The following is a 134,021-nucleotide window of genomic DNA, read 5'->3' on the forward strand; positions in this document are numbered from 1 at the left end:
CTTCTTGGATCAGGTAGACACTTGAGACTACTTGGCGTCTTCTGCCTGGAGGGGAGATGAGAGGACAGAGGGGGTTCGAAGCTAGCAAAATGGACACGAAAAGCAAGAGTGGAGGGAGAGAGCAAGCTGTCTCATAAAAAAAAACACATACCAAGGTGTATATAAGTTTTTATGTGAGAGACTGACTTGATTGGTAAACTTCCACTTAAAGCACAATAAAAATTATTTTAAAAAATAGAAAAAGGAAGTCAGGGACAAACGGGGCTATTTTAAACTAGTTTCAAACTTTATTTTAAACTTATCTCAATTTTGTTACTCTACAGTTTCACATTCCCAGTTATAAGGTGTTGGTTTTATCTTTCATAGATGCAAATATACAAATAACCCCTCACAAAAAACCAACAAAATAAAAGATCAAATTAAAGCAACAAAGATCACAGACAAGGAAGAAAAGAAACATTCTGAGTGAATCACTCAAGCAAGAGGTGACTAATTCCTAGGGCAGAAGAACAACAAAAATAGAAACCCAGGAATGGTTTTCTCCAACTAGTTTTGGGGAGAATTGAGAAGTGTCCAGCCTGCCCACTAATTAAAACCCAGAAGACAAGGTGGAAACAACCTACAGGTCCATCGGTGGTTGAATGGATAAGCAAAAGATGCTCTGTACATACAATGAACTATTACTCAGCCATAAAGAGAAATGAAGTTCTGATGATACAGGCTACGACATGAATGAACCTTGAAAGCGTTATGCTGAGCAAAATAAGTCAGTCACAGAAGGATAAACACTGTATGAAACATCTAAACTAGGCAAATGTACTGAGAGTATTAGTGGTTGCCAGGGGTGGGAGAGAGGGAGAAAGAAGCACTGCTTGGGGGACCCTGAGTTTCTGTTAAAGGTGGTGGAATAATTGGGAAATGGAAAGTGATGGCCGCCCAACGTGATAAATGTAATCAAAGTCACTAAACAGCACAGGGAGGCATTGCTGAATTGGCAAATGTTTGGTTATATCTATATTTTTACCACAATAAAACATTTAAAACCAGAAAAAAAAAACCACCTAGGCAGCAACAGAAGACCACTGAGGATTTAAGCTTTTCTTTATTGTTTCCCCCACCTCCGCATCTGCCATCCCCAAATAAAGCAAGAAAAAAAAGCAAGAGGTAGACAAAAATCAATTCTGAGCCTTAAGTTAATAAAAGCTCCTTTTCAAGCGTTAAGGCCTTACCCCCAGGACAGCTTTTTCAGATATTCTGAGTGAACTCGGGATTCAGGACTTGGGTTTCTTTTTGTTTCTGTGTGTCCTAACCCATCATAGCTTAATACGGAGTAAGCCACTAATCTCCAGGCAGCAGCACCAGAGACTATGCTCTAGGTTTTATTTACAATATCTTACTTAATATGCAGAGTTGTCGTTTAAAGTAGAAAAACTATAACATCCCATATTTTATGTATGGAAAAAGTTAAGACTCAGAGAGGTTATGTTTCTTGCCCAAGGCCACACAGCTGGTCAGTGTACATCCTTATGACTCGGCCCCACATTGCCTTCCTTCTATCCCATGTAATTACGTTTTCTCAGTATGACCTGTTCAGTATGGAAGGTGATTAAATTTATACCAGTAGCTTTCAAGTTACACTCTAGAAAGTTCAGAAATTCTTCAAGACTTTCACAAACTCTGTTGTATCTTTCACATCCACTCCAAAAAAAAAAAAATACCATTGGAGAGGCCCCTGTGTCACCTACATACACCTGCTTTGCAAGTAAGATTTCGTTTGGGAGGAAAAAGTCCGTTGCTTTAAAAAAAAAAAAAAAGAACTCAGACTACTGTTCAGGAGTAACAGGAATGTGTCCTGATTGATAAACAGGTAGGGAAAGCTGGAACTCAAACAGGAAACAAAGTTGGAGATAGAGGAGTAGAGCAGGGAAGGGCAGGTAGAAGGCAGATGTTACAAACTCAAAGCTGGATGGGGTCTGTTTACAGGCTGCCGCTCAAGGCACTGGAAGGAAGACAGGGTTAGTGTCTCTAAGAGAAATGAAATGCTACCTTAGCACAGACCTCCTAGGCTAAAAGTGTTTATGGAATTCCCTGAGGCTTTTATGGTGGTTCCCAAGGCTAGCTCCACTCCCGCCTCCTGCCTGTCTTAGCTACCAGTTGTGCAGGTTCTGGCTGGGGCACATGGAGCAGTAAGAAGGACAGGGACACACACCAGATCAGCCAGATCAACTCTGGCCTTCTCTGCAGTGACAGAGGCGGTGCCCAGGCCCCCTCACACCTTCCCCCTCCTGCTGCTAGATCCTCAAGCCCCTTGACTTCCACTCAGGGAGGCTCCTGAGCAGCTGGCAGAGCATCCAGAGGACCTTCATCCAGGGCTCTGGGCTTCCCGGGTTTAACCCCACACCAATGGGGGAGCCACATGGCAGGCTTTTCTGACATCGCTTTACATCTGCAGCTGCCAGATATTGTCACATCCCCTGTGGTCTAGGATGTTGTGTGAAACATTGGATCTGGAGTTTCTAAGTCCTATAGAGAAGCTGGCAAATTTTTTGGTTTGTTTGTTTGTTTTACTATTTTATTGTGTTTTTGGTGAAAGTTTACCAGGAAATTAAATTTCCGTTTAACAATTTCTATACGTATTGTTCAGTGACATTGGTTACATTCTTCACAATGTATCAGCATTCTCGTTATTTCCATTTTGGTTGTTCTGTTTCCATTAATCTAGTTTCCCTGTCCCCCTTTGCCTTCTCATCTTTGGCCTTGGGGAAATGTTAAATATTTAGTTTCATCTAAACAATTATTTTGAGAAGCACAGCACGCACGGATGATATTATTTAGTTTATGGGCCAATCTGCCGTTTGGCTGAAAGGTGACCTCTGGGAGTGGTCTGAGTTCCAAGTTTAAAGAGTATCTCAGGGTGATAGTCTCAGGGGTTCATCTAGTCTCCACCGGTCCAGTAAGTCTGGCCTTTTTTAAGGAATTTTAGTTTTGTTCTACGTTTTTCTCTCATTCTATCTGGGACCACCCATTGAGTCTCTGGTCAGAACGGTCAGTAGTAGTAGCACCATCTAGTTCTTCTAGTCTCAAGGTAGGTGATATTGTTGTTCGTGTAGACCATTGGTTCTGTAGACAGTTTCTTCTTTGAGTCTTTGGTTGCCTTCTGAGAAGCTGACAATTTTACAGACTCCTTCAACAAAACTATGTGGGTATCAGTTAGGTCCCAGGTAGTCAGCAACTTAAAAGCAATTCCCTACCCACTCTTTCTTTATTTGAATACAAGTATTTACTGAGATTTATGTTAGCCGTTGTATAAAATATGAATAAAAAAGTAACTGGCCTTCAAAAGTTCAAGAGTAGTAAGACAGACATGAAAACAAATCATACTGTCTCAGTTTCCACTGTGATCATTGAAATAAGATTCAAAGAGACACAGAGAATATACGAACCCACTTTAGTGGTTTTCTTCATATTTGTTGTTTGTACATGGTCTCACAAAATGCATGCTTTTCTTGTTTAATGTTCCTACACAATATTGTCATAAATTTTATTGCATTTCTTGCTTTTCACTCAGCCAATGTTTCTTAGATCAGACCAAGTAGTGAAGTGTCCAGTCATTGGGTTTGTTCTAACAGCTGTGGAATGTTCCATGGTGCACGTCAGCATCATTTAGGTATTTACTCTCCCAGTAATGATCAAACTGATTGATTGCTGTCACCTCCCATTTCCCAAATACTGCTACACCCAGAGTCACCCCCTACCTGTCCCCATTTGAACCTGCATGAACATTTTTAGCTGTCTACCAAGTTGTGGAAGTGTTGGGTCATATGGCATATATCTACTCCTTATTATTATGTGCTCTGTGCTTTGAGCCCAAAACAGGAGGCCAGACAGCTCAGAAAAAGGGCCAGGTTCCCTGTTAATGAAACACAAAAGGGCTAAGATAATTGGGTTGGTGGATCTTGCTATAAACTTTTTTTTTTTTTTTTTGTACAGGAGGCTAGGAGACATATAATATAAATAATGAATCAAGTGACTTCATTACTTATTTTTAAAATAGATACCAGTCTGATAGATCAAAGGAATGCTATTGACTAAATATTCTTTTTGCAAAAAAACATTGAAAGGGATTATGCATCCTTTTGAGCAAGATGGAAAAAAGCAAAGTTCAGTAGCTTCATAAACAAAACCAACCCATTGCCATCGAGTCGATTCCAACTCGTAGCGACCCTATAGGACAGAGTAGAGCTGCCCCACAGAGTTTCCAAGGAGCACCTGGTGGATTTGAACTGCCGACCTTTTGGTTAGGAGTTAAATCTCCCATTTACTGAGTGAAAAAACTTTGAACCAGGGAGGGTCTATGATTTATCCAAGATCATATGACTGGTTATAAGAAAAAATGTGTATTTTATAACTGTGGGAGGTGACAGGTTTAGGGACAATTAGCAAAATACTTTTATATCAATACTAATCAATAATATTTTGTTGATTTGTTGATTCATTGAGAGAGAACAACAGAGAGACAAGGTGGAGGGATAGAGATAGAAAAAAAACACTGAGAAGGTGACAAAGGCAAAGTTTCTGTTTCGGCCACACTCTAAGACCCAGAGGGTGTTGCCCTGGTCAGCGCTCCCTGGTTGGAGGACAGAGGTTTTCCTCTGAGTTCTAGGACTGGACACTCCGCTAGACTGAGGATGGGATGAAAGCTCAGGAGAAAAGAGGCAAAAGAAGGGAAACAGCTACTCAACTCAGCCATGAAGGGGCCTGCTGCCGAGAAAGAGACAGAGGTGCCCTTGATGGTTGGCAGCCCGGGAGTGTGGACATCAGGGCTTCTCCTGGCTCAGCCCGGCCTGGCCCCTTGCTCCCCAGGGAGCTTTAAGTGCACCAGAGGAGGAGCGACTGCTATGAGTTTCAACAGTACCCAGCGTTTCTTGGAGCGATACATTTACAACGAAGAGGAATACATCCAACTTGACAGCAATGTGGGGGTGTTTAAGGCTATGACTGAGCTGGACCAGACAACTGCCAAGAACTGGAACATCCAGAAAGAGTTCCTGGAGCTGAGACGGCAGGCTGTGGATGTGGTGTGCAAACACAAGGACGAGTTGGACAAGGGTTTCACCCTCAAGAGCAGAGGTGAGGGGCTGGGTGGGAGAGGGAAGACCCTGGAAGTCTGGATTCAGGCAGCAGAGGAAGGGAAAGGTCTCTGCCCCTTCTCTGAGCCCCAGCATGTCCAAGGCTTGTGCTTTGAGCCCAAAACAGGAGGCCAGACAGCTCAGGAAAGGGCCAGGCTCCCTGTTAACGAAACACAAAAGGGCTAAGATAATTGGGTTGGTGGATCTTGCTATAAACTCTTTTTTTTTTTTTTTTTTGTACAGGAGGCTAAGAGACATATAAGATAAATAATGAATCAAGTGACTTCATTTCTTATTTTTAAAATAAAGATACCAGTCTGATAGATCAAAGGAATGCTATTGACTATTCTTTTTGCAAAACAACATTGGAAGGGATTATGCATCCTTTTGAACAAGATGGAAAAAAGCAAGGTTCAGTAGCTTCATAAACAAAACCTATTGTCATCAAGTCGATTCCAACTCGTAGAGACCCTATAGGACAGAGTAGAACTGCCCCATAGAGTTTCCAAGGAGCACTTGGTAGATTTGAACTGCCAACCTTTTGGTTAGTAGCTGTAGCACTTAACCACTATGCCACCAGGGTTTCCAATAACTACATAGCTGGTTAAATATTTGTTGTCAAAATAATATTAGGAGGTTTGGTGGCACAGGGGTTAAGCACTCAGCTGCTAACTGAAAGGTCAGCAGTTCGAATCCACCAGCCTCTCCATAGGAGACAGATGTGGCAGTCTGCTCCTATAAAAATTAGAGCCTTGGAAGGCCTAAGGAGCAGTTCTACTCTGCCTTCTAGGGTTGTTATGAGTTGGAATTGACTCAACGGCCATGGGTGAATAATATTAGTAGTAGCTTCTAGGTTTCTGGTGAAAGTGCTACAGAATGCTGACCTTGTTCTGTCCTAGTCTTCTCTGCTCCTTCTTTATTATGTATGACAGGTTGTTCCTATAATATTTGAATATCTAATTCTGTTTTTCTTACACTTTTCCCCATCTTCTCTCTCCAAATACCTAAATAGGTGATATATGCATTTTAAACATCTAGGAACTGATTCAACAAAGTAAACAGCTAAACACACTGTTGAACTGCCTCAGTTGTTGTAATAAGGTTCTTTTCTCACTCCAAGTCCTGCCGAAAGTGAACGTGTTCCCCTCCAACACAGGGTCCCTACAGCACCACAACCTGCTTGTCTGCCACGTGACAGATTTCTATCCAGGCAGCATTGAAATCCGGTGGTTCCGGAATGGACAGGAGGAAACAGCTGGGATTGTGACTGCCGACCTGATCCGTAATGGAGACTGGACCTTCCGGATCCTGGTGATGCTGGAAATGACCCCCCAGAAGGGCGACGTCTACACCTGCCACGTGGAGCACCCCAGCCTGGACAGTCCTGTCACCGTGGAGTGGGAGTAAGTCACTCCCCTATGCCTCTGCTGGGCCCCATGTTCTACAGAGCAGGGGATGCTCTGGCTTTGGGGTCCCCTCATGTTGTGTTGTGTTACTATACTACACATTGGGGTCACATCACCCTGGGGTTTTCCTAATTCGCCCCTGACTGTGGTTCTGAAGTGGGCCTAGTGAAGACCTGGTGATCCTAGCACGTATTTATCCCTGACCTGGGGGATCCTAAGGAATCTCTCCTTGTCAGAAGATCTGAGGAAGACAATTACCTCCCCCGCTGGCCCTCAGACGCGGGAACTGACATCTCCCTTCAGCCTGTAAGCCTGCACTTAATGGGCTGATCTGTGGGACGGCTGCTACAATCACCATTTGCATCCTGGGGGAGGCACCACCCTGAAGCCCAGATCTTTGAGGTGCTCTCCATACCTGCTTCTTCTCCACACTGAGTTAGGCCTGGCATTGTCCTCTCCCTTCTGTCTCCACAGTCTACAGATAAGACTCCAGGATCTCAGACAAGAACCTGAGAGTGTAGCAGGGGGGTCATCACTGACCATGGGTCTGTTCTTCCCAGAGGCCCAGTCTGATTCTGCACAGAGCAAGATGCTGACTGGAGTTGGGGGCTTTGCGCTGGGGCTTATCTTCCTCCTAATGAGCTTCGTGGGTTACTCTTTGCCTTTCTGCTGTCTCACTCACCTACTCTCCTGCAATAAAGAAGCTGAGGCAGAAAAGCAAAACCACAGAGCCCAAGAGGCCACTGGAAATTGATTCTAATCAGGCAAAGATAGCCGTGTGGGGAGAAAGATACCCAGACTGAAATCATGGCCCAGAAGATACCTAAGACTCCCAGTTACCCCCTCTGAGGGTAGTCTTTAAGCCTGGGCCATAGAGGTGTATCTAAGGTATGGCAGGTATGCCAGGTATTGAAGGGGGATGCCACTGAGCAGTTTCTATTAACCCTGTACAGCCCAGCATCCTTTCTCGGCACGATAGACATCCAGAGGTGTAGTAAGGGGGGGGGGGGGGACAGAGCAGGGGCACTTGCCCTAGGTGCAAGTTCAAGTGGGTGCCAGATGAAGCGCCTAATGACATTCCGAGGAGGCATCACAAATATAAAAGGTGCCTGACTGAGGCAGCCGGACAAGAGGGGAGAAGATGTTTCTGCTAACCTGTTTCAGCTATCAACATCTATCCGTCTTGAAATTGGTAGGGGGAGAAACACAACTTACAGATTATCCCCGGGCTTTTGGATTTGGGGGTGGGGGAGGCACAACTTGGAGATTGTCCCTGGGCGCTGTCACCCTAACTAGGCCCCTGTAGGGGCACAATTTCAGTGCTTGCCATAGGTGCGACTTTCTGTAGATACGCCTCTAAGGTTCATGTCTACAGATTGGGCCCTGCTATAATTACAGGCGAAAGAGGGATGGCGTGCAAGTGTTCATGTAATTTTCTAGGGTGTTGTCACTCTTTCTTCTCTCAGTGCTAAGTACGTCTTCCTTTTCCCCTACAGTTCAGGAAACAAGACCCTCAACCAGTAGGTGGAATTCTGCTTTCTTTTTCCTTGGTGGGAATGTAATTCATTTTCTTGCAACATGATTTGGGCATTTGTTGAATACTGGTGTTATGGGATGTGCCGTGATGGATCAGGAGATACCCTCAGAGATGGTACTTTTTTTCAGGCTGAGCTAATTTCCACCCAACTTCTCTGCATTTTCGTCTTTGGGTGGGTGTCAGCAATGGGCATCACTTTGCTCTACTGTCAGAGAAAACCCTAGAAACTCTCTTCTGTTTTTCATCAGATGAATACTCAACCTCTGTATATAATTTTTTTTTCTCTCCTGGGCTCTAGAGGGAAAGAAAATGTAGACTCTAAGCTTTAGATTTATTCTTCTTCTTTCAGGGCTCCTGAAATAATCTCAAAGACCACATGTCCCTTGGAGCAAGTATTTCTGATACTTCTGTTTCCAGCAACCTCCAGCCTCAAAAAGGACATTACAACTGAATTGTGCCCCTGACACCAGTTTTTGAGTCTCTTGCGTTTTAATTCAATGTGCTTGCTCTGTTTCACGTTCTCCAGCCAATAGCATGCCCTTTCCTGAGTAACATAAATTACCTAAATCCAATATTAGTGTCCGTCTTTCTTCTTGAGAGAGAGGAGGTGGTCATCTCCTTGTGGGGTTTGGTGGCCACGTTGTCAGCCATGACAGGGCCAGTGAAAGTTCTGATGATAAGCCATCGTTGTACCCAGGCACTGAGAAATAAACTTCGGGATGGCAATCAATTCTTGTTACTGAAGAGGAGGGCAACTGATAGTGGACCTCCTAAAATTGGCTCTATTTCATTGTGGATGCCCAAATTCATGTTGTACCCTCACCAGTGAGGAATGGGGCCATTGCCCCTAGTAATCCCAGATGGAAAAGACACTGAGCCTGGCTTTTGCCACTGAAAGGCATTCAGGACTGATAAAGTATGTCAACTGTTGAGATTATGTTTTCTGAGTGTAAAAATTGGTGGAAGATCAGAATCAGGACACACAGTATTTTTCTTTTTATATCACTATTTGCATCAAGACCACCCTAGAACCCCTTTCCCTGTGAGTCATACAATGACAGTTTGAAATGTCCCCAGTTTCAAAATGGTCAATAATATATTTACGCCAGCTTTTTTAGACATAGTCCTGCTTTTAGAGTGCAGTTTATTGTGATTTTTGTAAATCATTTTAATCGATGTTTGAGACCAAGACAGAAGTTATATTTGATTCAGCCATGTTTTATGGTATGATATGCCATCTAAGCCTCAATTTTACACAATAGTTGCATGAGAACTTCTGATTTCTATAATATCCATAGATTAACACCAAGATTCAAAGACAGCGGGGCCTTAACCAAGCTTAAAGAGGTTTCCTTTCTTAGCTGACCTTCTTGCAAGTGACTACAGGGAATCATTTTGATGAAATCTATTTATCAACTACAACTATCATTTGGTTTTAGTGATTTTAAATATTACTAGGTACCAATCCCAAACAAGGAACAAGTCATCCATTTTGTTGACAATTCTCAAAATTAACACTCGTATCCACTTTTATTAAAGAAAGCCGTATGTTGATGGTATATATGTTGATACACCATAGAAAATACTCTTAAATCCTAGTTTTCTGGAAACACTGGTTATTACAGAAGACATAGGGCTAAATTAATATAATTATTTATTATCCTAAAATGATTATGACAAAGACTTTATAAATCCTTTTAGCATTTTTTGAAAAGCTGAAGTTATGACAAAGAATGCAGATGAAAGCATGAGGTTTCTATTCTGGGCAGTTTCTACTTTTTGCTTAATGTCCTGAGAAATTACACACGCTTCTACTTTGCAATATTTCTAGTAGAGAGCATGGTAGCCCATCTCTCAGGACTCCAAATGAGAAAGGAGCAGTTGTAGTTTGATAACTCCATCGTCAATCGTCTTATAAAAAGAGAGAGGCAGTCCATTTTGTGCCCAAAGAGTTCACATCCAGGGATTTTGACCATGACTGAGCCTTCCACCGTCTGCATCGCCTAAGGTAAGAGAGCCTGCACTGTTTGAGATTTTGAGAAGAAACAAACAAACAAACCTCATCAACAGAAGGTTGAGAAACCAGTGTTTATAATGAAAACCAAATGAGTTGCCATCAATTCCAACTCATAGTGACCCCACATGTTTCAGAGTAGAACTGTGCTCCGTAAGGTTTTCAATAGCTGATTTTTCAGAAGTAGATTGCCAATCCTTTCTTCCAAGGCACGTCTGGATGGATTTGAACCTCCAACCTTTTGGTGAGTAGCTGAGTACTTAATACCATTTGTGTCACTAAGAGGCTCAATTGTATTTATAATACCTGATGATTAATACAGAGGTCCCCCCTTATCCAGGGGGGATATATTCCAAGACCCCCAGCGGATCCCTGAAACCTCCCACCCCAACCTCAGATAGTAGCAAATCCTATATATACAATGTTTTTTCCTATCCCTTGCTGAAGACTTCGTATAGGCTCAATGCGTTCTGGTGCAACACGATGCCATCAATTGGAAAGTGTTTTCTGTTCATGTCTTCCAATCACAAATTTAACATCTTTTCCATCTTAACTAAACACTTTATCACTCACCATGGCTGTAAGTTTTTTTACAGTTTGAGGTGTGACAGCAAAACTAGTGTGAATTTCTTTTTCATTCTTCATGGTTTCATGGATAGAAATTTCGTTCTTACTGTAGATCTTAGCAATCTCAGCATACAATTTTTTTTCTTTCCTTATTATTTCTTGAACTTTCACCTTTTCACTTAAAGGAAGCATTTTATGGCTTCACTTTGGCATACTAGAATTGCCAGCGTCACTACTCTTGCACATTGGAGCCATTATTAAGTAAGATAAGGGTTACTTGAACTTAAGCACTGCAATACCTCGACAGTCTGTCTGATAACCGGGATGGCTATACAGTGACTAATAGACCGGTAGCATGTACAGCGTGGGTACACTAGACAAAGGGACAATTCATGTTCAGGGTGGGACGGTGCAGGATGGCTTGAGATTTCATCAAGGTACTCAGAACGGCCTGTAATTTAAAACTTATGAAATGTTTATTTCTGGAATTTCCCATTTAATATTTCTGAATCGCAGTTGACCGCAAGTAACTGAAACTTTAGAAAGTGAAGCCGTAAATAATGAGAGACTACTCTGTATTAGCTTGAGTTGTAACTAAAAGAGACTTAGTAGGAAAACCCTTTTGACTGCTGACTCTTGGAGTCCTGAACATTTCACCCTCTGCCTTATAAAAAGAACCAATAAATTCAGGGCTTGACCAGGAGAAGGAGGTCTCCCCTGATTTTGTTCTGCCAAGAATTCCTCCTAACATGGTGTTGTCAGAAGAGACTCATAAACCTGTGAATTAACTCGGAAATCTAATCTTTGAGTAAGATTGTGAGACTTGCTCTCTTGGGGGTAGAGGATTATCATGTAGAAACATGGTGAGTGAATAATGTGGTACTTCTTTCCTTTCCCTATTTTATTGGACAACTTCAAGGAATTAAAACGGTGGGATTTCTTTAATTCTCATGAAAAATGTTTTTTCAGGAAAAGGCCAAATTACCCATTGCAATGAATATGAATTTTGATTGGCTTTTTAAGGCTAAACTCAACGCTGTCAAGTCTATTCCAACTCATAGCAACCCTATAGGACAGGGTAGAACTGCCCCATAGAGTTTCCAAGGAGCGCCTGGTGGATTCAGCCTGCCAGCCTTTTGGTTACCAACTGTAGCTCTTAACCACTAAACCACCAGGGTTTCCACTCATAGCTCTAACCCCAATAATAATAAAAAATAAAAAAATAGAGATTATTAAATAGACTTCTACCTCCACCTAGTGGTCAACAGTGGAATTGAACTTGGAACAGAAAATATTGTCAGCTATTTGGAAGTAACTCCAGTATTCTTCACACCAGTTAGAGAAGTTAGGCGTATGAAACAATGTGAGTTGCAACCAATATGGACAAATATGCTTTGGCAGCACCAGTGCTTCTGTGGTTTGGCCATGCATTTAACAACATCTGTGTTCTGTTGCCAAACAGATGCTAATTATATTTTTAAAGAGTTGAGTATATAGGGAACATACCGACAGAAGGCAACCCTTCAACATCTACTTGGTCAAGAGGAAGGTCTCCAAAGGTAGAGTCCTGGTATCTGTAAAATGAGCGTGATCATCAGAGAACATCTACAGCAGTGCTGTCCAGTAGAGCTTTCTGTGATGATGGAATTGCTCTACATCTGTGCTGTGCAGTAGAGTAGCCACCAGCCCCATGTGGCTACTGAGCATTTGAAATGCCAGTGGCTCGTACAATTAAGTGGCTGAAATGTTTATTTAATTTCATTTTAAATTACTTGAATTTAAATTATTATAGCCACTTGTGGCTCATAGCTACCATACTGGACAGGTAGAATACAGCTTACAATCTGCCTCTAAAAAAATGTATGTCCCCTCACACCATGCACAAAAACTAACTCCAAGTGGATCAAAGACCTAAACATAAAGACTAAAACGATAAAGATCATGGAAGAAAAAATAGGGACAACCCTAGGAGCCCTAATACAAGGCATAAACAGAATACAAAACATTACCAAAAATGATGACGAGAAACCAGATAACTGGGAGCTCCTAAAAATCAAACACCTATGCTCATCTAAAGACTTCACCAAAAGAGTAAAAAGACCACCTACAGACTGGGAAAGAATTTTCAGCTATGACATCTCAGACCAGCGCCTGATCTCTAAAATCTACTTGATTCTGTCAAAACTCAACCACAAAAAGACAAACAACCCAATCAAGAAGTGGGCAAAGGATATGAACACACATTTCACTAAAGAAGATATTCAGGCAGCCAACAGATACATGAGAAAATGCTCCCGATCATTAGCCATTAGAGAAATGCAAATTAAAACTACGATGACATTCCAACTCACACCAACTAGGCTGGCATTAATCCAAAAAACACAAAATAATAAATGTTGGAGAGGCTGCGGAGAGATTGGAACTCTTATACACTGCTGGTGGGAATGTAAAATGGTACAACCACTTTGGAAATCTATCGGGCGTTATCTTAAGCAGTTAGAAATAGAACTACCATACAACCCAGAAATCCCACTCCTCGGAATATACCCTAGAGATACAAGAGCCTTCATACAAACAGACATATGCACACCCATGTTTATTGCAGCTCTGTTTACAATAGCAAAAAGTTGGAAGCAACCAAGGTGTCCGTCAACAGATGAATGGGTAAATAAATTGTGGTATATTCACACAATGGAATACTACGCATCGATAAAGAACAGTGACGAATCTGTGAAACATTTCATGACATGGAGGAACCTGGAAGGCATTATGCTGAGCGAAATTAGTCAGAGGCAAAAGGACAAATATTGTATAAGACCACTATTATAAGATCTTGAGAAATAGTAAAAACTGAGAAGAACACATACTTTTGTGGTTACGAAGGGGGGAGGGAGGGAGGGAGGGAGGGAGGGAGGGAGGGAGGGAGGGAGAGGGTTTTTTATTGATTAATCAGTAGATAAGAACTGCTTTAGGTGAAGGCAAAGACAACACTCAATACATGGAAGGTCAGCCCAATTGGACTGGACTAAAAGCAAAGAAGTTTCCGGGATAAAATAAATACTTCAAAGGTCAGTGGAGCAGGGGCGGGGGTCTGGGGAACATGGTTTGAGGGGACTTCTAAGTCAATTGGCAAAATAATTCTATTACGAAAACATTCGGCATCCCACTTTGAAATGTGGCGTCTGGGGTCTTAAATGCTAACAAGCGGCCATCTAAGATGCATCAATTGGTCTCAACCCACCTGGAGCAAAGGAGAATGAAGAACACCAAGGTCACACGACAACTAAGAGCCCAAGAGACAGAAAGGGCCACATGAACCAGAGACCTACATCATCCTGAGACCAGAAGAACTAGTTGGTGCCCGGCCACAATCCATGACTGCCCTGACAGGGAGCACAACAGAGAACTCCTGAGGGAGCAGGAGATCAGTGGGATGCAGACCCCAAATTCTCATAAAAAGACCATACTTAAGGGTCTGACTGTGACTGGAGGAATCCCGGCGGCAATGCTCCCCAGACCTTCTGTTGGCACAGGACAGGAACCATTCCCGAAGACAACTCATCAGACATGAAAGGGACTGGTTAGCGGAGGGGAGAGAGATGCTGATGAAGAGTGAGCTAATTAAATCAGGTGGACACTTGAGAGTGTGTTGGCAACTCTTGTCTGGAGGGGGGATGGGAAGATAGAGAGAGAGGGAAGCTGGCAAAATTGTCACGAAACGAGAGACTGAAAGGGCTGACTCAATAGGGGGAGAGCAAGTGGGAGAAGGGAGTAAGATGTATGTAAACTTACGTGTGACAGACTGATTGGATTTGTAAATGTTCACTTGAAGCTTAATAAAAATTAATTTAAAAAAATATATGTCCTCTCTGAATACTCTTAATGAAGGCAGAACCATCTACAGGAGAAACTGACAGAGAACTGAAAAATGAAAAGGAATTTGAGAAGCCAGGGAGGATGGAGATAAAGGGTCTGGTCATGGCTCATTTGATTTGGGGATACCAGAATCCCAAAATCATAATAGACCCACCAGCGAGTTGATAAAATCACAAAAGAAGTTAAGAAAGTATTGATTCTAATTCAAGTTCAATTCTAGCAGATACAGAAGCTACAGTCATAGAAATAGTCTTGGCAAACCCTCAACTCATGTGGTTTAAATGTGCTGGGAGCCAAGCCTAAGGGGAACACCAAGACAAAGAGCCTATAAACTCTAAGGACACATTTCTCTCAGCACACACAGAAAACGGGCACTTTAGCAACACCCTCTTTGATTTATCCCATTCTTTCTGAGTTTGAAGAACTATCCTAAAGATCAGGCTAGTACCTCTCATGAAAAAAAAAAAAAACCAAACCCATTGCCGTCAAGTCAATTCCGACTCACAGCAACTCTATAGCACACAGTAGAACTGCCTCATAGAGTTTCCAAGAAGTGCCTGGTGGGTTCAAACTGCCGGCCTTAACCACTCTTAAGCACTGTGCCACCAAGGTTTCTAGATCCTCTCATAAAAAAAAAAGGACAGGACAAATAGCCCCTATGCCCTTCCCCCGAGACCTGTAACAACATTTGATCTGTTTGGAGACACTCTACACTCTAGTTAAGATAGTTTGGACAAAGGACGGTATTTAAGAATTCCAGGAACTTTGGGATACAGGATCAAAAGGCAACTTTTTTTAGGAAAACATAATCTAATAAAAACGAAAACAAACCCATTGCTGTTGAGTCAATTCCAACTCCTAGGGTCCCTGTAGGACAGAGTAGAACTGCCCCATAGAGTCTCTAAGGATCAGCTAGCTGGTGGATCTGAACTGCCAACCCTTTGGTTAGCAACCGTAGCTTTTAACCACTGCGCCACCACAGCTCCACATAATCTAATAAGAAGGGCTATTTTGAATATTGGAGTATATGGAAGAGACAGTATCTGAGGTGGCAGGTTGTGATAATGTTAAATGGGGATACAGTGCACCCAAAATTTTTCTGTGGTGATTTCACCTGCCCCTAAGTATGTTATTTGAATTTACTTCTTGCAATTCTGGGAAATGGGAAGCTCCCATTTCAATGAATCTCTGGAACTCCACTGTCTCATCAAAGAAAAGTAAATATGAAACAGTCTCAAGTCCCAGGCACCTACTCTGGTGCTGATTAGTGAGGAGCAAGTGCGACTCTGTTTATTCATCTAATCAATGAGTCACGAAAACTGGCGGACAGGACAGAGGTGTGTCAGACAGTTCGATGTGTCAATAAGGCATTTGTCGAATTTAGAGCCATCGCTAATGATTTCAGAAGGAAATCTGGTGTAGATTTATTTGCAGTAATACATCAATAACACAATCCAGTCATGGTTATACTTCCCAGTTTCCCACGTTACATCTGAATCTGCTGGGTACGAGACTTAATATCTTCAAAGCAGTTGCAAGAGCCATAAAATTGTTCTTTAAAGATACAGCAAAGTGGTGTTGGTCAAACGTATAGAAGGTGTCTGTTTAAAAGAAGCCAAGGAGAGTTCCACAGCAGACCACAGCAGACACCTCTTGGGGTGTCTCACTAATCCCATTTTATCTGGAAACAGTGCCCCCAGCACTCTACCCTTGCCCCAGAACCTCTTCTATTATTTCACTGGGTGCCAGCCATAGAAAATTAGTTCCCCATGAGACAGCTGACCCAAGCTAGGCCCACCGGATTGTCACTCTAGGAATCTGAACTGTGGAATGCAGAGACACAGAGGTTGAGAGAAGCTCAGCAGAGCTGTGTTCCTGGCCACGCTCTCGGGACAGAGTCCATGAGCCCCTACTCCTGAGTTCCCCAGGCTGCCCTCTTTCTTTCTTACTGGGCCAACTCTTCCTTCAATTCCTTGAATATCTCGATCTTTTTACGATAAATTCCCTTTGGGATTTAAGTTGTTCAGAATCAGATCTCGCCGTTTGTTTAACGAAAAGAAACATAAGAAGTGTGGGATTTGACAGCACTAGGATCAGAAGCGTAAAGAGGCAGCGGCGTGCCCCAGACGCCAGTGTGTCAGCAATAACCAAAGCCAGGAGATAGAGCCAAGGTAGCTTGGCCAGTTCCCCTGCTCTCCCTTTCAGTGCAAAGTCTGTCATTCCCTTACAGAGCAGGTACTATCCCCATCTTACAGATGAGGAAACATGCTTATATTAAATGAGCAACCCAGTTAGAAGCAAGCACCACTGGCAAGCTAAATGAAGGAGCTCTTCCTAGGAACACAGAGAGGTCCTCTTCCAGCCAATGCCAGTGCCACCCTTGGCCATAAATCCAACTTCTGCTCAAACCTGCTCAAACCTAAACCACCTGCCACTATGGACTTTTCTGTCTGAATCTCTTTGTCTCTGGGGCCCCAATTAAATGTGGTGCTGTTTCTCACCTTCTCCCTAACCTTAATGTTTCTGGAATATGTTCATTGATTTTTGTCTCTTGTTGGCTTCTATAGATTTTCAGTTCTGAAAAATAAGGAAAGCCTTTGGAAGTTAAAAAAAAATAACCACAACTGGAAAAGTGCAGAGTTTTAAGAAATCTTTACTGGCACTAGAGCTGTTTTAAAAAAAAAAAAAAACATTGCCTTCGAGTCAATGCTGACTCATAGCGACCCTATAGGACAGAGTAGAACTGCCCCATAGGGTTTCCGACCTTTTGGTTAACAGCTGCTCTCTTAACCACTGCGCAACTGGTGATATTGTTGATGTTGTTGTTAGGTGCCGTCGAGTCAGTTCCGACTCACAGCAGCCCTATGCACAACAGAACGAAACGCTGCCCAGTCCTGCACCATCCTCACAATCGTTGCTGCGTTTGAGCCCGTTGTTGCAGCCACTATGTCAATCTATCTCCCTGAGGGTCTTCCTCTTTTCTGCTGACGCTGTACTTTGCCAAGCATGACGTCCTTCTCCAGGGACAGATCCCTCCTGACAACTGTCCGAAGTATGTAAGACACAGTCTTGCCATCCTTGCTTGTAAGGAACATTCTGGTTGTACTTCTTCCAAGACAGATTTGTTGGTTCTTTTGGCAGTCCATGGGATATTCAATATTCTTCGCCAACACCACAATTCAAAGGCATCAATTCTTCTTCAGTCTTCCTTACTCATTGTCCAGCTTTCGCATGCATACGAGGTGATTGAAAACTGGTGATATAGGCATACCTTATTTAGTGAGGTGAACTGGCCCGCTACCTGACCCAGCACTACAGCCCAGGCCCTGGGGAGACATGAACACAACAGAGAAATAGATCACCTGTGACTTAAGCTCAAGTCTCTACAGAGTCTGAGCCCTTTATAGATGAAGTGGTGTGACCTAGGACACGACCTCTACATGAAGCTCAGCCCGCTTGAACTGTCACAATGTCCAACAGGTCCTTTATCTGTTATGCTTTGGAAAACCATCTACTTCTTGGCAATTAAAAAACCTTCAGCCTGAAAATTTAAAAAAAACAGTTGTAGAGTCAACTCTGACCCATAGCAACCTTGTGCTCCATAGGGTTTTCAATGGCAGTAGATCACCAGGCCTTACTTCTGAGGTGCCTCTGGTGGACTCAGCCCTCTAATCTTTCTGTTAGCAGCCAAGTGCATTAACTGCTTACACCATCCAGGGACTCCCATCAGCCTGGAAACAGGATGTTACTAACAGAAAGAAAAGCCAGAGAAAAGAAAACAAAATGGGTTGACATGCTTCTGCCTACTGGGAGGAGGCAGTGTGATGACCTGGCTTTCACTGAGGCCAGAACTGAGCTAGCTCTACTGTCCTGGCTGCTTGGGTTTGACCCTGAAGGAGACACACCTGTAGATGTCCCTGGTCTTCATTCAAAGCCTGCTCTCCCCCGCTCAGATGGCAGCCTGCTGGCAGAGCCTGTTAAGCTTCTATGTTCCCATGAAGCTACCCTGAAGATAAGGAAGAAGATAACAGAAAGCCAATTGCAAGCAAGAGGGTGGCCTCTGCTCATTCCAGCAGGTCTGAATTGAGTTGAAAACTGACCATGCACACTTCGTGGATGCACACTCCCTGTGCTCTGAAAGCAGGGCCTGGAAGTAGGGTGGATGCAGCCTGGAGACCCCTGCTGACCACACCAACCTGAAGGACAGGGGCTACACACACAAAACCAGGTCACTACCACCTACTACACAGGAACTGCTTCCTGAGGCAGCCAGAGCCTCGCTTTGACCCACTCCCTTCCCTGTCTCCTCTCTGTACCCACCTGCCCTGATCCATTCAGAAACCACAAATCCCAGCATGCAACAGAACCAAAGGAGGGAGAAAGAGAGAGTAACCCGTGGCTTTCTAGAATACGTCGTGCTCCCAGCTACAATGATCTAAACCAAAAACCAAACCAGACCAGCTGCTCTTGAGTCAATTCTGACTCACAGCCACTCCATGTGTGTCAGAGTAGAGCTGTGCTCCATACGGTTTTCAATGGCTGATTCTTCAGAAGTAGACCACCAAGCCTTTCTTCCAAGGCACCTCTGGGTGGACTCAAACTTCCAACATTTCAGTTAACAACTGAGTGCTTAATCATCTGCACCACCCAGTAACTCTGAGTGGTCCATATTTTATAAGTTGCCTTTTGACCATAAATCACAGATGCCAAAAATACCAGACCAAGGCTGAGGAGCAGTCCCAAGGGTGTGACAGGCTGGACGATCCCTCCCCACAGCCTTTCCTCTATAATCTCACTGCCCTCCCTGTGCCAAGACCTCCTCCCCTAGGCCTCCAAGCCTGGGGTCGGCCATGTGCCTGTCTCCAGCCCCTTCATGCCCTAATCCAACCTGGGAAGGGCTTTGCTGGAGTACAACTCCATCATATCACTTTCCTTTTTAAAAACCATCAATCACTGCCTCTCAGTACTGGTTTCAAGTTAAACTCCTTTGGGAGGCAGTCAAGACTTGAGAACCCAGCCCCTCCTACAAGACTTTGTGTTCCGCCCTCAACAGACCGGAAGTAGCTCCCCAAACCTCTGTCTCTCTTTTAACTCCTCCCCGCCCCATCCAGAATCCTCCATTGCCCACAAGCCTCTGGAGCCACTCCTAGCACCGCCTGCTTGAATGCCAGAGCACCTGCACTGCGCACACCCAGCGCCCCACTACGGCCCCACTCTGGAGCCCTGCCCTTCAACTCTTTTCTATCTTGCCCCAGAGCCAGGCCCAGGCTTGGGGGAGGGAAGAGAGACGTCCCCGCGGGAAGGAGAGGGGTGTGGCCCTGGCATCCTCATCTGCATCTTGGCACAGAGTCGCTCATAAAATTGTTGTATGCGGTCGGTTGGCACTCTAGTTAAATAGGCTTTTGTGGATTGGCCTGGGGACCTAACCGCCGTTTATAAATGTTATATGAGTGTATGGTGTTGTTTCCATGGAGAAAAGCCTTCTGAGCTCAGAGTATCTGACCAAAAGTGACCTCTGGGAGACACGCCCTTTTGTGCGCTGGGAGCGACCTCCGTGGGTTTGGCACCAGCCGCAGAGAGAGGCGGAGATCCTCGGCCCTGGCCCCGCCCGGCTGGGAGTGAGTGGGGAGAGGGCGGAGAGCGTCTGTGTAGGTCTGACCTGCTCCTGACCTGTGGCCAAGGCGGGGTGGGGGTAGGAGTAGGAGAGTCTGAAGCCCTGAGACTTGGAGATTGGAAGGAAGGTGTGGGTGACCTCAGAAACCCCATCCAACGCCTCTGACCCCAGTTAGACGAGATGGGGGTGGGGGGCTTCCTCCATTCTTCCCCCTCCTGGGTACGGGGGAGTGAGAATGAGAGTTCAGTGGGTGACCAAGGAGGGGCAGCGATTTAGAGACGTCTGCCCTGGTGGCGCAGTGGTTAAGCGCTGGGCTGCTAACCGAAAGGTCGGCTCTTTGAACCCACCAGCGGCTCCAGGGAGGAAGTTATGGCTGGCATCAGCTTCCGTAAAGATGTATGGCCTTGAAAACCCTGTGGGACGCTTCTGCTGTGTTCTACTGGGTCGCTCTGAGTGGGAATCATCTGGACGACAGTGGGTTTGGGAGTTGTTGTTTGTTTGTTGTTTGTTTTGTTTGGAGGACCTAAATGATTCTGCTTGCCCGTTAGCGGGTCGAGGCCCGGCGTAGGCACCAGGGGGCAGCAGAGGCGGGGTGATGCGCGGAGCTCGCCGAGCCGGGCGGCGGTTTTCACCTGAGGTCGTTTATCCCATCCACCCGCCTGTGCGATGTTTGTAGGCTCCCACAGGGCAGCTTCCTGGGATCGAGAGCGAGTTAGCGGCCAGACTCCAGGGTTTCAAAGATTGGGGTTTGTCCTTGTGGGCGGGAACCATCAAGGCGGTGCCGTGGGGGATCCACCAGGAAGAAGTACTGGGAGGGGGAGCGGCCTGGCGGCACCCAGGGGTTTGCGGACGCGAAACGGGGACCGCACACGCGTGCACACGCGCTCCTGCACTGTCTCTTCCCCGCCGCTGCAGCCCGGCGTCCAGCGAGGAAGGGGCGACCCAGTTGGGATGAGGCTCTGGCATGGTCTTAATCTGCCGCCCAGGAAGAGCGGGGCAGGGGACGTCAAGAAACGCTGCGTGGATAGGAAGCCCCAGGAGAGGCGGGAGGCCAGTCCTGGACAGAAGGGGCCGCCCTGGACACCTGACCCGGCGGGCATGGAGTTGCTGAAAAAACCGGGAGAGGACCAGCTGGGAAGAAGGGAGGTGGGGGTGGCCCGGAGTGGGGGGAGAGGGGGCGGGGCCTGTACATACTGACACAACACAAACCAAAGCCTCAAATTATATGGACGTGAATGCGCGCCAGTATGGAAGGCCTTGATGCCAGGACATCGCAAGCCTGAGAAGTGCAGTAAATGAGATTACGTGCGGGTAAATGGTATCTTGGAAGTGGGCCTCAGTCTTCTCATCTGCAGGGTTTATACCATCTAAGGCTCCTTCCAGCCTTGATGTCCCTAAAGGTCTGAGGTGGGAGAGGGTTGAGGCAGAATCAGGGAGGGCACCCACCCTCAACCAGAAACCATCCCCCACTGGTGTCAGACAGAACCCTGGGCCAGAGGGACCCTGAGCCCCCACCCCATGACACCGGGGTTTGTGATTCTGTACTTGCCACCCAGGTTTTATAAAGTCTCTGGGCCCTGACACCCAGCTGGACAGGCCTTCCAGGGGGTAGGGTCATCACCCATTCCTGGTAACAGCTCAGCTGGGAAGAAGGAGTGCTAGGTGGGGGAATGAGGGGCTGAAAGAAGTCAACGCAAGCACCACACACATACACCCTGGGAGGAGACAATCACATTATTTAACCATCAGTCAGAATGGACGCTGGTCCTAGGGCTAGACAGGGTCCTGAAGGTCCCCTCCATCCATATGCCAGACATTAACCCTTTAATTGCAGGATCAGGGAAGATGGGGGGTGACCAGGGGAGGGGCTGTGGTGTCCGGGATGGCAATGGGATACTTGGGGGCTCAGGGCCATGGTAATTTACCAGTGCACATGGAAGAATTTCAATTATTCCAAAAACCAGCTGAATATAAACCCCAAACACTCCCTTTACCATTCATTCCTCCCTGGGAGAGTGCCCGGACAAGCCTCAGGCAGTCCTGCCAGACCCAGACCAACTAAAAGCCAACAGGTTCATGGGCCAGGAACCAAACACCTGGTAAGTAGAGATGAGAGAGCCCCGCCCTGGGGAGAGAAAGTCAGAGCCCTGAGGCAAAGGAGACCATATATTCCAACATTCACAGTGGGTGCTACAGGTGCTGTGTTGGGGGGGCAGGGTTCACCCCAGAAACCCCCACACAAGTCACTGAGGAAAGCCCTGAGGCAAGGATGAGGTGCCAGGGCCTCACCCCTGGACAGCCCTGTCTCAAACATCCGCTGATGTTTATTGGCATTTCTCTATCTTTTTTGTTATTTCACTTTCCGCTCTTTAAATAATTAAAATAATTAATTTTAAATACAAAATACACAGTGTCCTTTCTCTTCCACTTGTTTGGGGTGGTTGGGAGGCGAGTTTTAAATAAGGGTCTCAGCTCTCTGACAGGTCACAGGCTCCAGGTGGGAGGGCCAAGAGCCCCAGGGGCCACCCCTCCCCTGGGGTGTCCCAACTCCCACTTCACCCCTCCCCTGGGCTGCCCCTGGAGGGGTTCTCAGTGCCCTGGCCCATGGCCTCCTAGATGGTCAGGGGCCCTCTTGGGAAGTGGCACGTGGCTGATACTGCGGGACTCCAGGTGGGCCTGGTTCCGACAGGCAGGGTCAGGTAGACAAGGTCCTAGCCCATGAAGCAGACAGGCCCCAGCAGCACCCCACCCCGCCTCGGGGGTGCCCCCAGGTCTGAGAAGGAGGCATCCAGCACAGGCAGCTGTTCCAGCACAGGGGTCCGCACCTCCAGCACGGTCCGGCCTTGCTGTGTCTGGAGGGGGAAAAGAGGGAGGAAGGAGCGAGGGTGGCTGAGGCACAGGGATGTCCAACCTCAACCCAGGCTCACCTCGCCTCTGAGCACCCTGAGATGTAATTCCCCCAGTCCATGTCACATGTACAGGCTTGCTAAATTTCTTCTTAAAATTTCTTCCAAAGAGAAGGATTAGAAAAGTTGTGTGTGTGTGTGTGTGTGTGTGTGTGCATAAGCCAGTCTGTGTGACTTTGGGTTTGTCTTTGAGATGATCTTTCTGTGAGGGTGGTTCTGTGAATGTGTATACATTTGCATACATTTGTGGGTGCACCTGTGTGGCCAAAGTCCACATATGTATGCCTGTGTGACCGCATCCAAGAGTCTCTAGGATATATGTACAGATTTGACTCCACGGGTTTGTGGGTTTGCAGCCAGTGTACATGTGTTTGTGAGCTGGCAGAATTCACCCTGTGTGACTCCAGTATATGCACACACGTGAACCCCACCAGACGGCTGCCACAGTCTGGCTTCCATCCTTCTCATCCTCCTCAGTCCCAGCTGAGCTCCCTGAGGACCCCAGGGAACATATCTGAGACCAGGAGGCTGGCCTCCTCCACTGCTTTCCCAGGGGCCCCTGCTCCAAGGGTCTTCCCACCTCTTTTCTCCAGCCTCAGAACCTGGGATCCCCTCCCCCACACCACCCAACTCTTCCTGGTTCCCACCTGACAGCCATCTCTGAACTCCTTGACATAAGGGCTGGTCTCTGGGCTCAGGTCGTCCTCATTGGCCCCACGGAGTCTCAGGAGACCATCCTGGGCCCCCCCAGAGCATGGGTAGGAGATGTCCTGATGGGCCGAGACGCTGAGCAGCCGCAGGAAGGTAAGCTGGACCACACCTACTGGGGAGCCCTCTGAGTCCACGTAGGAGAACTGTAGGAGAGAGGGGTCAGGATCAAGGGAGACAGAGACAGGGGGTCTGAGGAGCACCCACAGAACTAGGGCAGCTGGGGCAGGTGATGATCAGGAATGGGTGGAGAAAAGTGTTTGGGGGGAAATGAGGGCACAGCGTGGGAGCCAGGGGGCTGGGGTAAAGGAAAGGCAAACATCAGGGAGGGTTGTCAAGGAAAAGGTGAGCATCAGAGGACAGGAAAGAAGTCACAGAAGAGGGAGTCAAGGAAAGCAGGCTCTGCAGGGATGGAGGGCAGGGATCTTGCTTGGGTCACATGGCCCAGAAACCACTAGGCCCTAAGGCGGGATACACTATGGGGCAGGGGAAGGGGTGGTCAGGGGCCAGCTCTCACCTGTGTGATATCGTCCCTGGGCGTCACACAGGTTTCCCCTCCTGCTGTAAAGTTGCAGAAAACCCGGAAGGCATCCCGAGCACAGCCCTGGTTGGGGTCGACCCAGTACTCTCCTGATGGGGAAGGGAGAGGAGCATCAGGGCCCCGAGGTTGCAGGCTCCAAGATGCTCTTGGCCTCCACATTCCCACTTCCCTCCCACTGTTCCAACCCCCCCACCCCAAGCTCTCCCCACCATGTTTTCAGTCTCCCAGTCCTTCTGCTCATCCCTTCCTACTTCAGTCTCCCCCACTGCTTTATACCCCTGCCCTGTCTCTGCACCATCCTTGGCTTTCTGACACCATCCATCCCCACCAGTAACCAAGCCCAGGCTCTTCTGAATGATGAGGATACATGCATAGTCACATTGCATACAGTGCATGGTTGTGGGTACGCACATCTGTGTAAATGCAAATTTGTGTGTGCATGTATATGCATCTATGCCTGTAGAGACTGTGTCGATATTGAACTGGTACCCTCTGGTATGACCACATTAGGTTGTTGTTAGGTGCCATGAAGTCGATTCCTGACTCAGCGATCCCACGTGATGGAGTAGAACTGCCCCATAGGGTTTTCTTCACAGAAGCAGATTGCCAGGTCCTTCTCCCACTGAGCTGCCGGGTGTGTTCGAACCTTTTGGTTAACGGGCTAGCACTTAACCGTTGGGCTCCTTGGTATGACCATGTCAGTCGCTAAAATATTGAAACACTTCTGAACTGGTTGGTGAATAGCTGCTGTTCCAAGCCCCTCAGCCTCTAACCAACGCTCTAGCGTCCATTCTGATTGTTCAGTGCCCATGCTGTGGTTAACATTTTAACTATCACCCCTGGTATGTCCCTGAGGCCCTCACTGACCATCAGGCAGCTCAGGGTGGCACAGCTTCAGGTCCTGGCAGGTCCGGGCGGGGCTGTCCTGGGTCCCCGTTGGCCGCCTCATCTGCTCGATCTCATCGCGCAGGGAGTCAAGTGAGCCAAAGATCTCCTCCAATCCCCTAGGACTGCCTGGGGCCCCCCCAGTCGGCATGGCCTCATCCTCTTGCATCAGGCGGCTTCCATCCACTGAGCGCCGAGTCTTCTTGGGCATCTGGATGGGCAGTGGCTGGATCACCTCGCCCGGAGGGCCCTGCGGGGAGGGACAGGTGGAGAGGTCAGAGACACAGTCAGTATGAGGTTCTGTAAAGCAGAGAAATACCAGGACAGAAAGGGCTATTCTGTGAGAAGCAGGCCCTAAATCGTCACTCACTGGGTGTCCTGGAGGGCCTTGGACGCCCTTCTCTCCCTTGGGTCCAGCTGGGCCCTGTCAAAGGAGTAAATGAGGTCACAGAGGAGTCAAGAGGTCAAGTATGGAATCAAGGTCACAGAAGAATCAAACCAGTCTTCAGACCTGGAATGAGGCTCCACTGCGGGGGAGTATGTTTGCCCTGGAGAGGCAGTGGGGGTCAGAGGTCAGAGCTGACTGGGGATACTCACTGAGGCTCCTTTGGCTCCTTTGGGGCCAGCAGGTCCCTGTGAAATGAGGAGCAAGAAAGACACAGTCACCACAGGGTAAAGACAGGACAGAGAGGAATGGAAAGGCAGGGTGATAAGTCCACAGGTAAGTGCAGGAGGGGCAGGCATGAGGGAGTGTGGGAACATCCAGGGAGGCCCTGAAAGTGTGGGGGAAGGAACACGCAAAGTGTAAGGGCGTGGCGGGATACTGAGGGCTCTATCTGTTAGGCTGGCACATGCCATGGAAGTCGCTGGAAGATTCTAGAGCCAGGGAGTGATGGGGTCTAGAGAATTTAATGGAGGAACAGATGGGGTACTCACAGGGAGGCCAGGGGACCCTCCAGGACCGATGGGGCCAGATGCTCCTGGGATACCCTAGGAACGGGAGAAGCCGGATTCACCTGGTTCCTCCTTCCTCCCACCTCCCCCCAGCATCTGTTCCCTCAGGCCACAGCTGAGCCTCCACCCCCACCTCCTCCCCAGCCCCAATATGAATTCCCACCCTCTGTCCCCTCAGCCCTCCCAGGACCACCCCCTCCACTTACCGTCTCTCCCTTCTGTCCTGGGGAGCCCTGAGGGCCAGGAAGTCCCCGGTCGCCCTTCTCTCCCTGCTCCCCAGGGGGGCCGATCAGTCCAATAAGACCTGGGTGACCCTGGAGGAGGGGGCAGGTGGTCAGGGGGGTGCAGAGGGGAGACATGTGGGTGATGGAGAAGGAGAATCAGAGGGTCAGAGCAGAGAAGATACGGAGATACAGGGTCTGGGGAGAGGGGGGCTGTGAGTGGCCCTCACTAAGTAAGGAACCCAGGACTCGGTGCTGGAGGCCTAAAGGGCAGGGTCCTTGGGGTCCCCATAGGCTTCCAACAGTGAGGGTGATGGGAGAAACACCTGGCCACATGTCTGTTTGCCACTCACCTTCTCTCCCTTGGCTCCAGCATCACCTTGGAGGCCAGGAAGCCCAGGGGGTCCCTATGGGGAGATAGGAAGTCACTCCCTCCAGGGAGAGGTGGGGCCAATTTCTCACACCACCACTTCGCACTTCCTCCAGGCTTCAGCCCGATGCCCACTGCCTCCCCTGGCCCCCACTCTGCCCAATCTATGGTCACTCACCACAGGACCTGGAGGCCCGGCCTGGCCTGTGGCTCCGGGGCGGCCTTGTTGACCCTGCAAATTCAAGGGGACCACAGAGGTCAGGAACAGTGTTCCCACCAGGCTGTCTCCTCTTCACTTCACACTACACCCCACCCATAACCCTTTACACTGCCCACCCAAGCAAGCCCCCCACCGAGATCCATGACTTACCACTGAGCCTGGGAGCCCTCTCAGACCATCAGGGCCAGGCTTTCCTGCAGGGCCTGCAGGACCCACAGCACCTGTCTTCCCTGGGGCACCCACAGCACCAGGGTCTCCCTGAAACACACACAAGGAATATGTCCTGAAGGGCAGAAGAGGGGGTGTGGGTTGGGGCATGGGGTCCAAGGTGGAAGGGGTGAGGTAGGAAGGAGGGGCCAAAACTGCAGGATCCCCTGGGGCAGGAACAAGCATGGAGAAGCCCTGTCCCCACAAGGGACCCAGCGAGGGGGAGGTGGTCATCTGGAGACAGAGGAATCTGAGGAGCAGGAGGTGTGGGATGTCCCAGTGTCATGAGCAGCCTCTCCCTCACCTTGGCTCCCTTCTCTCCTTGTCGCCCCTCAGGACCAGGTGTGCCAGCAGGACCCTGCAGATACAGGTGGAAAGGGAGAGATGGGACAGTGGTTACTATTCCCATCGAGTCGATTCTGACTCAGGGCAACTCCATGAGTGTTAAGAGTAGAACTGTGCGCCATAGGCTTTTCAATGGCTGATATATCAGACGTAGATCACCAAGCCTTTCTTCCAAGGTGCCTCTGAGGTTGACTTAAACCACCAACCTTTCAGTTAGCAGCCAAGAGCATTCAGTTTACACCACCCAGGCACTCCAGGCAGTGTGGGTAGCCAGGCTCAACTCCTTCCCCCCTTCTGTCCTCCTGGGCACCTGCACACACATGCGCGCCGGCACAAACACACACATACACCCTTGTATATACACAGGCACAGAGGGCTGATTCACAGACAGTAAGAACTGGTACATCTGTACCAGTTGTTAAAATATTGAAGAGTTCTGTACATTTGGTGAAATGCCACTGCCACCCCAAGTGCTCCACCTCCTGCCCCAGCACCTAAAGGGTTAATCCCTGGCACAGCAGGGGCTCTTTGGTGTCCATTAAATTGGTCAGTAAACACTAGCCCTGGCAAGAGCTTACATTCCAAAAGCCAAGAACAAAGATACCCAAAGATACACAGCACACTTACAAACACACAGGCACACACACATTCCACCCCAAGGACAACCCAGAAACCAGCCCCAGACGTCTCCCTGCCCACCCCACCTGCCACTGCCCCTCTCCATCCACCTTCCCAAGGACTGCCACTCAAAGTCCCAGGTGTCTACTCTCCTTGCCTACCCGCTTTCCAAGTGGTCCAGGAGGTCCATTCTCCCCAGTGGGACCAGGGGATCCCTAGGGAGAGAAGAATAGGGGCGGCTGAGTGTTTGACCTCCAGCCAAGGGACCCAAGAATAGAGAGGACTCAGGGTATGGAATCTGAAGGTTTGGGCTGTTTTGGAGGGGTGGGGTCACTTGTCACTCACAGGCTGTCCTGGCTCGCCATCCTCTCCATGGTCACCTTTAGCACCATCCTGGCCCTGCAGGGACGATTTAAGTAAGGTCAGAGGGGAATCTTGACCCAGCTGGCATCACCCCAAAACTTCCAAAACTACGCTTCTTCCCATCTTTCTGCCTGCTCTGCCATACTCAACAGCTTCCAAACACCCACGCCCATTGGCCCTCCATAGAATCCCCCCCTTCTTCCCTTCCCCTCCCTGGGTAAGACTCACCCGAGGGCCACCTTCTCCAGGGGGGCCAGGGTCACCAGGAAAACCAACAGGACCCTGACTCAAAAGGAGAACAGAGGTCAGGCTCACAGCCCCCAGCCCACCCAAAGCCAACACAGACCCCCATAGGCATGTCACAATTTCCCTCTCAAAAGGCAGTGCCCCCTACCCGCCCCCCAGCAAGGGGTCTCCTACACCCCCTTTTCTCACGCACTCCATGCCTCTAATGCTTTTCAGGCTCTAAGTAGGGGGTATCCCTCACTTTCTCTCTCTCTGGATTCTGGATCCAGGAGACCCCATTCCCAGAGCTTCCCTCCCAAGCATCCCCCAGTTTTGGGCCCCCAACACTCCAAGGTGCTTACACTCCCACACACCTGTATTCCCAGGTCTCCCATTTACAAGGCCCTCCTCTCAGCCCCTCAAACTCACAGGGTTCCCTTTGGGGCCGTCATCGCCGGTGGGGCCTTTAGGCCCTGGTGGCCCTGCCTCACCCGGCTGTCCAGACTCTCCTTTCTCCCCACGGTCCCCACGTGGACCCTGGAGGAGAAGTGAAGGGGACAGGTGAACCCAAGAAGTGAAGGGGATGCAGCCCCTGCTTTCAAGACCCCCTCAAGCCTCCCCCACGTCCTCTCCTGGTGACTAGGGAAGCACACAGAAGGGGAAGCCCGTGTGGGAGTCCCCTGGCCCCTCTTCCCTTCAAAGAAAGGGTAACTGTGCTCCCTCAAACCCAGGGCCAGGCCAGCAGACAATGGCCAGAGGCAGAGACTCCTGGGCTAGGGAGGAGAGGAGGGGTTCCAGCTCAGTGAGGCTCGCAGGAACAGTGGGGGTGGGCTTGAGGGCATGTGGGTGTTATCACTCACCTTGACACCTGGCTCACCCTGGACCCCTGGGGATCCTGGCTCTCCTGGCTCCCCCTACAAGGAGATTGGGGTCAAAAACTTCCTTTTGGAAAAATACCCCAATGTCCCCCTACATGTCATTCTATTCTGCCCCTCAGCCAAAATTGGCACAAGTCCAACCCTATTTCCCCCCAAAACCTATCCATTTATCCCCTTCCCAGTTACCTTCTCTCCAGGGGGACCCAGGTTCCCAACACCTCCTGGGGGACCTTGTGGACCCTGCAAGAGGAGCAGGGTCATTGTTTAGAGGACAGAGGCCTGGGTGAGGGCCCTAAGGTCCCTCAGAAAAAAGACGGTGAGTCAGTGGGGGACCTTCCCAGAGCTCAGTGACTTCTCTAAGATGAGTTTACGGTCTGGGGAAAAGGAGGCAAGGGATTGATTGGCCACAAGGATCTGAAGGAACAAAAGGCCGAGAAGACTCACATCAGCTCCATTGGGTCCAGCTGGGCCTCGAGGTCCTGGGGGGCCAGGCGGTCCCTAGGGAAGAACAGATACAACAGAAATGGGGAAAGAAAATGAGACAAAGAAAGTGGTGGACAAGGACGAATGGTAGAGGGTAGGGGGCAGAGAGCAGAGTCCTCAGCAGAAAGGAGGAGGGGCTGCAAGGGCAGCAGGCAGTTAGGACATTCAGTGATCATGGGGTGTTCGGATGGAGGCTGGATGGCAGGAGGGGGTGGTTAGTAGGTGGGCTTAGGGTCAGTAGGGGTCACACCCCATCAGTGGGGTCGCACTCACCATAGGGCCCACGTCTCCAGTTTCTCCCTTCTCCCCAGAGGGGCCTGGCAAACCCTGTGCAGGTGTACACATCAAAGAACCAAATGAGATCCCACACGCCCCCCGCCCCCAAGTCCTCTCCCCGCTTCTCAGTCCTGGCAGGGTCTAGGGCAGACATCAGTCCCATTCTGACCCCAACTTTTAGTCCCCACCTCTCAACTCACCTGTAGGCCAATGGGTCCTGGAGGCCCATTGAATCCTCTTGTTCCTTCATCACCTTTGGCTCCAAAGTGTCCCTGGGGTCCCCGAGCTCCAGGTTCCCCATCTGCTCCCTGAAGGGGACCAGAGGCAAGTACACAGAGATTGTGGGTCATGGGCCAAGTCTCCGCTATCCACAAACCCCACACAGGGCTGGACACCAGGCCCAGATCCCCCAATCCCACCCCACCCCCACCCCCAAGGGCAGAAGGGAAATTAGGGACAGACTCAAGGCTGCTAAGGCCTCAGGTGTCATCAGTCACTCACCGCTGTGCCAGGCTGCCCCACAGGACCAATGGGTCCAGGAGGTCCAGGAGGGCCCTGCAGGGGAGTGGGGGGGGAACAGAGTCAGAAACACCAAGACAGGGAGAGAGACTAGGTGGACATAGGTTTAGGCCAGGAGGTTAAAAGTCAAAGGTCATGGACACTTACGTGTTCACCCTTGTTCCCTTTGGTGCCCTTCTGTCCAGGGTCTCCCACCTCACCCTGGGAGGAAAAGGCAAATGAGATATTGGAGAAAGGAAAGACAGTGAGAGTGTAGAGAATATTAAGACAGGGATCAGGGGTCATGTCCAGATGAGCGACCTCAGCTGGAAGGAAGATTGGGCCCAGGGTCTGGATGTTCCCTCACCTTGTCTCCATCCTCACCAGCCACACCTGGGGGTCCAGCAGGACCAGGAAGCCCCACAGGACCCTGGACCCCATCACGACCAGTAGGACCAATGGGGCCCTTCTCACCCTACAGGAAATGAAAGAAGGAGTCATGGCCTGAAGGCAACCTTCACCCTCAACACCTCCACAGGAAGTTCTCTGTTACCCATCACTCCTCGGCTCACAGACCCCTCCCCAGTGTCCCTTCCTAGGGTTCCCCACACACTCACCGGGACACCTTTCTCTCCTGCTGCTCCAGGGGGGCCCTGTGGTCCTGGGCGTCCTGGGGGGCCAATGGGTCCCCCTGATCCTGCTGCACCTCGTTCCCCAGGGGAGCCCTGAAAGGGGACATGAAGTCAGGCCTTCAGGAAGGAGACTCCAGCCCACCCACACCAGAGGACCCCTGACTGTAGTTCCCAAGAGAAAAGCCCATCAGATGCATCCTGCCTGACCCTGGACTCCCTTTTCCCAGCCCCACAGCCCCTGCCTAGATCCAGACGCCTCTCTACACCCTTCCTCACCCATCCCCTTTCTGTTTCCTCCCCACCGCCCCCCCCCCCCCAGGGACTCTAGACTCACTGCAGGGCCAGGAGGACCGGCTGGACCTTCATTCCCCTTCAAACCAGGTCCACCCTGTGAATCAGAGATTTGGGGCAACAGAGATGAGACGGTAAGGTAGGACGTCATAGAAAGAGGGGTCCAAGAGACATCCAAGGAAGCAGGAGGGTCTGGGAGGTGAGACAGGCCAGATATGGGATAGGGAAGTGATGCTGAGGGTGTCGGGGTACACGGTGGCTTGTTACAAGCAGTCAGGTTTGGGGTCAAACTCACAGCAGTGCCTGGGAGGCCTCTTTCTCCTGGGAAGCCCCTCAGACCAGCGGGACCATCCTTCCCTGGGGCCCCCGGCGGACCAGGATCTCCCTAAAAGGAAAGGAGAGATGATGAGCCACAGCCATGTCCTAAAATTGGGCAGAGAGCTCTCTGCCCCCTCAGACTCCCAGTTACCTGTTCCCTTCAGCACCCCAACCCTGGTCCCCCAGTTTCACTTCCGCCCGGCTCCTCACTGACCTTTGTTCCTTCCTTTCCAGATGTCCCAGGCAGCCCCTGCTCCCCAGGGGGCCCTGGGGGGCCTGGGTGGCCTCTCTCCCCCATGGGTCCACTTTCTCCTGCTGCTCCCTGTGAAACGGGCAGAGAGGCCCCAGACTTACACCTTCTGCCCCACTGTCTGCTCAAAAAGCCAGCCCTGGCCACCGTAAAATATCCCCAGTCCCTTCCACTCACACCACTCTAGAACCCCTTTATCCTTGCCCCAAAGCTGCTGGGGAATTCCTGGGGTCCCCCCTGGGCACTGCTCATTTTTCTTCCCCAGAGTGGAGTGACTGTGCCACCTTGTGGTCCTGTTGGGGAACTGCCTCTTCTCCCAGCCAGGAGATGGGAACTGACCCCAGAACCAGACAGATACTCAGGATCCTGGCCCCAAATCCCAGCTCCATCATTACCCCAGCCCCAGAGACCTGAGTCAGGCAAAGCATTGGCAGGATTATGTGATTTGGAGAAGGGGGAAGACAGGCAAATAGACTAATTCCAGCATCTGGGATCCATTCTCTCCAAGAACAGATATACCTGAGGTCCCACGACCCCTGGGGGGCCAGGGGGGCCAGTCTTCCCCTGGAAACCCTAAGAGAAGGAAATAGAAAAGAGTGGTCAGAGGAACCGCAGACATTGTGGAGGAAAAGAGGTTACCACCGAGTCCTTGGCTGTGGGTCTGGGCTGTGCCAGGTGCCCTCCACTCTGCCAGGGGAACCTCCGTGGTAGGCCTTCCAGCAGTTCTGGGGTTTGAGAGTCTGAGGGGGCCACCACAGATGGACAATTAGGGGCATCACTTACCACTTCGCCTCGCTGGCCTGGGTGTCCCGGCAACCCGTCCTTCCCAGAGGGGCCCTGCAAGGCATTCAGATGTCAGGTGAACTCAGGGCTCAGAACGGGGATAGGGAAAAAGGGGTGACAGAACCAAGGTGGGTCAGAGGTCAGAGGTCAGCTTACCGGGGGTCCTTTGGGGCCAGGAAATCCACTGGGGCCCTGAGGTCCAGGGAGACCCTACAGACAGATGGATTGAGTCAGGAGAATGATATGGCGGGCTGGGAAGGGAAACCCTACAGACAGATGGATTGAGTCAGGAGAATGATATGGCGGGCTGGGCAGGGAAACACAGCTTCTTCCCTGAGGTGAGGAGGGAGCTGGCTTTGTTCAGTCTCCCTGGGGTGCACTGGGGAACAGGGAGACTCCAAAGCACACTCACCCTCTCTCCGGGAGGGCCGTGGGGGCCATCACCGCCTGATGTTCCCTGTGGGGGAAACAGAGTCAGGAAGTGGGAGAAACTGCTTTCTAGCCACCTCAGAGGTCAGAGGGGTTAAGGGTGAGCTAGGGATGAAGGGGGAGGATAGAATAGAGCCCACGAGCACCACTGACCTTCGCTCCAGACTTCCCAGTGGCTCCTCTGGGCCCTCGCTGACCCCGAGGACCCTAGAGAGAGGGAAGGGGAGTCGTCAGAACAACCCAAATACACTCCCTTTGGATCTTGAGCCATTTGTCCTTCTCCTCAATACACTTACTGTGGGGCCTCGTTCTCCCCGCGGCCCTGATTTCCCTGACAGGCCCTGGTGGGAAGGAAGCAGAGAGAACAGTCATTCAGGGAATGGCTCTCCCATGGAGCCCCCTTCAAACCTCACCCTGCCCTTCCCTCCCCCCGACACCTCACTCCAGCTTACCCGGGCTCCCTTCTCTCCACTGGCTCCAGGAAAACCGGGGAATCCCAGGGATCCCTGGTGAGGGTGGAGAAGGGGAAAAATTAAGAAGTCAGTAAGGGGGAGGACCCAGGAAGGGCCAAAGGGGTCAGGAGAAGCCATGGGGGCAGCAGTGTGGGAGACTTGGGCTCTGGCAATAATTGGATGGCCTTGGACAAAGCCCTGCTGTTCTCTGGGCCTCTGTTTCCTCGTCTGTAGAATGGCTGTGTACTGAATTCTGTAGGGTCCACCACTGCTCTGTCAGTCTGAGCTTACTTCAGTTGGGAGTCAGGGAAGGCAGAAGGTAGAGGAAGGGCACAAATGGGGCATCACATCACCTTGGGACCCTGGCGTCCAGGGTAGCCAGGCAGACCAGGAATGCCCAGCTTGCCCTGTAGAGGAACCAGGAACAATTAGGAGAGAGGAGCCACAGATTTTGATCCATCCCCCCGCAAAAAAAAAAAAAATTTTTTTTTTTTTCTGGAGACCCCAACCCTCAGAGGTGGAAGCCATCCCCAGCCCAGCAACACTTGCCACCAAAACCCCAGCCCCTGGCTCCTCATCTCCAGCCCCTCCAGCTGCCTGGCCCCTGGCCTTTGCAATCTTTCCTTCCTGAGAGTAGATAATCCCCAACTCTAATGCTCAGATCTTGGCTCCCTGAAAGTGTGCCGCTTCCTCATGTCCTTCAGAGCCCACTCTGATCTCACCACTGCCTGCCTCCCAGCCTCAGCTGCCATCTTCCCCAGCACACACTGCTCCACCAAGGCCTCCACACCATGCTGGGTACCACCCCAGCTCCCCCAACATGCACCCCTTCCTCCTCATGCTTCCAGGCCCGCCTTGCCAAGACAGCTGTGGACCAGTGGTTAGAATAGGGAATTCTATCGCCAGACTGCCTGGGCTCACATCTGGACTCTGCCCCTCGTGGGCTATGTGATCAGCAAGTATCCTAACCTCCCTGTGCCTTCATTTCTTTATCTGCAAAACAGGGACTGTAATAGTGCCTACCTCATAGGCTTATTACAATGAGCTAGTCTGTGCACAGGCCCTTGTACAGAGTAAGTGCTCAGGAAGAGTTGGCTCTAAAGATCTCCAGTCTCACCTGTTTGACACTTCTCAGAACCCCTACTGCTCTGGGTACATGTTTTCCCTCTGCATTGCACTGACCCCTTGGCCCGCATTATTCTATGAGGGCCTGTGTGCCTCGTCTTCACCAATCTGTTATAAACTCCTCATGACAAGGGCTGTTCCTTGACTTCTTATACCTTCTCCCTCCAATCATCGATGCCCAGAAAGTGCTGTATATATACAAGGGAGTATAATAAAAGTGTGCCTTTGATTGACTCACTGACTTCAGCTGTTGGCACCCCCATGCCCACCCTGACCCAGCACCCAGGCCACCCTCACTGCACCTCCCTAGGGAACACAGACACAGATCCCTCATTCCCCCTCCATCACCTTCTCACCCATGAGCCCAGGGGGCCCAGGGTCTCCGGTGGGTCCAGTGCGTCCCTTCGGGCCCTCGGGGCCATCCTCTCCCCTGGAACCAGGGACTCCAACCTCACCCTGGGTGAAAGGGTTGGAGAGGTAAATATCAGAGACTGGAGGTGGGGGTGGGCCCTGAGAGGAGAGGTGGGCATTGGTGAGGCTAAGAATGGACGGAGGCGTCCCAGAAGCTATTAGGGGACAGGAAAGGAAGCCTCAGAGAGGCAGGAAGAGACATGTGATTGGAGGATCGGTGTGACAGACTGTGGGTTGTCATCTTATGAGGATCAGGTTCTAGAGGAACAGAATGCTAGAGCTGGGGAGTCAGGAGTGTTAAGGGGATAGGCCAGTGATTGGGGACTTCAGAGTGGAGGATCACTGGGGCATGGAGTTGGGGGATCAATGTAGGGATTTCTACTCACCCTGTCACCTTTCACGCCCATGTCACCTTTGAACCCAGGAAAGCCATCCTCGCCCTGAGAAAGATGGGGGTGATGTGACACCACAGGTGATGGAGGGTTAAGGGGGTTAAAATGGAGTTACAGAGAACGTGGGTGGAAGGGTAGATTTCAGGAGCTGGAGGGCAGTGTGGGGCAAGTTGAAGGGAAGGAGGAGGGGAAAGGAGACAGACAGGAAAGTTGGTGTGGGGCTGGGTTAGAGATGTTGGGAGGTTGGGGGCACACTGCTTACCTTTTCACCCTTATGACCCTTCAGACCCCGAATTCCATCCACACCCTAGAATTAGAGAAAGGGGTAGAGGAGAGAGAGATCAGGGGATGGAGATGGAGGGACTGAGCTCCTAAGACCCCATCTCACTCCTCTGACAGCAGTCCTTTATCTCCCCACCCTGGTGGTCAGTTACCTTGACACCTCGAGGTCCTGGGTATCCTAGAGGACCCTGAGGTCCAGATGGACCCTGAAAGAAGAAAAAGAGGACTTTATAAAAGGGTCTCAGGATGTCACCGTGGGGATCTCAAGGAGTGGGAGAAATGGGAAGGACAACACATTGGAGTCTGGATGGGGACACAGGGCCTGGGAATTGAAAATATCATCAAAGCCATGTGAACAATCAGACAAGGAAATCTCAAGGATTTTGAGGCCTCAAGGTCTGGGTGGAGATTCCTTAAGGGGACAGAAAGAGGCATGGAAGATCTCACCTGGTTTCCTTTGGTTCCAGGAGGGCCTTCCTTCCCAGGGTGGCCCTGTGGGAAAAGGATAGAGAATGTGATCTCTGGCCTCTGGCCTTCACTGCACCCCTCCCTATATTTCTTCCAACTCAAATTGCCATTGTGCCCTAATGAAGCCGACTGGCCATGGGCAGGCATCACCAGTGACCTCTCAGAGCCCAGAGGTCTGTCCCTGGGGTGCAGGGCCGAGGAGAATTAGAATCAGAGGTGGGAGCCCACTCACCGGGGGTCCATCTGAGCCAGGCATGCCAGGTAGCCCTGGTTTCCCTCGAGGACCCTGCAGGAAGACAAAGAGACTCAGGGTCATTGGAGGAGTCAGCTCTGATCACAACTAAAGTCCCAGCCAGACATTTAGGGACCTTCCTGCACTCCCACTATCAGCACACCCCCTGCCCCCACCTCAGTCTCTTACCTTCTCTCCATGGGGGCCAATGGCACCCTGAGGCCCGGGGAGACCCTATGCACCAGGAGAGAGAAGTGAGGGGGCCTCATAGAAATCAGTTACCCTCTTCTCCATCCAGCCTCCTCTGCTCAGAGCATGCGCAATGAGGGCCTGAGACCCCCATCCAGCTCTGACCCACTGCAGAAGCCCCAGGGGTCGCTGAAGTTGGGGAGGTGTGGACAGGGCCACTCACTTGGGTCCCAGGAGTGCCCTGTTGTCCAGGAGGTCCTGGCTCTCCCTGAGGTCCCTAGAAACAGACAACCACATAGGTCAGAAGGAGCTGGTGACAGAACAAACCTAGGGCAGAGAGCTCAGCCCCAGCAGGGAGAGCTAAGAGGGCAAGAGCAGGAGGCAGGCAGCAGGTCAAGTGGGGGCAAAGGGAACATACCCTTGGCAGGGAATCTCAGGGGCTAAGGGCTGGAGGTGGGTCTCCCCTATCCATCACTCACCAAGCTCCCTTTGGGGCCATGGGGACCATCCATGCCTCGGACTCCCTGAAACACAAGAGGAAGGTGAGCAGGCTGGAAGGGGGGCCAGGTCCTGGAGGGGACTGTGGTTTCTGAGAGGCCAGTCATTCCAGGGAGTGGGACAGGCAGGCTCACATCTGTCAGACTTCTAGCTCATCCCAAACCTAGACAAACAGCTGGCCCAGATCCACAGGGCGTGGGTCTGCGAGTCTGTGGGTTTGTGGGTTTTTGTTTTATTTTTCGTGAGAATTTTTTTTGGGGGGCTGTGCTCAGAGCCCTGGGAGCACTGTACCACACGGCCCCCCAAGGGCATCTGGGGGTAAAGGTTGAAGGGTGGCTAGGTGGAGGCCAGGAAGCTAGTGGGGACTGGGACTCATGGAGGGGGGCAAGTCAGAAAGGACAGAGAGTTGCAGAGGTCAGGTGGTAAGGTCAGGGTCAGAGGTCAGGGACAGTCACTTACCGGGGGTCCAGGAACACCAGGTGGGCCTTTGGGGCCAAGGAGACCTCGAGGCCCCTGTGTTCAGAGTTGAGGGAGGAGACAACACGCATGAGTGAGAAAGGAGTCCCTTTCAAGCCCATGCCCCTTCCCTTGCTTCCCCAAAGCACCCCCACCCAAACCAACCCCTGGACTCACCGACTCTCCAGGCAGTCCCCGAGGCCCAATCTCCCCATCATCTCCCTGCAGGAGGAGGACATGGTGAGGAAGCCCATCCTTCCAGACCTTTCCTGAACAGAACCCTGCCCTCTTGCCCAACACTTACCCTCTCTCCATCCTCGCCAGGAGGCCCAGCAAGGCCCTGGGCACCAGTCTCACCCTGGAAAATGGGGGAACAGGTAAGAGAGGCCTCAAAGCCACTGATATAGGCAGACACAGACCCTCTTCAATTAGCCAACCGGTTACATTCATCGAGCTCCTGCTTTGCCTTGAGACCCCTACCTTCCCCATTCCCCACAGAGAATCCCCACCCCACCCACAATACCCCACCCCCCAGTGTACTCACCCTATGTCCCTTCTCCCCAGGCAGCCCTGGGAGTCCATCAAAACCTCGGTCACCCTGTAGGGAAAAAGGGAAGCCAGAATGAGGGACCAGTCCTTCTCATCTCACCTCCTCCTCTATGGTGTCCTGAGTGGGAAGGGTCTGCATCGTGGGGGAACCTAGAAAACTAGGTGACCCCCAAAAAATGAATGAACCCATGTGGGCTGGGAGCTACTAATGTCAGAGAAGGGCCCAAGGCTCTTTACCTTCACTCCAGGTTCTCCAGGCATTCCTCGGGCTCCATCTGCACCTGCTCGGCCCTGGAGGTACAAGAGAAGTGTCAGGGCAAGCCAAGGGCACAGTCCTCCAGGCTCAGTAATCATCTCCCACCCACTTCCCATCCCACCCCCTGGGTCACTCACTCTTCGCCCAGCCTTGCCAGGAGGGCCTGAAAGGCCCTGAGGTCCTCTGGGGCCCTAGTGATGGGAGAGACAGGGACAGGGTTAATGGGCATAGATATAGGGGGATACACTGGGTTGGAGATCAGATGTTGAGGGGGGGAGGTCACCTGAGGTCCTAGGTCTCCAGATTCTCCTTTTAGGCCAGGGCTTCCAGGTTGTCCCTAAAAGAGAGGATAGAGGGTGGCCACGTTGAAGGACACACCCAAAAATGACCTCAGAGTCCCTCCCCAAAAGAAGCAAAACAACTTTCAGCCTAACTCCTTTCAGAAATGTCATACCACACACACACAAAAAGATCTCATACCCCAAAACCCACTCACTCACCAAAGGTCCAGGGCGGCCTGTGTATCCCATGGGGCCAGGAGGCCCACGGAGCGCCAGCTAGGGGAGCAGGAGACAGCAGAGTTGAGGAAGAGGCCCCTGGAGAACTCCCAACCCCAGTACACTCTCCAAATTCACCCACCCACTGTCTAACCTTCTTCAACTGCCTTATGTTCTCCTCAACCTCCCCTCAGCCTTAAACCAACTCAGACCTTCTCTGCCCTACATTCACTCCCAACCTATCCTTCCAGGCTCTTCCAAGAATCTTTCCTTCCCACTACACCCCACCACCACCATAATCCCCTCATCCCTACTTACCCGCGCCTGCTGCAGGATTGCCTGGGCCTGAGCCTCCTGGGCTGCCACCACAGGGCCTTTGTCACCCCCACCACTGCCAAACCGGAACTTGGGGTGGGGAGGAGAGTAGGAGAAAGAAAAGGAGGTCCAGATTTTCTTCCAGAAAATTTACATGTCCCTCCCAACCAGAAGCTTCATTCAGCATTTCTGGCCCATCCCCACATTCTGGGGCACCCTTCCTGTCCTTCTCCAGCATTCCCAATGGCTTCTAGACAATGACAGAAATTTTCAGAAACTCAACTCCTGCCCTTTCCTCACTCTCTTGTCTCCTTCCTCCTGAAAGAGTCTCCTTTGGTTCTAGACCTCCCTAAAACATAGGGTTTTCTGCATGGTTCTAGGTGATCCAAGTTTGATTCTAGAAGACCCATGTTTGGTCCTAGATCATCTAATGAGTCCCTCATTCACCACTCCCAGAGACAAATCCCTTGAGTAAATGGTCCCTAGAAACTCTTTCATAACCTTCCTGACCCTCTGGTTCTTGGTGATGCAACACAACTCCCCCAGCTTCCCCATCATCCCTTCCCAAAACCCAGAAGACAACTCACTGGGAGCATGAGGGATGTGCCAGGAGGACCAGGGGCCCCATCTGAGCCAGGAAGCCCTGCTCGGCCAGGGGGGCCCTGGAGGAGAAAGAGAATGAAAAGGATATGGTGACAGCCAGGGGGGACATTAGGATCTTGGCATCATTTTGAAGCCCTTCTCAAATGAATAAATGTAGACTTCCCTAGATCTTTCCCGAACACCGCCCCTCACAGAGAAAAATGAGGGTGAAACACCAGACTACACCCCTCCCTAACCAAAGTATACCCTCTTTTCTGGGTTCTGAGGAGCACAACAGCCCCTCATTCATCAATCAGCTAGCAAGGAATTACTGTGCCTGGTTCCCCCCAGCATTGGGTATAGTAGCTCCTCTGCAGCCCCTCCAATCAAGATACTCTCTTACCCTCTCTCCAGGGTCTCCAACTGGGCCTGGGTTTCCCTGGATGCCAGGGGGACCAGTCAATCCCTGAGGAACAAAAGAGGAAAGGTTCAGATGCGGGTGAACAGGGAGTTCATATACAAGAGAAATATGTGGCTGAGAGGTGGTTTCTCCAGAAGAGATCTGGGAATCAATTGGAAGGACACTCCAAAATTCTGAGGAGGAGGCCTGGACATATGTGGGGAGGGCACAGATGAGCATGTAGAAGTGGTCTCTGAGAAAGGAATGGAGGCTAAGAGGTCATGGCTGGACTTACCGCAGGGCCTTCTGGACCAGGTGGCCCCTCTACTAGCATACCCTGTGGAGTCAAAGATTAAAAGTCAGAAACTATAGGGCTAGCACCCACTAGTCCCACCCCCTAGCCCCACCTCCCTCAATTCTTTCCACTGCCCTCAGCTTAGTGACCATCATGACTTACAGGCTCTAGCACTGCAGGCTCCCCCTTCTCTCCCTTCAGCCCCCGGGGTCCACGGGCAGCCTGAGGGAGACACACATGTAACCCCCAGTGGGGCCTGTGAGCAGCCAGGACACCAGGACTGTCCCCATCCCAACTCCAACCTTCATCCCCAGGTCCTCTCCATACCTCCCTGATCCCACCCAAAATCCCCGACCCCACCCCAAGATTCCTCTTCGCAGACCTCCAGGGCCTGCCCAGTAGACCTCAGCTCCACCCCGCCCCCACCCCCACCTCATTCCCATTGAGCTCATCTTTCCAATCCTATCTCAGCAGACACAACCTCCTCATCTCCCTGAGAGCCTATTCCAGGAAGGTCTTCAGACCTTCTGGGATTACAAACTTCTGATTTTCCCAAACCCTCTTCTGGAGGGCCCCACCCTGTCCCCCCAAACATCATCAGACCCCAGGAATCCTTATAAGCTTAAGAAACCAACAATTTCCTCATCCTTTCCCCAACCTAACAAATAAGAATCTCTCTAAGGTTATGGTTAGATTTTTATTTGGGGGGCAGGGGGAGGGGGTAGGGTATGGACCCATATGAGAATCTGATAGATGAAAGCTATGGAGACTTTCTTTGGAAGAAGAAAAATTGTATACCCTTATGCACAAAATTTTTCTGAGAATTTCTAAGGGTTCACAAATTAAAAGCTCCCCAGAGTTTAACTATCCATATTCTCAGTAGATTTGGAGGGGAAGGCTATACTGATATCCCAAACCCAGGACCCATCACTGGTTTTTGAAAAAAATACAGCTCTGGGGCTCAGTTACCCAATCCGCCTCAAATCCCCCCAGTTCCTCCCCAGTCAGGGCCCTACACCTTTCCTCTGGTCCTCACTTTTACTCCAAGTCCACCAGCTTCCTCCCTTCCACACTTCCCACTCAGATGTCCAACCCCAATTCTAGGGCCAGAACCAAGGTAAGGACAGAGAGAATGAAGGTCATTCATCCCAACCCCACCCCAAGGTTCTTCAGAATGCTCCCATCCATCTCCAATTTCTGAATGCTCCCAAATCCCAGATCAACCCCGACTATCCAGAAAGCAGCAGAAGAAAAAGGCAGCAAAGGGTCAAGGGTAACAATATTAGAGAAGGCAGGTATAGGATGAAGCAGTAGGGTAGGGGAGGCAGCCATACTGCAAAGCACGCAAAAGCTGAAGTAAAAAAGATATGAAATATCCCAACTGACAGGAAGTGGTCAAAGACACAGGAAACAAGGGAGGCAGAACAAAGGGAAAAAATACTTGGAAGCAAGAATGATGCCATGGCCAAGAAAAATTAAACATGGCCAAGACGGTAAGAAAATGAACTATACAAACATGAAGTGGTTGGACAGACAGGAAGCAGCCAAGAAAAGAGAATCCAGGAAGTGGACCTTCAACAACAACATGACTGCAATGACCAATAAAGAAAAGAAATACACAAAACAGAAAGTGACTCCTGGAAAGGGAATTATGACAGTGAAAGGCAATTCTTCCAGAAAACACAAATATCAAGCTTAGGACACACAGGAATTTGCCATGAAAAATATCTAGGCCCACAATAGAAACTTTATGATTTGGATGAACTGAGACACACAGGAAGCGCCTTATTCTAAAAGGAAATTGTCACAAGACGGCATGAAAAAATAGAGCTAAAACACAAATAATAAGTCCCTTTCAGTCCAGTCTGACACAGTCACAAAGATGGACACCATGGCTGGAGGAAGACAGAAAGAGACAAATAGGAAATGACCCCTAGGTTAAAGTGTCAGACAAAGTTAGATCGTTTGGCAGAAACATGGACAAGAAACTGTTTTAACCAAGAAGAAATGATGGAGACAGACTGGAAATGGATACAAGGTAGGGGCTTATTGATCAAAAGCTATATGAAATCCCGCTTGATTGAGACAGGAAGGAAGTGGTCAAGAAAAACAGGAAGTGGCCGTGGAGTTAAAAAAGAAGAAAAAATCCCAGTTGCCTTGGGCAGAGGTATCCACAAGAATCAAGGATAAGACATATGGCAAGGGAGGGCAAGAAATAATATTCTCTAGCAACATATACATTTTATATGAACAGAAAATAGCAAACCATGAAGAAAAAGGAGCTTACAGCCAAAGGCAATGATCAAAACAACAGAAAGAAAAAATAAAATGGAATTTCTAAATATGAAATATCTGAAATAAAAAAAATAAAGGCAATTCTTTTAGCTCCCACCAGAGGTCAAGAGCGAAGAGGAGCTCTGTTCACTTACGGCTCCTGAGTGGGTTGTCTCCGCAGAGAGGGCAGGGCCAAGCTCGGTCTCCTCACGATAATCGTCCCCATAGCCATAGGCGTAATCGTAGGGCCCTTCTGGGGCGTCTGTGCCACCCTCCCCAAGTTCTTCTGCCAAGAATCTGTCAGCTGTTGGGGGTACCTGGAGATCTGTCTGCTCCTTCCCCAGGGGTAGGGTGGGAAGAGGGTAGATGGTGGCATTAGGGCTGAGATGAGGTTTTCCCTAGACCCCAAGAGGTGACACCTTCTAACCCAAAGGACTCTGAGGGTAACTGGGACTGGAGTCCCAAGAAAAGCAAGGGGAATTGTCATGTAGGAAGGGGATAGCTAGCCATCAAAGGCTCAGAATGGGGAGGGATGTCCAGAAAATGGGCCAGGTGGGAAGAGGCAGTAGATGACATGAAGGGTGGCCAGAGGGTTGGACACAGAGTAGACAAATGGACACATGATGGACAAAGGAGCCCAGGAAATGACCAAAGAGATGGATAGAGAGACTGGGAGAAGAGAAAAAGTGACAGCATTGGACAAAAACAGGTTCCTGGAATGGAAATAAGATATATAAAGTTCAACAATTTAACACCAATATGGAGAAGAGATTACTCTGGAATCAGTGATGGAAGGAGACATGGACACTGAAAAAAAAAAAAATGGCTGTACTTAGAGAAACAAGCACATCCATAGGTCTGGAGTGACCAGAAGCCAGAAAACCATAAATGCATATGACAAAGAAACCTCCTGCCAGAGAAGGGGCTGGTTCATCAAGACAATATGAGGCAAGGGGAGTGGGTCACAGACACCTATTGCCCCCAGCTGGGCAAGGACAGGCGATGGAGTTACCTCCTCAGGGGGTGGCAAGGGGCTTGACTCCAGCATTCCTTCCTCTTCACCTGGGATAAGGTCCTAACCCCAAGGGGAGGGGGAGAAGCAGAGTAGCATGGGGTAGGGAAGGAAGGAGAGAGGAGTTAGCCTGAGGGGAGGCAAAGCAGCATCTGTCCCTCCCTGAGGGCAATGTGTGTCCCATGCTGGGGGGTGGGGGAAATCTCAGATCTTGCAGCCCCTTTGGAGGAGGGACAGTTCAGGGAGAATGAATCTCCGAGGATGAAAGGGTTTGGGGGCAGAGATCTGGATGCCCCAGCTCTACCTGCTGGTAACCACTGCCTCTGGTCCTGGAGGGGCCCTGGGCAGCGAGGGGAGCTGCCTGCTGAGATGGGCGCTGGGAGGGGGGAGGCTGGCCCCGTGCTGCGCCAGAGCCCCCAACTCGGGTGGGCCTCCGGCCTGGCGAGGGGGGTGCCTGCCGGGCTGCTGACCTCTTGGCAGGTGGGGTAGGTTTTCGGGGAGGGGTCCAGCGCCCCCTGGGGGAAGGGGAAGCCCTGTGGTTGGGGCTCCAAGACCGCTGCAGTAGAGAGACATGGGAGGGGGCAATAAGTAAGTAAGCCCCTATAACCTAAATATATGGTGTCTCTCCCCACAGGTTGGGGAGGGAAGAGAGGTGTCATAGGAGATGTTTGCAAGGGGTAGTAGAAGGAAGGTGAGAAATGAAGAGGTCCCTCAGGTTTACCTGATAATCAGGGGTCGTCCCCGTAGTCATCTCATCATAATAGGGGGGCTCGTAGTCATAGTAGAAAGACTCAGTGGGCTGGTATTAGGGAAGGGAGGAGGAAAAGATAGGAAAGGGACAGGATAATTGGAAGGCCAGAAGGGAAAGGTTGGGGAGCGGAAGATGAAAAGATGGTGTGGGAGTTAGGAAACAGAGGAGGCATGGAGTTGGGAAGTAGTGGGTAGAGAATGAAAGAAGAGATTGGGGGTCAGAAGAGAGATGCGGGAGAGGTGGGAAAGGGGGAGTGGGTCCCGCATGTGGCACAGAAGTAGACATAATTAAGAGATTGACCCTCCCATCCTCAGACCACTGACCCCATATCACATCTGCCACCCTAACCATCTGGACCCCACCCAAGCCAGAATCTCCCTTCCTTTCCCCCCACCACAGCCCCTAACCCTGTACCTCCATCTGCAAGGGGCCAGAGACTGGGTCCCCCATCACACACTTCTGCAGATCCACCACCCTTTGGGGATTCTCTCTATCTGCTACTGCTTCCCCATTTCTCCTCTTTGGTATTACTATCTCAACTTCTTTCTCCCTGTTTCTGTCTCTCCCCTACTCTGCCCTCCCATCTTCCCTTTCCAAGTCTTCCCTTCTCTGACTCTCTCTCAATCTCTTAATTCAAGGAAGGGATGGGAAACCCAAGGACACAGTTCAAGGAGACACAAGCAGGGGACACATCTCCCAGCTATGAATTTTTCATAACGACTTTTTATTTTTATACGAAAATAAAAAGGTTGATGAGAACTGGGGAGAAGGGGCTATGGTTGGGAAGGGAGAATTAGGGAGAGGAGAATGGTAGCCCCAAATGGATGGGAAGCTCTGGAACTGTGGGGGAAATTCCCCTGGGGAGGATGTCTGCACATCTTTCCTTTCCTGGGGTGTGCTGTGGTTGGGGGTTCTCCCATCTCCCTCACCTGTCGCTGGGGTTCCTGATTCTGTGGCCTATGAAGTCTTGATGGTTGCTTCTTTGGAGATCTCTGGGTTCTGTGATGCTGTTGGTTCTGAGGTCTCTCCCTCTGGCCCCCTTCACACTCCAGTTCCTTCTGTTCACAGGATTCATAGGCAGCTTGGACCCCCGGAACAATGACAAGTTCCTGGACATCACCCTACAGAGACATGAGGAAAGAACACCAATGGATGGGGGCAGAGAAGACTTCAGAGAGAGAAAAAGGCACAAAGGGTAGGAGGCCAGTCCTAAGTAAAACTATGTAGTGGAAGAAGGTCATTATTGGCCCTCCCATGTGCACAGCCCTTTTCAGTTTTCAAAGGACCTTCTCATCCATAAGCTTACTGGATCTTCACAACAACTGCAAAAGCCAGTAGGACAAGGAACTTTATGCCCATTTTTCAGATGTATTCCATTAAGGGAAGCTCAAAGAGGCAATGATTGACCCAAAGTCACTCATAGTGCCAGAATCAAAACTAGAATCCAAGCCTGTCAACTCCAAGTTCAACACACTTTGCCTACCCCCTGCCCCTTGGGATAATGCATGGGCCTTTTCACAGAGTTTTCCTGGACAGAGTGGCCCAACCTCAGCTGCCTTGACCTGCCAATGACTGTAATGATGAGAATTCTCAGAATCCCTGGAAAATGGGAAAGGGGGAACTTGCTTCTGAATTCCAATGGCATTTGTTTGTGCCTACACACGGCACTTAGAACACTCTGCATTGTACTGTAGTTTAGGAATATTGCCTCATCTCCACAGACAAACTACGAGCTCCTCGGGATGACAGAAACCTTATATTATTCTTCTGTGTTCCCTTTGGCATTACCTTACCTTACCTTACCCATTGCCATCGAGCCAGTTCTGACCCATAGTGACCCTATAGGACACAGTAGAACTGCCCCATAAGGTTTCCAGGGAGCACCTGGTGGATTCAAACTGCTTATCTTTTGGTTAGTGGCTATAGCACTTAACCACTACCCCACCAGGGTTTCCCTCTTTGGCACTGGGCCAGCAGATATTCACAAAATGTTGACTGGCTAGGTGGGTGGGTGCTGGATACATGCATGTGTGCACAGGGGGTTGGTGGGTGAATAGGTAAAAGGATGGATGAGGGGGCTGAAGGGTTGGATAGGTGGATGGCTGGGTGGTTGAATTGAGGGGGCTAGAATGCATGACTGAATGAGAGGCTCAATGGATGGTAAATAAATGAATATGTGATGAATGCGTGTATGAGAGGATTGGGGGTAGACAGATGAGAGGTTCAGGGAGATGGGCAGATTGGTGGGTGGGTAAGAGTGAATACATGGGTGGATGAATGGGTGGGTGGGTGTGTAAGGAGGTAGGTGGATAGACTGAAGAAGGGAGTGGTTGAGTGGGTGGAAGGATAGGTGGGTGGATGGGTAAGTGAATCTATTGATGGATGGGTTGAAGAAGACGGATGGATGCAAGGATAGATGATGGATGGATGGACGGATGATTTGAAAGAAGGAGTGGTTGAGAAGAAGGATGGGTGGGTGGGAAGGTGGATACATGCCCAAAAGCATCAGTAGGTGGCTGAGTGGTGAATGGATGAGTGGGTGGATGGATGGGTGAGTGGGTGGTGGGGTAGGTGGGTGAATAGGCGAAAAGATGGATAGACAGGTGTGTTGAAGGGCTGGATGGGTGAATGAGTGAACTGGTGAAGATTGAATGACAAAGTAATTGGCTACGGACAGCCCTGCCATGTAGTGGACACCTAGTTCTCCTAAAGAGAAAATTGGCCCTGGAGACAAGAAATAAGTTCATGAGAGGGGGAAAGAAGTGCTAAGGGATGGAAAGATGGAGTACTAGGGCCAGAAGGAGGATGGACGTAATACATGAGATCAGAAATCACTTCTTTCTCTGATTGCTCTGGTTACCTCAAAGACTTCCTCATCCAGGATACGGGCACCAAAGATTATCACTCCATGAGTGTCCAATACAGGACGAGCACTTCGGGGTAGGGGCCGGGTGACTCGCTTTTTGCAGTCAACAATGAGGGTGACAGACTGGCCCTTCACAGCCACAGCCACACGGTGCCACCTGGTCATGGGGAAAGAGGTTTAAGCAACTTACTGAAAATCAGTAGGTTCAGGGGAGCAGTTAATGAAAAAGTTGAAACCAATGGTAATAATAATAGTAATCATAATTGTTGTTGTTAACTGCCATCAGTCGGCCCCCGACTCATGCCGACCCCCAATTCATGCTGACCCCACGGACAACACAACAAAATGCTGCCCGGTCCTGTGCCATTCCCATGATGGGCTGTGGATCAGACCATTGAGATCCATAGGGTTTTCACCGGCTGGTTTTCAGAAGTAGATTGCCAGGTTTTTCTTCCTAGTCTGTTTTGGTCTGGAAGCACCAATGAAATTTGTCCAGTATCATAGCATCACTCAGCCCCCCACTGACAGACCAGTGGTGACTGCACATGAGGTGCATTGGCCAGGAATCGAATCCAAGTTTCCCACATGGAAGGCAAGAATTCTACCAGTGAACCACCACTGCCCCCTAGTAATCTTAATACCAAAAACCCGTTGCCGTCAAGTCAATTCCAACTCATTGTGACCCTACAGGACAGAGTAGAACTGCCCCATAGGGTTTCCAAGGAGCAGCTGGTGGGTTCCAACTGCTGACATTTTGGTTAGCAAGCAAGATATTAACCACTGCACCACCAGGGCTCCAGTAATCAACATAGCTACTATTTATTGAATGTTTATAATGCGCCAAGCACCATGAGATCATTTTGTCATTTGATTCTCACAATTCCCCATCTTACAGACACAGAAACTGAGGCACAAAAAAGTGAAGTAACTTGCCCAAGATACAAACTAGTATTATATACAGAGCAAGAATGCAAACTCTAAAGCCCAGACTCTGGGCTGGAAATGGCTGGAGTTTGGGCAGTGGTTAGGTGAGGCTTGGCCAAAGAGTCAGCAAGGTTTCTCAGTTTAGGCGGTAAGGTCTGGGGCAGCTAGAGGGGAGTTCCTGAAATTGTGGGCCAGGCAGACCAGAGGAGCAAACTGACTTACTTGCCATCTGCTAGGCTGATGCCTCGGAAGACCGGCTGAGATGGGGGTTGAGGCCGCCCAGTCTGGTCCTCATAGAGGAAGCGGACAGGTGGGCCGAGCTCCAGGCCCAGCTGCCGGACGCCCTGGGCACTGTAGAGTGTCAGGAGGGGAGCCTGGAGGCCAGGCCGAGTCCGGACAACAGTCTTCAGAGAGAAATCTTTGGGAACACCTCCTGGTACCCAAGGGACACACGCAGGTGGAGTGAGAGGCCATGAGAGCCACAGGCCCCTTCCCTTCTGATGTCTGATCCCAGGTGCCATTGCACAGCCTCCCACAGATCTCCCAACCCCACCATTTCACCCATACCTGGAAAGAGCTGGCGGGTGGGTGCACTGAGCTGGGCAGGTCGGGAAACTCGGTAGGCCACATCAGCTGGACAGATGCCTCTTGCCCTCCGGACACCATCAGGAAGGGAGGGGAACCTCAGGGCCCGGAGCACATCCACAGGAGGTGTACCTGGGAGAGTCCCTGAGGGTCGGGGGAGGAACACACCCTCAGGAGGGCATTAGAATGGAGACAAGTAGGGGCCTGAATGGATGGGAAACAGTTACCTGGACAAGAGAAAAGCAGCACTTGCAGGTACTCAACTCCAGACCCACTCCTCCCCTCCCAGTGTCCCTCTCTTACTGTCTCCCTATCACAGTTTTAGAGCCTATGAATCTGTCTCTTCTAATGTCTCTCTCAACTCTCCATCCTTCTTTTCTCTCTCTCTTAATCTTTGTCCCTGTATCTGTTGGTCTTTGGGTCTCCTTGTTTCTTCTGCTTCCTCCATTTCCCTCACATTCTGTCCATCTTTTTCTTTCCCTGTCTTTCTCCTTCTGTCTCACTCCCTTTCTGTATCTCTCAGTCTCAGGGTCTCTGGCCTCTGTCCCACCTCCAGCACAAACAACATCTGGGTAATCAATCATCCTGCACAAGGAAGGTACAGGGGGGTGGGGGCACCAGGGAGGGAGCAGAGAGGCAGCTCTATGGGGAGGCGGCCTCAAGCTACTATAAATCCTGTGTTTGAGGAAGTGGGGACAATGCTGCCTATGCTGGGGAAGGAGATACAAGAAAGAGCCAGCCCAGGAGCCTGTGCCCCCTGGTTTGGGAGATGGGCTTGGGGGGGGGTGCTGAAGCTGCCACGCAGAGCCAGAGCAGGTCCAGGGCTCTGAGCCACACATCTGTGGATCCCATCAGAGTCCTTGCCCAAAACCCAGGCAAGCTCCCCACACCTGGAACCTCTACCCTGCCCTGCTACCCTCTCCAGCCCTGTCCACCTAGAATATCAGCTTTCTGAGGCTCAAACTCCCTGAAAGGCAAAAGGCACCTCTCGCTCACTTGCCCCCAGATATACACAGAGCTCACATCATCAGCTCCAGATTGGAAAAATCCCAAAGAGAGTTCCAGCAAAACGTTCATAGAAGCGTGGGGCAGGGCAGGGGCCAGAGCAATCAGGAAAGCAGAGCTGGGTGGGGTGGGTGAGGTGAGGTGGGCAGGCAGAGAAAAGGCCCTTTGAGTCCAGGAGCTGGGAAACCACGGACTTGCCCCCCCCCAGCCCCCGCCCAAGCCCGGCCCCCACGTGTGGCTGCTCCGCAAACACTGACACACAAGGGCCGCTTTGAGAAACAGGGAGTGAGTGAGACAGAGACACAGAGACTCACAGAGACCCCAGGCCAAGGAGACCTCAGAAGGCCCCCACCCTCCACCAAACCCCGGGAAAGTACAGCTTGGTCCTATAGACGGCCTACCGGCAGGTCTGCCCACAACCTTCCCACCTCAAGCCACATACCTGCCTCACTTCCCCCCTCCCCCTGGCCTCCCTATATCTGCCTTACAAACTCCCTACTGGGAGCCCCATCACCCCCACCACTTTACCTCTGGCCCCAAATATGCTTCATTCTTTAATCTTACGAATTCCACTGTGACCCATTTCCCTATAGAGTCCCACCTCCACTCATCCAGTCCCAAAATAAGAGACAGAATCATCTCAGCCATTCCCCTGTCTCCATGCCAATGGGTCTCCTTCCCCAAGAAAGTCTCTGAGAGTCTACAGACATCATACACTTCAATTTCCTGTCTCTGGGTCTCACACTCCTCTCATCTTGAAAGCTCTTTATGTAATCAAATCTAACTCCTTCATGCTGCCATTCAGACTATTTTCTCTCCAGAGGGAGGAGAAGAAATGAATAGTCAAGTTATATGCAAATCAGCCCCCAGTGTTTCCAGAGTTGGGGGCTTGCTCAGGCCTGCCCAGGATCCAGGTGCTTTCAGTCCCCACCTCTCTGACACCAAATCCCTTCTCCTATGAGCCAGAATTTCTGGGTCTTGGGAAAAAGGAGGAAAAGATTGGGGTTGTGGACACCAGGTCCTAGGGGAGCCCGGTTGGCCAGAGGGGGAGGGGCAGGTCAGGAATGCTAAGAGTTGGCTCCAGCCTCAGACACCTGATCCCAGCCTGTCCAGCGGCCGTCCTGTTGGCAGCCGGCCCCACTGCTCCCCAGAGCCAGCCGCGTGGCAGCATCGAGGGCACAAGGAGGGGGAGGGAGACGCAGGCGGAGAAGCCAACCGGACAGACAGTTGAGGTGTACCTTTTTTCCCAACTTACTAGTCTCTACTCTGACCCAATGACACCTCACTTGCCCCAAAGATATAGATTCAGAGCCCAGAAACAGACAACCCACACACCTTACCCATCACCACTGATACCTACCACTTCCACCCCCATCCCAGCACCGGGCTGGACCAGACTGGCCCTGGCCATCTTCAGCTCTCCATGAGGACCAAGCATCCAGCCCCACTCAAGGCTCTCTCTAAGGTGGTCCTCTACCTTTCAGCCTTACCTGCCCTTCCCATGTCACCTCAGGGATAGCCGGGACCCTTGACGCCCCTTCTCAACCCTGAGCATCAGGTGTCTCCTCCCCAGAGTCCGGGAGCTTGCCTCCAACAACCTGGCCTGAGTCCGGACTCTTACCTGCACAGGCTGGGGCCGTGCTCAGCCCCAGAACCAGCGGTACCAGCAGGAGGAGACGATGGCATTGGCTACACCGCTCCATAGCTGGACGCCCCGAGGCCGACAGGACAGACCCGGCTGGGCGCCTCGGACGCCAGGGTCTCTGGGTGATCAGAGGCTATCGGGCAGGACAGCTCTCAGCGGCCCAGCTCCATGCAGCGAGGCGCCGTCGGGGCTCCGGCGCAGCTCCCTCCTCGGTGGCCGCTGCTACTGTGTGTCCCCGGCCACCCCGGCAGCCCAGAGCCCCCACCTCGCCCCCGCCCCCGGCCCGGCCCCGGCCTCCAGCTGCCCGCCCACTGCCACAGGGGGAAACCCCACCCTCAGTCTCCACCTGGGGCGGGGAGGGGGCGGGGGACGGGAAGAAGAAGCCCTACCTCCCTCGCTGACAGACTGCTCTCCCTACGCACTGCAGGGCCTCAATAGACTGTATCCTCAGATTCTCTTTTCGGGAACCCCAATATCTAATCCCTAGGTCTTCCCTTTTCTAGGACCCTGACGTCCAGGCATAGCCCCGCTACCTCCCCGTTGGAAACTAGCTCCCCTTCAGCATTGGCCTGGGCGGGACTTAGGACACTGTGGGAGAGAAGGCGGGCCTGGGGGTCGTCGCCCCCGCCCCCTGTAATCAGGTCTCCATAATTACTTCCCCTCGCCCCGCCCTGGGTAATTACAGAGCCCGGCCTGGGGCGGGGGTATTTATAGATGAGGCTATAGATAGCGACTGGAAGACCCGCAACACGACGGCTGCGGGGGAGGTGGAAGGGGAGGCATGGGCGCCGAGACCAGAGACTGGGACAAACCGACAAACACTGGCTAATCAGGCTCAAGGTGATGCAAACGGAGAACTAAGTAACGGAGTCCGGGAGCCCCAGGTGGAAATACTGACACTCTGGAGAGATGAAGGGGCAGGCGACGCTAGTTGGGAGGGTTCGGGGAAATAGGGTCACTCAGGGACGTGGGACCGCCTCCAAGCGGTCAGTGCCCTGAGAAGGCCGCCACGCTCGGCGCCCAGTGCGCCCCGACGAACGGGCACCGCGCCGGGTCTGCCCGGAGTCCGCGGCGCGGCCGGAGAGAAGGCTCCAGCGATCCGAGGCGCCGCCGCCCGCTGGCGCTGGGACTGCACAAGCGAACAAGGCGCCTTTGAGAATCAGCCGCCCCCCTTCCCCTCTGGCCGGCCCCGCCCCCAAGCCTGGCACAACCTCCCCCCCCCCCACAAAGCATGCCTTGTCTCCCCCACCCTGCACCAGCCTCTCGGGCCCCAGGGAACGCATCCGGAGCTCCCTACCGGATACCCCCCAACACCCAGCCCGATGCGGCGCTGTGCCCACCCCCGGTACACAGTCACCCTAGTCCAGAAAAGCAGCGATTTTAATTTGAAAGCAATTTTATGTGTGTGTGAAAGAGAGGTGAAATGAAACCCAAAGGGAAGAGCTGCAGGGTACAAATCATGCAGCCCCAGCAGCCCATCTCTGCAGGCTGACCACCTCCCCTCAATTCTCAAACCAGGGTCCTGTATCCCCACCCTACATGTATGCCCAGGGTTGGGGGTAGCTGTGAAGGCAAGGGCCTGAGGATTACGCCCACCAAACAGTCCTCTGCCCTCCCTGCCCCATCTGAGGCCATCACAGCCCAGGCCCCTTCTCCCCAGTTTAGACAGGATGGGAAGGGGGGGGTGGGGCATGTTGGGAAGGACAGTGCTTAGAGAGCCCCAGGAAAAGGCCATCTCGGGGCCCTGCATTTCCCAAAAACCCACCCCAACCACTGGCATTTCTTAGTCAACCTGGGGACGTACAGTACTTCTTTGAGTCTAACTGCAAGTCTCTATCTCCAGAGGAAATTAAAAATAGTAGGTCGCCTCCTACCTTCCCACCGCCCCTTAACCACCACACCTTATTTTTCAGTCTGACTGCAGAAGGTGAAAGAGAACTCTAGACAGGAGACAGTGACAGGACCCCCTCCCTCTTTCAGAGTGGCCCCAGCTGCTGGGCTTGGGAAAACGAAGGCCTGTCAGAGCCCCACTCCCATGTCCATCAGTTTGGGGGGCCTGCCCCCCAATATCCGTCTCTGGGGGAGCTCCCCATTCCCACTCTTCAGATGAGGAAATAAGTGAGGCAAGATGAGATGGGGGGCAGGGTCCCGGGAGCAGAGCCAATGCTCTGTGCTGGGGAAAGGAGACCAGTCCAGGCAGGAGGTGGGAAATCACCCCAAATGACGGGAGACCCCAATAAATCCAGAGACTCAAGGCCACTGCAGGGAGATCCCTAGCCCTTGCAAGAATCTGGAGTACCCTCTGACTTGAGATATTAAGAAAACTCCTGGGGCGGGGGCGGTATAGACCCCCTTGAAGGTCTCAACTCTGGCCCTGCGCCCCTCAGCCTGCCAAGGGTCTGGGAACTTGGCCCCTCCCTACCCTGCCCCAGGGCTTGGAGTCTCGCTCAGATGTGCACTCCTCAAGTGTGAAGAGCACTATGTCTGGGTCCGGGCTCAGGCCAGCTGGTGGGGAGCCTCAAGCATCTCCATGAGGAAGGTATCAATGGGGGTGTCACCAATGAGCTTGAAGAAAAACAGATGCTCTAGACACTTGAGGCCAATGGACCGGAGGGCAGGAAGACGTAGCAGCAGCTTGGCAAACCTGAGGTGGGGGTGGTAGAAGGAGATGAGAGCTAGAACCACATGGGCCCTGAATACCCCTCATGGCACCCCCAACCTCATGGGAACCTCTATCCCCACAATCCCTTACCCCCACAGCCTCATCTCACCGTCCCTGCTGCTCAGGGTACTTCTGTTTGCAGTAGGTCTCCAGTGACGCATATACTTTCTCCCGCAGGACCTCCACCTCGCTGGGGTTGGAGAGGCCCTTGGCATCTGGGATGGCAGGGAAGAGTAGAGGAAGAAGGAAGACAAATCGAATCAGGTCAGACATGGAGATATGGCCAACAGATCTCTTTTGGTCCCCACCTACTTGCCCTTCTCTTGCCAAAGGAAGCAGGGCTTCAAGTCTCTTAGATGCTCAACAGATGGGGGCCCACTGGGTTTTTGGAATGGGGTTGAAAATGGGATGTATCAGTGGATGTGGGCTCTTAACGGTCAGTGGGGAGATTTCCAGGTTGAGGGTCTTACTGACAGGGGGATAGCTGGGTAACTTAGGAGTCTCCAGAGAAGAGGAGGCTCCAAGGTTGCTTTGGTCTTAAAAGACAAGGGTAATCCACCTCTTACCTGGATTGAAGAGAATGATTGCCCTCAGGCAGCCAAGCTCTGTCTTGTCCATCCTCATGTCACGCATTTTGGACACTAGCTCTGTCAGCACCCTGGAGAGGGACCTGCAGGTCACTCAAAGGTCACAGCTCAGCCAGCCTTGGACACGGACCAGCCTATAGCCCCACCCCCTTCTACCTACAGGCCAGGCCAGCCTAGCCGAGGGCCACTGACCGATCAAAGATGGCTCCCACGCCTGCAGAATGGGCTGAATTGCGGTGCACATGAAGACCTGTGGCAAGGAGGATGCCATCTCGGACATCAATGGATCGATGGGAGAAGGAGGCAATGAGGAGCTCGTTCCACCCTGGGTGAGGGGCAGCAAGGGGCAGGAGCCAGAGATCAGGCCATAGAATTCAAAGCAGAGCAGAAGAGAAGACAAAGTCAATGAACTAGGTTCCCTGAGTATACAAGGTAAGGCCACTGGGGTCACTGACAATCAAGAGGTGCAGAAGGTGACAAGTGTCAAGTCAAAGGGATCCAACGTCACTGACCTGCCCGTAGCAAAATGACCTGGTCATCCAGAGGCAAGGAGGAAAAGTGTGGAATCCTCTTCGCCCACTCAACAAGCGTGAAGAGCTGTTTGTCAGCTGCCTGACAGATGTTTGTCACAGGGTCATTTGGCTGCAGGAGACAGGAAAGTAGGAGCTATGAAAGGTTTGGAGGTGTACCGGGAGCCCCTGCTATAAGAGTATTTTGACACCCCCTCCTTATACTGCAGTCTTCCTTCAAATCCCATCTGAACCAATCCCTGCAAGCTGGGCTTCTCTTCCAGAATCTGTGTAAGCAATTATTTATTTGAGACTTGCCTGTGGTTCGGCCAGTGGGTTGTTTTGGGGTTGAGGACAGAGGGAACTATCACACCCACCTCAGATGTTTGAGAGACCTTGTCTGGCAGCACTTCCAGTCCCAGGCAGTGTTAGAGGGTTGCGAGGGGGAGGGAAGAGGGGGAAGAGGAAGGGAGAGATAGGACAGACCTAAACTCCCTCCCTGAACCCCTCCCATCAGGAAGAACAGTGAATTGAAGCCATCACTCACACTGCTGCCACTACCCCCAGTTCCCCCAGGACCCTCAACGCCCTGGTCACTCTTCTGTTCCACAGCAAGCTCTGCCTCCAGGATCCTCTCCACAGGCATCTCCTCGGGGGCTCCCCCAGCCCCCTCTCCGTCCCCATCCTTGTCCTTCCCCCGCTGACGCTCCTCCTGTACCGCTGAGAGGGGGGAAGAAAAAGTGGACAGTCAGCAGCCAGTCATGAGGGTTCAAAAATGTTCTTAGGGCCTTATCAGGGTCTTATAGTCCTTAGAAAATATCTATAGAAATCGGAGAAGTCACTAGAAATGGTAGACTGAGACAGTCTGGAAGCAAGAGTGGATAAATTAGACAAAAAGGAGAAAAGAGAAGAGTAAAGGAATCAGGAAGAAAAGTAAAGTAAGCATTTAAACGAAAGGCCTATTACATGCTCAGAAATGAGCCAAGCACTTTTAACGTTCACTCAATCATCACGCCAACCGTGTGAACTATTTTTCCCATCTTTTAAAGACGAAGAATTTGGGGCTTGGAGAAGTTAAATAACTTGCCCAAGTTCACACAAGTGTGCCTGATTGCAAACCTTGTGCTCTTCTGACTCAACAAAGAGGCCATAAAAGAAGCACTGGCCTGGCCTTCAGGGATGTGGGCTCTGATCCCAGCCCTGCCACTCTTTTGTTGCATGGCCTTGGGAAAGTCACTTTACCTGCCACGCCTCATGCTCATCTTCTCTAATGTAAGATTTAAGAAAGATATTTTCTAAAGTACCTCTTTTAGACTTCCACAAATCAGACATAAGACAAGACGGAAAAAAAGTAAGCCCTGAGACTCTTCAGTAATACGTCTAGCTTAAGATGGTAGAAGCCCACAGGTTAGAGGAGAGACCGCAAACAACAGGTAGACAGAAACCACAGGAGAAGCATCAGATAAAAGAGAAAAAAGACTATTCTCGTTAGACAAATGGAGATAGAGAGACCCATCATAGGAAAGGAAAAGTTATCCCACCCGTGGATCGAACTAGGGAGGGCTCACAGGAACTGGCCAGAGAGGCAGAACCATTAAGAAGGAAACTAGAGAGACCAGATCAAGGAACCAGAGAGAAGAGCTCACGAGGAGGAGAGCGAGAAATCAAATATTGCCCTCTGGAGGAGAGAGAAAACAGTCCAGCCTTCCTGGCAGTTAAATGGTCTGTGGTGTACTTCAGTCTTCCCTCTACTTCCTCCTCTGCCACGGGGTTGGGTGGGAGAGGAAGAGCCTATGGGCTGGGAAGCCTGGATGGGGTCAGCCCCTTACCCTCCCTCTTCATGCCTGTGGCCAGGCACTTCTGATAGCGGCAGTACTGACAGCGGTTCCGCTGGCGCTTGTCCACTGTGCAGTCCTTGTTGTCCCGGCACGAGTAGGTCAGGTCCTTACGGATGGTGCGCTTGAAGAAGCCCTTGCAACCCTCACAGCTGTACACCCCATAGTGTTTGCCTACCAGGGAGAGAGAGATAGCAATAAGAGCACTGCATGGAGAATTTCTCACCATCAAATTTCTTGCCAACCACCCCAGGCAAAGCTTTGTTCGAGTCTGCCCTATATTTGCCAAACAGAGATGGGGAACCAGGGGAGGGATGATCCAGTTCTGCTCTCCCTCACTGTTCTGAAACCTTGCCCCAGCTCTCTTCCCTCCCACAGCCTATCCCACATTTTAGCTTCAGATTCCTTAGCTCTCACCAGGCCTTCCCCAGCTCACTTACTCTGACCTGATCTCATAGCCCCTGGGAACCCCACAGGCAATGGGAAGTGGCCCAGACACTCTCTTTCCTCCTCTCTGCTGGTCCTGTGAGCCCCATACCTGAGCTTCTGTCCCCGCAGATTGCACACAGACGTTTGCCAGCCCCAGGGCCACCTGGAGGGGGTGGACAGTGCAGGCCCCGGACCCCTAAGACTGGTGGCTTCACATCTTCAGGGGGGCCAGACCCACCCCCAGGGAGCGACACTGTTGAGTTAATCTGGGATGAGGGAAATAGGGAAGTCACAGGGAGACTCACTGGGAAGGAGACTCTCATAAGTGATGGGAATCATTCCCTCCCACCTGGGTAGGGCCTGCATTGCAAATTCCAGAGGGCACTGTTTACACTGCAGTCTATGTGAGGGTCACTCTTGGAGCACAGTCCTGAAGAGAATACACATAAACAGTGTTCCCTGAAACTGTGCAACACAGTGGCCCTGAAGGACATGTATCTTGGAAGGACAGATGGGACCAAGCAGGCAGAAAATCACTGATCGATGAAAGGAATATCAAGAATGCCAGAGTTCTTTTACCAGGCCAGGGAGAAAGCATGCACTGAAAGCTCTATCACCTCAGGAAGGGGAAGGGGGTGTCTCAGAAGAACCACAGGCCTACTAGGATAAGAGGACTAGAAGGTCAGTGGGCTGTAAGAAAGTTCACACAAGGATCTGGGGTCACAAAGAAATGTAAGCAGGTCAGGACCTCTCACCTGGGGGCTGCTCACAGGCCCGGAGAATCCTGGGGGAGCTGGAGGGGGCAGACCGGGAGACCCCATGGAAGAGCTGATGACTGGGAAGGGGGATCCCAGTGGAGGTGGTGGCAGCGGGGGTTGGGGTGGAGCCCCAGTGCCTCCAAGGGATGGGGCTGCTGAAGGGGGCAGGGGTGGCCCAGGAGGAGAAGGAGGAGGGGCTCCGTGGGGAAGGGGATTTGGGGAGGAGCTGTCTGGGCTTCGAGAGTCTGAGGAAGCAGTACATACAGGCAGAGACACACAGAAACAGGAGAGACAAAAAGAGAAAATGAGTCTTTGTTCATCCAACTGGAAGCTTTAATTCTCTCTCTAAGCCCCTCCTGCACCCCGCTCCACCCTGTCCCACTAATCACCAAGTCCAGAGACACCCTGTTGTCAAACATTTTAACTCCTAATTGTGGTAATGGGGAGTTGACAAAAGAGATGAGCATATACGTGAGGCAAAATTCCAAACAAGGTATGTGAATGACTACCCAGTCACCCCAAGGTAGACCCATCTCTTGTGGGTGGGGCACCACGTGGGGTGGACCAACCAGTTCCTCCGTTCCCACTTCATAGCCGGATCGTCCAAGTGAAGGAGATAGGCGGAAGAGACCCCTCTCAAGACATGGGAACCGCTTTTACACGTCCAGACCCCTCAAACTCGTGGGGATTCACGTCCTTCCCACGCCAGGGACTTCCAAAGTGCAGGGCCTCAAAGGGCCAAGGCTAGGAGGGCGGAAGCTCCCCCTCCCCGCCCCGCCCCGGGAGGAGGGCGCTAAGGCCCTCGGGAGAGACAGGACGCGTGTTTACAAACAAGGGGGCGGGAGCGCAATGGAAAGAGCGCCGGGGGAGGGTGTGGGGGGAGGGGTTGCAGATAACGCGGCCACTCGCTCGCCTGTCCGCCCGCTAGGACACTCACCCCGCCCGCTGTCGCCCATCCCGTCCCGTCCAGCCTCCCCCGGTTCCGGCTCCGGGGTTTGTTGTTCTCCCGCTGCCGCCGCCGCCGCCGCCGCTGCGGGATCCAGCCAGGGCCGTCGCCGCCGCCACCGGGACGCGACCCCACAATGCATCTCTTTTCGCACCCCCACCGGCCCACACTGCCCTGCGGCATGCCGCTGGGGGAGGAAGGGCGGGCGAGCAGTCCAAGACATGATTCCTGGTTGAGTGTAGGGATACCGGAGAGGTGCCAGGAATTCTCAAAGATTGATCTGGGGACTAGCTGAGCACGAGGAAGCCCCAGAGAAAAAGACTCTCGACCTGACCGGGTCGAATTAAGCGCTTCGCTCTGCTCTGTACCAAAATGACAGCGCCGAAGTGGCAGCCATCTTGGTATAGAGGGGAAGTCTCGGCGCTCGTTCCCGCCCCCTCGGCTAGTTGGAAACGGAGGAGGCGGTCTCATCAGTCCTGTTAGCCCGCCTCGCTCAGCCTCTCCTCAAATAACCTCCACCCTCGCGCATGCTCACCAGGGCGAGGTCGATTCGCCGCTACCGGAGAGCCGTCATCTTGGTAAAGGTATTGGGACGTAGATTTCCTGTTCTCGCGGGAGCTAAAGGCGGGAGTGCCACGTCCGAGCAAACCGGGAAAGCAGAGGATCCCGGAGCCGGTGAGAATTCCCTGCTTTTTCACTACCGTTCTCTCCGGGCCTTTTTCCCCCGCCTAGTGGGTCATAGAGACGAAGGCCCAGAGCGTCCATAATGTGGCGAATCAAAGCCTAGAGCGGCGTCTTAGGGACCCTACATCCGGGAGGGGGTTCGGGATAAAGAGAACGAGTCGTGGGAACAGTGTGGGTGCGGACAGAATGGAATGGAGTGGTCCTTAGACGTGGACGCAGGGTCTGAGCGGAGTAAAGTGGATCCCGCGTAGGTCAAGAGTTGAGAGTCAAGTGAAGTCACTGCCTCTGTCCCTCTGGTCAGCATGATGGCCAGAGGCCTGGGGGCCCCCCCCTGGGTGGTCGTGGGACTGCTGACCTGGGCGGCCTTGGGGCTGCTGGTGGCCGGACACGACCTGCACGACGACCTGCACGAGGACTTCCATGGGCACAGCCACAGGCATTCACATGAGGATTTCCACCACGGACACAGCCATGCCCATGGCCATGGTCACACTCAGGAGAGCATCTGGCATGGGCATACCCACGGTCACGACCATGGACATTCACATGAGGATTTGCACCGTGGCCATAGCCATGGCCACTCCCATGAGAGCCTCTACCACAGAGGACATGGACATGACCATGAGCATAGCCATGGAGGCTATGGGGAGTCTGGGGCTCCAGGCATCAAGCAGGACCTGGACACTGTCACTCTCTGGGCCTATGTGAGTCCCCAGGGGATAGGGGAGAGAGGGGCTGGTTCTGGATTGTTAGGAGATCCAGCACCATTTGACCCCTGCCTCTCCCTCACCAGGCACTTGGGGCCACAGTGCTGATCTCTGCAGCTCCATTTTTTGTCCTCTTCCTTATTCCCGTGGAGTCAAACTCCCCCCGGCATCGCTCTCTACTCCAGATCTTGCTTAGTTTTGCTTCAGGGGGGCTTCTGGGAGATGCCTTTCTGCACCTCATCCCTCATGCCTTAGGTAAGTGACCTCTGACTTCTACCTCAAATCATAATATTAATTACTGTTTGGGCAAAAGGGTTCTTTTTTCTTTGTCATCTCTGACATTCTAATATTCTCCAAACATACATGTTATTGGGTCAGTTGTTTACTCATCTGGCCTTTTTCCTGTTTTCTCCAGAGCCACATTCTCACCACCCTGTGGAGCAGCCAGGACATGGACACTCCCACAGTGGTGAGGAAGGGGCAAACAGGGATGGAGTTGAGATGATGGTTGGGGAAAGTCTGTCCCTCCCTAATCTTTATCTCCTGCATTTGGGGAGGAAGAATCTGAACCCCGTATTTTCTCTTTAACGTCTCAATGCCTATATTCTCAGGCCAGGGCCCCATTCTCTCCGTGGGGCTGTGGGTCCTCAGTGGAATTGTTGCCTTTCTTGTGGTGGAGAAATTCGTAAGACATGTGAAAGGAGGACATGGACATGGACATGCCCATGGTCACACACATGGAAGTCATGGACATGGAAGACAGGGTAAGCCCAAGAATAACTTTCCCAAAAGCCATCTTGCCTGCTTCGGTATTTTCTAGTCTTATGGCTGTTAGGTGGGAGGGGCTTTTTTTTTTTTTTGAGAACATGTCAGGAGATCTCTGTTCTCCACTCTTACCAATCCCTTTCTTTCCTCAGAGCGTCCTTCAAAGGAGAAGCAGAACTCAGAGGAAAAAGAAAAGGACACAGCGGGGGTACGGAAGAGGAAAGAAGGGAGTACAGGGCCCAAAGATGGCCCAGTGAGGCTGCAGAACCCTGAAGAGGAAATAGCAGGCTCAGGTGAGGGTCAGGGTTGGCATCAACTTGGGCAAGGGGCATCACTGTAAATCAGTGCACGTGGAATATGCACTGTGTGTAACAGCAGGTGTTTGAGAAACACTGAGGGCCTGGGTGTGAAGCAGTGTCTTAGACGAGGTGTGAGAATGGCTGACCATGGCTGGGACTGAGGAAGGTGAATGCCTCTGGCAGGTCCATCTTCCTCTCCTTTTGTCCTAGACCTGCGTGTGTCCGGGTACCTGAATCTGGCTGCTGACTTGGCACACAACTTCACGGATGGTCTGGCAATTGGTGCTTCATTTCGAGGAGGCCGGGGGCTGGGAATCCTGACCACAATGACTGTTCTCCTACATGAAGTGCCCCATGAAGTTGGGGACTTTGCCATCTTGGTCCAGTCTGGCTGCAGCAAAAAGCAGGTTGGTGATGATTGGCACCAGACATGATTGTCCGAAGCCCTGTATCTCTGCTCACCCACCCCAGCCCAAGACTGCCTCCTATTAGTTGCAAACAAGTGGTACTATCATTGATAAGATATTTTTCTAGAAATGAGGGGGAGGAAGTTCTGTTTTTTTGTCCTGTAGCTCAATGTTTCTTAAAACGTAGTCAGTGAGCTGAATGACTTTTGTTCAACCCATCCCCGTACCCCAGTGTACTGAATCGGAATGTCTTTGGAAAGGATCACTGCTCTAACCTCTTTAATCTCTAAGTTTTTTCAGAAAATGGTTATTCTAGGCTCCCTTTTTCTGCCTTAGTTTCCAAAGACATATATTCTGTTTATGTGTACCCATGCTTTACCAGCCATGGTTAAAGCCCTGATATTGTTTCACTGTTTCTCTTTTCTACACACTAGGCAATGCGACTACAGCTGGTGACGGCAATAGGGGCACTGGCAGGCACAGCCTGTGCCCTTCTAACCGAAGGAGGGGCAGTGGGCAGTGAAGTCTCAGGCGGTACAGGTCCTGGCTGGGTGCTGCCATTCACTGCAGGTGGTTTCATCTATGTGGCAACTGTGTCTGTGTTGCCTGAGCTGTTGAGGGAGGCATCGCCACTGCAGTCACTTCTGGAGGTGCTGGGGCTGCTAGGGGGAGTTGTCATGATGGTGTTGATTGCCCACCTCGAGTAAGAGGTGGGATAAATCATCGTCATCCCTGCCTCAAGCCCCTAACTCCACACTCCAGATTAGTGGTCTGTGAAGGCTGGGGGCCCTGGCCAGGGACATCTGCCAAAGGAAGGAGTTGTAGCATAGGGGAGTGGTGACTTTGGCACTAGGACCATCAAGGTTTGGCAGCCTTACAGGGGCTATAGAGGGGAGAAAGAGAGGCCAGAGGGACCATAGTGTTGGGCACCAGCTGACTATGTTGTTGGGATTGTGGGGCTAAATGGGGCTATCAAGAAGGCTGGAAGGGAGTAGGATAATGGCAGCCTACCCAGTGTCCCCTACCCCATCAGTTCTCAGAGGACCAAGCTGCCACACACAGCCTTCTCCAAGGGCCACCTCCCTGTCTCCCACCTGTTGGTGGAGGCTACAGAGAAGACTGGAGCCTTGGACAGAGGAGGTAGCAGAAGCCAGAGATAAACATCAAGCATCAATCGTGTGCCCCGATTCGGGAGTGATTGGGGGGGGGGGAGAGTTAGTTGTTAATCTCATGGCCTGATCTTTTTGTTTCTATTTTTTTATATCACTGTGTTGGAATTGAGGGGGAGGGTGGTGACCTGAAATAAAGTCCTCGGATATTCCGCCCCCATATGCAGTCTGTCTTTTTTGCGCGGTGTAGAGTGTGAGGAGTCCTCGTCTCCTGCCTCCCCAGGCCCATCATCGGTGCTGTGTAGCCACGCCCCGCGGTGGGAGGTTTGTGCGCCGGTGGCCGCAGATGGCCTAACGCTGGTGCGTTTTCTATTGGCTCCGGCTTTGATCTCGCCACGCCCCCTCCCTGCTGGGATTGGCTCGGTGCTGTGGTGCCTGCCTTCCCGCAGCCCGCCATGGCGTCTCCGCTCCGGCTCCGCTCTGCGCTGGCCCTGGTCACAGGTTGAGGGGTGTTCTCCCGGGGTGGGTTGGGGTTCCAGAGTGATGTCAGGGGGCGCGCCCTCGGACTACGCGGCTTCTGTGACCTCTAGTTCCTTATCCGAATTTTACTAACTTTGCGCCCAGTGACTTCTGACCTCTGTCCACTCCTTTCTTCCTGCTCCCGGCGTGTTTTCTCCCGTCCCAGGTGCGGGCAGCGGCATCGGCCGGGCTATTAGCGTGCGCCTGGCCAGAGAGGGAGCTGCGGTGGCCGCCTGCGACCTAGACGGGGCAGCGGCACAGGAGACGGTGCGGCTGCTGGGCGGGCCGGGAAGCGAGGAGGGGGCGTCTCGGGGGACCCACGCTGCCTTCCAAACTGACGTGTCTGAGGCTGGGGCTGTTAAGTGCCTGCTAGAACAAGTGCAGGTGAACGCGAAGCGACCTCGCCTGCCTTGAAGCATTGACACTGCCTCCACTGCCCAGCCGTTTGTAGTTTTTTGGTGTATAACCTCCCCCTCCCATAGGCCTGCTTTTCTCGGCCACCATCTGTCGTTGTGTCCTGTGCTGGCATCACCCGGGATGAGTTTCTGTTTCACATGTCTGAGGATGACTGGGACAAAGTTATAGCTGTCAACCTCAAGGTGGTGACCTCTGAACCTGTAACTTCTGGCCTCCCCAACCTGGGGAGGGGGTTGGAGAAGGCTGTCACCCTAGCTGATCCTTTCTCCCTTGTTACCCTCTCCCCCTAGGGTGTCTTTCTAGTCACTCAGGCTGCAGCCCAAGCCCTGGTGTCCAGTGGTTGTCATGGCTCCATCATCAACATCAGTAGCATCATAGGAAAGGTCAGGCTAAACTGAGGAGGTCAGCCAGCCAGGTGGGCATAGAGAGGAGAGCTCCTCCTTGGAACTAATGACTCATCTTACATCTCTGACTTGCCTATAGGTGGGGAATGTAGGACAGACAAACTATGCTGCCTCCAAGGCAGGAGTGATTGGGCTGACCCAGACCATAGCGAGGGAGCTTGGACGGTTGGTCAGACCCTTGTGGTTGTGGGGTCCTTCACTGAGGCATGTGGGGGGGTCTGAGGGAGGGGGTCAGTGTGCAGTCCCCTCCAGAGTCAGCTCTCACTCTCCCTCTACAGACATGGGATTCGCTGTAACTCTGTCCTCCCAGGATTCATTGCAACACCCATGACACAGAAAATGCCACAGAAAGTGCTGGACAAGGTAGGAAGCTGTGGGCAGAATCATTCAGACATAACCTCTCTGGACTTCAGAGAGAATGCTGAGCACAGAGCCTGGCAAATGGTAGGTGCTCAATAAGTGTACAAAAGGATGAATGACAAAAGAAAGGAGGGCCACAAACTTCAGCTCAGTGGACAAAAAGATTCATAAAAGAAACTTCCATCCACATATGAGTGTTTCCTTACAGGTGATTGGAATGATCCCAATGGGACACATGGGGGACCCTGAGGGTGAGCACTGAGTGGGGAGAGGGGCCTGAATGCAAAGACCTCAAGGTTTGTTTTATCTGTTTGAGAGGACCTCACCAGGATTGGGGTGGGGGTGGGGGTGGGGGTGGGTGGGTGTGTGTGTGTGTGTGTGTGTGTGTGTGTGTGATGGGGGATGAGGTGTTTTTGGATGGAAGGTGAAAGCTGCTTTGAGTCTATGGGGGTGAACAGGATTCTGCCTTCTCCCCACCATTCCCATAGATGTGGCAGATGTGGTCGCATTTTTGGCATCAGAAGACAGTGGATACATCACAGGGGCCTCAGTGGAAGTCACTGGTATGAGGCTGGTGTGGGGAGGGAAAGGGCAGAGAAGTGGAACTCAGAGGAGATGAGAAAGCAAGCTGGGAGAGTCTGGAGCCACTGGGAGAAGGTTGAGTTTCCTGTAGGCCAGGGACAAAAGTGGGCGCCCCCCAGCCCATTCATCTCGCTGTCATTTCATCTGCCCAAATGTTTCTGTTCCTCCCAGGAGGTCTTTTCATGTAACTGCCTCAAGGACCCTGGACTCTGCTCACTCCCCCACCACCCTGCCCGGCCTCCTGCCGATGAGGACTCTAAGTTCCCAGGCTACAAAAGGGGTGGCAGTGTATGGCTCTGGAATGCTGAATTTGGGAGGCAGGAGTGCTTGTGACCCTAATAAATTCCAAATCCTCTTCCCTGCCACCTCCGGTTCTTCTTGTGTCCAAGCCCTCAGACCCTTCCCCACCTCCCCCTCCTTTCCCTTTCCCAAAGGATTGTTCCTTTTCACTGCCTGGTCTCCCAGGGTAACCCCCGCCGCCGGGTGTGAGAAGAGAGAGTGTGTCACTGTGTATGTGTGACACTCTGGATCTTTTTGGAGGGAGGGGTCTCTGTCCCACCCCCTTCCACTGGTCCTGCAGCCTCAGCCCCCCCACCCCAATTCCCTGGGTCTTTATGGTCCCCAAGGGTGATTTGTTCATGGGCCTATCCCAGTGTCCAGTCCGGCCTTGGGAGGGGGTCTTGGAACAGGTGGCCCTCCCCCACCCTTCTCCTTTCTCTGAGTCCCCCCTCTCCTTTCTCTCCACCTTACAATAGCTGCAGCCGGCTTGGGGTCCGATGGGGGGGATTAGGGGAGGGGGCCAGGATTAGGGGAATGGACCAGGCGATGAAAGGAACTGGAGGAGAGCAGAAGGGAGGGGGCTGGGAGGAGGAGGAGGAGGAAGGGGAGGGGGTCGGCGCTAATCGACTCTGGAGCCCACATAAGGACTGGCCACGGACAGAAGGAGAGGACAGGGAAGTAGGGGGGGACCTGGGAAGTGGGGGGATGGGACCCACTGCTACCCTATTCCAGAGACAGGCCACCCCCGGTAGCCGCATCCCAAGTCCGGGAGCCCCAGCTTGGGCTGGTGGGGGACAGGGGGCCCATGAAGGTCTCTCCCTTATCCCCCTCATCCCCAGCCTTCAATGGGGATTGCTCTGCCCCGTCCTCTTTTCTCCCATTCCCTTTCCTTGAGAGTCCTGGAGGAGGCTTCTGCTCACTTACCACTGCAGACATTCTGCCCCTTATGCCCCCCACCACAAGCGCACACCCCCTCCCGATAGGGGCCCCATCTTGTGTGTGTGTGTGTGTGTGTGTGTCCCTGCTTCCGCGTGGTGTCTCCATTGCCCCATTCCTCCCGTGCTCCTCCCTTCCCCGCCCCGGGCCGCGGCTCTTGATTGTCCAAACGCAATTCTCGAGTCTATGGCTCCGGCCGAGAGTTGAGTCTGGACGTCCCGAGCCGCCGCCCCCAAACCTCGAGGGGGAGAGCGGGTCGGAGGGTCTAGGGAGAGTCAAAGCGAAGGGTGGAACAAGTCCCCAGGGTGGTAAGGGGAATCCTGAGCACCTTGGGATTTAAGTCGCGCTCGCAGGACAGGAGGGCTGAAGCGGCAAAAGATCTTTTGCAGCTTTTTCCCCCAGGATCCCGGGCTGGGGTTATAGAGAAGTTGGAAAGAGGTGGGATTTCCCGGGGCCGCCAAGGGGACTCAGAGTGGGGGAGGTGGCCACTTTCCCGAGCCCTCGGTCCCCTCCTGGGGTCCGGGCTACCCAGGCCCCGCCCTTCGGGGCGGTGGCCCTGGGTAGGGGGAAATCTGGAGCAGAACGACGGCTTAGGTTCGGGGGCACTTCGCACGACCGTACTGGACCGGGGGCGGGACCGTGCTCCCACGTGGTGCGGGACTCCGGGGACCCCGGCTCCCCCTGGGAGGCGGGCGTGTCTCGTGGGCGGAGGAACCCCGAGTCCACGTCGCGTCCCACCCGCGCCCCAAGCGGCGGGTGACGTCTCAGCCGCCCGGGTTGGGGAGTGGAGGGGCAGGCGGAAGTGACGTAGGGCCCCAGTGCCCGGGCCATGGCGGCAGCGGCGGCGGGAGCTGCTGTCTGAGCACGGGCTGCAGACTACGCGAACTCGGCCCGGGAGTCCGGGCCCAGAGAGAGGCGCGGCGACCGGGGCGCCGACGGCTGGAGCCGGGTGAGAGGCTGCGCCGGCTCGGGGCCGAGGGGGAGCCTCTGGAGGGGCGGGGTCTGCGCGAGGGGCGGCCCCCTAACACCCCTCCTCCTCTCCCCCCAGCCTTCCTCTCCTCCTCCTCCTCTGCTGCGGGGCCCTGGTGGGGGGGATCTGTGTCCGGTCACCATGACGACGCCAGCGAATGCCCAGAATGCCAGCAAAACGTGGGAATTGAGTCTGTATGAGCTGCACCGGACCCCGCAGGTGACGAGGGATCTTCTCTTTACAGCTTGCCCCCACCTCTCAAACCCCTCATCCCACAAACCCCCATCACACCGCCTCTTTTTCATTCTTTGCTCCATTCTGCCACCCCTGCGGATTTCACAGACTCTTTAGCCCTACCTTTGAATTATCTTAATCTTTTTAAAGCGCGTTTACATTTATTATCTCATCTAATCCTCAAAACAGCCCAGCCGCGTTACAACCTGTATTTGAAAGATAGTAAGCAGATACAGGAATGACCTTCCCTCATTCCTCACCTTCATGTCTTAAGTCAGTGCATATAAGGCTCACTTTAGGAGCTTGTTTGGAGTCGCTGGGTGGTGTAAACAGTTAACACAGTCAGCTGCCTAACCCAAAGTTGGAGGTTGGAGTCAGCCCAGAGGAGCCTCAGAAGAAAGGTGTGGTGATCTACGTCCAAAAAATCAGCCAGTGAAAACCCTGTGGAGCACAGTTCTACTCCAACACACATGGGGCCAGCCAATGAAATTCCTATGGAGCATAGTTCTATTCTGACACACATGGGGTCACCATGAGCCAAGAGTCAACTCCAGGGTAACTGGGAGCTTATTAAAAATGAAGCTTCCCAGACCCCACCCCCAAACATTTTGATTCAGTAGTTGCGATGAAATCCCAGAACCTGCATTTTTAACTAATATCCTAGGGAATTCTAATATTGGCGGTACGACGACCACACTTTAAGAAATTTTTTTCCCCAAACCATAAATCTGTGCCACTCTCCTACCTCCACCCCCAGTCTCTTCCCCAAACCTCAAATCCTCGTATTCCAGAGTCCCTACTCTTGGTTAATAGACACAGATCCTTTCTTTTCTCCATTTTCTTCAAGGCAGCAGCCCCTCTCTGTCTCACAATTCCCACCTTCTTCAAGCACCAAGATGAGGCACCCATATTCTGCTATCTCACTGTATTTCTCAGAACTCCTGTTTTAGGGACCACTTGTGCCTTTTCCCCTCCCAACCCACCACCACCTTTTCACTCACTGATGCCTCCAGGAAGCCATCATGGATGGCACAGAGATTGCAGTTTCCCCTCGGTCGCTGCACTCAGAACTTATGTGCCCCATCTGCCTGGACATGCTGAAGAATACAATGACCACCAAGGAGTGCCTCCACCGCTTCTGCTCCGACTGCATCGTCACAGCCCTGAGAAGCGGGTAACAGGAGGGGCATGTTTGAGATGAGGTGAAAGGGTACCAAGTGGGGACTGTCTTCGTGGGTCCTGATTCACCCTGGGCTTCAATGCCCTGGTGACTAACCACACAGGCCTCGCCTCTCCCAGGAACAAGGAGTGCCCCACCTGTCGCAAGAAGCTAGTATCCAAGCGGTCCCTGCGGCCAGACCCCAACTTTGATGCCCTGATCTCTAAGATCTATCCCAGCCGGGAGGAATATGAGGCCCACCAAGACCGGGTGCTCATCCGCCTCAGCCGCCTGCACAACCAGCAGGCACTGAGCTCCAGCATCGAGGAGGGCCTGCGCATGCAGGCCATGCACAGGTATGGAGGCCGGGGGAGGGGGGTAGCAGGACTGGTGGGACAAGTCCGTGGGTCAGACACCCTGTGCTGGCTTTGCTGCTGGCTAGCCGAGTAACCATAACCCTTAGTCTCAGTGTCCTAGGAGCTGACCACAGCCCGGTTGTCAGGCCTGGGAGCCATGGATGTGAATTGCAGCTTTCATAAGAATAGCTTCCGTTCTCTCTAGAAGTTAGAACAGCAGTGATTTTGAGCATAAACCTTGATACTGCTGGCGATTAAATCACCTCCTAGGCCAGCATTTCTCAAACTTTAATATGTTTCCAAATAACCTGAGGGTCTTGGTAAAAAAGAAAATTCTTGAGTCAGTAGGCGTGGAGTCGGGTCCAAGATTCTGTGTTGCTGCAAGCTCCCAGGTAATGCTGACGCTACTAGTTCTTGGACCAAACTTTGGGAAGTGAGGTCCTATGAGCTTAAACAAGTTACTTAACCTCTCTAAGCCTCACTTTCCCCAGCCATGTAGTAGACATAATCAATGACTCTTTTATAGGATGAGGTGACCAGAGCAAAACACTTAGCAGGGTGTTTGGCCTGTAGCTAGCGTTAGTAAGTATTAGGTATCATTAAGACTTGCCTGATCTCATAATTCTCTCAAGTTTAAAATCTAAATCCGTTATCCTTGATGTTTTCTAATCTTAGCCACTTGCTTCTACAGGGCCCAGCGTGTGAGGCGGCCGATGCCCGGGTCAGATCAGACCACAACGATGAGTGGGGGGGAAGGAGAGCCTGGGGAGGGAGAGGGTGATGGAGAGGACGTGAGCTCAGACTCTGCCCCTGACTCGGCCCCAGGCCCTGCTCCCAAGCGACCCCGTGGAGGGGGCGCAGGGGGGAGCAGTGTAGGGACAGGGGGAGGCGGTGCTGGTGGGGTGGGTGGGGGTGCTGGTTCTGAGGACTCTGGTGACCGGGGAGGAACTCTGGGAGGGGGAACCCTGGGGCCCCCAAGCCCTCCTGGGGCCCCCAGTCCCCCGGAGCCAGGTGGAGAAATCGAGCTCGTGTTCCGGCCCCACCCCCTGCTCGTGGAGAAGGGAGAATACTGCCAGACTAGGTGAGGAGCTGTGTCTTCCCCCAGACACAGAGAAACCAAAGGTCACATAGACTTCCATCACAAGTGGGCTTCCCTCAAACCCAGAAAGAAACCTTAACCCAGAGGCCCTTTTGGAAAATCCCCTACCCTCCTTCCCTCTTTGAGGCTTCCTGTGCCCTAAACCTCCCCTTTCCCACTCCAGGTATGTGAAGACAACTGGGAATGCCACAGTGGACCATCTCTCCAAGTACTTGGCCCTGCGCATTGCCCTTGAGCGGAGGCAGCAGCAAGAGGCAGGGGAGCCAGGAGGGCCTGGAGGGGCTGCCTCTGATGCTGGAGGACCTGATGGGGGTGGTGGGGAGGGCGGGGGTGCCGGAGGAGGTGATGGGCCTGAGGAGCCTGCCTTGCCCAGTCTGGAGGGTGTCAGCGAGAAGCAGTACACCATCTACATCGCCCCCGGTGGCGGAGCTTTCACGGTGAGAGCCTCTGAGAGCAGTGATATAAGAGGGGAGAGGAGGGGAGGTGGCCACACAACCATGATCCTGACCTCCTAACTCACCAGCCCTTTTCTCTATCTTCCATCTCCCTTCTCTTTTCTTTCTTCTCCCCCATCACTCCATGTTCTCCTGCTTTGCCCTGCACTCTTTTTATTTTTCTTTCTCCCCTTCGTCACCTCTTGCCTGTCTTTTCCTTTGCTGTCTTTCTCCTCCAACTTTAATCTCCCCCCTGCTTCTTTTCTACTCCTTCCCTAGACACTGAATGGCTCACTGACCCTGGAGCTGGTGAATGAGAAGTTCTGGAAGGTGTCCCGGCCACTGGAGCTCTGCTATGCCCCCACCAAGGATCCAAAGTGACCCTGCAAGGGGACAGCCAGAGGACAGGGACCACAGGGTGTCCCTGTGTCCCAGCCTACCACCCCAGCTTCTTTGTCCCCCAGTGCCCCCCAGCCCAGCCAACCAGCAGAAGGACACAAATGAGGACAAGTGGCTTTTATACAAAGTATCTATATCAAATTCTTCTATATTGTACAGAGTGGGGCTTGTGTCCCCTTCTACTGCCTTTTCTATGGACCCCCAACCTCCCATCTGTACAAGATGTTGGGAAGGTGAACCCTCCCCTTCACATCCTCCTCCAAAAACAACAAATCTGCTTTTTTTCCTCTTTGAAACCTGCAGTTCTGTGTCTGTGTTTATCAGGGGTGTCTATGAGAAGAAGAAGGGGGAAAAAATGGGAGAGAGGCCCAGAAATCATGTAGAATCAGCCTTGGAAATGGGGAGGAAATGTCAGAGATTATTCACAAAGTCAAATTCCCATTTTCCTGAACTTCCAAATTAGTAAATAGGTGAGAAAATAGGAATGATCCATCAAGCTGGAGAAGGGACAGGCTGGGAATGGAGAGGTGTGTGGAAGTCAAACCCAAAACTTGCCTCCCTAAAACTTGAATATTCCAGGCTGAAACTCGGGGTTTCAGTACCCACGGGAAAGCAGGAAAGTGGCTCAAGAGAGCAGGGAATCTTTATAGACAGAACCGTGATGTCTGGAATGGGAATAATTCCATGTTACTTCAAGAAGCTCGTTTCTATAGCTGGAAATGAAGTGAGAGAGGGAGGAGGGAGGGCTGTAAGATCCTGCTTGGCTTCCTAGCCACCGCGGTCGACACCCAAGCAGGACAAGCAAAGCTTGGGACTACAGTTCCCATGAGTGTGTGTGAGCCCGTGCCCGCGGGCCGCAGAACTGAGTGGAGGGAGGGCCGTCCGGGATTTGTAGTTCTGTGCATGTCCAACTAGCAGTTGAGAGCAGAACGATGGGGGCGTCCAGTAAAACCCTGGCTGCCCCCGGCCTCGAATTCCGCCCGAAGGACAACCACAAGCCCGGGGCAGCGGGGACAGAGGCGCACCGACGCGCGCCAGGCCCCGGGCAGTGAGCTGGCTCCACGCGGGACCCTGGAGGTTGAGTGGCCTCCCCCGTCCCCCGCAGCCCCTCTGTCCCTCGCTCCCTGTTTCCGCTGCTCTTCTTGCCCGCGCCCCACATTCCTGCGGGGCTCGCTGGGTTGGCGATTTCTCAGGCAGCCTGCAGCGCAGGTAGGGCCCTCCCGAGTCCGCAGACGGGGCGGACTCCACGCTTGGGAGGTCTGGTTTTTTCCCCTCGTTCCCGGTACCGCAATACTGCGGACCCAGGCGGGCAGCCTCCAGCCCTGGCAAGTATGGCAGACCTGGTGACCTGGCGTTCAACCACGTACCCTGAAGAAATAGACAGCACTACCTGACCCCTGTAGGAGGCCCTTCCTACATCTGCTTTCCCAGAACTCTGGATCCTAACTCCCCTTCTCTCTGATCGCAGCCATCCAGGGAGTGTGTCGCTCCCGGGATGTTGGGGCCAGAGGAAGATGGGCGTTGCTCCTGGAGCTCTGTGGAAGAGAAACAGATGGGAGGAGTAGGGTGGAAGCCGAAGAGTGTGAAATTAACCCGACTCTCTGGATTGCAGGGGCTGCGCGTTCTCTCCTGTCCTAACCGCGCGGAGCGTCTGTTCTGTCTCTGCCTCCTGGCCCCTGTGGCTTCACTCCGAAACAGCCTGCGCCCCCACCGCCTGTCTTCCCTCCCATGCCCTCGATTCCTCTCAGCTCCCCAGTCGCCACCTTCTCCCCCACGCTCCCCGCCCTCTTCTTACTTTCTCCTTCTGCCCCTCTCTGCTGCGAGTGACCCCTTGTCCTCTCTCATCCCCATAATTGTGAACTTCGCAGACATAGCTGTTTATTTACGTGACACCATGTGGGAGACATACGGAAACTGCCTTTCTCCTACCCAGCCCCAAGAAAAATGACTACCCCTGCCAGGTGTTTCTGAATCTAAGCGTGACCCGCGTACCCCTCTCCCGCCCCCATTCTGTTCTACTACTAAATACCCCGGCCTTCCTGGGGTATTTAGTTCCCCCAGACGTTCAGTCTCTGTCAGCGAGGCTAGCATATATGGAGTACTAGGTTAGACAAAATGAGAGATACAAAGTATACAAAAGGAAACTTTATTATTTTGTTGAAGCACAAGATACCTGTAGTAGTAGTTAGCTGAAATGAAGTCCATTCCAACTCATGGCAACCCTGTGTGTGCAGACTAAAAATGCTCCGTACGGTTTTCAAGACTGTGACCTTTTGGAAGCAGATGGCCAGGCCTATCTTCCAAGTCGCCTTTGAGTGGGCTGGAAGCATCAACCTTTTGGCTAGTAGGCAAGCGCTTAACCATTTGCACTGCCAGGGACTTCTACATGTAGTAGAATAACTAACAATGCAAAGGGGCAGGGTAGAGAAACGAGCCCCCCCATCCCTCAGCTGTCACTACTGACCCTTTTCTACCTCCTTTACCAGGGTGCCCCTCAAAGCCCTTCTCCTGCTTGGAAAATGGACCCCCTCCCGCTGCCCCCACCTCTCCTTTCTCCCGGCACAGCCTGGTGAGCAGCCCTAATGTGGGAAGCACTTCAGCCAGGGGGCCCACCTGGCCCTGTGCCTACATTCCCAGGTGGGTGACCACCCCCAACTCCTGCAGCCAGGGTAGCTGCAGCCTCTGCCACAGCTCACACCTAGCCTAGCACTGTCTCCAGCACACACCTGCCCAAGCCCCCTACTCTGCAGCCAGTGTGGCAAGGGCTTTCCTAGAGCTCCGGCCTGCTGCAGCACACCTCTGTACATACCAGCCAGCTGTGGATGAGGTTTTGGCCACCACCCCAGGCTCATCTGCCATGAGAAGTCGTGCTTGGATGAGAACCCCTTCCTCTGCCCCAAGTGTGGCAAGCACTTCACCCAGACTGCCAACCTGGCTCAGGCATCTGGGGAAAATGAGCTACCTGTGCAATGACTGTGTTCCTGAGTTGAGCCCATGCAGGTCCACCTGCCAGGACTATGGCCTGCTGTTTCCCCAGGCACTGGCAATGGCCCACTACCTCGGTGAGAAGCCCTTCCTCTGCCCCCACTGTGGACACAGATTCTGGTACAGCTCCAGTCTGGCACAGCCCCACCTGGCCACACTGGGGACAGGCAGGCCCTACCACTGTGGCCTCTTTGGCCATGGCATCACTTGGAGCTCCCACCTGCTGGATGATCAGACCACACATGGTGGCGAGGATGGGGAAGAACACAGTGGGGAGGAGGAGAGCATGGGGAGGAGGGGAGTATGGAGGCAAAGTCAAGGCCTCTGGGGCAGCCCCTCTCCAAGCCCAGCAGCACTCTAGGAGGGCAGGGGGCAGCCCTGGTGACAGACTCCTCCACAGTCAGAGTGACTGCCCCTTCCTTGGGAGGCATAATGGAGCACAGCTCCCTCCCCACCACCAGCAGAGAAACTTTCGGAGTCACCACAACCACATGGTGGCCAGAGTGTATCCCTTGTGCAACATTTGCAGCAAGTTTATTGTTACTGTTCATGTTAAGGGCTAAGTTAGACCTTACTTGTGTTAACTTCCCTCTAAGTTTATCCTTTGGAACTTGGCAACATTTCTCTCCGTGAGATGTCAAATAGATGTTTGATTATTGACAAGTGCAAAAGGAAGTAAAGAACCTTAGAGGTGAAAGGGGTCGATCGGGAGACCGCTAATCAGTTTCACTCCATAGAGCCTGTTACTTGCCAGGGATGTTCAGGACCTGGTTATTACAAGCAAAGATAAGACGGGGCCCTGCCTTCAAAGGATTTGATCTAGGGAGTTCAGTGTAAGCATCACAATATTGAATCCAGCATCGAGTTCTATAAATTTTATTTGCTGTAACATATTTCAAGTCCGCCCGTTCCTCTCCATCCCTCCATCACCCTGGTCCAGCCATCATCGATCTCCTGGATCACTGTAATAGCTGCCCTCCTGCTCTCCCTGGAATGGCTGGGGATGGCCTTTTCTAATCCACACATTGGTGGTTCAGTGGTAGAATTCTTGCCTTCCATGCCGGAGTCCCCAGTTTGATTCCCAGTGCACTTCACGCGCAGCCACCACCCATCTGTCAGCGGAGGCTTGTGTGTTCCTATGGTGCTGAATATGTTCCAGCAGAACTTCCAGACTAAGATAGACTAGGAGGAAAGACCTGGTGATCTACTTCTGAAAATCAGGCAGCTGAAAAACCTGTGGCTCACAACAGTTCGATCCCCAACCAATCATGGGAATGGCACAGAACTGGGCAGCATTTTCTTCTGTTGTGCATGAGGTGGATATGAGCCCGGTAGTTATGAGTCCGGATTGCTGTGAGTTGGGGTTGACAGGATTTGGGTCAACTTGAGGGCAGCTAACAACAATCCACATTGCATATCTCTGTAAGAGTGGTCTTTTTGAAATGCAAATCTGATTATTTCAGACACTCTACCCATTCAATGACTTCCCACTCATCTTAGGTTAAAGACCTGAGTTCTTAACCTGGCCTCTAAGGCTCTGCAGACCTCTCCAGCTTCATCTCCTGCCCCTGCTGTCACCCACGCCTTCCTCTGGCTCACTCATGTCCACTGTGCTTCCTCTCGCAGAGCCTTTGCATAGCCAAGCCCTCTGCCTGAAAGGCTCCTTCCTCCCTCCCTCTCCTAGTTCATTCCCTTTCATTCTTCGGATATCAGCTCACTTATCATTATCATATCCACAGGGAGGGTTCCCCGGCCTTCCTCTCAGGGTCAAATTTCCCTTTTGAGCTCCCGCACCAAGGTATACCTTTCCTTGGAAGCACTTGGCGCAGTTGCGGTTCTACATTTTTTGGTGATAATATTTGAGGATGGGTAAGGCGACATCAAGGAGCCCTGGTGGCACAGTGGTTAAGCGCTCAGCTGCTAACTGAAAAGTTGGTGGTTCGAACTCACTAGCTGCTCTATGGGAGAAAGATGTGGCAGTATGCTTCCCTAAAGATTACAGCTTTGGAAACCCTATGGGGCAGTTCTACTTTTTCCTAGAGGGTCGCTATGAATCGGAATCCATTCGACAGGAATGGGTTTGTGGGGTTTTTTTTGTTTTTTTTTTTTTTTTGAAGGTGACATCTCCAAAAGTCCAGGAGGGGGGCACCTGGGCAGTGCTTCATTCCCTCCTTATAGGGGTGACACAAGCTGCCTGCGGCCAGCCAAATGGCCAGAGTTGGACATTAGGTTCAGGGGCCAGAGCCAAAATAAGGGTTCTCTCTGAAGCAGATGGACCACTGAAAGCCACACTGTAGCCTGGTGAGGAAAACTGGGTTCAAACCTGGAGCCCAGAGGTCCAGAGACAAGACTCAGGTTGAGGTCACAGGGCGAAGAGTTAGGAGCTGGAAAGAGGCAGTGTCAGGAGAGTATGCCATGACTGATCAGAAGAGGTTTGGGGCGATGGTTGAACACTTTAGGGAGGCTGGGGCTCACCTTTATGAAGCTGGTGGTCACATGGCAGTGAGGTCTGGGGAAAAGGCCCAGAGGTGGGTATGCAGACAGTGGCAGCAGGACTGGAGGGAAAACTCTGACATGGTAAGAAGCTGGAAAGTAAAATCACCAAGACCTGGCCATTAGATCCTGGGGAAAAGAGCAAGAGAGGAACCTGGGATGCCGCCCATGTTTCTGGCTTGGGCAGCTGGGTAGCTGGTGATTCCATCTGCTGAAACCAGGGACAACACAGAAGGAGCAGGTTTGAGAGAAAAGATGAATTTAAATTTGGGAATATCCAGTGCTTGCTTGATAGAAGCATTAAATTTGAAGTGACTGCAGACATTTAGTTGGAGTGATACATGAGATATGTATCTATGGAGGCTAGGAGAGCGATTTGGGCTAGAAAAGTACACTTAGGAGTCAAGGCTTGGATGGTACTGAAGCTGTGGGTGTAAGAGTACCCAAGAAAATTGTGGATAAGGAGAGAAGAGGGGTGTGAAACCTTCTTCCAAGGCGCTTCTGGGTGGTTTCAAACCACCAACCTTTTGGTTAGAAAGCGTTTAATTGTTTGCACCACCCAGGACTCCTCAAAACAGCAATAACCATTTATTAACTCTCACAATTTCTGTGGGTTAGGATTTTGTTAGGGCACAGTGGGGACCACTGGTCTTTGCTCTACGATGTCTGGGGACCGTGCTGGAAGTGACTCAGTGGCTGGGGGCTAAAATCATCTGAAGACTTGTTCACCTACAGGTCTGGTAGTCGATGCTGGTACAACGTGGTGGCCGGTTCTCACAGTGAGAGTCCTGAGTGTGGAGAGAGAGAACCTTGACATTTGAGGGGCCCAGGGCAAGAGTACAAACAAAAGTATAAAGTCGTATGAATTTTATCTGACCTGTTCAAGTTGTACATTTAACTGAAATAATGAAAATGAGCCAGAAAATCATTTTCATCAAATCTACCATTTAACAGGTCAGATAAAATCCTCGAAACTTCATATTCTTTATTGATTTGATTACTGATCAAAACATTGAGGACGTATGTGGCCTCTATTTGTACTCTTTCCACAGTTTTTAAAAATTTAAGAAGGCTACTTCTCTGAAGATAGTTTTTTCTATTTTCCATTTTCAGTGTACTTCTTTCAGTTCCACACTCATATTTTCCATTTCTATCTCAATTTGTACTTATTCTCAATGACCTGGGGTTGAAAAATAAAACACAATTGTAGTCAAAATACACAAAATTTAAATGTATTTTCACCACAATATATAAAGTGTTTTTAAAAAAAAAACCCTCGAATCATTTTAATATATGTTTATTGGTTATTTTTCTTTTAAAATATTCAAAATTATCTATTAAATTTAAAAGGCTAAATGCAAAGTAGAATGAATAATCATATTATAAATAAAACTAAATAAAGCTGAATTTTATTTTGAAAAATTTTTTAATTTCATTAGTTTAATAAAAAGCAAACTATTCTTAATTAGCAAGATCCATCTAAATACCAATATTGAGACTCATTATCATACTTCACATAGATCATGTCTAGACCCATATGCATACGAACTAACAATAATAAGAATTGTTGATGTGTAACTGTTACAAATGCAGTGCTAACTCCTGGGGACTTTGAATCGATACCCTTAGAACACAAAGAAAAGCAAGAAAAAATGGGCACTCAGTACTATTGAGAAACGATACTTTATCATTCAACTTGAGAGGTCATATTTGAAAAGTTAATTACTTTGTATTTTCTCTTACCTGCTTCTTCCACTGCTTAAATCCTTCCTACACTCCAAAGCAGCCTATGCCTCAGAGATTGGCAGAGGTACAACATCAAATTTTCCTAATATTTGGTTGTAGTCACCTTTAGTTTCCAGGATACAAAGATCGCAGAAGCATTTCCCTGGGGCCTGAACAGTGTTAATTACGAGAGCGAATATTCAGGGTTTCAGGTTGGGCTGTGCCAGCACTGAGGGCCTGATCCCAAGTGACAGAGGTACCCAGCTATCCTTTAACAAATGTTGTGTGAGATAGGTTGTGTGTGATAGGTGGGGCCTCTAAAGCCGTGGACCAGGGAGGGCCCCTCTTGTCCAGATCTGAGGATGATAATGCTTGTGAGAGAAGGTCATGATTTTGATTTCAAATGTGCTAAGTTTGTCGTACCTTTGAGACATCCAAATAGGGATGCCAGGTAGGCAGTCAAAGATATACAGATCTATATAGAGGAAAAACATACATTTGAGAGTAATCAGCTAATAAGAACTGAAGTCATGGTATAGGTGTGATTCCCTGGAGGGAGAATGTAGAGTGAGAAGAGGAGTTTAGAACTGGCCTTGACGACTCCAACATGGCCAGGTCATGCAGGATGAGCCAACAAAGGAACAAAGGCAACCAGAGGGACAAGAGAAAAACCAGAAGAGTGCTAAGTTCTGGAGGCCAAAGAAAGAGTGTTGCGAGAAAGAGTTGGTCAACAGTGTTGAATACTTGTGGGAGGTCAAGTAAGAGGAAAACTAAAAAAGTGGGAATTTAATGACTTGAAGGTCATTGGCAATCTTTGCAAAAGCATTTGAGTGACATGGTAGAGGCAGACACCAGCCTGAAGTGAGGAAATAGGTCATTTTCCTCCCACTTTTCATCATGAAAAATTTTAAACATACAGAAAAATTGAAAACATAGTACAATAATCATCTGTAAATTCACTTTACTTCTATTTAACAATTGTTGTTTATATATACGTGCAAATATTTATATGCAGTTCTTGAACCATTTGAAATTTGAGAAAATCATGACACTTCACTCCTAAATACTTCACCACGCACCTCCTAAAAATAAGGACTTTCTCCTACATAATCACAGTGTCATCACATCTAAGAAAATAACAATAGGTCCTAAAAAAAAAAAAAAAAAACCAAACCTGTTGCCCTTGAGTTGATTCTGACTTAAAGTGACCCTATAGGACAGAGTGGAACTGCCCCTTAGGGTTTCCAGGAGAGCCTGGTGGGTTCAAACTGCCAACCTTTTGGTTAGCAGCCATAGCTCTTAACTACTACACCACCAGGGTTTCCAATAGGTCCTAATATCATCTGATATCCAGAACATACTGAAATTTCCCCCCAGTTAACCCCCTAAACTGTCTTTTATATATGATTTTTCACACCAGGTGCACGCACTGCTTCTCTGCAAATCTGGCCATGAGGGGACTGGGAGATACAGGTAGTAGCCAGAGGAGGAAGCCAGGTAGGGACAGGGTGTTTGTTTTTAAGAGAGAGAGGCTTGGGCATGCTTAAATGTTAATGGGAAGAATTGAGAGAGGTTGAAGATTCAGGACGAAAAATGGGTAATCAATTATTTAAGTTCCCTGAGACCAAAAAAGCAAACCCATTGCGATCAAGTTGATTCCTACTCATGGCAACTCCATGTGTTACAGAGTAGACTTGAGCTCCATAGGATTTTCTTGGCTGTAATCTTTATGGAAGCACATCTTCAGGCTTCTCTTCTGTGAAGCCACTGGGTGGGCCTTAACTGCTAATCTTTCGGTTAGCATTTGAGTGAAATGGTTTGTGCCACGCCACCCAAATGATGCAGAACATGGGTAGAGAGCCTGGCAGAAGGACAGCATTCCTCTACTCCGGTGGGTCTCAAAGTAGAGTCCTCGGAGCAGCAGTTTCAAGTCTCACCTGGAAACTGGCTAGAAATGAAAATCCGTGGGCACCTCCCCAGACCTGCTGAGTCAGAAATGTATTTTAACATGCCCTCCAGGCAATTCTGCTGCACACTAAGTTGGAGAAACACTTCACCCTTCTTACATGAAGGAAGAAGAGAGGGTGGGCCCAGATGCAGGAGGGGTGTGGGTCTGGAAACAGGTAGTTGAGGGAGTTTCCCTCTGATGGCTTCAGTTTCCCCTGTGACATAAAAGGTGACATCATCAGTTGAAAGTGAGGGGAAAGTCAGAAAGAGGAGCCTCTTAGGTTTGAGGATCATGAGGTTTAAAATAGGCATTGTAATGTGGTTAGTTTGCTAAGCAATGCTGGGAGCCTGGCTGAGTTGATGATCATGAATGAGGAGTGGTGGCCATTTCCTGGTTGTGTGACTTTCTCCAATACTTGTTGGCTGGCAGAGTAAAATCCTGGAGAAAATACATCACGGGGCTCATCAAGGGTTGGTATTTTGCCAGATAGATGCAAAGGATAAAAATACAGAGTCCAAGGGAGTTTGATATGTTGACAAGAGAGTTGTTGAAATAAAGGACCATCACATCAAAGCTGGATACAGAGCAAAGACAGGAAGGAGCTAAGGGGTTGGAAGAAGAGGCATCATTGATCTGGAGGTCCTGAGACTCAAAAAGTGGTTGTGAGGGGAGTTAACAAACAGCTCGGTAGAAGGTTGGAAGATGGTAGCTGAGAGCAGCTGCTTGAATGAGTGATTCTCAAGGAGGGGCAGCTTCAGGTGACAAGGTCCAGCACATGACATGAGAATGGGTGGCTGAGCTGGAGTGAGTGAAGAAGGTCCTGGGGACGAAGTCGCCAAGTTGCTGAGAGGCCAGATGAGGAACGGGTCCTCCATGTGAACAATGAAGTAGCCCATGAGTAGTCTCCATGGGAAGAGAGACAGCTGGTGCCAACATCCCCCTCAGCAAGCTGGAGAGGTCGGATAGGTAGCAGTAACAAAGGAAGAAGGCAGTCTAACCCAGTGGCTGAGCCTTGGAAGCGTAGGTTGATTTTGAACCAGAAATTGGGAGCTGGGGAGAGGAGTAGTCTGGAAGCAGCAATTTGGAGCAAAGGAAAGCACTCTCACCTATCAGAAAATAAACAGCTCTCTTTTCTGAAGGCTGCAGGGGTGTGGCGCCCTCAAGGGAGACTTAAATTTCAGTTAAGGCAGGAAGTGGAATGAAGGCTCCAAGGAGAAGCTGAGGAGATTAGGGAGTTTGCAGTTTATTAGGAGGCAGAGGGGCAGGTTAGGGAGGGGGCAAGTGGAGGGCTGGGTCACAGCCAGAAAGTGCAGACAGTATTCTGGAGACAACAGTGTGATAGAGTGGGCTAGGGAGTTACGGGCATTTTCACTATTAAATGATAAAAACGAGTGGGAGGCAGTCTGGATTTAGGCCAGTTAGTCTCCTGGAGACTGTAGAAAGGGGTAGCTTAAGGATGCGGCCTCTGGAGTCAGACCTGCCCAAATACAAATCTCAGTTTTCTTATCCACCGTTGTTGTTTTCGGAGTTCTGGTGGTGCAGTGGTTAACAGCTCAGCTGCTAACAAAAAGGTCAGCATTTCCAATCGCCAGCTGCTCCTTGGAAACCCTGTGGGGCAGTTCTACTCTGTCCTATAGGGTCGCTATGAGTTGGAGTCAACTAACAACAACAGGCTTGTTGTTTTTTGGTTTGGCTGTTGTTTTGTGCCATCCAGTCGATTCCAACTCATGGCGACCCCACGTGCTACAGAGTAGAACTGCCCCATAGGGTTTTCTCAGCTGTGATCTTTACAGGAGCAGATCATCAGGACTTTGTTCCACCATGCCACTGGGTGGGTTTGGTCTGCCAATCTTTTGGCCAAGTGCAAACTGCACCACCCAGGGACAACTAGCCAACTATATACTTGATGTCTCTGGGCCTCGATTTCCTCTTCTGTAAAATGGGGTTAATAACAGTACCTACCTCAGAGGGTTGCTGTGAGGATTCAATTACTTAGTGTGTTAAATGTTTAAAATAGTGCCTGGCAGTTCCCTCAGATACGTTGTTCGGTGGTGGCCTGAATTGAACAATAGCGCCAAGAACCTGGGGGAGCGAACCAGCATCATCTGGCCATTTTGCTTGCTTGGACCCTACCCCTGGGCTAGGTAGAAAACAGGAGCAGCAACAACTTGGATGGGAACAATGAGTTTGAAGAGGAGTTATAAACGCAAGAATACATAGACACCAAGACTGGTGGTGCCCAGGAAGATCCTGAGGGAGAAAATGACTCTTTCCAACAGCAGCTGGCTGACACTCTCTACAAGTGAGCTCTGGACAAGAAGGCTTGGTTCCCCAAGATCACTAAATATTCCATTCCTACCTATCAGGCCGATGACGGCTTACCTAATGATGGTGCTTCTAGCTCTACTGCAAACGTATAAGATTTCAATGCTATGGATGCAGAGGAATCTCCACAAAGAAAAACCTTGAACCCATTGATCCCAAAAAGAGGGGAGAAAATAGGAAGAGTGAATCAGGATGGTTTCATGTTGACAAAGACAGAAACACAAATGAGTATGTGTCTGAATCGCCTCCAGACATGGCAGTGGGTAAATTTATACAGCTTATGTCCAAACCACTGTCAGGTTGTCATACTGTGCTGGCTTGTGTGTGGCTATGATACTGGAAGCTATGCTACTGGTATTTCAAACACCAACAGGGTCACCCACGGTGTACATGTTTCAGTGGAGCTTCCAGACTCAGGATAGGAAAAAAGGCTAGGCAATCTACTTCTGAAAATTAGCCAATAAAAACCTTATGGATCACAAAAATACTGTCTAATATACAGTGGAAGGGACTACACAATAGCTGCAACAATGAACTCAAACATGCCAACGATCTGAAGACGGTGCAGGAGCGGGCAGTGTTCTGTTCTGTTATGCATAACGTCACCATGAGTCAGAGTTGACTTGACAGCAACTAACAACGTGTCCAGACTTGGCATTATTATGAGAGATCCCCAGAAGAATTTAAGGCTAAACTTTACAAAAGATAATCAAGGAAATCTTAAAGGAGATGGGCTTTGCTGATATTTGAAGAAGGAATCTGTGGGTCTTCCATTAAAGCTTTTGGATGAAGATGAAATAGAGACCATAAATTACATGTCAAGATGGCAGAGTTTCAACTGAAGGGGGACTATGACCCCTCAAAAGAGAACAAATGCAAAGACTACAAGAGGCACCTGCCTCTGTAACAAAAGCAGTTGTATTACAGACCTGACAGAAGAGCTAGGTTGTCCTGAATGCACCATGACTCGTGGTCATCATCAGAACTGTTACATCCATCAAAAACGAGATCAGAGAAGACCTCTGAGTAGAGTGTTCAAAGTTTGGGCAAATTAGGAAGCAACTTCTCTTTGATAGGCACCCAGATGTTGTGTCCCCTCTGTCCTTTAGGAATGCAGACAGGGCTGATGATTGTATTCACGCCCTTGATGGAAGGTGGGGTGGTGGCCGTCACATCAGTGCTCAAGCATGGGGTGGGACTACAGATCATCACGTTGAAGAGATCTCAAGAGAAAGGAGGAAAGGCTGAGAGAATGAGAGGTTCTTCTTGATGCCCCTGAGACTAACAGAGGCTTTTGGTGTTGAAATTCCATCTGGGCTTCAGAAATAGCACTTCAAGAGTAAGACATTGACTGCCCTTTCAACCCCAACCAGTTGAAATCTGGTCTCTTCCCATAACCCTCCATTAGGATCACTCTTTCCAAGTCACAAGCACTTCTCAGATGCCAGACCCAAATGACATCACTAGAGTCATTTACATTAACTCAGGCAACCATTTGGGAGTGTGGGGGTGAAGGAATAGTTCATCTGTAGGACTGCAACAACAGCCTCTCACTTTGCAGTTGGGAATGTGGGCCCAGTTATTCAATCACACTCTCATCTAGGTGCCACTGTGAAGGGATTTTGGAGATGTAAATTAAAGTCCAAAATCGGTTTATCTTGAGTTAATCAGAAAGAACCTATATGTAGGGGTAGGTCTGATTAATCACATTTAAGGCCTTTAATAGTGGCTGGACCCCCCGTGTGGTTCAGAGCCTGTAAGATGTAGAAAGGAGTAAACACATTTCTGCCCTCTAAGACTTCCTTACCTGAATTCCAGCAGCTCAGACTATGTGTCATTTCTCTGTGGACCCTGGACTAGGTTCTGTGATTGCAGAGAAAAGAACAGTAGAAAGTTCAGAAATAAAAATGGATACTGATACTTCAAAGTAAAATTATTAGAAGATCTCAGAAAGTAAAGTGAGGAAAAGAAATGCAGGGAGCAGAGAAGTCTTCAGGCCAGTTAATCACACCTTGGAGTGACCAGAAAATTCAAAGTTTTCTTGAAAAATGGAAATTCCTTGATCATGAGGTCCATCTAGACATGAGGGATAGGAATCATATATTATCAGAAGCAATTGCCAATCCTTATCAAAAGGGGGAAAATGCAGAACAGAATTTCAAATTCTTGTGAAATCCAGACTTTCTGGAGTCATGGAGGCTGGATGAATCCCTAAAACTATTGCCCCGAGATAATCTTTTAAAACTTAAACCAAAAATATCCTCTGAAGTCTCCTTTAAACCAAACAATAGTTTAGCTTAATTAGTTAAATATATGGGCCTGGAATATTGTGCTCTTTTAAAAAACTATCTGTTAGGGAGCAAATTAACAACAGTCACTGGAGAGATTAGATAGGAAACTTAGACAGCAGTGGGTTTATGTTAATGGGGGAGCAACAAAAGAGGGTGAGAACGGTTGTACAACTTAAAGGATATAATCAATGCCACTGCATTGTACATGTAGAAATTGTTGAATTGGTGTATGTTCTACTATGTATATTCTCAAAAAAAATTAAAAAAATAAGTGATTAAAACAGAAAAATTCAAGTGTTCTAAAACTAAAGAGCATTTCTACCTTTAAGAGCAAGAAAAATAGTAAAAGGAACATCAGCAAATTTTTAAAAAATCTTTCTTTTTTAAAATCTAGTAGAGCATATTCTTTTTTAAATTTATTTATTGTGCTTTAAGTGAAAGTTTAAAAATCAAGTCAGTCTCTCATACAAAAACTTATACACACCTTGCTATGTATTCTTATCTGCTCTCCCCCTAATGAGACAGCACATTCCTCCCCTCTACCCTGTACTCCCCGTGTCCATTCAACCAGCTCCTGTCCCCTCTTCCTTCTCATCTCACCGCCAGACAGGAGTTGCCCACATAGTCTCATGTGTCTACTTGAGCCTAGAAGCTCATTCTTCACCGGTATAATTATCTATCTTATAGTCCAGTCCAATCTCTGTTTGGAGAGTTGGCTTCGGGAATGGTTCCAATCTTGGGCTAACAAAGTGTCCGGGGACCATGACCTCCAGAGTCCCTCTAGTCTCAGTCAGACCATTAAGACTGGTCTTTTTACGAGAATTTGAGATCTTCATCCCACTGTTCTCCTGCTCCATCAGGGATTCTCTGCTGTGTTCCCAGTGAGGGCAGTGATCGGTGGTAGCTGGGCACCATCTAGTTCTTCCGGTCTCAGGCCGATGGAGTCTCTGGTTTATGTGGCCCTTTCTGTCTCTTGGGTTCATCTTTACCAAATGTCTTTGGGGTTCTTCATTCTCCTTTGATGGTGGAGCATATTCTTGGCCTTTGTATTTCTGTATAAATTTCAAAGTCAGCTTGTCCTGGTTTCTAAAATACCTGTTGGGATTTTGATTGAAATGAATCTATAAATCTTTACAATATTGATCCCTTCAGTTAGTAAACATAGTATATATCTCAATGAAAAAAAAAAAAACAATTGCCAAGAGGCTCAAGCACAAGAACATAAAGAAGAGGTGGCAACAATGTCTACAGGCACAATAAGTTTGCAGGACTTATGCTGGACTATTAAGAGCCCAACCAGAGGCCAAGGAGTGAATCCTTGCCCTGTACTTACGGAGAGGTCTTACACAGGATCCGGGGATATAAATGGCCATCGAGTAATCAACTCATGGCAACCGCACATGGTACAGAGTAGAACTGCTCCATAGGGTTTTCTTGGTGTAATCTTTATGGGAGCAGATCGCTGGGCCTTTCTTCTGCAGCACTGCTGGGAGGGTTCAAACCACCAGCCTTATCATCAAAGAAAATGCTAAATTTCAGCTGGAGGTTAGTGAAAATAAAATATAATTTTTCCCCATCCTCATTCACAGACCCTTTGGGATCCTGGGCTAAGAGCCCTGCCTTAGAGCAGCAACATCTCAGAGTGAAAAAGAAGCTGAGCCAGGAGAGTGTGATGCTTCCTGCCTGCTAGCCTTCTGGATGGCAAGAGGCACCAGCTTCACAATCAGAACCAACCTCCCCAGCAGCCTCCTTGATCCAAATCCTTGTCTCAGGGATCAGGGAGCATGGACTCTCCACATATCTGCTGTGCTGCCATCCAAACCACTACCCACAGCTCCTAAAGATGTGACATTTGGCGGATAGCGTCTGCGGTCTTAAAAGCCTTCAAGTGACCACCTTTGGGAGCAACGGAGAATGAAGAAAACTAAAGATACAAAGGAAAGATTAGTCCAAAGGAATAATGGACCACAATTACCATGGCCTCCACCAGACTGAATCCAGCACAACTAGATGGTGCCCAGTTACTATCACTGATTGCTCTGACAGGGATCACAATACAGGGTTCAGAACAGAGCTGAAGAAAAATGTAGAACAAAATTATAACTCAGAAAAAATGGCCAGACAATGCCCTAACAAAGACTGGAGAAACCCTAAGAGTATGGACCCCTGATACCCTTTTAGCTCAGTAAAGAAGTCACTCCTGAGGTTCCCCCTCATCCAAAGATTAGACAGACCCATAAAACAAAACCAGACTAAAGGGGCACACCAGCCCAGGGGCAAGGACTAGAGGGCAGGAAGGAACAGGAAAGCTGGTAATATGGAATCCAACATTGAGAAGGGAGAGTGTTGACATGTCGTGGTGTTGTTAACCAATGTCATAAAACAATATGTGTACTGTTTAATGAGAAGCTAGTTCTGTAAACCTTAATTTAAAGTACAATTAAAAAAAAACAAAAGATGTGACATTTGGAGAAAAGATGGAAAGGAAACCTGGTACTCAGGGACAATTTTCTCTAATTGTTTGAGTGGAAGCAACAAAGGACTCTCGTGACCCTCAAGATTGGGTCGACCTGGGGAAGAAAATTGGCCTTTCAACTCAGCTATATCATCTTTTTTATATCATTATTTTTTTTAGTGGTATATCACTATTTACTAGGCAGATGTTTGTCCTGAAGGTTCTTGTCCAACTTATGTGGAGAATGGCACCTAATATTTTTAAGGTGAAAAAATTTTTATAAAAAAATAATTAAAAAAATATTTTTAAGGTGAGAGAGTCCCAAATACAGGGGACCTGGAATGTGGTATCAGAAACCTTGAAGACATGCTTCTTCAATGGGAACATAAGTCAGAAAAGCCACCAGGAAGTGGTACTGGCCCAGGGATGCCTTTCAAGTCACAACAGGGACAGAAAGGAACTATCATTTTCCAGCGATTTACTCTTTGCCATATGGGGTACAGTTCTTATCTCATTTGTTCATCACAACTGGTCCATAATAGGTAGGTGTTTTGTTTTGATTTCCAAAAATATCTCTTTACAAAATTAAAAAAAGAAACAAGAACAATGACTCAGCTTTGCTCTAAAATCACTTCTTTTAATCTGTTTTTTCATAAACTTCCAAAAGGGATGGAGGCCAACTTCTGCTCAGAGGACCACAGTTAGGACAAGCCATGTGCGCCACCATCTCTCTCTCTCTTTCTCTCTCACACACACACACATAGGTTATTTCTTCCAAGTTGCTCCTGGTCCTCCTGCAGCAACTTCTCTTCGAATTGTACTTATTAATATTATTTGCTTGCATTTAAATCGACTGAAACATTGAACAATTTTGCATTTGCTTCTGTTTAAAAAACTGTTTTTGATAGTCTTATGGGAAGACAATGTGAGAATATGAGTGTAAAGATAATTAACTGCATTACCTCAGTGATGACAGAAGAAAGGTCCATAATTCCACCAACAGTCTCCTAAAGGCAATCTAGGCTTTTACTATCAGTCACCTTAAAATTCTTCCAGCCTCTGCCCACTGAGTTTCAAAACCACTTCCACATTTTAGGTATCTGTTAGAGCAGCAGACCAATCTCCTAAGTACCAAATTCTGTCTTAGTAATCTAGTGCTGCTATAACAGAAATACCACAAGTAGGTGGCTTTAAAGAAGAGAAATTTATTCTCTCACAGTTTAGGAAGCTAGAAGTCCAAATTCGGGGCACCAACTCCAGGGGAAGGCTTTCTCTCTCTATTGGTTCTGGGGGAAGGTCCTTGTCATCAATCTTCTCCTGGTCTAGGAGCATCTCAGTACAGAGACCCCAGGTTCAAAGGACATGCTGCACTCCTGGCTCTGATTTTTTGGTGGTAAGATGTCCCTCTCCTCTCTGCTCACTTCTCTTTTATATCTCAAAAGAGGTAGACTCAAGATACAACCTAATCCTGTAGATTAAATCCTGCCTTATTAACATAACTGCCTCTAATCCTCCCTCATTAACATCATGATGTCAGGATCAACACATCAGGTCACAAAATGGTGGACATCTACACAATACTGGGAATCATGGCCTAACCAAATTGACACACGTTTTTGGGGGACATAATTCAATCCATAACATTAGCCATTAGAGAAATGCAAATCAAAACTACAATGAGATACCATCTCACCCCGAGATTACTGGCACTAATCAAAAAAACATAAAATAACAAATATTGGAGAGGCTGCTGGGAGACTGGAACTCTTATGCACTGCTGGTGGAAATACAAAATGGTACAACCATTTTGGAAAACAATATGGTACTTCTTTAAAAAGCTAGAAATAGAAATACCATTCAATCCAGTAATCCCACTCCCAGGAATATATCCTAGAGAAATAAAAGCCATAACATGAATAGGCATATGCACACCCATGTACACTGCAGCAAGTAATCACAATATTCACAGTAGCAAAAAGATGGAAACAACCTAAGTGTCCATCAACAGACGAATAGATAAACTATGGTACATACATACAATGGAATACTATGCAAAGATAAAGAACAATGATGAATCTGCAAAACACCTCACAACATGGACGAATCTGAAGGGCATTATGCTGAGTGAAATGTCAGTCACAAAAGGACAAATACTGTATGAAACCATTATTATAAAAACTCAAGTAAAGGTTTACACACAGAAAGAAACAACCATCAGTGGTTATGAGTATGGGTATTGGTGGGGAGAGAAAAACACTAACTAGATAAGAGACAAGTGGCAACTTTGGTGAAGGGTAAGGCAGTACAAAATACTGGGAAAGTCAGCACAACTTGACCAAGGCAAAGTCACAGAAGCATCAAAGACATATCCAAACTCCCTAAGGGACCAAGTAACTTGACCGAGGGCTGGGGATGATGGTCTCAGAGGACATCTAGCTCAATGGGCTTAAAATAGTTTATAAAGAAAATTTCCAATATCCAACTATGGTGAGTAGTGTCTGGGGTCTTAAAAGCCTTCCAGCGGCCATCTAAGATACGTCTACTGGTCCCATTCTGGCTGGAGCAAAAAAAATGAAGAAAACCAAAGATACAAGGGAAAGATTAGTCCAAAGGACTAATGGAACACAACTGCCACTAGCTTCACCAGGCTGAGCCCAGAACAACTAGATGGTACCCGGCTACCATCACTGGCTGTTCTGACAGGGATCACAATAGAGGGTCCCAGACAGAGTTGGAATGGGGGAGAAAAAATGTAGAACAAAATTTTAACTCACAAAAAAAGACCAGACTTACTGGCCTGACAGAGACTGGAGAAACCCTGAGAGTAAGGCCCTGGGGCACTCTTTTAACTCAGTACTGAAGTCACACCTGAGGTTGACCCTTCAGCCAAGGATTAGGCAGGTCTATAGGCAGACAATAACACATGTGAGGAACATGCTTCATAGTTCAGTCATGTGTACGAGAGTAAATGGGCACACCAGTCCAAAAGCAAAGATGAGAAGGCAGGAAGGAACAGGAAAACTGGACTAATGGAAACAGGGAACCCAGGGTGGGAAAGGGAGAGTGTTGACACATCTCAGGGATGGCAACCAACTTCACAAAACAATTTGAATATTAATTGTTTAATGAAAAACTAATTTGCTCTGTAAACGTTCACCTAAAGCACAATTTAAAAAATCTTCCTAATAATTTACTCTTACCTTCTTTTTGTTAGTCAGAGTTACTGTGTTGCTTCTTTACAGCTAGCTGCTTTCTCAGCTCCATGACTCCCAGCTTGGAGTCACAGAATGAGAGGTGAATGTGGACACAGAAGGTTCAAGCCACTGAGTGACTGTATGGTGTTGAGCTTATTACTTATTCAAGCTCATGAAATAGGGAACATCTCACAGGGCTGGTGTGTGAATTCAGCGAGATGAAATATCTGCTGTATGACAGCAGAGACTGATTTACACTCCACTGAGTCCACAGTGCCTACCAGGGAACACAGAGAAGAGGATCCATAAATATGTGTTGGTTGAATGAATACTGTATCTGAAAATGCTTTGTAAGCTCTAAGGACATGTTATCAGGAGGGACCAGTCCCTGGAGAAGGACATCACGCATGGTAAAGTAGATGGTCAGCCAAAAGGGGAAGACCCTCAACGAGATGAACTGACACAGTGGTTGCAACAGTGAGCTCAAGCGAAACGATTGTGAGGATGGCGCAGGACCAGGCAGTGTTTCGTTCTGTTGTGTGTATCATTGCTATGAGTCAGAACTGACTGGACAGCACCTAAAAACAACATCAAGAATATAGGATATGAATAGCTGTGTCCATTATTCCCAAAAGGAAGAGAGCTGGTTTCTATTCTTCCCCTCAAAGTTTTGTCTTGGTCTTGCTTTCTCTTTCTTTCCTTGAATCTTTACACTAAATCTGACTACTTTTATATTGACCAATCTGCCTGCTTTTAATGCCTGATTTCCTGAAATCAGAAAATTCACCCTTAAGTGGAGGGTGGGTGGGTCTATATTTATAAGATGGAAGGAGGCTACAGCCCATGAGTACGCCCCTAATTCCCCCCTCCATGACATACTATTTACTGCCATTGAGTCGATTTCTGCTTGTAGCGACCCCATAGGGTTTCCAAGGCTGTAAATCTCTAAGGAAGCAGACTGCCACAACTTTCTCCAGTGGAGCTGCTGGTGGCTTCGAACCACCAACCTTTTGGTTAGCAGTCAGTTGCTTTAACTCCAAGACATAGGGACCCCTATCCCAGATACAGACAGGAATTAGAAGAGGGATGGAGGATACTGACACAATTCAGTCCTAGGGAGCGATCCCAGATGCTTCTGGGTCTATGAGGTCCGTGTGTCCTAGGCAACAAGAGACAAAATGAGGGAGAAACTGAAGGGGTGGTGATGTTCCTCAGAAATTATGCATTTTAGCCTAGGATCACAAGGCCCGGTCTATGGCACAAGATAGGACATTTAGGCCAAAGGAAAAGTCCCTCAGTAGCTTCAGCTTGAAGAGGACGTGGGGGAGTCCTTGACGCCTTCTACAGCAATGAGAGAAAGCAGGGACTAGAGAAGCGTTTGAGCGGAGAACAGCTCCATCCGCTAATCTATGCTGCCCCCTGGTGGTCGATCTGAGTATCGCGGCTCCATTTCACGCTAATCCCATCCTGAGCGGTACCGTTGGGTCAGAGGATTCCTACGGGTACCGGGGCTGGGGGGGTGGGGGGGAGGAGGCAGGAAGGGAGTTAAAGGTCCCCGAAAACTGCGTGCTCCAATATAACTTAAATGTTGCTCACTGAGTTCCCGAATCACGAGTCTCCGGAGCTGACCCCTAGCCCCACCACTCACATTCCAGCGCTGCCGCTCAGCGAGGTCTGCAAAAACCTGCGCTTATTGGTCAAGTCTAAATAATTGAGCTCAGGGGTGAACTGAACGGTCAAAGCTGTGAAGAACCAAGGTGCCAGCCTCCCTAGCCGTCCTGGCGCATCAGCTGGCTTTCGATGAACTCGCCTCTTTCAGCAGTCTCCCCCGCGGGGCATCCCAGAACCTTTTCTTTATGAATCGCCTTTTCTCTGTCAGTGCGGGCTACGCCTCTCCTGCCCCAAGCTCCAAACCCTTGGCCCTTCTTCCGTCTTCCTCACGCTGAGGCTGAAGTCGGGACAAATGTTGAGTACATCTCCTAAGAAGTCCCCCAAGACCCAAACGTGGGAACGGCCGGGGTGGAGGCGAGTAGGTGGGCGAGGAAAGAGAAGTGGAAAAGGTAGGGGGAGGGACAGAGGATTCCCAGGCAGGTGCTTGGGTGAGCGGGCAGCCCCTCGAGTCTAGCACCGGGCAGGCCTCACTGACTGGCTGGGGTTGAGAGTCTGGCGGGGTCATCCTGGAAGGACGCAGAACCTTCGCAGGGATGAGGGGAACCGAAGCGGTGGGGTGGGGTGGGGTGAATTAAGGACACGACCTGGCTCCGCCCCCGGGGCACCTGGGCCAATCGGAAGCAGCCGGGCCCCAGCCTCGCGCTCTCGTTCCCACACTTAGCAGCGAAGATTGCGCTAAAGGGAGACCGGTTTCCGTAGCCCGTCAGAGCGCTGCTCTGGGGATGGGACGCAACCCCCAAAAGGCGGGAGCAGAAGCCGGCTCCTGACGGCCTTACGGCGGTCCCTCACCGCGGCAGCCAATCTGGAGCGCGTCGTTCCAGCCCATGTTAGCTCGGCCTCGGAACACACCGCCCTGCGCCCCACAGTCACATCAAGCGCCCTGACCACATTCACACTGCGCCCCTGAGGGGCCATTCCCTTATCGATTTCGCGGGCTGGGCCTGTCTCCAGAGAGCCTAAGCAGGAAGTAGAAACCGTTTATCTTCCACTACCCACTTTGGGGTCAAGAATGATTAGGCCACGAGGGCGCAGGAGACAGGAAACATCCTTAAATTACCATCTTCTCCTGACAACCCGCGCCTTCCCCCTTAGGACTTAAAGGCGCCCCCAGGTCTCTCCAGTCTAGAGTTTGGGTTCAAACGAGGAGCCTAGGCGGGGACGGCAAGAAGGCTCCAAACCAAACACTGAAGTGGATGATGTGGCTAAGTTGCCAACCTGGCCGCCCCTTACTCGGAACGGTGTGAGTGTTGCAGCCCTCCAGCAAAGGGCTACGCCGGCACAACCAAGAAAGCCAAGCAGATGATTTAAAAAAAAAAAAAAAACTTTGCCGTCAAGTCAATTCGGACTCACAGCGATCCTATAGGACAGAGTAGAGCTGTCCCATAGGCTTTCCAAGGAGAGCCTGCTGGATTCGAACTGCTGACGTTTATGGTTAGCAGCGTAGCTCTTCACCTGTACGCCACCAGGAGGCATTCTCTGAATTAGCTTGAGGGGTTGGATGTGCTTGACACTGCACATTCCACAGCCCTTGCTGCACGCCACTTTAACAAGAGGGCCACCTTCCTCTACCAGGTCGGTTACTTGTGAAATAGTCCCCTCTCTAAAAATCAATGCAGCACCTCTTTGGCCTGAAGTAGCTAGAGGTTAGAGATTACTTTCCCTGCCCATTAATTACAGATACCCACGAGAACAGATGTAAGCAAGCCCAGGAGATGGAGAGGAAATGTGACCTTGGAGCAGGGATGGGGCCAGCTGAAGGCTCCTAAGGAAGGATACCCTGGTGGTGTAGTGGTTAAGAGCTAAGGCTTTAACTAAAAGGCTGGCAGTTTGAATCCATCAGGCACTTCGTGGAAACCCTACAGGGCAGTTCTGCTCTGTCCTATAGGGTCACTATGAGTCTGAATCGGCTCGACAGGGTTTGGTTTGGTTTTTGGTTTAAGTAGAAAGGAAATGAGAAGAGTGTAATGTTACGTTGTCGTTTTTGTTAGAGGCCAGTTCCAACGCATACTGACCCCACTGTATAACAACAAAATGTTGCATGGTCCTGTGCCATCCTCACAATTGTTGCTGTTTGAGTCCATTGTTGCAGCCACCGTGTCAATCCATCTTGTTGGGGGTCTTCCTCTTTTTTTTACGGACCCTTTATTTTACCAAGCATGATGTTTTTCATGTTATATTAAATATTGTTTATTACAGGCTGACCTTGGGGTAACTCTTGGGCCAGGAGGGGGTGGGTTAGTGTTCAAGTTGCTGAGATCTAAGGTCAAAAAGCTAAACAAATCATTTTGAGTGGAAAAAAAATGACTTGGAGGCAGTCTCCCCTTGCCACCAATTCCCAGAGTAGGGGCTTCCCACCTCAGGACATGGTAACAAGAGTAGAGTGAACCAGAGATTGAGGCAGTGAAAGTTCTACTGGGGGAAGAAACAGACATGGGGATGTGGCGGGGGGGGGGGGGGGGTGGTCCGTGCATGTGTATGTGACAAAATTGAAAAAATGATAAAGGTCATTTGGGAAGCTCAGGCAGGGGTGAGTGGTTCTGGGAAACCTGAAGACATGGGGAAGTTCAGAAAGCCAAAGGAATCTGGCTTATTCTGATAAGTTAGGGTCCTGGGAATGAAGGCAAGAGTGAGGCGTGTCAAAGGTCTGGGAGGCAAGGCGAGAGAACTGAAGGGGGACCCAGGTGAAAAGGGTATGGGATGGGGTACAGAAGTCCATGGAGAGGGTTGGCAGATCCCAGGGTTCGGCACATCAGAAGTTAGGCTTGTGCTTCTTGAGTTCCACCATAAGGTGGTGAATATTGATGAGCTCAGCCCGGGCAGGGAGGGCTCGGAGCTGCGGCTGGGACAGTACCCGGTGGAAGCGATGATAGAGCTGGATCAGCTGAGTCAATGCTCCCTGGTCAGAGAAGGTCATGGAGAGATCAGACTGCAAGGCAGTGCTAATGATAATGGTTAGGAATCAGAAGTTAGGGCTCATCCAGAACTTTGGCCAGAACTGGCAGAGGAAGATCAAGGGTCACTTGGGAGGTGCTGAACCCAGGCGAAGAGGGGGAAAAAAATCAATGTTGGGGGGAGGGTAGGAGTGGGGATTGGGAGTTGCAGGTCACCTGAATGATACTGGTTCCATTTCTGAAGTTGGTAAAACTCCTCATTACATCCTGACTCAGAGACTCCACTGATGTTTTCCATGAACTACCAAAGCCACGGATCAGCTGAGTTACCCGGGCTGATAATGGACGAAACAGAGATAGCGTTAGAGAGAGACTAGGCTGGGTGATCTTTGACCTCAGTTAAGTCCTCCCTAATGCACAGCCATCCTTACCATCTCTGCCCAACCCATTCTTACTTGCTCTCCCCACATAATCTGCATCCTACCATTTTTGTCTCACACTCACTTTACTGCTGCCCCAACCACTACCACACCATCCTCATACCTTCTTCTCCTCGAAGTCGTTCAGCCTGTCCACGCTCAATCAAAGCCTCAGCTTCCTTCACAAATGCCACCAGACCCCCAAAAGGGGGAGACAGCAACTCTTCAATGAACTCCTGGGGAGACATATAAACACAGGATCAGATGTCCCAATTCTGGCATCATGGCTGACAAGATGCTTAGAAGCACATTTCCATAGCAGAACAGCTAAACTCTGGAAAGGACACACATTTTAAGATATCACTGGCTTCACAAAAGTTAGGGGAAATCTCCAAGGATCCCCTCTTTAAAAAAAAAAAAAGATGCCAAGCAAGACACTAAACTGAAGGTAGGGGCAGAGAAACAAGAAAATGGAGTCAAGACTGGTGCCAGAGGGCTACGCAGCTGGGAAGCGAGGCAGGGCTGCCAAAAGACAAATGGCTATGACAAGTCCACTATCTGGAAACAGCCTGATGCCAGTCTGGAGTGGGGAGGGTGAACCTTCAATCTCTTGTGAAACCTTCAAGAGGCACCAATGTAGACCCAGATGGGTGACATCCTTTGGCTATCATAGAAGTAGGAGGCTTCTTTCCTCTGGAGGAAAATATCCTCAAAACCAGTTTAGACCTACAGGACTCCCCCTGATCAAGTAATGAACTCAAAGATCATGACACACATAAGAATGTAAACTACCACGAGAATCAGCAGAAACCATAAACAACGGATTTAGACCTCCAAAGACTGCCAATATTAAAATTGTCAGATACATAGTTGTATATTCCATATGAACTGTTTTAAAAAGAAAAGGATGTAAACACAAAAATGACGAATTAAGAACAACTATGGATGGGTTCAAGCCTAACAATGATGGTGAGCATGGTGCAGGCCCTGGGTAGTGTTTTGTTCTGTGGTACACAGGGTTGCTATGAGTTGGAACCGACTTAATGGCACCTAACAACAACATTAGGAATGAACAACTTAAAAAATGGGGTTTTTCAGAAAGGAAAAAACATAATTGTTGAAATTTTTAAAAGTCAACAGGTTACATAGCAGACCAGAAATACCTGAAGAATGACAGTGTAAACTAGAATTTAAAATTGAAGGAATGATTCAAAGTGCAACACAGATTAGGAGATGGGAAAACTTGAGATGTTAAGAGACAAAGAAATCTAATTGATGGATCTAAGTGGTGACCATTGATGGCTACCAACATCCCAAAAAGGGAGCCAAGAAGACATCATGTGCCTTCTGCTGGAAGTACACACCACTACCTCACAAATGTTATTTAAAAAAATATATAGATATATATAATTGGAATCTGATCAAGCCTTTTCATCTAACTATACAAGTAGTTGTTTGTAGGAAATATACAAGACAGAGGGACAATTCAGCCACACCACTGAATGCAATCAGCAAGATCCAGACTGTACATCATTCTACAGGACAAATGACTCAGTTTCTTCCATAAATAAACTGCAGGAGAGTGGGAAAAGATGGAAGGGGATCCTATAGATTAAAAAGAGACACATGTATGGACTTTATATGGATCCTTATTTAAGCTGTAAAAATAATTTATGAGATTAACTGGGGAAATCTGAATACTAGCTATCTGATACTAAAGAACTGTTAATTTTTAAAAGTGTGCTAACAGTATTGTGGCTAGGCTTTTAAAACAAATCCTGACACAGACGAAATGATAATGATGCATAGGACTGAATTAAAAATAATTGGGGTACGAGGGAAACAAAGTTCGTACAGATGAAATCAAACTAAGTTGCTACTGGTTGCAGTTTTGTGAAGATTGCCTGGGGGTTCATTCAGCTGTTCTCTCTATTAGAGTGTACTCTTAAATTCTTCCACAATAAAAAATTAGCTTTTTTTTTTTAAGTGCTGAAATGATATTTTAGATATGCTGCTGTTATTAGGTGCTGTCGAGTCAATTTCGACTCATAGTAACCCCTTGAGACAGAGCAGAAGTGCTCCACTGGGATTTCTAGGCTGTAATTGTTATGGGAGCAGATCACCAGGTCTTTCTCCCGCAGAACTGCTAGGTGGGAACCCTCATCCTTTTAGTTAGCAGCCAAGTGCTTAACTGTCTGTGCCACCAGGGCACTCCTTTAATGGGTTAAAAAATATATTATTAAATTAGTTTCACTTATTTCTTTTCACTTGTTTAATGCAGCTACTAAGAAAATTTAAAATCACCTAATATTTCTATTGGACAGCACTGGTCTAGACTTGGATAAAATTTTTTTAAGCTTTCTATCTAGCCAAAGTATGTTTGAGAACGTTTTTATAGCAGGAGTAACCAGAGGGAATCAGTGCACTAGGCCTTGGCTAGCAATCGTTCCCACACAACATCAAGCACCAGCCAATCAAACAGGACAGCAAACACTGATGACAGCCAGCTCCTCAACACCTGGCCCATCCCCTGGCGCCTCAGCTGCTCTCAGCAGAATTCACTGGTTAAGCGCATCTTTGTGGGATTAGGGGTCTAGAATACTGTACTTCTGAAAGCAGAGCTGACATTCTCTCTGGTCACCTAACTGTCCAGATGAGTACAACTGCTTCCTTTGTCATCTAATCATATGTTTATTTTACTAAAAAGAGAGCGGGAATAGAACGGAAAAGTCTAACCTATAACTAGTCATTTTTTAAGGAAAAAATGGAGGAGACACAGCATTTAAAGAGGTACTGATGATGGATTTCCCAGAATTAATGAAAAACATAAATCCAAATATCCAAGAAACACAACAGTTACCAAGAGAGATAAAGAGAATTTCACATGTAGACGCATTGTGGTAAAATTGCAGAGCACCAAAACAGAAAGCAGCCAGAGAAGACAGACTCCCTTCAAACAATAATTAGAACAAAATTTCAAGCCAGACGACAGTGGAAAGGCATCTGAATGCTGAGAGAAAGTAAGTGTTAACCTAAAATTTGACAGTAAACCAGCAAAACTGTCTTTCCCTAACAAAGATGAAATGAAGACATGTATATAAAAACAAAAGCAGAGTTTACACCAACAGACCTTCACCACAGGAACTCCTAGAAAATTTACTTCAGAAAGAAGAAAAACCATCTCCAAAAGATAAAATCTGAGTTTTAAAAAGGAATGGTGAACAAATAAAACAGTAAACATGCATGGAGATCCAAATAAGCACTACCACTATAAAATAACAAAAACAGAATGGAAGTAAAATATTGGTCAATAATTAGCATGAAGGCAGAAGCGGGATGACTGGAGCTAAAGCATTTTAAACGTCTACATGTTGTTTGGGAGGTGGTCAAGATTAAATTTAGACTTTAAGCTAAGCATGCACGGTAAAATTTAAAACATACTTAAAATGTAAGACCACACAAAGGCGGAAAGTAAAAAAATGGAAATACATATAATAAGCAAATAATAACCAAAATAAAGTTGGCAGGGTTATGTTAATATCAGACGTAACAGGCTTTAAGACAAAAAAATTATCAGGGATAAAGAGGATCATTATAAAATGACAAATGGTTCATGTCACCAGTAAGATCTGAATGAGTTTAAACTTCAATGATTCTAAATTTTCAAGATTTTAGATAAAACAGGCTGAAAACTATATAATCCAGAATTTAATAGAATTACAAAGAGAAAGTGACAAACCTACAGATTTCAATACATCCCTCTCCACTACTGATAAGTCAAATAGACAAAGAATAACCAATAGAGATATAGATGACATGTACAACACAATTAAAAAGCTTGATCTCCACACCTGACAGAGAATAGACATTCTTCTCATACGCCCCTGGAACATGTACAACAGTTGATCATATACTAGGCCACAAGCAAATCCAAACAAATTTGAAAAAAGTGATACAAAAAAGACCACATTGTCTAGCCACAATGCAATTAAGTTAGACATCTACAACAAAGAGATAAATAAGAAAACTATATCTGGAAATTTTAAAACAGTCCTCCAAAAATCTCATGGATCAAAGAGGAAATTATAATTGAAATACAAAAATTCTTAAAACTAAACGATAATGAAAATGCTACATATTTCACCACAGAATGCAATGAAAGAAGTAGTCAGAAGGAATTTCGTAGCTTTAAATCTTCCCAGATGCTTCTGCTGCAAATTCTATGAAACTTCTGAAGAAAAAATTTCAATCTTAAATTCTTCCATAATAAAGATAAAGAAAGAATACTTGCTTCCCACCTCCTTCTGTGACCTTGGTACCAAAACTGCCTAAGGACAATACAAGAAAGAAAATCACAGGCCAATCTCACTCATACACAGAGAAGAAAATTTCTAAATGAATCAGCAACCCAAATCCAGTGTGGTTTAACATTCTGAAATCTATAAATGTCACACATCACATAACAGATAAAGAAAAACCATATGATCATCTCACAGATGAAAAGCATCCACTCTTGATTCCAAATTCAATACCCACTGATGATTAAGAAAATAATAACAACAACTCCTGGCAAACCAGGGATTGAAAGGAATTTTCTAAACCCAATAAAGGCTATCTACAAAAAACCTACAGCATCGTTACTCTTGATGAGGAAATGATAAAAGCATTCCTTATAAAATCAAGAAAAGGATAAGAATGGGATAGAAAAAGATGCTGGGGAAGAATGAGCTTCTTGGATCAGGTAGACACTTAAGACTATGTTGGCATCTCCCGTCTGGAGGGGAGATGAGAGGGAAGAGGGAGAGGTTAGAAGCTGGTGGACACGAAGAGAGAAAGTGGAGGGAGGAAGTGGGCTGTCTCATTAGTGGGAGAGCAATTAGGAGTATATAGCAAGGCATATATAAATTTTTGTATGAGAGACTGCCTTGATTTGTAAACTTTGACTTAAAGCACAATAAAAATTACCAAAAAAAAAAAAGTGTAAGTTTTCATTACAGCCACTTCTAATCAACTATTCTACACTGTACAGGTAGTCTCCAACTTACAAAGTATTCACTTACAACAAACCATGCCCAGGACCATCCTTTTTTTTGGCACATCTTATCGTTGGTAATACTTTGCAGCACGTAATTTGCTACGTTACCATTCGATGTTCAATTTTATGATTTACTGTTCAAAACACTGCCAGGTTTATAAAGATGGTGACAATAAAAGGCATTAATAATTTTTTAAAAATTGGGCATTCAACTTATGTCAGAACTGACTTATGATGGAGTTGTCAGAATGGAACCCTGTCGTGAGTCGGGGACAACTTGTACTGGGGGTACTACCAGTGTGGTAAGAGAGTAAAGACATAAGAAATTAAACACATCGGGATTACAAAGGAAGAACTGAAACTGTCATAATTCTTAGATGATGGATGCTTACATACAAAACACACACAAATCTACAGACATGTTATTAGAAATAACGGTTTAGGAGGTGGCTGGCTACATGATCAATATACAAAACTCAATAACATTTCTATACCCCACTTCTAACCGTAAGAAAACATCTTTTAAAAAAGACAATATTTAAATACCAACAATTTAAAGCACAAATTCTAAAAGAATAGAGTACGAAGTCCAAAAGATTAGATAAAAAAATGAAGTAATTATTTCTAATAACTCCTAGTATGAGTGCTAGTCGTTATTCCTAAATAAATGTGTGTTTCTACTAGGAATAGCTATAATAACTCCTAGCAAAGAAGAAACTGAAAGGAATTTTCTTAACTTGATAAAGGGTTATCTACAAAAAACTGTTACCTGTAGAACATTCTCCTTATTGGGGAAACGATGAAAGCATTCCTTCTAAAATCAAGGAAAGCAGAAGAGTTCTCGCTATCACTACTTCTAGTCAGCTACTGGACACTGTACTGGAACTACTAGCTAGTAGAAGAAAAATTACAGACGTAAGGACTAGAAAGGATTTATTCATTTATAGTAGGTATACATCTACATATTACACCTACCTGTGAATAAATCTAACAAAAGAGCTGCAAATTCTTTGTGCAGAAAATCATAAAATGTTATCAAAAGACATCTGGAGAATATCTGAATAAATGGAGAGGGAGCCCATTATAAAGTATCAATTTTTCCAAATTGATCTATAGATTTAATGCCATTTTAAACAAACTCCTTAAAGGTTTTTTATTTTTTAAAACTTATGAATGGGTTGTAAATTTTATATAGAAAACCAAAAAGCCAAGAACGGTCGAGACACTGCTAAAAAGAAGGCAAGACATAATAATTAATACTATTGTAGGAATAGAAAACTTGATCAACTGACTAGAAAAGAGGCAACATGGACAACTTTGTGAAACTTTGCTGTATGACAAAGACAGCACTGCAGATCAAATGGGGAAAGAGATAAACTTTCTATAAATGGTTCTGGGTTGATCATTATCCATAGAGAAAAAAATTAGATTCCTACATCACATCACGACTGGCATGACTCAAAATGAGAAGAACAGCTACAAACATCCATTAATAATTGGAACATGGAATGTACAAGGTATGAACCTAGAAAAACTGGTAATCGTGAAAAATGAAATGCAGCGTATAAACTTCAATAGCCTAGGCATTAGTGAGCTGAAATGGACTGGTATTGGCCACTTTGAATTGCAGAGTCATATTTTTTTATGGTCTACTATGCCAGGAATGACCACTTGAAAAGGAATGGCATTTCATTCGTAGTCAAAAAGAACCCTTCAATCCTGAAGTGCAACATTGTCAGTGATAGGATAACATCCATATGCCTACGAGGAAGACCAGTTAATACAACTATTATTCAAATTTACTCACCAATCGCTAAGGCGAAAGATGAAGAAGTTGAAGATTTTTACCAACGTGTGCAGTCTGAAATTGATCGAACATGCAATCAGGATGCTTTCATACTGGTGATTGGAATGTGAAAGTTGGAAACAAAAAAGGATCAGCAGTTGGAAAATCTGGCTTTGGTGGCAGAAACAATGCTGGAGGTCGCATGATAGAATTTCGCAAGACCAGTGACTTCTTGATTGCAAATGCCTTTTTCAACAATATAAACGGTGACTCTATACATGGACCTTGTCGGATGGAATATACAGGAATTAAACTGACTACATCTATAGAAAAAGACCGTGGAAAAGCTCAATATCATCAGTTGGAACAAGGCCAGGGGCCGACTGCAGAGCAGACCATCAACTGGTCATATGCAAGTTCAAGTTGAACCTGAAGAAAATTAGAACAAGTCCATGAGAGCCAAAGTATGACCTTGAGTATATCCCACTTAAATTTAGAGATCATCTCAAGAACACATCTGATGCACTGAACACTAATAAGCAAAGACTAGATGAGTTATGCAATGACATCAAGAACAGCATACATGAAGAAAGAAAAAGATCATTAAAAAGACAGGAAAGTGACAGGGAACACAACAGAAAATCCCTGACGGAGCCGGAGAAAAGTGGGATGCAGACCTCCGATTCTCATAAAAAGACCAGACTTACTGGTCTGACTGAGACTAAGGGACCCCAGAGTTCATGGTCCCCGGACCCTCTGATAGCCCAAGACTGGAACCATTCCCGAAGCCAACTCTTCAGACAGGGATTGGACTGGACTATAAGACAAAAAATGACACTGGTGAGGTGTGAGCTTCTTGGCTCAAGTAGACACATGAGACAATGTGGGCAACTCCTGTCCGGAGGCGAGATGAGATGGTTGAATGAACACGGGGAATACAGGGTGGAAAGGAGGAGTGTGCTGTCTCATTAAAGGGAGAGGAGCTAAGAATACATAGCAAGGTGTGCCTAAGTTTTTGTATGAGAGACTGACTTGATTTGTAAACTTTCACTTAAAGCACAATTAAAAAAAAAAAAATAGGAAAGAAAGAAAAGACCAAAATGGATGTCAGAAGAGACTCTGAAAGCTGTTCTTGAACATCTAGTAGCCAAACGAAAGGAAGAATTGATGAAATAAAAGAGCTGTACAGAAGAATTCAAAGGGTGACTCGAGAGGGCAAAGTATTATAATGACATGTGCAAACACATAGAGTTAGATAACCAGAAGGGAAGAATATGCTCTGCATTTCTCAAGCTGAAAGAACTAAAGAAAGAACTCAAGTGTCAAGTCGTAATACTGAAGGATTCTATGGGCAAAATACTGAAAGATGCAAGAAGCATCAAAAGAAGATGGAAGGAATACACAGAGTCACTATACCAAAAAGAACTGGTCAACGTTCAGTCATTTCAGGAGGTAACATACGATCAGGAACGAATGGTAGTGAAGGAACATGTCCAAGCTGCACTGAAGACACTGGCAAAAATCAAGATTCCAGGAATTGACGAAATACCAATTGAGATGTTTCAAGAAACAGACGCAGCATTTGAAATGCTCACTTGTCTATGCCAAGAAATTTGGAAGACAGCTACCTGGTCAACCAACTGGAAAAGATCCATATTTATGCCTATTCCAAAGAAGGTTATCCAATCGAACGTGGAAATTATCAAACAATATCATTAATATCACACACAAGTAAAATGTTGCTGAAGATCATTCAAAAGCGGCTGCAGCAGTATATCAACAGGGAACTGCCAGAAATTCAAACTGGACTCAGAAGAGGATGTGGAAAGTGGGATATCATTGCTGATGTCAGATGGATCGTGGCTGAAAGCAGAAAGCACAAGGAAGATGTTTACCTGTGTTTTCTTGATTACAAAAAGGCATTCGACTGTGTGGATCATAACAAATTATGGATAACATTATGAAGAATGGGGATACCAAAACACTTACTTGTGCTCATGTGGAGTCTGTACATAGATCAAGAGGCAGTCGCTCGGAGAGAAAAAGGGATACTGTCTGGTTTAAAGTCAGGAAAGGTGTATGTCAGGGTTTTATCCTTTTACCACACCTATTCAATCTGTATGCTGAGCAAATAATCCGAAGAGCTGGACTAGATGAAGAACGAGGCATGAGGATTAGAGGAAGACTCATTAACAACCTGTATCACGCAGATGACACAAACTTCCTTGCTGAAAATAAAGAGGACTTGAAGGACTTAGTGATGAAGATCAAAGATCACAGCCTTCGGTATGGATTACACCTCAACATAAAGAAAACAAAAATCCTCACAACGGACCAATAAGCACCAACATGGTAAATGGAGAAACGACTCAAGTTGTCAAGGATTTTATTTTACTTCCACCCATGGAAGCAGCAGTCAAGAAATCAAAAGATGCATCGCATTGGATAAATCTGCTGCAAAAGACCTTTTTAAAGCATTAAAAAGCTAAGATGTCACTTTAAGGACTAAGATGCACCTGACCCAAGCCATGGTGTTTTCAATCACCTTATATGCCTGGGAAAGCTGGATGATGAATAAGGAAGACTGAAGAAGATGATGCCTTTGAATTATGATATTGGTGAAGAATAGTGAATACCCATGGACTGCCAAAAGAACTAACAAGTCTGTCTTGGAAAAAACACAACCAGAATGCTCCTTAGAAGCAAGCATGGTGAGACTATGTCTCACATACTCCGGACATGTTATCAGAAGGGATCAGCCCCTGGAGAAGGACATCGTGCTTGGTAAAGTAGAAGGTCAATAAAAAAGAGAAGGACCCTCAACGAGATGGACTGACACAGTGGCTGCAACAACGATTTTGAGGATGGTGCAGGACCATGCAGTGTTGCTATGAGTCGGAACCCACTCGACAACACCTAACAAAAACAACAGTATAGGATCAAACTGACAACAGCAACTTGAAAGATTAGATAGGAACCTTAGGAAGCAATGAGTTTATGTTAACAGGGGAGGAACAACTCAGAAAAGCAGGATGAGAATGGTTGCACAATTCAAGAAACGTAATCGAAGTCACTGAATTGTACATGTAGAAACTGTCGAACTGGTGTATGCTTTGCTGTGTATATTTTCAACAAAAAGAAAAACAAAATCCACATATTGAGGTCTATTCACTGCCATCCCCTACACACACACACAATAAACTGATAACAGCATGCAGAGCTGTCCCTTTTATCTTCCCCACGGCCCTTACCTGTGTCCGCGCATTGAGCAGTTGCTGGAAACTCTCAACCTCTTTGCTGTCATCTGCAGCCCGCTCCTAAGGGAAGACAAAGGGAAATCTCAAGCTTGGGGAGAAGCAGTTCTTCACTCAGGGTATCCTCTTTATTCCACACTTATGGACTTAGCCGGACACTGTGCTGGACTCCAGGAATAAAACAGAGCAAAACAAGCATAATTTCTGCCCTCACAGAGCTAACAGAGGGATAGGGGAAACTGAATCCTCTGGGTAGGGAGACAGGGAGAAGGGGGTCTGTGTTACCATCAGCACACCCAGCATCATGTCATAGTTGTTGATCAGAAACACAAGCTGTTCCTTCCTTGAGGAAAACTCAGCTGCCACTCGGAGGACGAAGTTCTCCACCTCCACCTGAAAAAGCCAAAAGGAGGAGGGAACATGAGAAGACAGGGTCACTGCGGCCCTCCTCAGACTCCAGCCCCCAGCAGCAGTCCACCCACTGCTGGGAGGTCTCTCCTGCCCTCCCTCACCTGCAGCTGTCCCAGCAGCTGCATTGTCCGCTCGTTGGGAATTGTCTGATTGATGCTAACAAGAGCAGAGGAGAACTCGGCATATCGGCGTGTGATCTGGGGGAAAGAAGACGAGGAAAAACTCACACCAACCTGCTAGCCCAACTGACACAATCTCCCAACTCCCTCAGAGCCAGCTAACCAGGTTCCCTTTGACTGCACCTCTAATCTGTCCTACCAACTGTGCCCAACCCCACCTGAAATCTGGCCACATTCCTAGACTGCCCCCTCACAGTGTGGCTAAATATCCAGCCAGGCCCACAACCCAACAGTGACCCCGGCCAATCCCCACAGTGAAACTTGCAGCCCAGCCCTTCGGGAACCCCTTTGTTACCCTTGCCCTCCCTCACATAGTGAGGCCGAGTATCCAGCCCCCCAAGGCGCTGAGGGTCAGTGCTTCGGACACTCTGGACGTTCATCTCCAGGATCAGCTCAAACCGAGGCCACAGGAAGGCAAGTACCTGTTCCCAGTACCTGTAAGCTTAAACGGGATCAGAGGTCAGCTGGCAAGGAAGTTGGAGGGGAGGCAGAGCACAGTGTGGGGTGGGGGTGCTGTTCAATTCTGCGGCGACCCTCAGGCTAATGGCTGATGGTGGTAGCAGGAGTGTGTGTAAAAGGTGGATGAGAAAGCAGCAGTCCTGCCTCCAGGACAGATGAACAGAACAGGAGTCAATGATATCAGGTCTGCAGGAGCCCAAAGCTTAGGGGGAGTTGTGTAAGGCTGACAGTTCGAGGCAAGCAGAGACCAAGGACCAGAACTCAGTGACCTGTCCAGGGCGGGAACATCCCTCTTTGCTGCAATATTGCGGAATCGAAGGACGATATGGATACAGAGAAAAACAGCAATGGCATCATAGCAGTCAGCCAGATAGGACTCCAGGTGTTTCTGCGATTTAGGGAAAAGCAGAGAATTGGAAGAAAATGTTTGTTAGTTTGTCATCCCCAGTGGCTAAGGACACATACATGTACTTCTCTGAGGATGAGGCGCTGGCAGGGAGGGAAGGGAGAGATCTAAAAGAAAAATGGCTCCTCCTCCCCATCCACTCAGGTGGCCCTGTTGCTTTGCTCACCAGGATCCCTCATCATGACCTGTCACAGTAGAATCTGGAGCTGAAAATGGGCCAGGGGTTAGATAACCAAGGCTTAGGAGCACTTCAGTTTTCAGGGGCTATTGCCTGGGTATGAATCAGCAATGGGGCAGTCTCAGGGACCCCAAGCTGTGAGGGTTTCATAGGAGTTACACCGTGTAAAAGGCTTAGATGTTTTAGAATGAGTTTTCCTGCTTTCAGTATTACCAGAGTTATGACCCCACTATGGTACTGATGAGAACTGAGGACAAAGGAGTTTTAAGAGCACAGGAGAAAGAGATCATACCAGTGTCATGCTGAGCGTTCGGCCCATCACAGCATGGAAGAGGTCATGTGCAGCTGGACCAGACACAGCAAAGAATTCACAGATGAAAAGATATTCACGGCAGGAATTGTCTAGGAGAGCATAGTGCTGGCTGCGGAAGAGGGCCTCATATGGATACTAGGAGGGAAAAGGTAAAGAAAAAAGGATGGAGCCCAACACTGATCCTCATATGTCTGACTGGAAACTCAGCAAACCTTCCTAATAAGGACTCGAGACCCTCCCCATTGGTCTCATTCCCATCCAATCCAAGTCCTAGCTGTGGAAAAGAATCCGGAACTGGCACCAATGATACGTGGGAGAATAAGGAGTGTGAGGAAAAGTCCAACCCCAGCTGCATCTGCCTCAACACCTGCCTCATGACATACTATTTCCCTCAGCTTGTCTCTTCCCTCTGCACATCCTTAAATCAATGGTTCCCAACCCTTTTCACAACATAGCACACCAGGGTCACCGGAGAAGGCCACTCCCAGGTATAAGGGATCAATATATGGGGCCTGCAGAAATGGGAAGCTTTGCCCCAAGGCCTGGCCTTCCCTTCTTCCATGTCCAGAGTCCCCTTTGTGGCTGAAGCTTGTTCCTCCTCATACCCTCTGCTCTCCCCGTTGGGCTGTGTGGGGCACCAGGATGGGGGCCTCAAGTTCAGTGGGAGAGATGACAGAGCCACGGGTCCCCAGTGTGAAGATGGTATTCCTGCTGCGAAGTGATGGCTTTGAGAAGAATCGTACGAAGGATCAGAGTCAGGGAAAACAATGAGACCACAGCTGGGCCCAAAGACTCAATACTTCCAGGGGACGAGGCAGCCAGGCAAGGCCTCCATGTTCCTTAGCACACTAGTCCTCTTTCCCAGTACCTGCACAATTTCACCTAGCACCTGTGAATGGGCTTCAGGGTGTGTCCACATCCCCTGATATCACGTGCAAAACTATGCCACAAAATCATATATGCATTTTTTGGGGGAGGGAGACCACAGCTTTCATCACATTCTCAAAGGTTTCTGTCCCACGAAAAACATATGAAGCAGTGCCTTGGAGGCAGTGGCAGCCAGAAGCCCTCCCACCCTCAAGGGCCTGGAACGAGGGTTCCCCAGTTCTAGGATATCTTTCTTTGCTGTATCTTCCACACCCATTAGATCATCTTTCTCAGCGACCTCCTCATACTAGAAAAAACAGAAAAGAGAGCCGGTAACCATCTCTTCCCACACAGCAATAAAAATTCTTCTCCACATGGTTCTTCCTTGCCCAGAGTGTTCCCTCCTCCCAGACTACGTGCCCAGAAATGTCCTCCTTGGCCTCACCTGCACCTTCATGAGCCGCCCCAGATAAGAGCGGTAATAGGACAGGTAGATCTTGCTCAGCGTTTCCACATACTCATCCCTGATCTCCTTTGCCGTTGCTCGCTCATTGCCCAGCAGGAACTGATAGAAGAACCTGGAGGGCCAGGGACGAGTCAGTCTCCTCATTTGCCCATAAACCAGATGCCCACACTGGGCTGCTCAAAAGCTCAGAGGCTACCACACACCCTTCCTTCAGGTAATGACCTGTACTTCAGCAGGGCTGTCTGGGGGATCTGATAGTTGGTCATTGGTTTTCGGAAGGAATAAATCTTCTGGAGGATGAACTCTCGGATCTTCGTCACTGCCTAGACACAGGGGACCAAACGCAGGGTGTGAAGCTGTAACCCTCTTACTGTTTGGGGGGAGTTAGGGGAAGTCAAAGATGCTACATAGAGGAGAGGTGGAGACCACCTCTTCAGTATTCCTGAAGATTTTCAGGGGAACCCAGAGAAATGACAATGAGTTATGCTGGATAAGGGCAGGGCGAAGTTCTTGGGGGGCAAGCTTCAGTGAGCTCTGCCAGGGAATCCAGGGTGAAGGTGTTAGGGAGCCTGGTTCTAGCAGTTTCTGGGTATCTACCCCCACTCCCCACCTTGACCCGGAGCCGGTCAAGCACGCCTCTGACGTCTGCACAGGCCGCTGTGCCCCTAGCCTCCTGCTCTCTGACTGCAGCTGCCTTGGCATCCAGCTCCTGCAGCTGCTCCAGGAACCTGGGCTCTGTCACTGGGGCCTCCAGAATTGCCCTGGGTAGCAGGGAGGAGCAAGGTGGGTTAGGTGGGAGACCCAGGCATCCCTAGACTACGCCCAAACCACACCCCTTACACCCAGCCTCTGCCTGCTGTACCTTCTTACACTGTAACATGCAGTCAGGCTGTATGTACAGTTTTCTGCTTCTAGACTCTCCACGTAAGCCTCGAACCTCCTCACTACACATCTGACCCTAGATGACTCCTAATCTTTGATGCCTAAAGCACATATCGCAGTGAGAAAAGACTGTCAATCCAACCACCAACTTCTGGCAGGCGCTTGATGACCAGGACCCAGAAGACCCATGTGGTAAGTCTCTAGCTGCCATAGATGTTGTGACCCTTCAGACTGGCGACTCACGTGACCAGGGCAGAGGGCACCACCAGACCATCAACAAGCTCCCCAAGTTTCCCCCGAACTGCCTGGCGGTTTCGAAGACGAATGTTCATAGCTCCTGACTGTTCCTGCAGTGTCCGGATCTCAGAGCTGATGGAGCTGAGGTCACTCTGGAAAGCTCCCAACATCTGCTCCATGCGCTGGGGAGAGAGTAAATGCTGCTGGAGCACCAAAGGGTTGGTAGGGGACAAGTGGGCCATTTAATTCTCTTGGTGAAATCTCTAGTATCTATCAGTTTGTGAGGGTGGGGGGTGATGAGGGGAGAAGTATCCCAAAGGTCACCGTTCGGAAAGAATATCAGCTATGGAAATGACCATGAAAAAGGATGCTGAGGTCATCCTGAAAATGACTCTAACCTGTTTCCACCTAAGGTCAATGACTAAAAATGGCACCAAAAGTCTTGGACCAGTTCATGCTTGTTATGGGTCACAGGCCATGGTTACTAACCTCAAGGACAGCATCACAGGCTGTGATCTGGTTGTGCAGAGATGCTATATTTTCGCTCTCTTGGATATCTGACCCACAAAAAGTCAAGGGGCCTCATGCTGAATATGGAGATTCTCAGACCTACAGAACCTCTCTGATTTCTCCCTGAGATGACAGAAACCTCAGGGAAATCTCAGCCCTAGCTGGGCTGCCTGCACCATACCCGACAAAATCCCTGTCAATAACACCACTCCTGCCCTCTGGTGGAGGATACAATCTCGAATGGACTTCTGTTCAATCTGCTGTAGCTCCAGCTCAACCTGCTTTGAATAGTGACGGAGGTCCACACCCTAGGAAGACATATAAAGTGACAGGTCAGGACTAAGTTGCAACAAAGAATCACTGGAACAGAATCAACAAAGGGCTAGAGAGTGGGACACCACGGTCATGTCATGAGAATAGAAGACTGTTTTTCTTTTCTTTGTGGGGAGGGGAGATGAGGGAGCAGATTAGTACAGTGGAAAGCCTCACCGTTTTAAGAGCTTCCTTTACTAACTCATCCTCCAGATTTGCCTGAATGTGAACTGGAAATAGAAAGTTATCATAAGAGCCCGGATCCACAGCTCTCACCCCCCACACTAAGTATCTGCACACCAGTCTCTGTGTTACTCCTTCTGGCACCTGCTGCACCTTAGATTACAGGCACTCTAACTTCCAGCTCTGCAGAGGCCCCATGCCATCACTTACCATCCACTTCATCCAGGATGAATTCATCAGAAGTGATGTCCAACTCCCCAAGTTGCAGTGGCTCCTGGAGCCCAGTACCACTCCCCTGGGAACGGAAAAATTACCGAGAGAGGGGTACGAGGAGGAGGAAAAGAACAAAATACAATAGGACGTCCTCAATCTTCCAAGTGGGAGAGAGGTTCTTTTACTGGGGAGTAATAAGTGCTGAGTCAAAAACCTCCGAGAGTCTCACTCTGTACCCCACCTACTATTTAGGATTTATGGACAGGACATATGGTAAAGGAAGCATGTAATCCATGAAGAGGGAGGAGGTCTCTAAGGAAGATGAGAAGCTGCAAAAATTGGGCAGATCTTGCAGCTGACTTTAGGAGTCCTAGACTCCTGCTATTTCACATGTCGTATCACCATCTTTCTGGGGAGTCCGAGCCTTTCTAGAAAAGTCAGCTAAAACTTAAACACTGTTTAAGTGCATGTCACGGACCGTTTTACATATATTCATTCACGTAATCCTCACAACCTAATACGACAGATACTATTATTTTCGTCATCTCATAGAAAAAGCTGGTTAACTTGCCCAAAGACAGTGTGTAGGTGGCAGAGCTGGAATTCGAACCCAGGCTGTGTGGCTCCAGAGGCTTCTCTGTTCTGCCCCAAATCGGGAGGAGTTGAAATTGTGCCCCTGGAAACTGAGTCATGGCTACTCTGGTTTTCGTTCAGGTTCAGGTCCGATCCCAGGAAGCCAAACAGGTAGCGTTACCGATAGCAGCCGAGCTCCCACCCTTTTGTGCCTACACCCAGCCCGGGACTTCCCGACGCTAGGAGGCCCGGATGGAGCTCCGGAGAGGAAAACAGCCCCGCGCTCTCACCAGCGGGCCCTCCTCCTCTTCCATATCCGAGGCGCCGGCTCGCAACACCAGCTCCCGAGCTGCTGCCGCCATGGTCGCAACTGCGGCCATTAGGCGCAGCCTCACTTCCGGCAGCTGTCAGTCCGGGCAAGTCCGTTCCAGAGAGCCTTGCACAACGCAAACCCGTTCGCAGATAAATGAATTAAACTGTTTAACTCCTTTCAATTGTAACCGCTTCACCTAAGCACAAACGAGAGTACGGAAGTCTCACATACAGCCTCGTCCCGGAATCTTCGCTGTTGCCACACCCATGAACTTTACGGACTGTAAAGAGCAGACACCACCGGAAGTTGTGGCGTCCAAGTCAGCTCCTCAGAAGTCTAGTCAGTTTGGGGTGAAGCCGTTTCAGGAAGCGCTTCTTCCAGATGGCTCCGCCCCTTCCACCAGAGAGCTATATAAGTATTTGGCGTCACTTCCGCTCTCTCTTCCACCGGAGGCCTACACGCCGCCGAAGCTACCGCCGCCATGGTAAGTCTAGAGTCCGGGTCGGGATCTGGCTGCATCGGAACCGGGGCAGGGAACGTCTGCTTTCAGAGGGCCAAAAACGCCCTATCCTAGGGGCCTGCAACTTTCTGTGTGGAGCCTTGCATTACACCCCTGAGAATGGATAACCAAAGACTTCCAATTCCGGGAAACGGGACCCGGGAAAGGGTCACTCCCTGGAGGCACGAAAGCGGGGAGAGGTTTAGGCGTGTGCGGGGATCTCCGGCAGCTTCTACGCAGAATATACTTTTGGGAATCGGCAGGGGACCTGTCCCCTTTCCGGAAGTTGCATATCCCTAGGCCTGAACGGTTCATGATTCTGCTGTCTGCAGGAATGAGGAGTTTGCGGTGATGTGAAAACGTGGAGGGGGTCATTGCTCCCTATGTGACAAACTTAGCGTTCCTGTTTGAGGTGGTTCGTTCGTCTTACGGTTTGACGGTAGTTCACAGTGTCTGATCCCCCCCCCCATCTCTTTCAATCAGTCTCTGGTGATCCCCGAGAAGTTCCAGCACATTTTGCGAGTACTCAACACTAACATCGATGGGCGGCGGAAGATAGCCTTTGCCATCACTGCCATTAAGGTAAAGTAAAGATTATAAATGAGATTTGGGTTGTTAAGAGCTAAATTATAAATGAGCAAGGTCGAGGAGGCAACCAGATCACGTTGGCTGCTGGGTTTAAAAAAAAAAAAAAAGCTAAGGGGAGTGATTAATCCCTTAACCACATTTACCACAAAAGGTGAGTAATAAAAGCCAGAGAAGGGTCTAAGGTCAAGCCAAAACGTTTCACTAGAGTGAAGAGGCTGGGTATGGTTGTCGACCGGAATTTGCTAAAGTTATTTAAAGCTGTTTTCTGAACCTTCAGTTTGAGATTTCTGTCTCCACTACATCATAACAACAGCCCTTCCTGTTAAATTTATACACCCTGAAAACCTTATAATTCGTATACATCTTGAATGAGTAGCTGTGCCAACAGATTGCAAGTGTCAAAGAATATATCCATGGGACAGGGTCATCACTAGGTCCTGAGCAGGATATTTACTCAGTTGTCGGAGGTGAAAGTCAGTGTTCTTTCCAGCTGAAAAGGGAACCCCAGTATATTTTGGTTTGGGCTTGTTGAAAGAATTAAATGCAGGTTTGGATATCTACTTTCATCCAGCCTTCTGGCTGGGGACATTCTATCGTTTATAGAATAATTACTTGTACAAATAGCTGAATGTGTTTCTTGCCCTGCAGTACCCATAACTCAGAGGGAACAGGGCCAAGCCAGTCTTGTTTACAGTCTTCTACTTCTGGTGTATTGTTGAGGCTTATTCAGTGTTAGGGAATGGATGGTACTGGGGATACCTTACCCCCGCCTCCGGTGACAGAGGGGGTGTCCCGACTGGTCTTGACGACCATCGAGTTTGTCAAATTTCCTTGATTTTTTTTCACTCTCATACAGAGAGCAGCTTTTACTTGTTCTCAATTGAATACCAGACCCACTGCCCTCAAGTCTATCCCGACTCAGCAATCCATAGGGTTTCCAAGGCTGTAAATGTCTAAGGAACCAGACTGCCACATTTTTTTCCCACTGAGTGGCTGGTGGGGTCAAACTGCCAGCCTTTTGCTTCACAGCCAAGCAGCTTAACCACTTTTTTAACAGAGCTGCTTCAGTTGAATACAGAAGCAGCTTAAAGCTTCTGTTTGATATTCTCTGAAAATGTAAGATACCCTAAAGATTGAATACTTACTGCAAAGCGTTGCTGTGAGCCATAAGCGAGTTTGTGAATATAAAAGCGGAGCATGGTTAGTAGGGTGCTTCTCCACTCTCTGCATCTTTGCAGTTGATTTGTTAAATGTGTGTCATAATCTTTGTAGTCGAATTAGATTTCATGAACAATTGTTCAGCCATTTTCAGATATTTAGCATGTGAAGAGAAGTCTCACAGGGGGATGGGATCCTGGTGCCCTGCTATCATTGGGAAGGGCTGTTCCTTAGAGATCTCTGGGTACTGAAGTTTTTGTTAGCAGAGAGCCAGGAAAGGCAGCTACCTCTTGGTGACAGACCTAAAGCTTGGAGGTGGTCCTTTATTAAGAATGAGGGATTGGGGTAATTCTAGGAAATTGGGAGAAGATTAAAGAGGAAAAAGGGAGGCTGAGTATGGGGAGGGGTTCCTCAAAAACGTGGTTAGCTCCAGAATGGTGAAGAATGAAAGTTAACATAAGAAAAGGGTATATACTGACAGGTAGCAGATCTACTGTGGGGCATTTGGTGGTTTAGTAGTAGAAATTTTGACTTCCATATGGGAGACCTGGGTTTGATTCTTGGCCAGTGCACCTCGAGCAGCTACCACCCCTCGCCTGTCAGTGAAGGCCTGCATGTTGCTGTGATGCTAGGCATGCTTCAGTGGAGCTTCCAGACTAAGATGGACTAGGCAGACAGACCTGGAGATCTACTTCCCACTGCTCTGCCAATGAATACCCTGTAGATCACAATGGTCCAATCCACAACCAACCACAGGGAGGGTGCAGGACTGGGCAACATTTCATTCCTTTGTGCGTGAAGTCACCATGAGTTGGGGGGCCAGCTAACAGCAGCTAACAATATAGATCTGCAGGAAACCCTGGTGGCGTAGTGGTTAAGTGCTACGGCTCCTAACCAAAGGGTCAGCAGTTCACATCCGCCAGGTGCTCCTTGGAAACTATGGGGCAGTTCTACTCTGTTCTGTAGGGTTGCTATGAGTCAGAATCGACTTGACAGCACTGTTTTTGGTTTTGGTTTAGTTCCTGGGTGGTACAAATGGTTAAGGGCTTGGCTGCTTACTGAAAGATTGGAGGTTCAAGTTCACCCAGCCAGCATCATCAGAAGAAAGGCCTGGCGATCTACTTCTGAAAAATCAGCCATTGAAAACTCTATAGCACACGGTTCTACTTTGACACATGGGGTGGCCATGGATCTGAGCCATCTCAGTGGCAGTTGGTGAAACATACACGTATGCGTGTATCCTGCAAAGCTTTTCTGTGCTGTGATTTTTTCCCCTCATTGTTTTGTTGCCACTTTCAGTTTTTTGCTGTATTTTTTAAGGCTAGTGTTCTGCCCTCTTCTACATCAGGATTATAGCTGCCATCCAGGAAGTATTTGGAAACTTGGAGGGGTTAGAGTTGACTTGAAGGTCCCCATGGGTCTTGTTCACAAGGAACTCTTGTCCCACCAAGATGCCAGTTGTCCTGGAACACTTTCAGAGTCTTCAGTGTTTATTTTTAAATGCAGGTATGAGGCACACTAACAACTTTTCTGTCCAGTGTAGAAATAGATTCTAAATTAAATACCAAAAAACCAAACCCACTGCTGTTGAATCGATTCTGACTCATAGTGACCCTATAGGACAGAGTAGAACTGCCCCATTGAGTTTCCAAGGAGTGCATGGTGGATTTGAACTGCCAACCGTTTGGTTAGCAGTCGTAGCACTTAACCACTATGCCACCAGGGTTTCCAAGTTAATACGGACTACTAAATTAGTTGATCAAATAATTTCAGACTTGAGTCCTTGGAAAACCACCTTTTTGTATCCAAGTGCTGGCTGTGTCCTTAAAGAGGGTGAGTGTAATGATTAAGTTGGCTATCAACTGTTACATAGTCCAGGCCCTTAGGAGAAAGTGATGGTCACTGCAGTGTACTTTTGTGGATAGAGGAGGCCTGAAGAGAACAGCGATCTTGGGGCAGAGAAAAGGGGACCTAACCTCTTGGCAGGCTAGCATCTAGAGTCAGTAAACAGAGCCTTCAAAATCTTTGCTCGACAGCAACTTCTCAGGAGCATGATTATGGAAAAATTTAAAGATTCAAAGGTAACCAAGGTGTCTATCAACGGATGAATGGGTAAATAAATTGTGGTATATTCACACAATGGAATACTACGCATCGATAAAGAACAGTGACGAATCTCTGAAACATTTCATAACATGGAGGAATCTGGAAGGCATTATGCTGAGCGAAATGAGTCAGAGGCAAAAGGATAAGTATTGTATAAGACCACTATTATAAGATATTGAGAAATAGTAAAAACTGAGAAGAACACATACTTTTGTGGTTACGAAGGGGGGAGGGAGGGAGGAGGTTTTTTATTGATCAATCAGTAGATAAGAACTGCTTTGGGTGAAGGGAAAGACAACACTCAATACATGGAAGGTCAGCCCAATTGGACTGGACTAAAAGCAAAGAGGTTTCCGAGATAAAATGAATGCTTCCAAGGTCAGCGGAGCAAGGGTGGGGGTCTGGGGAACATGGTTTGAGGGGACTTCTAAGTCAATTGGCAAAATAATTCTATTATGAAAACATTCTGCATCCCACTTTGAAATGTGGCGTCTGGGGTCTTAAATGCTAACAAGCGGCCATCTAAGATGCATCAATTGGTCTCAACCCACCTGGAGCAAAGGAAAATGAAGAACACCAAGGTCACACGACAACTAAGAACCCAAGAGACAGAAAGGGCCACATGAACCAGAGACCTACATCATCCTGAGACCAGAAGAACTAGTTGGTGCCCGGCCACAATCGATGTCTGCCCTATCAGGGAGCACAACAGAACTCCTGAGGGAGCAGGAGATCAGTGGGATGCAGACCCCAAATTCTCATAAAAAGACCATACTTAATGGTCTGACTGCGACTAGAGGAATCCCGGCGGAAATGCTCCCCAGACCTTCTGTTGGCACAGGACAGGAACCATCCCCGAAGACAACTCATCAGACATGAAAGGGACTGGTCAGCGGAGGGGAGAGAGATGCTGATGAAGAGTGAGCTAATTAAATCAGGTGGACACTTGAGAGTGTGTTGGCAGCTCCTGATTGGAGGGGGGATGGGAAGATAGAGAGGGAAGCTGGCAAAATTGTCACAAAACGAGAGACTGAAAGGGCTGACTCAATAGGGGGAGAGCATGTGGGAGAAGGGAGTAAGATGTATGTAAACTTACATGTGACAGACTGATTGGATTTGTAAATGTTCAATTGAAGCTTAATAAAAGTTAATTAAAAAAATTCAAAGGTAGAAGGGTATAATCAAAGCCCATGGATTTATCATCTGTACCCCTTACCCATTTTGAAGCAAATTTCATGGCATTTTATCTGTAAATATTTTCGTGAATTTGAGAGAAGCTTAAGACCCCAATCTCTTGTGGACAACCTCCTGATAATTTGGTTTCCTAGGTCATTTTCTTCCAGGGAGAAAATGCCACCCTTTACTATCCAAATCTGGTTGGTGAGTTCAGATGGCAGGGGTGCATGTGTTAGTGTCATGGCACCAGTGTAAGCATTAGTACCTTTCGGGTTTGATTTAGATAGAGTTAGCTCCTAGGACCTGATCATCTCTGGGCACTGACGAATTTGCGATCTTGGCAAACTATGATTATGGGGATGTAGTGGCCTGCCCAAAGAATCGTGGTCCTTAGAGACCTTGAGCAGCCTTTTAACTCGTAAGACCCTGGTCTTGCTCTTTGAATGCTGAAAGCCAGGCCCACTGTCCTCCACAGTGCAGGAATCAGTACTACTCAGTGCAGGAATCAGTACTACTCTTGAGGGGCTGCTGCAGTGTTTGTCAGCCAGCGTTTGTTGACTGCCTCAATGTGGTGGGCAGTGTGAGACCATGTGCTCTCAGGGGCTTATCCTTTACTGGGTTCTCTGTTCATGGCCCAGCCTTGGCCCTGAACAGAATTTTTTTTTTCTTTTCAGTGGTTAGGCTTTATGTCTTACCAAATAGGGAAGGGTGATACGGGATCATGCAAAAGTACTAGATTATTTCAGGCCCTACTTTTATGTGCTTTATGTGCTAAAAGAAAACCAATCAGACCTAATTCTTCCCAAACCTTTCACCTCAGGGTGTGGGGCGAAGATATGCTCACGTGGTGTTGAGGAAAGCAGACATTGACCTCACCAAGAGGGCGGGAGAGCTCACTGAGGATGAGGTGAGGACAGGGAAGGGGGGCGCTGTGGGTTGTGCCTACTTGGGAGGACATCTGGGTCCCCTCTGGATCTGACCCTTGTCCCACCTACCAGGTGGAACGTGTGATCACCATTATGCAGAATCCACGCCAGTACAAGATACCAGACTGGTTCTTGAACAGACAGAAGGATGTGAAAGATGGGAAATACAGTCAGGTTTGTATTGATGGAAGGGAGTTGGGCGGGGGTTGGGGGAAGGTTGGAGGTGGCAGGGGGATGGTCCCCATTAGAATGTAGGTGATCAAGGAAGAAAAACAAACACCCCTCTTCCTCTGGCAAATCCAGGTCCTGGCCAATGGTCTGGACAACAAACTCCGTGAAGACCTGGAGCGGCTGAAGAAGATTCGGGCCCACAGAGGGCTGCGCCACTTCTGGGGGTGAGTGGGGTGAGGGATCTCATCTCCCTGCCTGCCTCTAAACTTCCATCCTGCATCCTAGTGTCCAGTCTTCCTCTTTTGCTTCATGCTTTTTATGACCTATTACCCTTTTCTTTCTTACCTGCAGCCTTCGTGTTCGAGGCCAGCACACCAAGACTACTGGCCGCCGGGGCCGTACTGTGGGTGTGTCCAAGAAGAAATAAGTCTATAGGCCTTGCTATTAATAAATAGTTTATACACCCGCCTCCTTTGTGGTTTTCTCCATTCTTCTGCTGACACTGATGGGGAATGTTTGGGTTTGGGGCTGGGTCCGGTCCTTTTGGTCATTTCCCCTTTTTACTTAACTAAAGGCCGTCCATACTCGGCTGCCCAAATAATGCCCGCGGTATATAAAGTGGGGGGGGTTGTCTCCTCCCCTCTCCCCCTTACCTAAAGCAACCTTTTGGTAAATGATGTCCCGTTCTGGAGGGTGTGGATTCCTGTGGAAAATGAGCGATCACTCCCAGCTTTGAGGGGGAGCCCAGATGAGTTTCGGGCGGGTGTGCAACCCTGGTAAGTTTCCGGGAGAGCGTGCAGTTTGGGAAGTGCGCCCCCCGGGCGGAACGCAGAACCTACCCAGTTGCTGCTCCGGGGTGAGTATCTGCAGGTCTTGCTTACTCTATTTCTAAAAGATGCGGTTTTGTGTCTAGTCCGCAGTTAACAAAATTGGGGACATGGCCCGTAAAAATCGATTGGATTTACTGCTGGGCAACAAGGGCCAAATGGGCGCCTATTTCTGCGACTCAGAAAAGCTGGTTTCTGGGCCGGCAGATGAAGCAAGTGCGTGCTCTGGGGGAGGGGGCGCTGCCAGTTGGACTGCGCAGCTTCAGCCCTCCGCGGCTGGATAACCGGGCCGGTTCCCGCACGCCGCGGCCGTCCCCACCGCCCAATCCTGGCCACCTAGGTTCCGCCGCGGCCGTTGAGCCGCTTCCGGCGGGGCCCACGTGAAGGCGCCGCGCAACATCCTCCCGGGGCCGGGCGGGGGAGGGGCGGTGGGCGCAGCAGTCTGCCAGCCATGGAGCGGGGCTTGAGGGGCGGCGGAACCGCGATAAGGTAACGCTTCTCGCAGCCCCAGCGGTGGTTGCCGGCTGCACCGTTTCCCACGTCTCCGCATCATCTAACTTCGGTGCCGGTACTCGGCCGTGCTCTCGGCCCGTCCCACTCCGCGCGCAGCCGGGGAGGGATGGGGCCTTGACCTGGGTCGAGGGGAGCTGGGTTTGTTAACTGCCCTTCCCTTTTCCCTTCAGATCCCCTCTGGCCGCCGCATCATGTCCCTCCGCCTCCTCCGCCGCCTCCTTCTCCTCGCAGCCTTGCTGCTAGTGATTGTCTGGACCCTCTTTGGGCCCTCAGGCCTCGGGGAGGAGCTGCTGAGCCTCTGGCTCTCCTCCCTGCTCCCCGCTCCTGCCTCACCAGCGCTGCCCCTGGCCCTGCCCCGCCTTCTGATCCCCAACCTGGAAGCGTGTAGCGGGCCCGGTACCCCTCCCTTCCTGCTCATCCTGGTGTGTACCGCCCCTGAGAATCTGCACCAAAGGAACGCCATCCGGGCTTCGTGGGGCGGACTGCACGAGGCCATGGGGCTGCGGGTGCAGACCCTCTTCCTGCTGGGGGAGCCCGTCCGGCCACAGCCGACCTGGGGCAAACAAGGGAATGGCCTGGCGTGGGAGGCTGCGATGCAAGGAGACATCTTGCAGGCGGCTTTCCAGGATTCTTACCGCAACCTCACCCTCAAAACCCTCAGCGGGCTGAACTGGGCCAACAAACACTGTCCCATGGCTCGCTACATTCTCAAGACGGACGATGATGTGTATGTCAATGTCCCCGAACTGGTCTCAGAGCTGGTCCGGCGAGGGGGCCGTTGGGAGCAATGGGAAAGGGGCACAGAGCCCCAGAGCGCAGCTGTGGTTGGAGATGAGGAGCAGGAACGGGGGGGCCGGGTTTTGGGGAGCGAGCCGGTGCCTCTGCTGTACCTGGGTCGTGTACACTGGCGGGTATATCCCTCTAGGACAGAAGGGGGGCGGCACCAAGTGTCTGAACAGCAGTGGCCTATGGCTTGGGGCCCCTTTCCACCTTATGCCTCAGGCACTGGGTATGTGCTCTCAGCTTCTGCTGTGCAGCTCATCCTGAGGGTTGCCAGCCGGGCACCCCTCCTGCCACTGGAGGATGTCTTTGTGGGGGTAAGTGCCCACCGAGGAGGCCTCACCCCAACCCACTGTGTCAAGCTTGCTGGTGCCACCCACTACCCTCTGGACCGGTGCTGCTATGGAAAATTCCTGCTGACATCCCACAGGTTGGACCCCAGGAAGATGCAACAGGCCTGGAAGCTGGTGGACAGCCCTGATGGAGAAAGGACTGTGCCCTTCTGCTCCTGGCTCCAAGGAGTTCTGGGCATCCTGCGATGTCGGCTAATAGCCTGGCTTGAGAGTTGAGTGTGCCTGGAGCCACAAGAGAGGGGCTAAGGGGGTTGAGCACCCCCAGACCTTCTCTCCCAGGCCTGATGCAGGGGTCCTGGCTGGCTGCAGCAGGTCCATCTCCTCATGCCAGTTCCTCAGTGCGACACTGCCGACCCAGTGATATAGAAGAAACCCAGGGGCCTGGCCTGCCAGCCCCCAAAATGGCCGTCAGGAATAGCAAAAAACGCAGGGGCGCTCTCTAGTCAAGGCAGGTGAGCGGCATTAGCTCCTCAATAAACTTTTGTCTCTCTGCCTCTTGAGTGCAGTGTTTTTTTCATCAGAACTCCCAGAACACTGACTGAGAAGTCCCAGAGGCTGCCAGGCCCTGCTGGTTGGGAAGGACATCTCCAGGGACGTGGGAGAAGGACAAGCCTTTCTGAGGCTCTTTAAGAGGGCTCTTAAAAGGCAGGGTTAAGACCACAGCAACCACACAGTATGGGGCGGGAGGGAAAGGCAGTACACCATGACCCCTCTGATCCTAGATAGCCCCACTTCAGGCAAGGGGGAGCGAACAGGGCCACAGGATAATCCAGATACACTATCCAAAAAATCACCTTTCTCTTTAATACCAACCCACCCAGGAGGCAGCTGTCTACCCTGGTTGGAAAAGGGGCACATTGCTGCCCCCTCTTCATTCCAGGGAACAGGGTCATTTCCCCACAGACGATCTTGGGAAGTCTGTTGTTCAAGCCACCCTGGGGCCAGGCTCAGCGCACAAATCTGTCCAGGGCAGATGGCCGGGTCCCTGTGGGCTTGGTCTTCTCTTGGTCATGCTGCTGCTGCTCTAGGCTCTGCCGGACCTTGTCCTGAGAGGAGGACACGGGCATGATGAGAAGTGGCAAGGCCAGAGAGAGAAGCAGGAGCAGAAGGGTGCAGCCCAGGGGCAGCCTGGCCCACCCCACCAATGCTCTCACCCTGTGTTCCTTGTCCATGACCTTCTTCTTCCTCTTTACCAGGCTGGCTGTTGAGCTGCGGCCCTTCTGCTTTGGCTTTGGCTGGAAGGGACCCTTGGCCTCAGGGTCATAGCCCTGAGGAAGGGGAGAGAAGTGAAATCTCTAATAGCCTCAGGGGCAGGGAACTATGGCAGCACTTGCCTGCTGTGCTGCACTTTTGGGGACAGGCCCATGGTAGGGAGAGGATGTGGGGGTGAGGGGGACCGGGCACTCAGAGTGGTGTTTGGGGTGGGGATGCAGGGGCTTGCTCCGCACCAGCCTCTCTATCCGCTCCTTCTTTGCCTGTTCCAAAGTGACAACGTCAACCTCCGCCAGGGCTCGTGGGTCCAGACAAATGAGCTCTGCAGGTACCTGGGGATGTCACAAGGGGACAAAAAACGGGTATGGAGTCACAGAAAGATGGCACCAAAGAGGAACAGAAGCCAGGGAGGGTGCTGAATCCCACTCTTTCTAAGACCCCCTGGAGTGAGAACACTGGGGCGCTTTCCCTACCCGAGCCCCAAACAACACGTACGCACATCCTCACCTTCTCTAGCAGGGCCTTCACCTCCCACTCCTGGCGCTGCTTCCGGCTCCTGTACGGGTTATTCTCCAGGCCGTCAAAGTTGGGCTCAGCAGCTCCTGGAAGGAGGGAGGAGCATAGAACCATAGAAAGAACCCACTCTGCCAGCTCCAGCCCAACCAAGCCCCTCACTTTCTGCTATCCCAGGTCCACCCAAACTTCATCCACAGGTCATTCACTTTGCACCCCATTCCCTGGTCCACTCACCAGGAACCAGCATGCTGGTGATGCCCCCGTTGTGCCCCACCCCCAGCACATCTTCAAAGGGGCAGAACTGAAGGCCATGCACATGGCCCGAGAGCCGGTGGGTGAGGTATGGCTGCTCCAGAGAGGGTGGGCTGCCCTTGCCCTGCCCTGCCCATATGTTGACCACATCGCCCATTCCTGCAGCCAGCAGTCCCCGCTGGGAGAAGGCCAGGTGCCCCGCTCCCTGGGGCAGGGTCCGAGCACCCAGAGGTTGGAACGTCCCTCGCAGGTCAAAGATCTTCAGCTGGTGGTCCAGGCCAGAAGTGGCCATGTACCTAGGGGGAGAAGAGAAATCAGCCAATCTGTCAGTAAGGGTTTACTGAGCAGTCCTGTGACCAACCCCAAATTCACAGAAGACACGGCCTCTGTCTTCCAGGCACTGACTCTGGTTGGGGAGAAAGACATCATAACCACCACCACCATCGTGCTATACGCTCCACAGGCATCCTCTCAGTTAAGCCTCACACAATTGGGCATTTTTTAAATTTCCCTTTTACACAACAGGAAACTGGAGCTCAGAGAAGGGAAATCAGGGTTAGTGAGCAGTAGAGCTGGAATTCTAGTCAAACCTGTTTCTTTAGTGTCTGTTCTCTTCTTCCACTAATACTACACTGCCTTCTCAAAACACATTAAACAAGTGGAGAACCCACATGACAATCTGTGCCTGAACGCGGTGTTTCACTGCACAGACAGGGCGGCAGAGCAGCTCAGCGAAGGCAAAGATCAACTGAAGCAATCAGGGAAGGCTTCATGGGAGAGGTAAGACGTGAGCTGTTCTAAGCAATTCTCAAGAAAACGCAAAGGAATAGTAGATAAAAATGAATTAACATCAGAATGTAGGCATTAAGATGGGAGTAGAGATTTGTTTCCACGATTGGTGGGAAATGTGGTCAGGAGGATTGGGAAGAGACAAGTTGTAAGAGACTCTTTAGAGTCAAGCTGAGGACTCGTAGCCCATTACCCCAACGTTACTCTCTGGCAATGACAAAGCACAGGTTGAAGACTGCATGAACTTGAAGAAAACCTACTTAGGAAGAAATGAAGTCATGTGCCAGAGGGTCCCCCACCCGTCTCTTTCCTTCCCCTGTTAGTGGAGAGGGTAAAGATGGCGACCAAATCCCCTCAGGGAATCTTGCACAGCCTAAGTTGTTTATTTTCAGAAGTTGGAATTTCTGTCTGTGTTGTTTCTGAGAGAGAGAGGCTGAAGGGGGAACCAGCCAAGCCGGGGGATATATGTTCACCAAGGGATCAAGGACTTCTCTTTCTTGCCTTGGCTGTAAACAAGTAGGAGGGGACTTAAGGGATCCTATGATCAGAGACTCTTGCTGTGACAGAGCCAAATAGAGGCCCCGGTGGATACTTCTTTTGATAAGACCATCAGGGACCCAAGTCCACCATCGGGTAAGGCCACCAGTTCAAATCTGGAATGACTGAGGACTCCTGGAATACAGGGTCACACCGTTCTGTGAACCAACAACTCAGGAGCACATGCTGGCTGCCCTCCCCCACACGTCCATCTATGGGATTCCCTAGGAAATACCAGCCTGGTGGCCAGAGAAGAGTCTAGGCCACACCTCTGTGCTACATTTGCAAGAAGCAGTTTAGCTCTGAAAATCTAATCCAATCCTAAGGCAAGCTTCCAGAAAGCCGCTTGGGGAAGATGGTAAACCTCATCTCTGGACCCCTTAGGGCTTGTCTGGGAAGGGCATTATTAGCAGGGATGGGTGTAAAATCAGAGACCAGGGCTGTTCAATCAGCATCAAGGTGCTGACCAACCCAGGCCTCAGTGAACTGATTATACTCTAAGCACAAGAGCAGTTAACCAAGACAGCTCAGGGAGGGCAAGCTACAGCTTAGGCCCAGTGGCCTACAGAAGGCAAGAAGGCCTCAGAGCAGACCTCCCTACCCTCCTAGTGCCAGGCTGGCACAGATATGAAGTAAAAACCAAACCACTTGTCCACAAAGATTCAAGTCTGGAAGGTCAAGGGAGTCCAAGCATCCAGAAGGCTTTCATACATTGGTGACCACTGGGCATTACTTGTGCATTTGCTTATTTTCTTCAGAACAATTTAAAAATAGAGTTATACAGTTTATGCTTAATGCAGAAGATTCTGAGCAAAAGTGTCAAAGGAGGAAAGTAGCTTGTGGGGAAGATTAACAATAGCACCCAGGATGCCCCAGAGGGACGAAGAGCTGGAGACAAGAAACTGGCTGTGAGAATCACTCATGCCCATAGAAGACAGCAAGGATGGAGAGAACCGGACTTGGGAGGGCCCCTGAGAAAGACCAGTCAGGACTTCGAAGCTGGTTGAGAACAGTAATGAAGCAATCCACCAAAACAAGTATCATGCACCTGGGGGCCCAGCAAGCACTCAGTACATAGTGTTTTTGATTGCTGCTATTGCTGATGGATGAAGAACACGGAGGCTGTGTAACCAACTCAAGGAGTCAAACGAGAGGCCAGATTCTGGGTGACAGGAAAACGCTGGAGAAAGGTAGCAGGCAAGGAGGAACTTTGGGAGTGGAACGACCCATCTAGCGATGGACACATTAACTCTGGGGTTATTGAAGACAACTCAGTGGAAACTAAACGCATCCCCTGGCCAATCATTCCCCTAGCCCCACCCACCCACTGCCAATGAGTCAATTCTGACTCACAGAGACGCCATAGGGTTTCCAAGGCTGTAGATTTCTACAGAAGCAGACTGCCAGATCTTTCTCCAGTGGAGCCACTGGTGGTTTTGAACCACCGACCTTTCAGTTAGCAGTCAGCTGCTTTAACCACTGCGCCACCAGAGCTCCTTTTCCCCAGGGGTCCATGAACTACAGCCTACTACTTGTTTTTGTAAATAAAGCTTAACAAGAACAGCACACTAGAGCTGATTAATCTTTATTATCCCCAAAATCTCAGCACAGACCCAGCACACAGACAAAAGAAACTCAATTAGAGGAAAACACACTGAAACTTGTATTGGTGGGGGGGGACGGACAATATAAAAAGCTGGAAAAAATGCAAATACTCTCTAAGGAAGAGCAGAAATCCAAAGTAGACACACCACCCCTACCCCTCACATCGCAGCCAGGACTTAAAATGAACAATCGTCTTTAATGACGACAATGATGACAGCAGCACTTCCAACTTGCTAGGCCCCATGCTAAGCTCTCTATGTGCCTTAACTCACTTAATGTCTACAACAGCTTTATGAGCTGGACCAAAACCACCACCAAATCCATTGCCATGGAGTCGATTCCAACTGATAGTGACCCTATACGACAGAGTAGAACTGCCCCATAGAGTTTCCAAGGAGTGCCTGGTGGATTCGAACTGCCGACCATCTGATTAGCAGCCGTAGCACTTAACCACTATGCCACCAGGGTTTCCTGAGCTAGACCAGGGGTTGGGAAACTAAGGCCCATGGGCCAAATCTGTCTATTTCTGTACAGCCCACAGGCAAAGAATGGCTTTTACGTTTTTAAATGGTTAAAAAATCAAAAGAATACTATTTTTACACCTGAAAATTACATGAAGTTCAAATTCCAATGTTCATAAATAAGTTTTATTGAAACACAGTCAAGCTCATTCGTTGACTCTGTGGCATGGTTGAGTGTTTGTGACAGAGGCCACATGTGGCCCTCTCACTGCTTCACACTGCTGCTCGGAACACCTACGATTCGCAGTGACTCAGTTATAAGCTGACAGCAAGTGGAATGCCTCATATTCTACCTATCTCATCACCCGTCTGTGTAAAAAGATGTTTTCCAAGATGGAATACATAAAAACTCTGCAGATCGGCCTTGTCCGGTGAGCATTCGCCATCGAGTTTGATGCTCTGGCACACTAACTTTGAACCTCAATTAAGCACAATGCTATCCTCAGACAGGGAATCTGATTTTCTCAGTCGTCAACCTGTATCACACTACGCTGTACTCGACGATCACTGGGTTTTCAGTTTAATCGCTAAAAAGATCCGTGACGATTTTTCTGTCTTGCTTGTCAAGTAACTACAATAAGGTCCTCAATTTCGCCACATGGCCTTCAAAGCCCAAAATATTTACTATCTGGTCCTTGACAGAAAAAGTTTGCTGACCCCTGAGCTAGACACTCAGCTCCCCATTCTGGGGGTGAGGGAATTACAGCAAACGGGGGCTAAGTAATACGCCCATAGTGACATAGCGAATAAGTGGCAACGACACGATCTAAACCCAGGCAGGCCAGCTGCAGTCTGTACTCCTAAGGACACATTAACTTCCATACCTTCCTGCCCCACTGTTACGCCCAATACCTCATCCCCAAACAAGTGACTTACGTGCCTGTAGAATCTACTGTCACAGCCCGGACCCCACCACGGTGACACAGAATCTTAGCCAGTGGCTCTTTCACAGCTGGACTCCATAAAGACACAGTACCTGAAAGTCAGAGAAGAGCTAACGTTACAGATGGGATGCTGAGGTAGTTACACCTGGGAAAGATGAGGACCTAAGACCAAGAGATAACGACAGGAAAAGGTAAAATGGCAATTTAGGGCCACGCGAAATACAAATACAGAAGAAAAGCAGGTCAGGATGGCCAGAGAGTCGCAGCTAAGCCAGGGACTGACCGTTGCTGTGTCCGAGATGGATGACGGCATTATAAGGGTTTTGAGTCATGACATCAAGGCGTCCAGCCCGAGCATTCAGAGCTGTCACAATCTTCCCTACCGACACATCCAGGTAGGTCAGGAACCCTGTCTCTGACTGAGAGAATGAAAATGACTGAGTACTGATTGTCCTCTGGCCTCCCTACACTAGGGTTCCAGAGGAGGAGCGGCCTTCCCAAGGGCTGCCACCCGGTCCCTGTGCTCCACAACCACTTACCGCTGTGGCCAGGAGGAAGTGGAAGGGCAGGAACTCGAGTCGCGTAATGCGGTCACAGCGGCGGATGCAGTGGAGTTCAATGCCTTGGTTGTCATAGATGTGAAGCCATCGGTTCTGAGCGACAGCAAGCAGTGCCTCTGAGTGCAGAAACCTGGACGTTCAGTGGGAAAGGGGTCACAGGCTGTCATTCCATCAGAGAAAGGCTGTCTTGGCCCCACCGACTGCTGACTGGAAGGCCACTGACCGGATGTCCCGCACAGATTCCATGACATTGATCTCACACATCAGCTTCTTTGTTACCCAGTCAAGGGCAGCCACATGACCCCGACGCCCTCCAAAAGCCAGGTGTCTGTTGGAGAACAGGGAGAGGCAGGGTATCAATGCAGGGGAACACGCTGACTCAGACAATTTGAAGTCTGCTCCATGCCAGCCCCTTCTCACCAAGTGAGAAGTGAAATGTCACCGTAGATGCTCACCCCTATGTCCACGCAAATCACGATCCCCTCCCCTCGTCAACAGCTCAAGCATATTACTGGAATTCAACTTTACCTCCCAGTTCGAGAGTAACTCAGCCTGTAGGGTCCAAACTGCCGTAGATTCAAATCAAAGTGCTGGGAAAGGGAAGAGTAAAAACAATCAAGAAAGAATAGGCTCCCTTCAGCAACTCCTGCTTCTAGTTCCCACTTCTCTCTGCCTTGCATCACTAATAGATCCACTGGCCCCCTCACCACCCTCAGGCTCACCTTGGCTGCACTGGCAATGTCCACAGCCTCCACGATGTCAGCCTGACATATCTTTGCCGTGTCCTCCCCATCATCCCCTTCCAAAAATCTGCAAGAGAGGATCAGGACTGCAGTAAAGCTTCCTAATATGGTGAAACAAAAATTAGAAGAACGAACAGGGATCACAATAGAGGACCCCGAACAAAGCTAGAGAAAAATGTATAACAAAACTCTAACTCACAAAAGAGAGACCAGGCTTACTGGTCTGACAGAGACTGGAGAAGCCCTGAGAGTTTAGTTCCCAGACACCCTTTTAACTGAGTACTGAAGTCACTCTTGACGTTCACCCTTCAGCCAAAGATTAGACAAGCCCATAAAACAAAATGAGACTAAACAGGCACGCCAGCTCAGGGCCAGAGATGGGAGGTCAGGAGGGGCCAGGAAAGCTGGTTAACAGGGAACCCAGGGTCGAGAGGGGGAGAGTATTAACACGTTGTGAGGTTGGCAACCTCCGTTACAAAGAAATACGTGTATTGTTTAATGATAAACTAATTTGCTCTGTAAACCTTCATCTAAACTACAATAAGAAAAACAAGAAAAGGGAGCCCTACAAAGGAGGAGCCAGGGAAGCCCAGATTAGGATCCACTCACCCAGGTTCCTCAGCAAGCACCAACTCAGAACGAGCAGCTCTGACACTGGTTTCCTCTTCCTCAGCTTCAGCCACTTCAAGTCTCTTTTGAGTTTTGGATTTAGAATGCAGTAGCTATAACAGCGTCGGTCAGGAAGGGGTCATGGAAAGAACCAGAGAATATGTGAGGTGACAGGAGAACCACCTGGCCCAACATCTATCCAACTCACCAACACACCCTCTGCCTCCAATCCCTCCCCACTTTCCGATCGGTCCTCACCTTTTTGGATTTGTCAATGCGACGGAACTTCAGGGCCGCCTCCACAGGGACTGGGACAGGGCCTGGGAATGGGTCCTGGGCCTGGGGCAGGGAGAAGGTGATTAGCAGACATGCTCGGGCTGACCCAAACTCTCTCACCTCAAAGCAAGATGCGCCTTGCCCCAGCACCCCATCAGGCCCCAATCTTACCCCAGACAAGGTCCGCTGGGGCACCGGATTTCTCCGTTCTCGAGACTTCTTCGGAACCTGGGGCTTCTTGGAGATCCTAGACTTCTTTTGGATGTGAGTGTTCTTTGTTCTCCGGCGGCGGAGCTCCTGCTTCCTCTTCTTGCTACGAGAGGGTCCTGGGGAGGCTCTAGCAGCGGTCGGTGAGGTCTCTTCTTCCTCCCAGTATCGCCGAGGTTTCTACCGGCAGATGAGGGACCCTGATGCTCCGCTACCCACGACCCTTGCACCCCCGGACCCTGCAGTTAAAAAATTCCCTTCCCTTCCCAGAGAGACCTCTACCTTCCTCTTGGACTGAACTCTATTTTTCTTCGGTGGGACATCCCCACCCGGCTTGGGGGCAGTCTCCATCAAGCCCACCAGATGATGATCCACGTGCAAACTCCTCTCAGCTGTCCCACAGTAGGCTAGGAAACCCCCGGAAGTGCTCTGATCCTCACCCAATGAGAGCCGTATACCAGGTCTGAAGCCCTCTGGCGCCATCTTAAGTGAGGGTGAGCGCTCCTTTGAGAGGCGGGATTGTCTTGGCTATGAGTCGGAATCGACTCGACGGCAGTAATACGGGTGGTCCTTCGCACCTCCATCCCGAACGGCAGTCTTTGCTCTAGTAATAATGCCACTGTGGATTAAAGAACGCCAAATCGCGGCACCAAGTAACAGTGAAGTTTTTTCCATCTAAGTTTTCCCATCTTGCCTAAAATCTTCTCAGTCCAGTCTTGTTAGCAGAACGCCTCTCATCACACGTGTCAGAACCACACTTCCCGGCGTGTCTCAGAAGGCAGCGTCCGGCGCCGTCTTTTCCCAGCATTCCTTGTTTACTTCCGGGGTTAGTAATTCTAAAGGGAGAACGTGAATAGGGCGAGCTTTCGACTGAAGGGGTTGAGGTCTCGTTTCACCTTATTCCTTGGGGCTGGGACAGAGTCGATATTCGCAACGGGGAGAGGTTGCGGTGTCCTGAGGGGCTGCTTCTCAAGAGTGCTGTCTGTTCCGCCGGCCAGGCCAGGAAGGGAAGCTCGGGTACCTTCCAGAGTGTCAGACCCAGCGCCCCTCTCCCGCTCCTCGCAGGTTGTTGTCCCCGCCATGGCTGAGCTGATCCAGAAGAAGCTACAGGGAGAAGTGGAGAAATATCAACAGCTACAGAAGGGTAAGGGAGCAGGGTCGGTGTGGCCTCACCCCAATCTCTTCACTCACGCACAACCCAAAACAGTAACCAAGACAAAATTTTTCTGCCCCACCCACGCCCCTGTGTGAAGCCTCATCCCCTCCTCAATATTCCGCGTATCCATCGACCCATCTTTGTCTATTTCTTCAGCTCCATTCTCCTGACTAGGATTGTAAGAGTCGGGTGGCACATTTGATGTCTCTCATCATGTTTTTCCTTCCACTTCCCAGACTTGAGTAAGTCTATGTCAGGACGGCAGAAGCTTGAGGCACAACTAACAGAAAATAATATCGTGAAGGAGGTGAGGGACTGGAATTTATGGGGCGGGAAGTGACTGGGATTTGTGGGGTGATGGTTCTGATCGTATATGTCCCTCTCCTCTACTCAGGAACTGGCCCTACTGGATGGGTCCAACGTAGTCTTTAAACTTCTGGGTCCTGTGCTGGTCAAACAGGAGCTGGGGGAGGCACGGGCCACAGTGGGGAAGAGGCTGGACTATATAACCGCTGAAATGTGAGTCTGTCCCAAACGCTGTAATGCAACTGACACTGTTGGGGTAGTTGCTGAGGAACCATTGTAGAGCAGCTCTGCACAGTGGCCCCTGATTGTGCAGTCCTCCACATCCTCCTTCCCTTTTAACCCTCCATCTCCTCCCTCCCCTAGATCTCAGCTTTGCCACTTATCTTTCTTGCTTTCAGTCTTTCAGTAGTCTCACTAATTTTTCCTTTTCTGTTTCTTTGTCTTCCTTGCCTCTCCTCAGTAAGCGATACGAATCCCAGCTCCGGGACCTGGAGAGGCAGTCAGAGCGACAGAGGGAGACCCTTGCTCAGCTGCAGCAGGAGTTCCAGCGGGCCCAGGCAGCAAAGGCAGGGACTCCTGGGAAGGCCTGACCCTGTGGAGGTGGGGGGAGGGTGGGGAGGAGGGAATGAGGCAGCTCTAGATCTATACTGTAGCTAATAAAATGTGAAAACACTTGGTTCTGTTTTCTGACCAGCTACTCTGTCAAGTTTCTCTCTACATATTCTTCTGGCCCCTTCCACCTTATATGCCACTTACATTACTGTCTGAGGCCCATATTTTTGCAACTGGAGTCTCTCTTGGCAGGGCAGTCTTTTCCTTCTTTCTTGAAACCAAAACCTGAAAGGTCTCAAATTTGTTTCTTGCCTGCATTTACAACCCTTCACATTCCCTTATCTTGGTTGGCGTGACCAACCAAGGAAACATGGGCAGGGCACTTACAATGCAACATAGTGTTAGGAATATCGGTTTAATTGAAGAATCACAGTTCTCTAACCTGAGACCTCAGCATGAAATGTGGTTACCGTCCTTGCTATGAATACTTGTCATCCTTCCAAGAGCCATGGCATCTCTTTTAGTTCTTTTTAGTCTGTTTTCTTAGAATTTGTTTGTAGCTTAAACTGATGTAAATTCCCAACGTGCCTTATGGTTTGTAAGTTCTCTAAGCTCATGTGTTGCCCACAGGATTGTTCTTTCATCTCTGTTCTCAAATTTTTTCCTAGAAATTTGCAGCCAGAGGATTTTTTCATACTGATCTCCTCTGTGAAAACAGAGAAGAATTTAATAAGAGTAATAAAAGGACAATAAAAATTACACACACACACACAAAAAAAGAGTAATAAAGGGACCAGGATAGAGAGGTTGCTGGGGAGGAATAAACTGCTCTGAGGGAACCATTTTCACTAGCACCTCTTCACAGGGATAGGGAACATCAGACTTCTTCCTTCCATTGCACCTACCTTCAGCCAACTCCCACCCTCACTCCCAGCAGCCATTCATAGACACAGCACAGACAGAGGGAAAGAGTCCAGGTAGTGTTTTGGTTTATTATCTTAGTGTTGTCACAGTGATAAGAACCCTCATAGTGGAAAAAACTGCTTAGAACCTCCTTCTTGCCACCCACCCTCCCCTGGGGTTCAGAGCCTCTGGGCCTTTCCTCTTCCACTACTTCTAGGCCTTTCCTTGGCCCTTTGCATGCTAGGATGTGGTCAGGAATCAAGACTGACCCTTTTTTCTAGCACTAGCAGTGTGCTGCATTCATAAAAGGTAGGGGCCTGTATAGAGGCATCCAACTTGGTTACCAAGATTACCAGTTCCCACCGGGCTCTATCTCACAGTTATCTGATAAACCAGTGGCACTTCACTGCTCCCAGGTGGCTGGCCACCTTTCCGGATTTCTGTCCCAATGCAACGTGACTGCCACCATTCA

At 49.6% G+C, this 134,021-nt stretch overlaps 13 protein-coding genes and 1 pseudogene across 27 annotated transcripts in view; 8 read left to right on the top strand and 6 right to left on the bottom strand.

The window, feature by feature from the left end:
* Window positions 1-4,748: 4,748 nt before the first annotated feature.
* On the top strand, window positions 4,749-7,289 carry LOC111748122 (HLA class II histocompatibility antigen, DP beta 1 chain-like). The gene is made up of 3 exons (XM_064294375.1): window positions 4,749-5,130; window positions 6,286-6,532; window positions 7,010-7,289. The coding sequence occupies exons 1-3, from the start codon at window positions 4,749-4,751 to the stop codon at window positions 7,287-7,289; spliced, it is 909 nt and encodes a 302-aa protein (XP_064150445.1).
* A 14,144-nt stretch (window positions 7,290-21,433) lies between these two features.
* Window positions 21,434-45,430, bottom strand: LOC100671225 (collagen alpha-2(XI) chain). The gene is made up of 63 exons (XM_064294386.1): window positions 45,395-45,430; window positions 44,951-45,028; window positions 44,534-44,785; window positions 44,230-44,292; window positions 43,373-43,615; window positions 41,106-41,165; window positions 40,944-40,985; window positions 40,652-40,714; window positions 40,254-40,328; window positions 39,670-39,756; window positions 39,355-39,411; window positions 39,138-39,191; window positions 38,992-39,045; window positions 38,836-38,889; window positions 38,594-38,647; window positions 38,354-38,407; window positions 38,227-38,271; window positions 38,053-38,106; window positions 37,575-37,619; window positions 37,319-37,372; window positions 37,096-37,140; window positions 36,907-36,960; window positions 36,654-36,698; window positions 36,359-36,412; window positions 36,187-36,231; window positions 35,919-35,972; window positions 35,470-35,577; window positions 34,350-34,403; window positions 33,997-34,050; window positions 33,841-33,885; window positions 33,698-33,751; window positions 33,528-33,572; window positions 33,272-33,325; window positions 33,116-33,169; window positions 32,852-32,905; window positions 32,297-32,404; window positions 32,060-32,149; window positions 31,808-31,861; window positions 31,459-31,566; window positions 31,209-31,316; window positions 31,010-31,063; window positions 30,845-30,898; window positions 30,544-30,651; window positions 30,341-30,394; window positions 30,029-30,082; window positions 29,771-29,824; window positions 29,567-29,620; window positions 29,136-29,243; window positions 28,710-28,763; window positions 28,464-28,517; window positions 28,280-28,333; window positions 27,460-27,513; window positions 27,099-27,206; window positions 26,907-26,960; window positions 26,712-26,765; window positions 26,344-26,451; window positions 26,120-26,173; window positions 25,781-25,816; window positions 25,554-25,607; window positions 25,166-25,433; window positions 24,275-24,387; window positions 23,697-23,903; window positions 21,434-22,995 (listed from the first exon to the last, which is right to left on the bottom strand). The coding sequence occupies exons 1-63, from the start codon at window positions 45,428-45,430 to the stop codon at window positions 22,855-22,857; spliced, it is 4,764 nt and encodes a 1,587-aa protein (XP_064150456.1). The 3' UTR covers window positions 21,434-22,854.
* Window positions 45,431-45,753: 323 nt separating this feature from the next.
* LOC111748123 (collagen alpha-2(XI) chain-like) lies at window positions 45,754-52,063 on the bottom strand. The gene is made up of 5 exons (XM_064294399.1): window positions 51,982-52,063; window positions 49,338-49,487; window positions 48,993-49,203; window positions 47,841-48,003; window positions 45,754-46,101 (listed from the first exon to the last, which is right to left on the bottom strand). Exons 1-5 carry the CDS (start codon window positions 52,061-52,063, stop codon window positions 45,754-45,756), a joined length of 954 nt encoding a protein of 317 aa, XP_064150469.1.
* A 1,304-nt stretch (window positions 52,064-53,367) lies between these two features.
* On the bottom strand, window positions 53,368-60,139 carry RXRB (retinoid X receptor beta). 3 transcript variants are annotated; one of them, XM_010600604.3, is made up of 10 exons: window positions 59,723-60,139; window positions 58,783-59,030; window positions 58,137-58,293; window positions 57,593-57,772; window positions 56,311-56,483; window positions 55,767-55,896; window positions 55,447-55,579; window positions 55,234-55,337; window positions 54,777-54,882; window positions 53,368-54,649 (listed from the first exon to the last, which is right to left on the bottom strand). In XM_010600604.3, the coding sequence occupies exons 1-10, from the start codon at window positions 59,952-59,954 to the stop codon at window positions 54,502-54,504; spliced, it is 1,611 nt and encodes a 536-aa protein (XP_010598906.1). In that variant the 5' UTR covers window positions 59,955-60,139; the 3' UTR covers window positions 53,368-54,501. The 3 variants fall into 3 exon arrangements, with proteins under 3 accessions (XP_010598906.1, XP_003421092.1, XP_023395948.1); XM_003421044.4 differs by having other exon boundaries at window positions 55,234-55,325; window positions 59,723-60,138; XM_023540180.2 differs by lacking the exon at window positions 59,723-60,139 and having other exon boundaries at window positions 58,783-58,990.
* A 50-nt stretch (window positions 60,140-60,189) lies between these two features.
* Window positions 60,190-63,922, top strand: SLC39A7 (solute carrier family 39 member 7). 2 transcript variants are annotated; one of them, XM_023540182.2, is made up of 8 exons: window positions 60,190-60,406; window positions 60,717-61,119; window positions 61,209-61,377; window positions 61,538-61,591; window positions 61,734-61,886; window positions 62,040-62,180; window positions 62,397-62,593; window positions 63,028-63,922. In XM_023540182.2, exons 2-8 carry the CDS (start codon window positions 60,718-60,720, stop codon window positions 63,298-63,300), a joined length of 1,389 nt encoding a protein of 462 aa, XP_023395950.2. In that variant the 5' UTR covers window positions 60,190-60,406; window position 60,717; the 3' UTR covers window positions 63,301-63,922. The 2 variants fall into 2 exon arrangements, with proteins under 2 accessions (XP_023395950.2, XP_003421094.3); XM_003421046.4 differs by having other exon boundaries at window positions 60,190-61,119.
* A 193-nt stretch (window positions 63,923-64,115) lies between these two features.
* On the top strand, window positions 64,116-66,349 carry HSD17B8 (hydroxysteroid 17-beta dehydrogenase 8). Of its 2 annotated transcripts, none has more exons than XM_023540183.2 (9): window positions 64,116-64,203; window positions 64,388-64,605; window positions 64,704-64,820; window positions 64,929-65,021; window positions 65,122-65,207; window positions 65,321-65,405; window positions 65,611-65,653; window positions 65,891-65,965; window positions 66,156-66,349. In XM_023540183.2, the coding sequence occupies exons 1-9, from the start codon at window positions 64,158-64,160 to the stop codon at window positions 66,170-66,172; spliced, it is 780 nt and encodes a 259-aa protein (XP_023395951.2). In that variant the 5' UTR covers window positions 64,116-64,157; the 3' UTR covers window positions 66,173-66,349. The 2 variants fall into 2 exon arrangements, with proteins under 2 accessions (XP_023395951.2, XP_023395952.1); XM_023540184.2 differs by having other exon boundaries at window positions 64,119-64,203; window positions 64,388-64,488.
* A 1,658-nt stretch (window positions 66,350-68,007) lies between these two features.
* RING1 (ring finger protein 1) lies at window positions 68,008-72,146 on the top strand. Its single transcript, XM_003421045.4, has 7 exons — window positions 68,008-68,148; window positions 68,248-68,388; window positions 69,417-69,577; window positions 69,703-69,918; window positions 70,610-70,999; window positions 71,181-71,454; window positions 71,731-72,146. Exons 2-7 carry the CDS (start codon window positions 68,311-68,313, stop codon window positions 71,830-71,832), a joined length of 1,221 nt encoding a protein of 406 aa, XP_003421093.1. The 5' UTR covers window positions 68,008-68,148; window positions 68,248-68,310; the 3' UTR covers window positions 71,833-72,146.
* Window positions 72,147-72,782: 636 nt separating this feature from the next.
* Window positions 72,783-86,124, top strand: LOC104847010 (17S U2 SnRNP complex component HTATSF1-like; annotated as a pseudogene).
* Window positions 86,125-95,092: 8,968 nt separating this feature from the next.
* Window positions 95,093-113,173, bottom strand: VPS52 (VPS52 subunit of GARP complex). 5 transcript variants are annotated; one of them, XM_064284459.1, is made up of 20 exons: window positions 112,802-113,173; window positions 111,936-112,020; window positions 111,720-111,772; window positions 111,463-111,538; window positions 111,210-111,277; window positions 110,727-110,902; window positions 110,212-110,362; window positions 109,824-109,924; window positions 109,581-109,713; window positions 109,385-109,442; window positions 108,874-109,007; window positions 108,248-108,403; window positions 107,641-107,759; window positions 107,224-107,347; window positions 106,835-106,930; window positions 106,608-106,715; window positions 106,320-106,385; window positions 96,372-96,483; window positions 96,045-96,163; window positions 95,093-95,833 (listed from the first exon to the last, which is right to left on the bottom strand). In XM_064284459.1, exons 1-20 carry the CDS (start codon window positions 112,889-112,891, stop codon window positions 95,687-95,689), a joined length of 2,172 nt encoding a protein of 723 aa, XP_064140529.1. In that variant the 5' UTR covers window positions 112,892-113,173; the 3' UTR covers window positions 95,093-95,686. The 5 variants fall into 5 exon arrangements, with proteins under 5 accessions (XP_064140529.1, XP_064140548.1, XP_064140556.1 ...); XM_064284478.1 differs by lacking the exon at window positions 111,720-111,772 and adding an exon at window positions 112,510-112,621 and having other exon boundaries at window positions 112,802-112,979; XM_064284486.1 differs by lacking the exon at window positions 112,802-113,173 and adding an exon at window positions 112,510-112,620.
* An 18-nt stretch (window positions 113,174-113,191) lies between these two features.
* On the top strand, window positions 113,192-119,916 carry RPS18 (ribosomal protein S18). The gene is made up of 6 exons (XM_064284493.1): window positions 113,192-113,308; window positions 113,807-113,905; window positions 119,172-119,258; window positions 119,350-119,451; window positions 119,581-119,672; window positions 119,800-119,916. Exons 1-6 carry the CDS (start codon window positions 113,306-113,308, stop codon window positions 119,873-119,875), a joined length of 459 nt encoding a protein of 152 aa, XP_064140563.1. The 5' UTR covers window positions 113,192-113,305; the 3' UTR covers window positions 119,876-119,916.
* A 780-nt stretch (window positions 119,917-120,696) lies between these two features.
* On the top strand, window positions 120,697-122,719 carry B3GALT4 (beta-1,3-galactosyltransferase 4). Its single transcript, XM_003421043.4, has 2 exons — window positions 120,697-120,764; window positions 120,959-122,719. The coding sequence occupies exon 2, from the start codon at window positions 120,980-120,982 to the stop codon at window positions 122,135-122,137; it is 1,158 nt and encodes a 385-aa protein (XP_003421091.1). The 5' UTR covers window positions 120,697-120,764; window positions 120,959-120,979; the 3' UTR covers window positions 122,138-122,719.
* On the bottom strand, window positions 122,698-131,463 carry WDR46 (WD repeat domain 46). 2 transcript variants are annotated; one of them, XM_010600602.3, is made up of 15 exons: window positions 131,073-131,463; window positions 130,597-130,812; window positions 130,408-130,488; window positions 130,150-130,262; window positions 129,520-129,607; window positions 129,326-129,387; window positions 129,021-129,125; window positions 128,777-128,927; window positions 128,521-128,656; window positions 128,230-128,329; window positions 123,884-124,197; window positions 123,641-123,735; window positions 123,370-123,465; window positions 123,076-123,189; window positions 122,698-122,967 (listed from the first exon to the last, which is right to left on the bottom strand). In XM_010600602.3, the coding sequence occupies exons 1-15, from the start codon at window positions 131,214-131,216 to the stop codon at window positions 122,869-122,871; spliced, it is 1,914 nt and encodes a 637-aa protein (XP_010598904.1). In that variant the 5' UTR covers window positions 131,217-131,463; the 3' UTR covers window positions 122,698-122,868. The 2 variants fall into 2 exon arrangements, with proteins under 2 accessions (XP_010598904.1, XP_003421089.3); XM_003421041.4 differs by lacking the exon at window positions 131,073-131,463 and adding an exon at window positions 130,915-131,066.
* PFDN6 (prefoldin subunit 6) lies at window positions 131,438-132,769 on the top strand. 2 transcript variants are annotated; one of them, XM_010600601.3, is made up of 5 exons: window positions 131,438-131,516; window positions 131,698-131,776; window positions 132,025-132,095; window positions 132,183-132,307; window positions 132,555-132,769. In XM_010600601.3, the coding sequence occupies exons 2-5, from the start codon at window positions 131,713-131,715 to the stop codon at window positions 132,682-132,684; spliced, it is 390 nt and encodes a 129-aa protein (XP_010598903.2). In that variant the 5' UTR covers window positions 131,438-131,516; window positions 131,698-131,712; the 3' UTR covers window positions 132,685-132,769. The 2 variants fall into 2 exon arrangements, with proteins under 2 accessions (XP_010598903.2, XP_064140631.1); XM_064284561.1 differs by having other exon boundaries at window positions 131,469-131,776.
* A 1,171-nt stretch (window positions 132,770-133,940) lies between these two features.
* Window positions 133,941-134,021, bottom strand: part of RGL2 (ral guanine nucleotide dissociation stimulator like 2) — a 7,829-nt gene continuing 7,748 nt past the window's right edge. For all 5 annotated transcript variants that reach the window (XM_064284540.1, XM_064284507.1, XM_010600600.3 and 2 more), the window contains one exon: window positions 133,941-134,021. This exon is cut by the window's right edge and continues 272 nt beyond it. The gene's annotated coding sequence lies outside the window, so the exon portion shown is untranslated.

The sequence above is a fragment of the Loxodonta africana genome, chromosome 1, assembly GCF_030014295.1.
Source record: "Loxodonta africana isolate mLoxAfr1 chromosome 1, mLoxAfr1.hap2, whole genome shotgun sequence".
NCBI lineage: Eukaryota > Metazoa > Chordata > Mammalia > Proboscidea > Elephantidae > Loxodonta > Loxodonta africana.

Excerpts from the sequence above, each read along its gene's own strand:
- SLC39A7 (XM_003421046.4), top strand. The coding sequence starts at position 60,718 with ATGATGGCCAGAGGCCTGGGGGCCCCCCCCTGGGTGGTCGTGGGACTG. Across the intron at positions 61,378-61,537 it reads CCTCATCCCTCATGCCTTAG|AGCCACATTCTCACCACCCT; the intron begins GTAAGTGACCTC and ends TGTTTTCTCCAG. Across the intron at positions 62,181-62,396 it reads AGAGGAAATAGCAGGCTCAG|ACCTGCGTGTGTCCGGGTAC; the intron begins GTGAGGGTCAGG and ends CTTTTGTCCTAG.
- RXRB (XM_010600604.3), bottom strand. The coding sequence starts at position 59,954 with ATGTCTTGGACTGCTCGCCCGCCCTTCCTCCCCCAGCGGCATGCCGCA. Across the intron at positions 55,580-55,766 it reads GGTCATTTTGCTACGGGCAG|GGTGGAACGAGCTCCTCATT; the intron begins GTCAGTGACGTT and ends CCCCTCACCCAG. Across the intron at positions 54,883-55,233 it reads AATCATTCTCTTCAATCCAG|ATGCCAAGGGCCTCTCCAAC; the intron begins GTAAGAGGTGGA and ends CTGCCATCCCAG.
- B3GALT4 (XM_003421043.4), top strand. The coding sequence starts at position 120,980 with ATGTCCCTCCGCCTCCTCCGCCGCCTCCTTCTCCTCGCAGCCTTGCTG.
- LOC111748122 (XM_064294375.1), top strand. The coding sequence starts at position 4,749 with ATGAAGGGGCCTGCTGCCGAGAAAGAGACAGAGGTGCCCTTGATGGTT. Across the intron at positions 5,131-6,285 it reads TTTCACCCTCAAGAGCAGAG|GGTCCCTACAGCACCACAAC; the intron begins GTGAGGGGCTGG and ends CCTCCAACACAG. Across the intron at positions 6,533-7,009 it reads CCTGTCACCGTGGAGTGGGA|TCTACAGATAAGACTCCAGG; the intron begins GTAAGTCACTCC and ends CTGTCTCCACAG.
- RPS18 (XM_064284493.1), top strand. Across the intron at positions 119,259-119,349 it reads GAGAGCTCACTGAGGATGAG|GTGGAACGTGTGATCACCAT; the intron begins GTGAGGACAGGG and ends CCCACCTACCAG. Across the intron at positions 119,452-119,580 it reads AAGATGGGAAATACAGTCAG|GTCCTGGCCAATGGTCTGGA; the intron begins GTTTGTATTGAT and ends TGGCAAATCCAG.
- VPS52 (XM_064284459.1), bottom strand. The coding sequence starts at position 112,891 with ATGGCCGCAGTTGCGACCATGGCGGCAGCAGCTCGGGAGCTGGTGTTG. Across the intron at positions 111,539-111,719 it reads TAAAGGAAGCTCTTAAAACG|GGTGTGGACCTCCGTCACTA; the intron begins GTGAGGCTTTCC and ends ATGTCTTCCTAG. Across the intron at positions 111,278-111,462 it reads ACAGAAGTCCATTCGAGATT|ATATCCAAGAGAGCGAAAAT; the intron begins GTATCCTCCACC and ends TTTGTGGGTCAG.
- LOC100671225 (XM_064294386.1), bottom strand. The coding sequence starts at position 45,430 with ATGGGGGACCCAGTCTCTGGCCCCTTGCAGATGGAG. Across the intron at positions 39,192-39,354 it reads CAGGCCGCCCTGGACCTTTG|GGACAACCTGGAAGCCCTGG; the intron begins GTGAGTGAGTGG and ends CCTCTCTTTTAG. Across the intron at positions 38,890-38,991 it reads CTGGCAAGGCTGGGCGAAGA|GGCCGAGCAGGTGCAGATGG; the intron begins GTGAGTGACCCA and ends TTGTACCTCCAG.
- WDR46 (XM_010600602.3), bottom strand. The coding sequence starts at position 131,216 with ATGGAGGTGCGAAGGACCACCCGTATTACTGCCGTCGAGTCGATTCCG. Across the intron at positions 128,657-128,776 it reads ACTTCCTCCTGGCCACAGCG|TCAGAGACAGGGTTCCTGAC; the intron begins GTAAGTGGTTGT and ends TCATTCTCTCAG. Across the intron at positions 124,198-128,229 it reads ACAGTAGATTCTACAGGCAC|GTACATGGCCACTTCTGGCC; the intron begins GTAAGTCACTTG and ends TTCTCCCCCTAG.
- RING1 (XM_003421045.4), top strand. The coding sequence starts at position 68,311 with ATGACGACGCCAGCGAATGCCCAGAATGCCAGCAAAACGTGGGAATTG. Across the intron at positions 69,578-69,702 it reads GTCACAGCCCTGAGAAGCGG|GAACAAGGAGTGCCCCACCT; the intron begins GTAACAGGAGGG and ends CGCCTCTCCCAG. Across the intron at positions 69,919-70,609 it reads CGCATGCAGGCCATGCACAG|GGCCCAGCGTGTGAGGCGGC; the intron begins GTATGGAGGCCG and ends TTGCTTCTACAG.
- LOC111748123 (XM_064294399.1), bottom strand. The coding sequence starts at position 52,063 with ATGGAGCGGTGTAGCCAATGCCATCGTCTCCTCCTGCTGGTACCGCTG. Across the intron at positions 49,488-51,981 it reads CACGGCCCCAGCCTGTGCAG|GTACACCTCCTGTGGATGTG; the intron begins GTAAGAGTCCGG and ends GGACTCTCCCAG. Across the intron at positions 49,204-49,337 it reads CACCCGCCAGCTCTTTCCAG|GAGGTGTTCCCAAAGATTTC; the intron begins GTATGGGTGAAA and ends CTTGGGTACCAG.
- HSD17B8 (XM_023540183.2), top strand. The coding sequence starts at position 64,158 with ATGGCGTCTCCGCTCCGGCTCCGCTCTGCGCTGGCCCTGGTCACAG. Across the intron at positions 64,204-64,387 it reads TGCGCTGGCCCTGGTCACAG|GTGCGGGCAGCGGCATCGGC; the intron begins GTTGAGGGGTGT and ends CTCCCGTCCCAG. Across the intron at positions 65,208-65,320 it reads ATAGCGAGGGAGCTTGGACG|ACATGGGATTCGCTGTAACT; the intron begins GTTGGTCAGACC and ends CTCCCTCTACAG.
- PFDN6 (XM_010600601.3), top strand. The coding sequence starts at position 131,713 with ATGGCTGAGCTGATCCAGAAGAAGCTACAGGGAGAAGTGGAGAAATAT. Across the intron at positions 131,777-132,024 it reads ATATCAACAGCTACAGAAGG|ACTTGAGTAAGTCTATGTCA; the intron begins GTAAGGGAGCAG and ends TCCACTTCCCAG. Across the intron at positions 132,096-132,182 it reads AAAATAATATCGTGAAGGAG|GAACTGGCCCTACTGGATGG; the intron begins GTGAGGGACTGG and ends TCCTCTACTCAG.